This window comes from Elephas maximus, chromosome 1, assembly GCF_024166365.1.
Source record: "Elephas maximus indicus isolate mEleMax1 chromosome 1, mEleMax1 primary haplotype, whole genome shotgun sequence".
NCBI lineage: Eukaryota > Metazoa > Chordata > Mammalia > Proboscidea > Elephantidae > Elephas > Elephas maximus.
Window position 1 is genome coordinate 112,155,627 of NC_064819.1, and position 144,179 is coordinate 112,299,805.

Genomic DNA, 144,179 nt, shown 5'->3' on the forward strand with positions numbered 1-144,179 from the left:
TAAAAGCCTGTGAGCAGCCATCTAGGATACTCCACCGGTCTCACCTCTTCAAGAGTAAGGAAGAATGAAGAAAACTAAAGATACAAGGGAATGATTAGTCCAAAGGACTGATGGACCACATCTACCATGGCCTCCACCAGACTGAGTCCAGTACGACTAGATGGTGCCCAGCTACCACCACTGACTGCTCTGACAAGGATCACAGTGAAAGGTCCTGGACAGAGCTGGAGAAAAATGTAGAAGAAAATTTTAACTCACAAAAAAGAACAGACTTACTGGCCTGACAGAGACTGGAGAAACCTTGAGAGTATGGCTCCCTGACACCCTTTCAGCTCAGTAATTAAGTCACTCCTGTGGTTCACCCTTCAGCCAAAGATTGAACAGACCCATAAAACAAAACGAGAGTAAAGGGACACACCAGCCCGGGGGCAGGGACTAGGGAGCAGGAGGGAACAGAAAAGCTGGTAATAGGGAACCCAAGGTTGAGAAGGGAGAGTGCTGATGTGTCGTGGGGTTGTTAACTAATGTCACAGAAAAATGTGTGTACTGACTGTTTAATGAGAAACTAGTATGTTCTGTAAACCTTCATCTAAAGTACAATAAAAAAAATTTTTTTAAAGTGTACACAAAAACCTAATAAGGTCTGCAGTTTAGTTAATATTGTACCAATGCCAATTTCCTAGTTTTAATGACATCAGTAGTTACGTAAGATGTTATCATTGGGGGAAGCTGGGTGAAGGGTAGACAGGAACTCTATTTGGAATTTCTTATGTGTCTTAAACTATTTCAAAGTAAAGAAAATAGTTAAAGAAAGATAAAACCCATTAAACCCATCGCTGTCGACTTAACTCCTACTCAGAGCAACCCTACGAGATGGAGTAGAACTGCCCCACAGAGTTTCCAAGGAGCGCCTGGTGAATTTGAACTGCCAACCTTTTGGTTAGCAGCCGAGCTCTTAACCACTGTGCCACCAGAGCTGCTAAAAAAAAAAGACAGGCAGTAAAATAAAAAATTAAATTTCTTTGAGTCCAGATGAGAGTTTCCAGAAAGGCAGAGATCAAATCTACTACCTTATTTGTCATTTTGTCTCCAACTTGCCTTCCTGGCTCCACCTCTTACCAGCTGTGTGACTTTGGGGAAGTTACAGTGTGTTTCTCAATCTGCTCATCAGCAGAATGGAAATAATGTTAGTGCCCACGTCAAAAAGTTTTTGTTAAGATGAGTTAATAATAATGTCAAATGCTTTGAATACTGTATGTTGTCATTGTTGCTGGTGTGGTCCAGTAGGTTCCAGCTCATAGCAACCCTAGGTACAACAGAACAAAACACTACCCAGTCCTGTGCCATCCTCACAATCGTAGTTATGCTTGAGCCCATTGTTGCAGCCACTGTGTCAATCCATCTCATTAAGTGTCTTCCTCTCTTCTGTTGACCCTCTACTTTACCAAGCATGATGTTCTTCTCCAGGGACTGGTCCTTCCTGATAACATGTCCAAAGTATGTGAGGCGTAGACTCGCCATCCTTGCTTCTAAGGAGCGTTCTGGCTATACTTCTCCCAAGACAGAATACTTGCATAGGGGTAGTAATTCCGTGAGGGGATGTATGGTATGTGAAAACGTGTCACATAACTGGGCCACATGTCTCCTGATGATGGTTAACAAAAAGCCTGGGAAATAGTGGAACGTATAAATGATATGAACTCCTTGTTTACATAATTGTGTCTACAATATACCTACATTTTCCCCCAGGGTTTTCTTCCCCTTTTAAGCCCATCTTCACTCCTCAAGGTTTTGAAATATATGAAACTGCAACTAGCAACTCATTGTTTTTGTCAGAATTTTCTTTGAAATTAATAATAAAGTTTATTCTAGGGAACCTCGTAATATTTTTCCTTGATCCATGTTTGGTTTCTGAGTCTCTTAATACCTTCCTTACAGTTCTATCATTTCACTTAGATACTTTTGATTTTAAGGCTCTTAGGTCTGTTTCTTTTATTTGACTATGAAGTCCTTAATGGCAGGAGCCTGCATTAATTTATTCACTCGACCAATATTTATTGAGGATCTGATATATGATAGGCACTGTTCTAAATGCTGAGGATGCAGCAGTGAAAAAAGAGACAAAAAGCCCTGTTTTCATTGGTAGTTGCTATCACGTAGCTAATTCTTCTCTGTGTTTCTAGCACCTGGTACGGTGCCTGGTCAGTAAGTGCTCAAGTGTTTCATTGATGGATAAGTGGGGTGGGAAAATGCATGTTTCAGTTGTCCAATGCACTATATTTAAATAAATGGGGCCAAAACCTCATATGAAATTAGCTGTTCTAAGCTTCTGAAAAACAATTGGCGTAGAACTATTGGAAATCAGCTACCTTTTTGCCTCTTCTTCCTCCTTCGTAAGATTTCCTGTGTAGCCTTTTGCCATGCATAAAGCAGTAGTGGGTGATAACAGGACAACACCAGTGCAGAACAGAGCATCTCCTTTGGAGAGATGAAGAACCTTCAGAAATCTTTGACCTTTTCATTATGAAGACATCCTCAGTGCTTCCTGTGCTGAGAAATATGAGAAAGTGACTATTAATGCCAGAAAATAGCTGCTATGCTCTACCTTTCTATATTTCTAAGTTTGAATTCTCTTCATTTGAATTTTACATTAGTTTCATATTTGTTTGGGAACCCAGCCCAGGAAAAGGATCTAAAATCACAAAAAGGATTGGCAGTGGGGCTGCCACTCGCCCTGGAGAGCAGGGCAAAAGGTTGAATCTCTTGGCAGATTTTTCTAAAATGGGTCAGTCAATCCAATTCCAATTCTGTTCACCTCTGTTCTGATACTAATTGCTAATGGCTTATTTCTTCTCTGATCTTAACCACCGGAGCTAGGTCAGACCCCACAAGTTAAAGGGTACAGTCCTCCACATTGCCAAGTCTGCCCAAGACTTCAGGCACCAGATGCAAGCTTGGAGATCATCACAATACCTTCACCTCTGATCTGCTGGCTACAAATTTGGGGGTTCCTTCTATCCCTTTAGGATGCCAGTTGTAAGCTTGGAGGTCCCCCCAGGCTGCCTCTCACTTTTGACTTGCTGGCTCCCACTACTCCCTTGGATTTGATAATTCATTAGAATGACTCAAAGAACTCAGGAAAGTGTTATACGTACTATTACGGTTTTATTACAGCAGAAGGAACACAAATAGGGACCAGCATAAAGAAGGGATGCATAGGATGAGTTCTGGGAGGGTTCCAATGCAGAGCTTCCCTGTACCAAAAAAGTATATTATCCTCCCAAGTTCTGATGTCTTTTGTCAACCAAGAAGTCAATGGAGAATCAGTGTCCAGAGCTTTAATTGGGGATCCCACTATGAATGCAATGACTGAATCATCATCCACATGGTTGAACTCAACCTCCAGCTCCCCTCTCCTGGGTCTATCTGGCCATGCCAGCCTCACAGTCACTTCATTAACGTAAATACTCAGGTGTGGTCTGAATGCCTTATCAAAAACACTTCAACATTTCAAGATTTTAGAGGTTGTCTCTCAGGAGCCAAGGACAAAGACCAAATTCTTTTGGGTAAAATTCATTGTAAATCTTTCAATGTTATTGCTAGTATTTAAAGTCTGGAGCATAATTACTCTTACCTTGGGTTTCATGAGTGTTCATGCCCTAGGTGCCGTAGAAATATTCTAAAAATGATTTTTATTAATATTTTTTATTCAGTAATACATCCACATGGTACAAAACTCAAAATGTTCAAAAGAGTAGATCATGAAGAGAACATGTCCTTCCTCTTTCTGATGTCTCCAGTTCATCTCATTCCCATCCCTGGCATCCATGGCCGTGTTTCTTATCTATCCTTGCAACATAGCATATAAATATCCATATTTTTTAAATACTAGACTCCAGCATCCTTGTGTTTCATTGTCATGCACATTTCACATATACGGCTATGTTGTTGTTAGGTGCCGTCCAATTGGTTCCGACTCATAGCAACCCTATGAACTACAGAACAAAACACTGCCCAGTCCTGAGCCATCCTTACAATTGTTGTTATGCTTGAGCTCATTGTTGCAGCCACTGTGTCAATCCACCTCATTGAGGTTCTTCCTCTCTTCCGCTGACCCTGTACCCTGCCAAGCATGATGCCCTTCTCCAGAGACTGATCCCTCCTGACAGCATGTCCAGAGTATGTAAGACGCAGTCTCGCCATCCTTGCTTCTAAGGAGCATTCTGGTCGCACTTCTTCTAAGACAGATTGGTTCATTCTTTTGGCAGTCCATGATATGTTCAATATTCTTTCCCAACACCACAATTCAAAGGCATCAATATGGCTATACAAAGTCAAATAATAGGACAAATATCTTTTTTTTTTTTGCAACTCAAATAATCCCTGCTCAAATGAGTAGATTTCATTTTCTTCTTACTTTCAAGAAAAGAGGCAAAAGTTGCTTCAACTGGTGCAAGAGTCCTGGTGAGGACTGAAGCAACCAGGCTCTGCTACTAACTAGTGGACCTAGCTCCTCACTTGAAAACCAAAGATTTTGTCCACAGTTGGCATCTCAGATTCCTTCCAAAGGTAAGGGCCACAGTTCTGTTAAACAAGAGGTCACATTTCTTTTTCTTAAGTCAAAGTTCAGGATAGGTACCTGTTGCATCTTTGTACTGTTTAATGAAATTGATGCTCCAAATGGCCCAGATGCTACATGCTACAGAAGACTGACATGCTATGACACAGTCAGTGCAGTTTTATGACTCCTATATCTTACACATTTCTCTGAAAATCTGTAAGCTTTCTATCAAATATATATAGTAACACTCATCAGCATAACATCACTTCCCAAATATTCATGTCTAATAGTTTTTTTTTAATCAGAATTTGGGAAAACCTGGTGGCGTAGTGGTTAGGTGCTACAGCTGCTAAGCCAAGGGTCAGCAGTTCAAATCCTCCAGGCGCTCCTTGGAAACTCTACAGGGCAGTTCTACTCTGTCCTGTTGGGTCGCTATGAGTTGGAATTGACTCGACAGCACTGGGCTTGGTTTTTTTTTTTTTTTTTTTTGGGTTTAATCATAGTTTATGCATTGTGCTCATAGCCATGAAGAGCTGATCAGTTGCAGGTGGGTTCATCGATGCAATTAAGTTTCCAGGTGTTACCCATCAGTGCTTGGTAATGTATCAATTCTCAGTGGAGCTTCATCAAATCTTACAGTAGCCTATGGGTCCCAAAGAAAATCAGCAGAGTTGAGTGGGACTCTAGCAAAATCACTTGTTATATTATAGATTCCTAGGTTAACTCCCTAGAAGACTTACTCATCAGTTTTAGGGGATCCAACCTGACTGCACACTGGGATCTCTCTGTGACCTTTACAAAATTCTCATGCCAGGGACCCAGCCCCTAAGATTCTAATGTGCACTAATTGGTCTAGGGTTTCGCAAAGCTTCCCTGGAGAGTCCAACACACAGCTAGGATTGAGAATCACTGCTGTAGAATTTGACCAGGCTTTTTTTTTTTTTTTTTGCATGGCTCCGGTCCTCCCTTTGGATCTCCAGAATGGAGTTGGTATAATCCTCTTCCATTTTAGTGTCACCTTGGAGTGAAACAGTTCTCTGGGTGGCGCAAACAATTTGCATTCCACTACTAACTGCAAGGTTCGCTATTCAGACCCGCTTAGTGGCACCACAGAAGACAGACCTGGGGATCTGCTTCTGTAAAGATTCCAGCCGAGAAAACCCCATGGAGTTCTACCCTCTCACACATAAGGACGCCATGAGTAGGAATCAACTTAGTGGCAACAGGTTCGATTTTTTGATTTATCGAGTGAAACCCAGACCTCTGAAGTGTCACCTGCAGAGCCACCACATCGAAATCACCGGCAGCTTGTTAGGTATGCAGCCTCTCAGCCCCATCCCCCAGAACTACTGAAACAGAATTTGCATTTTAACTAGGTCCCCAGGTGTTTCATTTGCACGTTAAAGTTTAAGAAGCACAGCAGGAGGGGCCTCAAATTATGCATTTCTCACAAATGCCCAAGTGATGCTGCAGTGGTTCTGCTGGTCCTTGGTCCACAGTGACAAGAATCTCAACCATTTTTCCTCTGTGGCCCAAGCAGCGTTTTTCGAAAAACTGCATGGGAAGCTCGTTCTGGGCTTCACCACAAACCTGCTGAATACGACAGTCTGGGAATCCGCCTTTTGAACAGGCTGCTCGTTCCCAGGTGTTTCTTAGTGACTGGGAAGTTTAAGAACCCATGAAGCACATCCAATTTTTCCCAGGGTAGGAATCATTCTCTCCTTTGTATAGCAGCCCAATCTAATTGTTTAAAAGTTCCTCTGCTTTTAGTCTCAGTTGCTCTGGAGGAAACAATAAAAAAAAAAAAAAAAAAAAACCAGTGCAAACAATATTACCCTCTAAAAGAAAAATAAGTTGTCTCTTCCTTAGCCCTTCAAATAAGTCAAGATAGTCTTTCTCTTGTCTACTGGATTGTCATCTTCAGGCTTCTATTTTCCAATGATTGTTTCGGGTTCTTCCGCATCACCCCCACCCAATGCCTGTCCCCTCCTCACACTAAAAACTTTCCAGTTCAGCCATAACTTTCAAAGTCAGTCAGCCTAAACCAAAGAAAACCTCTGATACTACCGAACACAGTATATAAATGAGATTATCATCTTCTCTGATGAAAACATCCTGCTTTTTGATAATACACCTGCAGGTTTCCTTTGCATTTTTAGAAAGGCTATGGTCCCGGTGGTCCTGGGGTGGTGTAAAGGGCTTGCTTTGTCTATAAACACAAAGGTTGGCCATTCGAATCCAACCTGTGGAGCCACAGATGAAAGACCTGACAATCTGCTTCTGTAAAGGTTACGTGTTGCCATCAAGTTGATTTTGACTCATAGTGATCCTACAGGGCCAAGTAGAAATGTCCCCACAGGGTTTCCAAGGCTAAAAATCTCTACAGAAGCAGACTGCCACAACTTTCTCCCATGAGCAGCTGGTGGGTTCAAAGTGCCAACTTTCAGTCAGCAGCCAAGTGCTTTAATGACTTTATCACCAGCCGTTGAAAACCCTATGAAACAGTTCTGCTCTTACCCTCTGACTCAATGGCAACAGATTTGACTTTTTTTTTTAATTGTGCTCTAAGTGAAAGTTTAGAGCTCAAGTTAATTTCTCATTCAAAAATCTATACAATTATTGTTTTGTGGCATTGGTTGCACTCTGCACAATGTGACACCACACTCCCCCTTTCCACCCCGGGCTCTCTAATGTCCTTTTGTCCACTTCCTGTCCCTTCCTGCTTTCTCATCTTGCTTTTGGGCAGAGTTGCTCACTTAATCTCTGATGTTTGAATTAAGAAGCACGTTCCTTAGTTGTGTTTTTTGTTTTATGGGCCTGTCTAATCTTTGTATGAAAAGTGAGATTTCAGAAGTGGCTTTGGTTCCAAATTAGCAGAGTGTCTGGGAGCCATAGTCTTAGGGATTCCTTCAGTCTCTGTCAGACCAGTAATTCTGGTCTTTTTTCGTGAATTTGATTTATTTTCTACGTTTTTCTCCAGTTCTATCCAGAACTTTTCTATGCCTGTTAGAGCAGTTGGTAGTGGTAACTGGGCACCGCCTAGTTCTTCCGAGCTTGGGCTGGTGGAAGCTTTGGTTCATGTGGTCTTTTAGTCCTTTGGACTATTTTCCTTGCGTCTTTGGTTCTCTTCATTCTCCTTTGCTCCAAATGGGATGGAACCAGTAAGGCGCTCACGAACTTTTAAGACCCCAGACACTATCACCATAGTAGGACGTGGAACATTTTCTTTATGAACTATGTTATGCCAGTTGACCTAGATGTCCCCCAAGACTATGGTCCCCAGCCCCTAGCCCCAGAAACTCTATCCCCAAGGTGTTTGGATGTGTCTAGGAAACTTCTTTGCCTTTGCCTTGGTCAAGTTGTGCTGACTTCCCCTATATTGTGTGTTGTCTTTCCCTTCACCAAAGTTGACACTTATCTACTATCTAGTTAGTGATTTTCCTCCCCGCCCCTCCCCACTCTCATAACCTTCAAAGAATTTTTTTTTCTCTCTGTAAACCTTTTCTTGAGTTCTTATACTAGTGGTCTCATAAAATATTTGTCCTTCTGTGATACTTATTTCACTTAGCATAATGTCCTCCAAATTCATCCATGTTGTAGATGCTTCATGGAGTCATAGTTCTTTATTGTTGCATAGTATTCCATTGTGTGTATGTACCACAATTTTTTTACCCATTCACCTGTTGATGGGCATTCAGGTTGTTTCCACGTTTTTGCTATTGTGAACAATGCTGCAATGAACATGGATGTGCATATGTCTATCCATGTGATGGCTCTTATTTCTTTAAAGTATATCCTAAGGAGTGGGATTGCTGAATCGTATGATATTTCTATTTCTAGCTTTTTAAGGAAGCATCAAGTTGTTTTCCAAAGTGGTTGTACCATTTTACATTCCCACCAGCAGTGAATAACCGTTTCAGTCTTCCCGAGACCTCTTCAACATTTGTTGTTTTCTGTTTTTTGGATTAGTGCCAGTATTGTTGGGGGAGATGGTATCTCATTGTAGTTTGGTTTGGCATTTCTCTAATGGCTAATGATCAGAGCATTTCCTCATGTGTCTGTTAGCTGCCTGAATGTCTTCTTTAATAAAGTGTCTGTTCATATCCTTTGCCCATTTTTTTAATTGGGCTATTTGTCTTTTTGTTGTTTGGGTGTTGAAGTATTTTGAAGATTTTAGAGATTAGACCCTTGTTGGATTATGCTGTAGCCAAGAATTTTTTCCCAGTCTATACGTTCTCTTTTTACTGTTTTGGTTAAGGCTAGCTTTGTGGCCTAAAATGTGGTGTATTCTAGAGAATGTTCCATGCACCTTGGAAAAGAATGTATTACTTTAATGTTGTTAGGTGGAATGTTCTGTACATGTCTATGAGGTCAAGTTGGTTGACTGTGGCATTTAAAACTCCTGTATCTTTATTGAGTTTCTTTCTAGATGCTCTGTCCTTCACCAAAAATGATATGTTAAATTTCCTACTATTATTTTAGAACTGCCTATTTCTATTTTCAATGCTGTTAGAGTCTGTTTTATGTATTTTATATGTTTATATATATATTTATTATGGTTATGTCCTCCTGATGTATTGACACTTTAATCATTATACAGTGTCCTTCTGCAATGTGATAGATTGCTTTCGTGTGACCTTTCTAGACATGGTCTTGTAACTCCCACCCAAGAGGTTCTTGTTTGCCTATTTTTTTTCCATCCTTCGAGTTTTAGTTTGTTTGTGTCTTTGTGTCTAAGGCGTGCCTCCTAGACAGCATATAGATGGATCATTTTTTTAATCAATTCTGCCACTCTGTGTTTTTACTGGTGCATTTAGGCCACTTACATTCAGTGTCATTATTGATAGGCATGAGTTTACTGCTGTGATTTTGATGTATTTGTATATGTGTGAGAGGAAAGAGATGTTGATGGTTTGTTTCGCTTAACTTTTTGTGCTGAGTTTTTTTGTTTGTTTATGTGTTTTCATCTCTCTCACTATTGTTGATTTTGTGTTTGCTGAGCCTTTATTTATTTATTTTGATGGGTGGGTTTGTCAGCTTCTTTTGTGGGTACCTTGAAATTTACCTTCATTTTCCTAAGTTTAAACCAGTCTTTTATTTCTCGATATTGCCTTGACTTTTTCTCCATACGGATGTTCTATGACTACACCATTTATTTCATCTTTTTTGTTTAGAAATTGTCATTGTTTATGTATTGATGTCTCTGGCTCCCTATTTGCAGTCTTTTAGCTTTGTTTTGTTTTTGTGAATTCCTTATCTTGGTTTGTATCTGGTTGATCTGTCCTATGTCCTAGTCTTGGATTGTTGTTTGATGTTGTGGATTCTCTAACTGGAGGACTCCCTTTAATATTTCTTGTAATTTTGGTCTGGCTTTTACATATTCCCTTCATTTCTGTTTATCTGGAAATAACCTTGTTTCCCCATCATATCTGAGAGACAATTCTTCTGGATATATAATTTTTGGCTGGCAATTTTTTTCCTTCAAGGCTTTATATATGTCATCCCATTGCCTCCTTGCCTGCGTGGTTCCTGCTGAGTAATCAGAGCTTAGTCTTATCAGTTCTCCTTTGTAGGTGACTTTTTGTTTATCCCTAGCTGCTTTCAGGATTCTTTGTCTTTGGTTTTGGCAAGTTTGATTATGATATGTCTTGGTGGCTTTCTTTTGTAGTCTGTCCTACATGAGGTTTGTTGAGCTTCTTGGGTAGATATCTTCTCATCGTCCATGATATTAGGAAAGTTTTCTGCCAACAAATCTTCAACAGTTCTCTCTGTGTTTTCCATTATCCTCCCCTGTTCTGGTATTCTGATCACTCATAGGTTTTTCCTCTTGATAGTATCCCAAATAATTCTTAGACTTCCTTCATTCTTTTTTCTGATTTTTCCTCAGACAAAGTAGTGTTATGGTATTCATCTTTAATCTCACTGATTTCGACTTCCATTGTCTCAATTATGCCCCATGACCTTCTATTGAGTTGTCTAATTCTGAAATTTTTATTGTGAATCTTTTGGATTTCTAGTTACTGGGTTTGTATGGCTTCTAGTAGCCTGTCTATTTTGTCATTTTGTTCTTGTGCTGTTTTCCTGAATTATTCTATTGCTTTGTCTGTGTGTTCCTTGGTTTAGTCAGTGTTTTGCCTGATCTCCTTCTTGATCTCTTGGAGAGCTCTGTATATTTGTCTTTTGAATTCTTTATTAGGTAGTTCTGTTACCTTATCTTCCTCTGGAAGGTTTTCTGGTTCTTTATTTTGGTTGCTTGCTGGAGCCATCTTGTCCTGCTTCTTTATGTGATTTGACATTGACTATTGTCTCTGAGGCATCAATAAATTTTGTACTTATTTATTTATTGAATTTTTGTTTACTGCATGCTGAATTTTTGTTTTGTTTTGATATGTTTAAGTAGGCTGGGTGTGTGTGCTACTGTGGTCAATCCTCTGGCCTTGCTGGAGCTCCCACCTCCCGTCCCCAGGTGGTGGGAGCAGTTACTAGGTGTGTGAGCCTGTGAGTCTGCTTACTGTTCTTGTGAAGGTATAGGTGGTGTTTTTGGGGAGGTGATTAATCTGTCCCGCTGGTCGCTTGGCCATGGGTGGAGGGGGTGTTCTCCCTGGTTGTTGGGTTGGGTGTTATGGTCAGGGTCCAGATGCCCGGGTCATCAGTCACTGAGTGTGTGGTGTGGAAACTCTCACCTAGGCTCCTGGGTGGGCAGGGCTGCATGGGGGTTTTCAGAGCAGGCACAGGTCTCTGGTTGCAGTAGGGGATGTGGGTGGCAAGGTAGGGGGCTGTCAGCTGTCCCTGGGTGCCCAGATGGAGGACATGCCCTGGTCCACTACAGCACATAGTGGGCAGGGTGGCAGAGTAACACAGCTAGTCCTTGGGTGCCCAATGCCATTGGCTGGAGGGATTGGAAGGTGTCACTGGTTCTCAGGCCCCCAACATGGGTGGCTACATGTAGTAGGTGGTACCACCAGCCCTCAAGCCCCCAGTGCAGGTGGGTGAGACCCCTTCTTAGTAGGTGGGCATTGTGGATAGCCACAAATCTGCAACTCCCACTTGGCTGCTGCAGGTGAAAATGGGCTTCAGCTGAAAGCCCTGCCCATTTTGTCCTAATGAAGGCATATGGTGCCAGGTTGGCCAGCAAGGCAATGGTGCCTGTGATAGGTGAGGGTGAAGGGCACTGCAAGTCCACGGACCCCCTCTGCCAGTGGCTGGGCTTAGGCCAGGCCAAGAACCTCAGGTTGGCCTAGAGCTACAGGCTTAGGGTACGGGGCAGTGTTGAACGTCACAGGTCTGCAGCTCCCACTTGGTTGCTTCAGGTGAAAACGGGTTTCAACTGGAAGCCCTGCTGCTGTTGTCCTGCTGAGGGCACACCATGCTGGGTCAGCCAGCAAGGCACTGCTGAGGGGGATCGGCGGGGGTGAAGGATGCTGCAAGTAAGTCCATGGACGTCCTACACCAGTGGCTGGGCGACAGAGTGGGTGCCTCTGGACTGGGCCGTGAGTTTCCGGGCTTAGAGGGTGTGGTGGTATTGAATGCTGCTGGACTGGTGTTGGAGCAGGGAGGGGAATGGATGAGGAGAAGGGAGTGCTCCTCAGCCATGACTCTCTGGTGGGGAAAGGACTGTGGTGCCCTTGGTCAGCTGGGAGCTTGTACTTAACTTTTGCAGGCCTGGTGTCACTCCTGTTTGGTTCTGGAAGTGCATGCTGAGTCACTGCTAGTTAGCTGCACCAAATGGGGTGGGTTTGGGCTTGGGATGCTATTTGCCTCAGTATGTCCACCCTGAGTAGATTCAGCTAGCAGGATGCCAGCAATACGTAATTCCCTGTTTCCACAGTTTTCAAATTGTCTCTCCTTCTACCTGTTGCTCAGTCTGATTCTTCAGCTTTGTCTTTGATGTTTAGGGTTCCTAGATTATCATATATATCTGATTCACTTTTTTTTTAGGTCTTTGTTGTAAGAGGGACGCCACAAAGCATCTGACTATTTTGTCATCTTGGCTCTGCCCTCCTGATTTTGGTTTTTATATATCATGTTAGTTCAATATTGAACTTCTGTTTAACCACAACTCCTATGTCTCATTTCCTATCAGTCATCAAGAGACGCCACCCATTCTTAAACCAGCACAATTATTTATTAAACTTAAGTGGAGGGCTTTACTTGTAATGCCCATTACTTTTATCACTATGGTCTCTGTCCATTGTTCCAACCCGACTAGGGATTTCTGGTTACTAGTCCTGAACAGACTGAGCAGTGTTAGATTCAGACAGAAGACCCAGACTCAAGCTTGACTCTACAGATTTGCAGTAGGGCCTGAAGCAAGTTTCTTAACCTTTGAAAGCCCATTTTCTGATTTGTAAAATGGGGACAATAATAATGTCTTTCACTTTGTCATACTGTGATGGCTTGTGTGTTGCTATGATGCTACAAGGTATGCCACCAGTATTTCAAATATCAGTGAGGCCACCCATGGTGAACAGGTTTTAGCAGAACTTCCAGATTAAGATAAACTAGGAAGAAAGGCTTGGTGATCTACTTCTGAAAATTAGCCAATGAAACCCTCTTAGGTTACAACAGAACAATGTCTGGCTTGTTTGCTTTGGACATGTCATCATGAGGGATCAATTGCTAGAGGATAACACCATATTTGGGGAAGTAGAACGCCAGTGAAGGCGAGGTAGGCCCCTCAGTGAGATTGATTGGCACTATAGCTACAATGATGGACTCAAACATGCTGACAATTGTGAGGATGACGCAGGACCAAGCAAGATTTCATTCTGCTGTACATAAGGTCACCATGAGTTGGCGTCGACCCAATGGCAGCTAATAAGAAACAAGTTTTATAAGACAGTTGTGAAGATTCAGCAAGATAATGTAAAAAGAACTTCCCAAAGCACAGAGCTCTGTGTAAATGTGGGTTATTAATAAAAGCCATCCCCCAAGCAATGAATAATCTGTAAATTTACTAACCAAATTGCTGACTCATTCATATCCTTGTTTTCCCCTCTCACATAAACTAAGTGACAGTCCTGAAAGCCCCTGAGGGGGAAATAATCTGTATACTCCATTCCCATCTATGACCCATTCTAGCTTTTTTGTAAAGAGTTCCTACCTTCTGTCCACAAAAGAAGAGAGGAAACCTGGTGTGAGAATCTGTGAAACCAAATACAAGGGTGGTTCTCTAGAAACCAACCAAGTAGAACTGGATGAAACCAGAAAACTCCTCTAATGTCGCTGACGTGGCTGTCAGTGTTCAGACAGGGCATCCCAGTTGCAATTTCTCACTGAAAGAGGAACACAAAATTGCTGAGGTCTGCCTAGTGGAATTCAGTGGAAGCAGGGTTCCCAAGCAAAAGGGACACATGATGAATACTTAATTTATCCTGCCAACATGAGACCTCACCCTGCCTCACTGCCAAGAAAGCCCCCAAGTTATTTGGGGGCAATCAGGTTTCCTATAGCATCCTGTGGACTTGTATAGACCCTCTCATGGGTGGTAAATTTTCTACATGAAAATGAGTGAGACTACACTAACAAGGCCTGTTCATTACCTGCACCTCTTCAGCCCACCTTCACCACCTCACAATCTGTGTTTCTTAAAATAGGGACAAATCTCAAAAACAGGAACTTCAGCTTTAACCCAAAAGGCTAGAAGTGTTTGGAAATCTTCACCAGACTTCTCTGTGAACCCAAAGACACACACCTTTGCCAATTTGCATGATTTACATATTAAAGAGGCTGATTTTTTTTTTTTTTTTTTTTAGGACACATAATTTTCCAAGAGACTAAGCAAACAGTTATAACTTATACACACATATAGGGCAAGAAAATTAAGGATTAAACCACTCAAACGACTCAAGTAACAAACACCTAATATTTATTAATAAATTAGTACACTTGAAGGCATTTTTCTGATATCAGTCCCTCACCACTACCCTCCAAGCCCGGCCCACACAAAGGTAGTCCACACCACCCTTGCATGAGAATCTCAAAACGGAGCATTAGATGGTATGTTTATAAATGTGAGCATCGTTGCAAATATATCAGACGAGAGTTCTTACAGCGGCAGCCATTTTTAATTAAAGTGACGGAAGGATGAAGTAAACCCACCAAGACCCAGGCCTTGAGGACAGACTGGACCTATTTGACTATGTGTGTATAAAAAAAAACAAAAACATCTTTTAAAGCAAAGCTGGGCAAATTCTCTATGGAAAAGGTGCCACTGGGATTCACTTGTGACTTTTCAAAGTATAGCAATATATTCCCAAACAGCTCAGTCCCTAAAAGATGAAGGTCAAGTTCTTTCGTGGCCTCGCTGGTAAGCCACTTAAACAGCAAGTCCCGATGGCTTGAGGACTTCCTTTTTCCAGCCCAGAGCATATTGGCAGAAGAGAAACACAAGTAATCCAGCATGCTACATGGTGTCCAGGTGAAAACCATACAATCAGCAATAGTGTGGTCAAGTTTCAGTCATGACTATATAACAAGACATTAAAAAGATAACTTAAAATCTAAGTGCAGTACAGTAACTCAACGGGGTCTTAACCCTTCAGAAAATCTGTAAATGACAAATAATAATGATGATAGTAGTAATAATTAAAAAAAAAAAGTAGGTGTGGCTGTTGAGAGACATGAAGACTGCTTATAGAATTCACATGATGTCATTATACTTTTAAGAACCTCACAAGCCAGTGTGCAGGAAAAGTCACACTGCGTTAGAGTAAGTTAAGGGAATTTAAAGTGCACAGAACAATTTTGAAAATACGTAAGAAGGCAAAACAGAGAAATATGGAACTTGAAAAAAAAAAAAACCTTAGTGGTAGGTATTTTGCAACAGTTACACCTTAAAAAAACGGCTTATAAACTAACTTCCCAGAAAGGTTTAAAAAAAAAAAAAAAAGAACTCAAACACTGGCCATATATTGTTAAACACACACACGCACACCAAAAAACAAAAAGAAAAACCAAAATAATAAAACCACCCTGCCACTAAATTGAGCAAATATTCCAGAGTGCAGTATCCCTAGTGTTCTACAATAGGTCAGGAAGATGGCTATAAACAGAGTCCAGGAGGGTCTGGCTGGCTTCCTGGCTCTTGACGCCAATGATCTCAAATAGCCGGTCCAGTTTGTCCTCAGCCTGGGGGATCTCTTCGATTACCCGCAACTCCTCCGGATTCAGGATGTGGAGCATATCATCAAAGATAGGCTGCAAGTCGCAGGGGTCCAGGCGTACCTGCCGCAGCACTGTGTCCTTCTTTTCTGCAGGGGGAGAGAGAAGGGACCGGATAGCTGTTAGGGACTGTACTGGGGGGGAGGAGTGACATCTACCCTTGTGCCAGCCTACTCCCTCCTCACCTGCCTCCTCTCCAAAATGAGTGAGGTAAACTCTGGTTCATTTTAAACAACAGGAGAGTTTTTGTTTGCATACACACATAAGATAACAAGATTTGCCTAATGGAGAACAGGAAAGGATCTGCTTGGATGGGTTGTTGAGGTATCATTAACATGACATTTACCTAGATTTAAGTGCTTTCTTCTAAATTCTCCTAAAAACTCAGAGGGAAAATTCTGAAATACCTAAAGAAACTTTTACTTCTTTCCTCATCTGTAATGCATTTACTAAACAAAGATCTCCATCAGCCCACCGTTTTCCCAAATGATCAAAAATTCCAAGTTAAAGGTAGTCTGCTTTCTGATTACATTACAATATTTTAAAACCAAACTGCTGAGAGTGAATGAAAACACACAAATAAGGAACAAATTGCTTCATGGGTCATACCATAGGTTGGGGTGAGGAATTATAAAATGTAACATAATAAGTAACAGAATGTAAACTAGAATATAAATATATAAATACACAAAATAAACCAAACCCATTGCCATGAGTCAATTCCGACTCATAGCGGCCCCAGAGTGGAGCTGCCCCGTAAGATTTCCAAGGAGCGCCTGCTGGAGTCCAACTGGGGGCCTTTTGGTTAGCAGCTGAGCTCTGAACCACTGCACCACCAGTGTTCCAAATACAAAATAGATGAATATAAATATGCAAAGCAGATAAAATATAACCTATTTTATGAAATGTAAGAACATATAAAATAACCCTTTCACAGAATATAACTAGAGATATAGAATATATGGAATATAGCGAAAATCTTTCATCAGTGTGAGTGTGCTAATTTTCCACTCTGCTATTAAAAATTGAATGTGGTGAGTTATTTATTAAAGTACCAATCCATATATATTTTTAAACATCGTCATTTGTAACCTAGCTTAACAGAGCAAATTTTAGGACTAATTTAAGTTACGAAGACCTGTACTTCAATTGTTGACTGGGAGCCTAAACTGCTATGTAAACCTTCCCCTAAAATACAATAAAATATTATTTAAAAACAAAACAAAAAACCCAAAAACCTGTACTTCAGACTCAAGATAGATTATACTTTAAATCTTTGGATTCAGCAAGCCTGGTAAATTATTTTCAAAAAACGTGCCGGACTACATTTTACCAGCCCTTCCTTGAAACACCTGATAGCATCGTGCACATAAAGGGTGACCAATACCCCTTGATGGGGTCACTCTCTGCCATGTCCCCACTGGCTATCGAGGTGGTTTCTCCCCAGTCAGCCTCAGCTCAGACTTCTGGGCAGGTCATTCAAATGGCTCAAGTACAAAAGGACAGTGGAAAGGACAGGGAGAAATTGCCAGAAGCTCTTTCATGGGAGGTGGGAAGAGTGATAATTGTGCCCTTCCTGTTATGAGCCCTTCCTGCAGGTGTTCCTCTGTCCTGCAAGTCTGTCTGTACCTTTGGTAATAAAGGAGCCATTCCTGCTCAGCGCGGAGGAGCCGCTGGATGTGGAGTCACAGCGAAGAAGGGGTTCAGACTCATCCACGAAGAAGCCCTTGTTCTTATCCAGGGGGGAAGGCTCCACCGTCAGGAGGGTGGAATTCTCAAGTTTCCCGTTGGGGCTAGGGATGGGGCTCGGGCTAAGTGGGCCGGGGCTGGTCGGGAGGGCCAGTTTGTCAGTTTCCAGCTGTGGGAGGGAACAAAAAAATTTATTATTATATACTTCAAAAACTATAGAGGGAAAAAAAAAAAACACAATGAAATCAAAACCCCTCTTTGGATACTACTTTTTGTTCCACTTAATATTTTGTATATAAATGCTCACATTTCAGCCGTCTGTAGTTTATTTTATTGCTAGATACATATGCCCATATTGTTAAATCTTTCAAACATATACATGAGGGTATGTATGAGCACTAATCAACTCAACGGCACTGGTTTTTTTTTTTTTATGAGCACTAAAAAATAGTTAGGAAGCATATATACCAAGCTGTTAGCACTGGTTACCTCAGAGAAGTGTACCTGGACACAGGTGTGAGGAAGAAGATTCCCACCTTAAAATATACTTTTGTCAAGCTGGAAGAGGCCTTAGGTATTATCTAGTATATTCCCCTCTCTTTACAGATCAGGAAACCTAGCCTTGGAAGTGAAGAGACGTTCCTATTTAAAGGCTCTCAACCAGTAAGTGTCAGAACTAAGACTAGATTGCCGGGTTTCCTGGTATATATTTCTAACTAGCTCAGCAATTAAAATTGCTTAAAATAATTGAAAACAGGAGAACACTGGAGATAAAAGTCACTGGGAGGGGAGAGTGAGGACCACCCCACAGGAGCCAGTGTCTCTGCTCTGAGAATATAATAGAGCCCGGAAGCTTGCATCCTGGAGTGTGGAGCAGAGAGGGAAGGAACAAGTAATCAAACAGAGTAAGATAGTTTCAGGTAGAGAGAGCTTCATTACCACTCTGGCTGCTGTGTGGAGAATGAATGTCAGGGAGGCAAGATTCAAAGCAGGGAGACCAGTTAGGGTGCTCTCATAAGAGACAAAGGCCCCTGGGTGGCACAAATGGTTTGCACTCAGCTATAAACCTAATGATTGGTGGTGCAGACCCATCAAGCAGCACCTTTGAAGAAAGACCTGCTATCTGCATCCATAAAGAAAACCCTATAGAGTAGCTCTACTCTGTAACATGTAACCATGAGTCTGAATCGACTGGAATGCAACAGCTTTTTTTTTTTTTTTAATAGTAGCCAAGGAGTTCCTGAGGGTTAGCCAAAAGGTTGGAGGTTTGAGTCCACCCAGAGTGCCTTGGAAGAAAGGTCTAGGTATGCATTCATGAAAAAATCAGTCATTGAAAACACTACGGAGCACAGTTCTACTCCGACACACATGAGGTTTGTTATGAGCCAGAATCAACTGGATGGCAATTGGCTTTTACAGCAGCCAAGTGAGGTATGATTCTAGCTTATAACAGGGGTATACAGTAGAGATGGGTAGAAGTGGTAGGCGATATCACAACCATTTTACAGGTGAGACAACTGAGGGCCAGAGAAGGCACACAGCTACTGGGGGAAATCCAGTGCTCAACTGAGGTCTGCTTGACATCTCTATTTTGCCCTTTCTTTTGAGACTAGACTTTAGAGCTCTGGCAGGCACTTGTGGCATCTCCTAAAGTCCATTGACTTTACATTCTTATTTGCTTTGCCAGTATGGATGAAAACGTAAGGGCCAGGTGGCCAGATCATACAGGGCAGGGTTCAGGGAATGATGTACACCTCCCCAGAGCTGTTTAATCATCACTCTTTAGAACACTTATCACTTCACTAGCATACTTAAAGTGAAACATTTTCAAGCTCTTTAACCGGGAAGACAGACTAGCATTTCCAAGTATTACCCTGGATGGTTAGATAAGGCACAAACACAATTGCCTCTTTTACAAAGTTTAAAAGCAAAACAAAAAAACACAAACTGGTTGCTATCTAGTCGATTCCAACTCATAGCTGCCCCATAGGATTCCCAAGGAGTGCCTGGTAGATTTGACCTTTTGGTGAGCAGCCGTAGCTCTTAACCACTACGCCACCAGGGTTTCCTTACAAAGTTTTAGGTCTGAGAAATTCTTGCCACTGATTACAAATTCTGAAGACCACTGGTTACTGATGCTTCCACAGTGTTTTTCCTCAGTGCCATCACCCTTGCCCTGTTTCCGCTTTCAGTGTAAATTGAAGACTTGGATAACATGCATTCCCAGTAACCCCCTCCTGATCCAGGGACAAGTTTTATGTATATGCTTTTAAATTTTTAACTCAATAGGCCTTGGCATGTGCTGCTCCTCCCTGAAAATGTACATGGCCATTCATGCCAATACACATTTCTTATTCACTCAATTAGACAAAGAACTCTTGTCTACACTCTGGTTCTCAGGGACATTACACTGGAAGACATGGTCAGTCAATATAGTGCACTGTTCTCGCTTAAAAAAGAAATTCCCACCCACAAATCACATGCCAACAGAACACAAGAAGTCCACCCGCCTTATTTCCTGAGCTCTGTTTGTTCAAAATGTTAAGTATTTAAATTTTTTCCACTATTGCCACAGGGCTCGTATCAGTAGAAATTAAGCATATGAATTCCAACATAATTTGGAAACAGAGAATGTTGAACTGAAGTTCTCTTGTGATTACCGGTAATGAGCCAGGTGAATATGAACACGCCTGCTAGGAATGGTTTTAACGTCCCCACAACGAAACTACCAACCACAGCTAAAGCCAGAGACTATCCAACAGTCATCCTTTCTAGAAAATCTACTCAGCTTTAGTATAAGTATTTCTTACTTCGTGTAAGAGTAGCTGGCTGCATTCCAGATTTATCTAAAGTTATTTTTTCCCCCCATGGTGGGGGGGAATTGCTCTCAGAAACTTACTCTTTTCCTTTAATATTTATTCCTCCTTTGCCTTAATATTTATCCTATGTCCATGAAAGCAGATTTATAACACTGTAACTCTATTAGCATTGTGTTATCTGTAATATCCCTAATCAGGAAACTGAGTCATTGGGATATGTGGAAATTAATTCTCTATTTTATTAATTCTGAAAATTCATGTTTCAGTGTTCTGAGTTTATAGTGAGTGAAGAACATCTATACTAAGATTTAGATCCAGAAGACAAGTACTCCAAGAAAGCCAGATTCCCATAGAACAGGGTCTTCTATAAAAAGCTTTGAAAACAAAGTTATCAAAATATTCACGAAGTAGATCATGAGTAACTTATGTCTCTTTGAGCTTTCCAAATTATCTATAAGGACATAATAACTTTTATAACTAGAAAAACAACAAATGTTATCTTTAAGAGCCACCACGGATAAGAATATTTTCCTTCTGCTAACTTGAAATGTGGCTGCAACAGCTCTTGTTTATACTGGTAGCCATGAAACAGGATATATTGCTGACCCCTCTCTATACTTTTGTTAAGCGTTCATGATTCTAGAAGTGCTATATCCCCTCAGCTTATTGCAGTGAGGCACGTATTAGAACTTTAAAGAAAGGCCTCTGAGTCCACCAGACTTAAAAAGTACAGTTTTAAGTCCCCTGAAACTTAAAAAATACAGCTCTTTTTGCTTTATAGGCATGAGGTAATTGTGCTAACTTGGAAGACTTACTCAAAAAATGAGGTAGAGACAGTAAGACAGACCCAAAGAGGAGGGGGCAGCAGCAATGAGGTGAGCACTTCCCAAGCAGCTAAACACAGTACAGTATGGTTCTACTGAATGAGCTGGAGAGAAGAACAGACAAATGAATCCTAAATGTCCTTCTAATTAGTTTTCTTGGAAGTACACTTAGTCCTTCTAGATACTGTATTTATTAGTCCAAACAGATAAGGGAAGGGAGATAAATGGTTCACCTTACTCAACCTGTGGATTATACCTGTAGCTTGGCTGCTGACCTGACTCTTTTCCTTTCTGATTGCTACTACTGCTGACTACAAGGAACCATCCATATGGATTTGGTGAATACAGTATTGTTTGAAATTTGCAGGCCTGAATGTCTCTGAGGCAGTGTTTATGAGAACAGTGATTCACCTCGTACTTGGATTGTACTGGAATGAACCACGACTGTCATATTTTCTCCTTCCCCCATTTCCAGCTGTGTCCTTGCCAATCCTTCACCCTCACTCAACCAGGGTTCTAAAACTAAAGTGCCTGCTCTTGAGTGCTCAACCAAATCACAACCTGAAACTGAAGCTCAAAAAGTAATTCTCTATTTTTAGAATCAAATTGAAAAATCACTTCCCTGTTGACTGGCCTTCCCTACACATGACACGCGGTGGAAGTGTTTCCCCAGCCCCTAGGGATGGCGGAGCCATGAATGGGAATGGAAAATCTTTTCAAGCCTTATTCACGGCAAAAGTGGTATAGCAATTAAACAAGATTTTGAGACATCTACTTTTTTTCTCCCTATAATGTAGCATTTTTTTTTATAATGTAGCAGAGTCCCTGGGTGGTGCAAATGGCTAACATGCTTGGTTGCTAACTGAAACGTTGGAGGTTGGAGACTAACCAGAGGTGCCTCAGAAGGAGGGCCTGCTGATCTACTTCCAAAAAACCAGCCACTGGAAACCCTGTGGTGCACAGTTTTTGACACATATGGGGTAGTCATAAGTAGGAACAGAAATAGACTTGATATAACTGAGTTTGTTTGTTTACAATGTGGCATTGCATTATGGATGTATTATGTATCATGCACGCAGGCATGGGCCAAGGACCCCAGCGGCAGAAGCCATCTTTTCAGCATGATTTTCATGTTCACCACAGTCACTCCTAAAAGTCAAAGTCATGAAAATCCTGAAAAATCATTGCAAGGGAAGAAAGGAGACCTGCCACTACCCACCTGTGTGATCCAAAGAAGCCACTTCCCATCTCAGACCTACTTCCTCATTTCTAAACTCGAAAGGTTAGACTAGGTCACCACTGAGTTCCTTCAGTTCAAATGACGTTTGATTTAGTGTTTGTCTTATCTAGTGCTATTTCATTCTTCTGGCTGCCTCTGTCTCGAGCTTCCTTTGTCTTTCCAAGTTACCCCCACCTGGCCCACTCAACTAAAATTTACCACTGAGTTATTTTCAATTACTATCCAATTACAATCTCCCTGTGTTTACACAATCTGTTTTCACAAAACTAATGAACAACTTTGATGCATCAGTGACCCGCTGAAACAAAGCATTCATCACCCAGCCTGGACGCTCCTTGGCAGGCTGCTGTAACAGTTCAACTTAACCCATCGTCTCCCGGCACCACCCAACTGGTTTCCATCAGGCCCTTTTCAAGGAAGGAAGGAAGGAAGAGTTCCATGTTACATTTGCGAAAATCTGGATCACCTTAATAATGGTTTTTAAAAGCACATTTCCTAACTCCAATTTAAACCACTTGCTGTTCCATCTGAGTTGATCGTCTTTTTACTCAGATCAAGTAAACAAAATAAGTCGTTACCACTATTGTGGTAGATGAAACAGCATAAATCATCTATAACCTTTTTTTTTTTTTGGTGAGGCAGCTTTCATTAACTCCATTTTAGAGGTAGGAAAACCACAACTCAAAGAGGTTAAGTAATTTGTCCAATTTGACCAGGCCTGTCTCATGGCACCTCCCTCTGTGGGCCCATTGCTTAGGAAAATTGACAAACCCTGTAAACTGTATGGTCCCTGGGTGATACAAATGGTTAGCACTTGACTACTAACTTAAAGGGTGGAGGCCTGGTGATGTGCTTTCATAAGGATTACAGTCAAGAAAACCCTATAGAGCAGTTCTATTCTGTAACACATGGGGTGGCTAGGACTCAAGATCAATTCAATGGCAATAGGTTTGGTTTTGATTTTATATAGACAGGTAAGGTTGGGCTCTGAAAAAAAAAATGCTACCCTCTTTGCCATATAAGTATCTCTTGATAGCCAAATCTATTTTGTGTCTATATTGTCTATATTTACATAACAACAAGCAATGGTTTGTTATATTTGGTTCTAGCATTTAAGATATAAACTTAAGTTCAATAATGAGGGTTAGCAGCCCTGTCTCAAAAAATTTATCTGAGTTTATCCAATTCCTAGTTCAGATACTGAAGAATATCTGTACACATGATTTTGCCCTTGAAAAAAAATAAAACAAATACACTACCTTTAGAAGAAAAGGAAAAAAGTATGAGACTTGAAAGTCCCAGATGATACGCGACAGTAACTTTTAGATTACTAATCTTAAGTGTGAATTCTTGTTAAATCCAAACCAGCATGAGGGATCTTGGCAAGAATAATCCAAATTTACACAGCAAGTTTTATTTTTTTGGCAAGCAAAAAGAAAAACTTAAGAGGGAAAGAGGAAAATGCTGATTTCTAAATCTTTGAAAGAAGGGTTATCACCCATAGGAATTTGGGAGGCTGTCTTGGAAATGGTAATATGGAATGGAAAACACACACACATCTGTAGGTAAAGCAAATATGTTAAAATGCGAATAAGTGTTGAATCTAGGTGATGGGTTTATGGGTGTTTGTTATACTGTGCTTTCAACTTTTCTTTGTTTCCAAAGTCTTAAAAAAAAAATTTAGAAAAAAACAAATAAAAGGGTTAAGAGCCAAGTAACCTTAAGATTAAAATTCCCCTAACTTTCCTTGGGCTTCTGATTGCCAAAGCCCTTTGTTTTCTTTCCTGCTTTCCTCTTCTCCTACCCAGACCGCAGGAGAGGGAGGCAAGGAGGTGCTTCCATTGCCTAAGTCGGGAACAGCGCTCACGCTGAAATCTAAGTCGTCAATTGCCATGTAGACATCCCAGATCTAGATCTGCTGTCTAGTCTAGACCTCCCTGGGGTCACTGGTGGCCATGTGATGGAAGCAGATACAGGAACGTCATGCCAAAGGGCTCTGCTCAGCCACCATGGGGGCCCCTGTGCCAGACCAGGGAGGTGGCAGTGCCCAGTGAAGGCAGAGCCACAAGCTGCCCAGGTGAGCTGGGAGCCTGCAAAACTGACTCATCCACTCAGGAGGATCTCAGGATTAACTTGGTGGAAAAATTCCAAAACTCTTGGGAAATTATTTTTCAAGACACCTACTACCTTAGATCTGTTCAAGAACAGGATAATGAAAGGATTTTGTTTCAACTGCAACCTTAAGGCTACGTTTAAACTTTAGCCCAGGTTAATGGCCCCTGGTGTATTTCTCCCTTACATACCCCAACCAAAATTGAGGTAGGTGCTACATTCGTGTTTATGTCATCTGCTAATTCTGGTAGTTTCTAAGAGTTAATTTTAAAACTGAACTCCAAAGACTACAAATCCTCCCACAGACAGTTAAATCAAGGTGTCATTGGCCAATCCTTGCCCTAAGCAGGAGAATTACTCCTTTCCTGGGTGCACAAGGGAAAAAGCCACAAGCAGTGCTGCAAGAATCTGCCAAAGCTGGTAAGAACCGGCTGGCTCCAGAGGGAGGCAGGGAGGGCGGGTGCATATCACCCAGCTGCTGGCATGTATATCTGCAAGCTGTCCAGACTGCTGACATCAACCGTAGTGTTACTGCAGCCTTGAGCTGACTCACTGACTAAAAAGCTTTCTCAAAAAGGGAAGCAGGAATGCTAAGTGGGCTCTTTTGGTTCCGAGCTGACGTCTATTCACATTTTAATACATCACTGAGCCTTGTAGGAGCTCAGCTCCATCTATATGTTAGGAGATCATGCTCTGTTGGAAATTACTTGGGTTTTTCTAAACTTTACTCATGAGGTCTGTTGGGAAGCCTTGCCCACAAGAAAGCCTTTGGACAATTCTAGTCTAAGTCGGAATTGGCCTGATGGCACACAACAAAAACAACCAGAAAAAAAAAAAAAAATGGTGCACGAACTTTATAAGCTTGACTTAAGATGGTGTGGAGGATAGAAAGTAATTTTATAGGAAACGTAGTAAGGTAAAAAGGCTTATCTTTGTGATACAAGGTTTTTGAACTTACCAAATTTGATGAATTAGATTCCACAAAACAAGCCTGTTGCTGTCTAGTCGATTCTGACTCATAGCAACCATAACAGGACAGAGTAGAACTGCCTCATAGGGTTCCCAAGGAGCGGCTGGTGGATTTGAACTGCCAACGTTTCTGGTTAGCAGCCATAGCTCTTAACCACTGCACCACCAGGGCTCCTTGATTAGAATAGCATCGCTTAATAAATCCATTAGTTGGATTCATACAGTTAGAATTAGAATACACACAGTACACAATTACAAAGGTACAAAGGGGATACAGTGAAAAATACTTCTCCCTCCACCCTCTGACTTCCAGCTCTCTGTTTCCCTATTCCCCTCCAGGGTGGCAGTTACTGTTAACAATTCCTAATGTTCTCTTCAAGAGTTAGTCTATCTTATACCAAGAAATACATATGTGTATTCTCTACCCCAACCCCAATTTTTTTTTACACAAATATGTCAGCACATTGTATGCACTGTCCTGCACCTTGATTTTATTTTTAAACAGTTCTTGAGATGGGTACATAAAGAGCTGACCCACTCCTTTTGACAAGTGCACAGTTTCACTGTATGGATGGAATGGATGGATGTCCCATACCTTATGTAACCAGTTCTCCATTGAAGGGCATTTGTGTTGCTTCCACTCTTTTGCTATTACGAAAGATGCTACAATGAATACTCTTGTTCTTGCATCATTCTGCATTGTATATGGGGACTACCCACACAAAAAAACTCATTGCCATGGAGTCGATACCAACTCATAGCTACCCTATAGGACAGAGCAGAACTGCCCTGTAGGGTTTCCAAAGAGCGGCTGGTAGATTCGAACTGCCGACATTTTGGTTAGCAGCCGAGCTCTTAACCACTGTGCCACCAGAGCTCAGGTAGGATATATCCCTAGAAGTAGAGTCAAGGGCCAATCTGCATTACTTTGGTAGATACTGCCAGGTTGACCTCCACAAGGGCTGGATTAATTTACGTACCCATCAGCAATAGACAGTTCCTCTTTCCAATAACCTCACAACACAAGTGTGCTATTTCCCAATATCCTCACAACACAAGTGTGCTAACAGACCTTTTCCTCTTTGTCAGTCTAGGAGGTTAAAATGGTATCTCACTATAGGTTTTAATTTGAATGTTTCTTCTTATGAATGGGGTAAGAAATGTTTGAGAGTTTTCAGTATTTCCTTTTCTAGTAACTGTCTTATCCACACACTGCCCATTTTTCTACCAGGTTGTTTGGTCTCTTTCTTGATTAAATTGTAAAAGTTCTTCATATTTTAAGGAAGTTAATCCTATGCTGTAAACAATTCCTCCCAGTTATTATTTTGTCTTTTCATTTGTGTGTGGTGTTTTCTGGCTTGTATAGTTACTACTACGTTGTAGAATTTTTTCTTGCCTCTGTGTTTTATATTATTCTTAGAAAAGCATTCCCTACTTTTGTGATTATAAAAACAAAACATTTTCCCCATTTTTTTTCTAGTACTTTTTTGGTAATAAGTAATCTTATCTTTTGGTAATTCCATTCCGTGCCCTGATAAATCAAAGTTCCCTCTGGAATATACATATAGTTTTTTTTTTTTTAAACTGGAAAATCAGGAGTGATAATTCTCTCTCCCAAGGAAGTGGTAATGAATAAGCAATTAAAATATTGAAATTAACTACTGTATAAGAAAACCTATTGCTGATCATGGTGCAATTCTTCCTCAGTTAGTTCACCCACTGTTGGCACTTGGCCTACAACAGATCAGTTTAGCCACAGAGAGAGTCTCACAAATATATGGAAGAGAAGCTAGGCCAGAACTGGAAGCTATTAAGCTTTGACTAGATAAAGGTTTTGGCTTAAAAACAGGGGTTCGAACTGGTTTAGTCATGGCCAACAAAACGTAACAAGAAAAGACCCAAATTTTTACAATTTGGGTGGTGTGGAATGATAATCGAAACAGAAAAAATTATGAGTTGAAGTCCTGGAATGGGAGACTCAGAAGAGGCGTGGCGAGCCCTTTCAGGAACCTGAAGCGTGAGACTGGATTATTGGCAGGACTGTGGAAAGCAACACACATTCAAAGTGACATGATTGGCCATCATCTTCCAGTGGGGCACCATTGTTTCTGACATGAGCAAGAGATTTTGTTGCTATGCAACGTGTATGCTGCCCTTGTTTTCTAACAGGAAGATTAGGTTTCTAGCAGGGCTTTGACATGTAATTTTTCCCATTCTGGTTCAGCCAACCTTTAAAAATTTGGGTCTGTTCTGGTTTTGCTTCCCTGGTCATGACTGAATGGGAAGAACTGGTTTGAAACCCTGCTTGAAAAAAAAAATTAAAAATATGTTCTGTAGCACTGATAATGAAGGGATAAATAGGCTTCTTTTCATAATATTGATTTTCATTTCCACCCAATGCACTTTTTGAGAAAGCCACTTACGGGTGTGGATTAAAGGGGTAAACAATGCCATCCACTAAAAGACTCAGTCTTTTCTAAATTTTGAGATACTGTGTCTCAGGAAAAAAATAAAAGCCCACTTCAATCCCTCTAAATAGTAATTTAACAGAATATACCCTAAAGTTTGGCTCACATACCTACCTTTCCTATAAAATTGTCCGCTTCTGGAGGGCAGATTCCTGTGTGTGTGTTCATATAGAATTTACAGTGGCTGATATAGGGCTTAATACATTATGGTGGTCAATTAGTGTTTGCTAAATAAATTGCCTATATTATATCATCTTACCCTTAAAGGCTATAATTTTTTTTTTTTTTTAAATGTGTGTGTTAGAAAAAAAAAAAAATTAGGGAGGGGCATATATCAATGTCAAGACCCTGAAAATCTATTTCCCAGTCTTTTCTTCTCATAACCTGTTTGCCTCAAGCTCAACTATTCTATTTCATTAATTCTAAGACCTTTTTTCCCCACATTTTTTAAATTGTGCTTTAAGTGAAAGTTTAGAGTTCAAGTTAGTTTCTCATATAAAAATGTATACACACATTGTTATGTGACCCTAGGTGCTATCCCTATAATGCAACAGCACACTCCCCCTTTCCACCCTGTATTCCCCGTGTCCATTCAACCAGCTCCTGTCCCTTTCTGCCTTCTCATCTTGCCTCCGGACAGGAGCTGCCCACTGAGTCTCATGTATCTACTTGACCTAAGAAGCACACTCTTCACAAGTATCATTTTATGTTTTATAGTCCAGTCTAGTCTTTGTCTGAAGAGTTGGCTTTGGGAAACATTTTAGTTTTGGGCTAACAGAGAGTCTGGGGTCCCTGTCTTCTGGGGTCCCTCCAGTCTCAGTCAGACCATCAAGTCTAGTCTTTTTACTGGAATTTGAGTTCTGTACCCTACTTTTCTCCTCTTCTGTCAGGGACTCTCTGTTGTGTTCCCTGTCAGGGTGGTCATCGGTGGTAGCCAGGCACCATCCAGTTCTCCTGGTCTCAGGCTAATGGAGTTTCTGGTTTATGTGACCCTTTCTGTCTCTTGGGCTCATACTATCCTTGACTTTGATGGTCTTCATTCTACTTTGCTCCAGGTGGGTTGGGACCAATTGATGCATCTGAGATGGCCGCTAGCTAGCTTTTAAGACCCCAGACACCACTCACCAAAGTGGGATGCAGAACATTTTTTTAATAAACTTTGTTATGCCAGTTGACCTAGATGGCCCCTGAAACCATGGTCCCTAGACTCTGACCCCTGCTATTCTGTTTCTCGAAGTGTTTGGTTGTATTCAGGAAACTTCTTAGCTTTTGGTTTAGCCCAGTTGTGCTCACTTCCCCTGTATTGTCCTTCCCTTCACCTAAGATAATTCTTGTCTACCATCTAGTTAGTGAATATACCTTTCCCTCCCTCCCTACCATGGTAACCGTCAAAGAATGTTTTCTTCTGTGTTTAAACCTTTGCTTGAATTCTTATAATAATAGTGGCCTCATACAATATTTGTCCTTTTGTGACTGACTAATTTCACTCAGCATAATGCCTTCCAGATTCCTCCATGTTATGAGATGTTTTGTGGATTCATTGTTGTTCTTTATCATTGTGTAATATTTCATTGTGAACATACCATAATTTGTTTATTCATTTATCCGTTGATGGGCACATAGGCTGTTTCCATCTTTTTGCTCTGTGAACAGTGCTGCAATGAACAGGGATATGCATATATCTATTTGTGTGATGGCTCTTATTTGTCTAGGATATATTCCAAGGAGTGGGATTGCTGGATTGTATGGTTACTTCTATTTCTAGCTTTTTAAGGAAGCACCAAATTGATTTCCAAAGTGGTTGTACCATTTTATATTCCCACCAACAGTGTTTAAGTGTTCCAGTCTCTCTACAACCTCTCCAACACTGATTATTTTGTGTTTTTTGGATTAACGCTAGCCTTGTTGGAGTGAGATGGTATCTCACTGTATTCTTGATTTGCATTTCTCTAATGGCTAATGATCATGAGCATTTCCTCATGTATCTGTTAGCCATCTGAATGTCTTCTTTGGTGAAGTGCCTGTTCATATCTTTTGCCCATTTTTTAATTGGGTTATTTGTCTTTTTGTTGTTGAGATGTTGCAAACCAAAACCTAACCAAACCCACTGCCGTCGAGTCAATTCCAACTCATAGCAACTCTAAAGGACAGAGTAGAACTGCCCCTTAGTTTCCAAAAAGTACCTGGCAGATTCGAACTGCCGACCTTTTGGTTAGCAGCTGTAGCATTTAACCACTATGCCACCAGGGTTTCCTGAGGTGTTGCAGTATCTTGTAATTTTAGAGATCAGATGCTTATGGGATTTGCCGTAGCCAAATTTTTCTCCCCCAGTCTGCAGGTTGTCTTTTTACTCTTTTGGTCAAGTCTTCTGGTGAGCATAAGTGTTTGATTTTTAGGAGTTCCCAGTTACCCAGTTTTTCTTCCAGTGTTTGTGCATCGTTAGTAATATTTTGTATTCTGTTTATGCCATGTATTAGGGCTCCTAGCATTGTCCCTATTTTTATTTCCATGATCTTTACCGTTTTAGATTTTATATTTAGGTCTTTGATCTATTTTGAGTTAGTTTTTACACATGGTGTGAGGTATAGGTCTTGTTTCATTTTTTTCCAGATGGATATCCAGTTATGCCAGCACCGTTTGTTAAAGAGACTGTCTTTTCCCCAACTAACAGACTTTGGGCCTTTGTCAAATATCAGCTGCTCACAGGTGGATGAATTTATGTCTGGATTCTCAATTCTGTTCCATTGGTTTATATATCAGTACCAGGCTGTTTTGACTACTGTGGTGGTATGACAGGTTCTAAAATCAGGTAGTGTGAGGCCTCCCACTTTGGTCTTCTTTGGTAATGCTTTACTTATCTAGGGCCTCTTCCCTTTCCATATGATGTTGGTGATTTGTTTCTCCATCTCAGTAAAAATTCCTCACATTTTAATAACTCTGAAATAAGAACGAATCTTACAACTATAATTGTCAGTGTTTTTATTTCTTACTGGCACATACAATACTGGTGCCATTTTCAGCTGGCATGGTATTCAATGAAACACAGTAATAAGTCTTAATTATAAAACCTACTTGCACCTCTTAGACAGGTCGCTGTGAGTTGAAATCAACTTGACAGCAACTAACAACAATACCACCACCTCTCAGAAGCTTACTAAATGAGCACAGATATAAAGCACCCAGACAGTGTTTGGGACACATAGATACACGCTGGCTCTCTTTCTCTTTGATGCACATTTCTTGTAAGTAGGGTGGTATTATAGGAGCCCTGGTGGTGCAGTGGTTAAGCACTCAACTGTTAAGCCAAAGGTTGGCAGTTTGAACCTACCAGCTGCTCTGCAGAAGAAAGATGCGGCAGTCTGCTTCCATAAAGGTTACAGCTTTGGAAACCCTGTACGGCAGTTCTACTCAGCCTTATAGGGTCACTATGAGTTGGAATTGACTCAATGGCAATGGGTATAGGGTGGTATTATTTGCTCTAGAGTCAGAAAAGAATGTGGAATTCAAATTCCAACATAGAAAGAAAAATAGTAGCTAAGGTTTAGTCAGACCCCTGCATTACAAGCCCAGGACCTGGGAATTTTACACTCATCATCTCTGGCCTCCCAAGTCCTTACAAGGCTGCTATGGGCAAAGTCAAATTCTTGGATCTGCCAGTTCCTTCTATTAGGTCTTGGGGATTCAAAGTTCAAACTCCAATAGTTGACATGAGGTGCAGCATGGGAACCTTACTTCTGTACCCTGAATATTGCAGAGTAGTTAAAAGGTTTCTAAAAAGCTCATTACTGAGCAAAACAAAGCAAGATGCTAAGTAAAAGAGACATCCTTGCTGCAATAAGCAGGTGGGGCTCCCAAGGCAGAAAACAAATGGGAAAATCTTTGGGAAGAAGGCCACAAAATTGTCTGTTAGGTTGTTAATCTGCTCTCTTGAAGGAAACAACAGTCTGGTTTTTTTTTTTTAAATGACTTTCAAAGCGACAAACATACATCTGGTCTAGTTTTCTGTGTATTTTTTGGTGGGTCAAGTACCCCTTTTCTTCCGACGCTATCCCATAATTCCTTGTGCACAATTCTATTACAGCTTATTCTAATGAACTGTAATTGTTTGCACATGTGTCTTCATCTCAACGTGAGCTATGGAAAGGCAAGGATCACCTTCCTTCTTTACATAGTGCCAGGCACGTAGCTGGTGCTCCACAAAAGATTTTGAATAATTTAATGAAACCTCAGAATAAGTGATAAGTACAACACCTGATAAGTATAAGACCCTCAACGAGATGGACTGACACAGTGGCTGAAATAATGGGCTCAAGCATAATAACTGTGAGGATGGCACAGGACCAGGCAGCGTTTTGTTCCGTTGTACACAGGGTCACTATGAGTCAGAACTGACTTGATGGCACCTAACAACATGACACCTGACTCACTACAAGTTGGAATCCACTCAGTGGCAATGGGTAATGTGGCAACAGCTGAAATGCCATTAAAAATCCAAAGGCTTGCTCATTGACATTGCTCCTTTGTGCACAACCACCTGAAACACAGGCATCACTAGATGCACCTGGGTCTGTTGTGTGTCAGCAGTATCTTTGTAATGTCCTCTCACCACCTAAGAAGTTCCCCAGAGCCTGCACTCATATCCTGCAAATTAAGTAACTTGACCTTTAAAGACCCACTGTGCTGTGGTAACACAGCAAATGACACGCGCTAAATACATGCACGATGTTAGGTACCTAACATCTTAAGGCCTTAGAACAATAACCCCTATTTCCTAAGAGATGACCAATGGGCAAATTAAAGACAAAGACTAATTTGAATAGCCAAAATGCCAACAACAATTAAACATACAGCTGGCATTTGCCTTAACTCACTCTCACTATATGAAATTTCTGAAAATAGCTGGTCTCAGGCCCAAAGATAAGGACAGCTGCATCCTGCAGCTGGTAAGCAAAAAAAAAAAAAAAAAATTAGTAACTGTAATCCCTTCTGCAGCAGAAGCAGGAACACTCTCCTCACGAAAATAGAAGGCCCAGTGCTTCTCTCACTATTGAGATTCTCCCAGTTAATAATACAGAGCAAAGCCACCCCGTCTCCAACACAGAATCTCAGTATAAACTCGAGAGAGAGAGTGCGATCAAGAGAGTTAGAGAGAGGGAGGGAGGGACAAAGAGAAAGAAAAAGAAGAGAGAAAAATCTGTCCTATGGTTCTGGAAAAATTTAACATGCCATAACAATCAAGGAGCTTTGGTGGTGTAATGGTTAAGCACTTGTTTGCAAACTGAAAGGTCGCCAGTTCAAACCCACCAGTGGCTCCTCGGGAGAAAGACCTGGTGATCTGCTTCTGTAAAGATGAGAGCCTAGGAAATCCTATGTTGCAGTTCTACTCTGTCCTATAGAGTTGTTGCTATGAGTTGGAATCGACTTGAGGGCACACAACAACAACAAAAAAACAAATAACCATTAGGAGTCCCTGAAGGGTTGCTATGAGTCGGCATCGACTCAACGGCAATGGGTTTGGTTTTTTTGGTTTGGATGTAGCAAATGGTTAAGCACTTGGCTCCTAACCAGTTCTGACTGGTTGGAATCTACCCAGAGGCACCTCAGAAGACAGGCCTGGAGATCTGCTTCTGAAAGGTCATGGCTATGGATGCCCTACCAAGCATAGTTCTACTTTGCAACACATGGAGTCCCCATGAATAGGGATGACTTGACAGCAACTGGTTTGTTAACAATCATTTTACAACATAAAAGTAAACTACATTGGTTCCAGGTCTACCAGTTTGTTCCACTACAGTATAGTTTTAATCTGCTTAATCTTATAGGAGGAGGGAAGAAGGGATAAGGCGAATAACCATAGCTATTTCACTATCCAACTCCCCTGCTTGATCAGCATCAATTCTTTGAAAGGAAAACCTAGAAATTCAGGTGCTCAATCTTAGTTCTCTTTTCCTAATTGCCACTGAGGGAGCACACCATGGTCTTTACAAATCCAGAACTTTATTTCTTCACTAAAGGAAATATCCCAGCCAGCCTAGGAAACTTCGCATGGGCAGTAAGGAGTAAATATTTACAAACAGCTGGGATTTCCAGTTCTCGGGCAAGGAACCCAGTTAGCAACCCTCCTGCTTAAAGTAGTCTTGGAATTGGAAGAACCTTCCCACCCTAGATTCAGTGACCCTAAGTATTCGGTATTTAAAGGATCCATTGGTATATGCGTTGGAGCTCATTAGGAATAGCCTTGTATCATGGATTGAACTGTGTCCCCCAAAAATATGTGTCAACTTGGCTAAGCCATGATTCCCAGTATTGTATGACTGTTCACCATTTTGTGATTTGATGTGATTCTCCTTTGTGTTGTTAAGGCCTACCTCTATGATGTTAATAAGGCAGGATTAGAGGCAGTTATGTTAATCAGGCAGGACTCAATCTACAAGATGAGGTTGTGTTTTAAACCAATCTCTTGAGATATAAAAGAGAGAAGCGAGCAGAGAGAAAGGGGGACCTCATACCACCAAGAAACAAGAGCCAGGAGATTAGTGCAACCTTTGGACTTGGGGTCCCTGTGCTGAGAAGGTCCTTGACTAGGGAAGATTGATGACAAGAACCAGAGCTGACAGAGAGAGAGGCCTTTTCCTGGAGCTGGCACCCCTATGTTTGGATTTATAGCTTCCTAGACTGTGAGACTGTGACGGAATAAATTTCTCTTTGATAAAACCATACACTCGTGGTATTTCTGTTATAGCAGCACTAGACAACTAAGACACCTTCCATCTCTCTAGCCTCTAGAATCTGGAAATAATAGTAAATATTAATAGTAAACATTTGCCGAGTGCTTACTGTGGGTCACATGCACCTAATTCTCACAACAACCCCCAGGATAGGCACTAATGTTACTCCCATTATCTAATGAAGAAACTGAGGCAGAGAGGCTAAGCACTGTAATTTACCAAATGTCCCCAAAGTGATTACACTGGCAGGGAAGGAATTTAACCAGGCACACATCTCCACACTGATGTTCCAATTTAGAGCCTTAATGGCTGCTTAGTTCTCTATTTAGCACATTCTTCCTCCCCACCCTCTTGGCTTTATGCCCTTAGAGTATATAAATGTGTGTAAATTTCTTCCGTTCAGCTGTAGGCTTCCTTGAGGGCACTGACTTTGTCTTACTCATCTTTCCATTACCCGAAATGCTTGGTATAATATTTTGCATAAAACTTGTTAAGTAAAATAGATTTTTTAAAAAGTAGATTCACCTTCTTTGCTGTTTAGCTAGGGTAAACTTAAACCCAGGCTAAAAAAGAAGTGGACAAAAGCTCACTCTTTCCTCAAATTTTGCCTGAGATTCCTCAGAAAAGTCACCCTTGAGTTACAGGGAGAAGTTACATATTCCAGAGAGAAGAACATACACAGATGCAAAGCAGATTATGCATCTGGCCATGTAAACTCGTCTCCACCCTACTCGGCCCTCTGTTTTTGTTCAAGCTAAAGTGTAGTTAGCTTGGAATGCTTCCTGTGAAATTTTCCTTTCATTTTGGTCTCTTCACTTAGAAAATACAGAGTTCAAAATTCACAACACATAAGGATGGTGTTCCCGGGTGGTGTTCGGCTGCTAACTGAAAGGTTGAAGGTTCAAATCCAGCCAGAAACTCCTTAGAAGAGAGGGCCCAGCAACCTACTTCCAAAAAATCAGTCACTGACAACTCTATAGAGCACAGTTCAATGCTGACACAGATGGCGTTGTCATGAGTCAGGGTCGATTCAACAGCAACTGTTTTGTTTTTCTATAAAAGCATCGTGCTCTGTCACTCCATGAATGCTTAAATCTAAGACAGAATCCATACTTTGAGAGATTTGGCCTAAAAAACTACATATGTTAAGGGACAATTTGCTTCTCATTTAACTCAAAGGCATGCGTAATTACCAATAGAGCACATGTGTTCCACTTGGACTACTTTCACTTCTGGGTATGAAGGATTTATCTAGAGGCTACTACCCGACTCTCTATAGGGTCGCTATGAGTTGGAATCTACTTGACGGCAATGGGTTTGGGTTTTTTTGGTTTACTACCCAACTCTAGAAAGCTGGGTAGGTGTTTGTCTGCCTGCCTGTCTGTATTTGTTTGAAGACACTGGAGAGTTACCAAGGCAGCCAGGGCTTGAGGGGCTAAAACGCAAAGAGAAGGAAAATTGTTTGTAAAAGAAGTCAAAGGAAAGGAGACACATTACCCTTAAAGGAACAACAATAAGCTGACTTCAAAACAGAAATGAAGGCAGCTAGAAGGCAAGGACATGAGACCATAAAAGCACTGAAAAAAAAATAACTGTCCACCAAAAATTCCATTTCTAGCTATCCTTCAAGAGCAAAAGTGAAATGATCCCATTCATTCATTTAGTGTTTCAAGAAAAAGGAAAACAGAGATTATTGCTGGAAACCTACACTGAAAAGTATTCTGTAGGCAAAAGAAAAATGATCTCTGGTAGAAGCTGAGGCTCCAGGAAGGAAGCAAGAACAGAAGAGCAACAGGAAAGATCAATATGTAGGTAAATCTAAGCAATCCCGACTGTATAAAACTATAATTATGTGTTACTGAGGTCAGGAAATGTGTATAGCCAAAATTCATGACAATAAAAAACAAAATACAAGAGAAAAATAAATAGAATTAATGTCTTGGTTCTGGGTAAGGCCAATGTATTGTCTAGAAAATGGTAAAAAAAAAAAAAAATACACATTTATAAAATCTCTTATAATTCCAGTATGCATGTTGTAATCTCTAGGGTAACCATTAAAAGCAAAGTAAATGTGCAACTAACAAGCTGATAGAGGAGGGGCATGGAATTAAAAAAAAAAAGTACTTGATTAATCAAAGGCAAGAAAGGAGAGAAAAAAAAGAGGGTAGAACAAATATAAAACAAATAATAAGATGGTAGATTTAAACCCAAGTTTATCAGTATTGAGGAGCCCTGGCAGCAAAGTGGTTAAGAGCTCGGCTGCTAACCAAAAGGTTGGCAGCTGGAATTCACCAGCTGTTCCTTGGAAACCCTATGGGGCAGTTCTACTCTGTCCTATAGGGTTGCTCTGAGTCCAAATCAACTTGGTGACAATTTTTTTTTTTTTTGTATATCAGTGTCATGGATTGAACCGTGTCCCCCCAAAATATGTGGCTAGGCTCTGATTCCCAATATTGTGTGATTATCCACCATTTTGTCATTTGATGTGATTTTCCTATGTGTTGTAAATCCTATCTCTAAGACGTTGATGACATGGGATTAGCAGCAGTTGTGTTAATGAGGCAGGACTCAATCTACAAGATTGGGTTGTGTCTTGATACAATCTCTTTTGAGATATAAAAGAGAGAAGCGAGCAGAGAGACAGGGGGACCTCATACCACCAATAAACAAGAGCAAGGAGAATGGCACAACCTTTGGGCCCAGGGTCCCTGTGCTGAGAAGCTCCTTGACCAGGGGAAGATTGATGACATGTACCTTCCTCCAGAGCCCACAGACGGAGAAAGCCCTTCCCCTGGAGCTGGCACCCTGAATTTAGACTTTTAGCTTCCTAGACTGGTTTTGTTAAAACCATCCACTTGCAGTAGTTCTGTTATAGCAGCACTAAATAACTAAGATAATCAGTCATTACATTCAAAATGTAAACAGGTTGGAATTCTCTAATTAAATGACAAAAACTCTCAGACTGAATAAGGAAATAGAAGTAAATGCATGCTATTTACAAGAGGTATTCCTTTAATAAAGATAGAAAACCTGAAAATAAGAGAATGGAAAAAGATATACAACTTGGAATGCTCTATTGGGAAGCTTTTGTTTGGTTTTTTAAATGGTTTTGGAAAAGTCCTAACAAATTATTCCCATGCTTTGCTGCTTCTTCCAGTGCTCATACCCTGCAACAACAACAAAAAAAACGGATATGATCCTGAAAGGCTGGGTTGAGTTTAGATGTTGAACTTGAATGAAGAGAGTGCTGAAAAATACACTCATACCTGCGATAAAGAAAAAGTCTGACTCTGGATGTGTTTAATTAAAAGATGGCTGATAGTCCAGCGTGGTTAATAATGGTTTAGCTGTCCTTGACAGAGGTTACTAAAAGGCACACCGGGGCTAATCCCTTGAGTGGAACATAATACAGGTGCTCTCGGGCTCATGAACAGGAAAAAAAAAAATAATAATAACCATTAAAAAAAAAAAGGTCATTTTTACACATTAAGAATTCATTAACTCTCGGGGCAAAGTCCCAAATGCCCAGCAGTACCACAATACAAAAGGAGTACAAATCCATCATAAGATAGGAAGAATAGCCTCAATTATACCCCTGCCTTCTGACTCTCCTGTTTTGACTTGACAGATCTCAGAGATAAGTTATGGACCAATAGTTACATACTGCGCAACTAATAAGAACTGGCTGCCAGGAAACTGTGCTCCTTGGCTATTTAAATTAGAATCAGAACTAGGTCCAGAATGTCGGTAGACAGTGATGTTCATTATTAAATCATGGAACAAGAAGCTTAATATTGTCTTCTCAGCCTGGTCGTAAACAGTAGGCTTATACTAGAAACAAATAGAAAACTGTAAGATACTCCAAATGCCTCTGTTTCTTAAAAATAAATAACTCTGAAAAATACTATTGGAATCTTCAAGAGGGAGGAAAGAATTAAAGGGTCTAAGAGTTTGGAACCTGGGGAGTAGGTGCTTTGTTTTCTTATTCAATGACCTAGTAGTTTTTATGCCATGACACCCTCTCCATGACATGAGGTTGCTATGGGTCTACCTTTCCCAGAACCTATGACAGTGGCTGGAATAAAGTAGAGCTCGATAAACATTTCTGGAGCTCAATGGAACCATCAGAGAAACATAAAATTGTCATCTGTTGTAGTCATGCCCCTACCACCACCACAACTCCCCAAAAGAAACAGCACCCTCTAAAGACTAGGATCAAATTCTAGGCGACCATTGAGTGTACACGCAGAAAAGAGATGGGTTTGCAAAAAACAAAAGTGAAACGAGTTTTTGTCAAATACGACCCAAGACAGCAAACCTCACTCAGTCCTATCGAGGAAGAAAGGATTTCCATATAGGCCACTGTCTGCTCTTCTCTCTCAATGCAGCATGGTAAAACAAAGCCTTACTTACCCTTTCTCTTGGACCCTTCCAGCTTTGTCATTAAAAAAATTTTTTTAATCACAAAAGTAATAGGTTTTCATTATCAAAAATAATGTAACAAGAATAAATCACTTCTAATTCTACTATTAACATTTATGCCTTGTCATTTTCCTATGCTTTTATTTGCTTTGCCATTTTAAATGAGAAATACAAAGCATAGTCTACTAATCCTTCCTTTTCCAATACATCATTTTTCCACATAATAAATATTCCATGTGACCAACTTCATCAATCGCTCCTTTAAAAAAACCTTTTGTGCAGGCATCGCCGGGGGCTCTAGTGACTTACCCTCAAATACCTAAATCTTTCTTCAAGTCAGCTGCTCATCCTATCAGTTCTTCCTTAAAAGCCAGCACTCTAAGGAAGCAAAATAATGCTTTGCCTCTGGACTCCCTTTAGTCTAACTGCAGCTGTTTTATATAATAGGAGGGTAAGCATCCACCTTGCTATTCCCAAAATCCAGCTAAAGCCCACTTTTCATTGTGAACCATATTTATTGAGATTGTTTCTCAGAAAGTCACAAGATACTGGTGTGTGCCTTTGAATTTTTATCACTTGGTCTAATCGTAAATATTTTTTTCCTGAGAATCCAAATTTCAAAGAAGTTAAAAATATACCAGGCGCTCTAAAGACCACATTCAGAGTCAATTAGCCCCGATAAATTTTTGTCCAAACAATTGCTGACTTCACCACACTGTCAATACAAAGAAGAGAAAAGCTTTTGAACTTTTAAAGTATATGAAATTGAGTCCTTTGTTGTTGCTGTTAGGTGCCACGGAGTTGGTTCTGACTCATAATGACCCTATGAATCCTTGGTATACAAATTCTGGTATAGAACAATAGTGAGTTAGAGTTTATGAGGAAAAATTTCTACCCACCACTTTTAGGTAGTTTGTTTCAGTGGAACAATAACAATCTTAAGTGGGGTTTAATCAAGTCTTCTTGTTAGCTACTGCCCAGTTGCCCCCCGACTCCTGGTTACCCTATGCACACATGAATGACACTGCCCAGTCCTGTGTCATACCCATGATTGGTTGCAGATTGGACCGTTGTGATCCACAGAGTTTTCCTTGGCTGCTTTTTGAAAGTAGAGTGCCAGACCTTTCTTCCTAATCTATCTTAGTCTGGAAGCTCCACTGAAATCTGTTTGGCATCATAGCAACACACAAACCTCCGCTGACAGATGGATGGTGGCTGCCCATGAGGTGCATTGGCCAGGAAATCGAGCCCAGGTCTTCTGCATGGAAGGTGAGAATTCTACCACTAAACCACCACTGCCATTTATTAAGTTTTAGAGGCAGCGTTTTGTTTTCTTTGGGAATACATTCTGAAACCTTAATCAAAATTTGTGGGAAGTATGATTCAATACCTAAATTTGTGCTTAATTCCCAGGGTTTCAGGAAAGCACATTATGGTGAAGAAAAGGCTAAGGCAAATGAGTTACCCTGTGATCATAACTACCATTTGCAGAACATCTTCAAAGCATCAGGCCTTTGTATACTTTAGATCTAGTCTTAATTAACCTCATAAAGAAGGTTTACAAATGAGATAACAGAGGCAGAGAGAGTTTAAGTAACTTACCCTTGGCCCCCCAGCTATTACATGTCAGAGCCAGGACTCAAATCCAGTACCGTCTGCCTCCAAAGCCAGGGCTCATCGGCCACTGACTGTAAAGAAATCCAATCCCTCAGCTGCCATCTGATGTACAGGACTGAACAAGCCCAAGGAGGAGGGCCGATACTGTCACCAACTGCTGCCAGCACCCCACCTGCATCCCCAGGAGGTAACACCAAGCCTTCCTCTGGAGGGGGGAAGGGTATTAAAAAACCACAAAGAAGTTCTCCTTCTTGGTATTGTTTGAAGTGGGTTGTGCACAATGGGTAACAAGGAGCAGCTCTGGCTGCAGATGCGAATGCTAGAACCTACCTCAATGACAGTGATTCTCAACTTTGTACATTAGAATCACCAGGGGAGCTTTTTTTAAAAAAATGCTGATTCCTAGGTCCTTCCCCTAGAAATTCTGATTTACCTGGGCTGCAGTGGGGCCAAGGATCAGAATTTTTTTTTTTTTTTAAGTTTCCTAGATGGCTCTAATGGACAACCATTGAGAACTACTGTCAGAGAAGCCATGGTATGTGTGTGCATGTGCGTGTGTGACTTTAAACACCTAATATCAGTTATTTTCCTTGTTATGCATACCTGATAAAATATGAGGCACAGGGACAAGAAAAGGTTTGTAGGAATGACATATGACCGAGGCTACATTACCTGGACGGTATCTTCCATCAGTCCACGAATCTTCTCCACAACATCGTTGCGCCGATGTTGGCGCAGGGCACTGATTAACTGAGCAAGGCTGGCCTCTGGCCCCCGGATGGTCCAGTGCTGCAGAGCTGCGTAGGCCCGCTCGTGGTCTGCTGTGTACCCGTTGGAGAAGGCAGCCACCTCCCTCTCACTCGCATTGCACAGAAACTGATAGATATCCTTCCACTGGCTTCCCACCTGGGCTGCTACGAGCTTCAGGATGTCAATACCTACACCAGAGACAAAATAAAACAAAAAACAAATACGGGTATGTGAAAGAAAGTCTTCATATAAGGCTTTAATGAGCTAGAAGAAGTAAGCTTTCCCATTGCTGTATGCAAAGGAATATACTGCCTTCCTTATCCACTTGGTGCTATCCTGAGGATTAAAAGGTACTCGCATACAAATTGCACTTTGTGAACAGAGAACCAGAAGAAGGAGTCATCGTTATAGTAGAATTGCCCCTAAAAGATGTTTGGAAAGCCAAACCCGAACGAGGTAACCAGAGCGGTTCCTTTGTTAATACTAAATACAACTGCAGCTAAATAAATTAGAGGCTCCCAGATTAAAGGAACTCCTTGCAATACAGAAAGAGGTAAGACACAGGTTAAAATTTCAGGATTCTATCCAGCACTGTCTCAGAAAAGGGTGCTCGGATTCTGGGACCAGTGTCCTTTACGGCATCAGATTGACAATGCACCCAGAGGTTCTAGCCTGATGGAGACATTCTTTAAAAACATCTAACTGCTCTAATTCTACCCTCAATAAGCAACTTTCTGATCTCTTTCATCCAGTCTCCTAAACTGATGTGCACGGTTATAATATAGACAGCAGTCAAAATTATCTTTAGTAACGTGTACTACATACAGTGTTGCAGCAAGTAATTTGTTGATGTTATCATTCTCAGATGGTCACCTGCAGATGTTCAACTCTACGATTTACTGTTCAAAATACTGCCGTATAGACTCAGTTTTCTAAACTAAGTCAGGGGCTTCAGTTGCTTGATAACATGGATCCAAATGCTGATAGGTTTTGCAGTCAATAGGCAGGTTTGGGAAGCAGTGAGATATTACTGCAAAATATATGATGGGGGAAAAAAGGACCATATAGATGACTCTCACTAATTTTCTAACTAGAAATGTTAACCTCATTCCAAGGGATAACCCAAATGATCCAGAACCTTCCACAAGTGGACTCATTACCACAACTGACAAAATGCCAACATCATCCAACTCTTCATCGTCAGAGTAAATTTTCACAAGTTGTGTATTTTTTTATGTATTTATGTATGTATTATAATATATCTAAGTTTATATGTACTTTTCCAATCCCCAAAGACAAATAAAGATGGGATTTATAAAGACACTGATAATAAAAGGCAATAATTAATGAAAGCTAAAAAAAAAAAAAAAGGTATTCAACTTACATCAGAACCAACTTAAAATGGAATCATTGGAACAAAACCTTGTTGAAAATCGGGGACTACCTGTATAACAACCATAGCTACTACTGCCAGGTATTATATTAATATATTTATGAAGGGTTGGCAGTTGAACACAACTCACCAGATTGGTAATTCTAAATCCCTGATTTGTAACCACTTTCCAAGAGAGATGAAATACCACAACACTGGCTATTCTGCCAACTATTTACGCTAGTAATTTAATATCTTGTCATCCCGGCTTATCAGTTGCTTGTAAACTCAGTGTCGGTCTGTGTTCCCCAATTAGGGTGAAATACCGAAATTAAATTTTGGGATCCATAAACTCAGGATCAGTACCTGGGACCAACCCTCTGTGGGGCCTTCCCCCTTTACAGTACCCTCTCTCTGCAATTATGCCTTGGTTTTGCCAGAATTTACACCTAAGGTGCACATGTAAGCCTCTCAGTTAGGGCTCTGGCATTTTACCACAATAGGTGGGTGAGTCCTCTGAGTTACCAATGCCATCTCTTTAAATGAGGCCATACTCACATGCCTTGATCCTGGAGTTGCTGTATTTAACAATGTCTTGAAAACATTTATTATCAGTAAAAATGGGGACAAGTCCCCAAGTGAAGTTTAGGGAAGAAAGGAAGAGAGGAGAATAAAGAAAAGGTTACCATTACGGTTAACAGAATTTTTCTTTTAACTGGAGATTAACCAGGAAAAAAAAAAAAATTTTTTTTTTTCTCTCAATCAGCTGTTGTGGAAAGTATTTATTAAAATAAGCTACCAATTTTTGCCTCAGCAAAATAATAATTCCTTAAGTTTCTTTGATAACGGAAGGCTTTGTGGTTTTTCAATGTAAATCTTTACTCTGCCATGAATCCTACTGAGGCAGATGATTGAGAAGACTGTATACAGATTCTGAGTCAATTCTATGAAATTGTTTTTGAAAAGTAAGCTTGTTTTCTTGTCAACTGCAAAAGTACAATACCACAAATTGAGACACTGCTTCTTACACTATTTTTCCCTGGCAGTGTAAAGTATATTTGAACCAGCTGCTTTTCATTTTTCTTAGCAATGTTTAGCCAGATACAGGGCTTTTGATTTCAAGCAAATAAACTTCTCAAAAAACCCGTGTCTTATTTAAAACCCCACAGGTAACTTTTAGGAACAAGCCAGCTCTTTGTGGTTGGCATGGTAGATTCTTCCAAATACCAAAAGACTTGTTAGTTCCTGAATCTTAATTTAGGTCAATTTGACCAAGCCTGATAGTGCCTTAACATGAAAACATGACTGCATTTTCTTGTACATAGGACCACTGCTTAAATCTCCATAAGGCAATGACACTGTGGCTTTGAGCAAAACACTAACTGTCATGTTCATTTCCTCATTTGCACAATGGAGATATTCACTGCACTCCCTGGGGATGAGCTGATTAACATTTTCTATAGAGTTGATATATTTTCAGAAGTACCCCATCATTATAAATGTTCCATATACTGGGCATTAAAACTTAACACTCCATGTATTTCAGATGCAAATACGGAGACTTTACAGAGTAATTACAGAGCTGAAAAGGCTTAAGTTTAACAACAAATTCTTCTTCCAAAATCCAGTATTTACACTTTTTTTTTAAGCCACAGAATAAAAAAAAACACATAAGGAATGCATACAATGAAATTTCCCTCTAATTAAAATTGACTGAAAGCTAAATTTAAGGCCAACTCAGGTTTCATGCAGTGCATTAAGTCAACTAGATTTCCCTACCCTTGAAAACATGGCCTCAAGTCATGTAAACTGACCTGGGTCAGTAAAGTTCTTCGCCACCTGCCCCCTCCCATTCTGGACTTGATGAATATAAAGATGGTGCAGATGTTGGCTCCCTCTGGGGATACCAAGCTTTCAGCCTAGTTCCTCATCACAAAACGTGGAGAGAGAAAGGAAAGACCAGTCTGAACTAACTCAGTTCATTACCAAGTCCCTGGACTTTTAGAGTTTGCTGTACTCTGTCTCCACCTCACCATCTCCACCAAAAAAGAAAAGAAAAACCTGCAGAATATTTAAAGAGTATTTATTGAGCAGCTACCACATGCAAGGCAGCGTCTGCAGGGTAGAAAATCCTATGAAATCTGGAGACAGTATGAGTTTATTCCCAGGAAAATGAAGCAATATCAATGAAACACAAAATTTGATGGACTTTGAAAGCGTTCTTTGCTTAGAAAGGTTTTAGGCAAAACTCAGCAACGATGATGAAAATGCATGTAATACAATTATAAAGAAAACCTGGACAGTTAAACGAAATTCTGGTAGTTACCTGTAAAGGAGGGAGTAGAATGTGAATGGGTAGGTACACATAAGGTAGTTCAAAGGTATTTGCAAGGTTTTATGTCCTAAGCTGGATAGTGGAGAAACGGGTCTTCTTTTTATTATTTTATTCCTTTTTAAACTTTGTGTGTGCGTATACACACACACACACATATACAGTATACAGTACATATATAAAACCAAAAAACCAAACCCATAGCCATCAAGTTGATTCTGACGCATAGAAATCCTATAGGACAGAGTAGAACTGCCTGCCCCACAGGGTTTCCAAGGAGTGGCTAGGGGATTCAAACTGCTGACCTTTTTGGTTAGCTGCCATAGCTCTTAACCATTGTGCCACCAGGAATTCTCAGTATATATATATAGTCTAAATATATATAACATACTTTTATGCAGGATACATGTATGGATATATAACTGATTTTCATTAATCATAGTAGTTATATTCTGTAAAATCATCACAGAGAATTAGTAAATATGGAACCATTGCTTCTTGGGGAAATACAAATTAGGTTCCTAGGAACTTCTGTGTGTTTTTGTTTAAAGACACCTTATTTAACATATATTGTTGACTCGTTAACATTGAACTCATGGCCAGCAGCAGTATAACTCATTCCTAAATGAAGCTTATCTAACACATGTGTTTTTTCTCTAAGGCACATCACAGTCTAGTGCTTAGATAGCAATCCAGCACTATACTTGGAGGCCATTTTAAATAGCAGAATCACCAACAAAAAGCACAAAGATGCTAAAAGTATGGCACTAAGTAAACTGCTAAAACAGCACTTGTTTACAGTATGAGAACTGAAACAAGAAGGCAGAGCCTTGCTGCCTCAGCTGAAAGCATGCATGTTGAGGGACTCCAATTTTTTGTGGTTCTACAAATGTCTGCAAGTGACCACAAAAGTCTTGCAAGTATCGATTTGGGGGCTAAAAATGAATTCTAGCAAGTAGGTGAATTTGCAAATACAGAATCGACAAATGAAGATCCACTGCGTGCATATAAAAAAAAAAAAAAAAGCGTATAGATAAAAAAAAAATTTTTTTTTTATACAATTTGTAAAAAATGTTTACGTTTTAGAAGGAGATCTGGTAGCGCAGTGGTTAAGCCATTGACTGCTAATTGGAAGGCTGGTGGCTTGAACCAGCCTTGAACCAGCCATTTCCGAAGAGAAAGATGTGGAAGTCTGCTTCCGTAAAGACTACAGCCTTGGCAACCCTATAGGACAGTTCTAATCTGTCAAAATTGACTTGACAACAATGGGTTATGGGTTTAGGTTTTACTGGCGAGGAATCTGATGTAGAGAGGTTATTGGCCAGTTCAAGGTCACCTAGCCAGAAACTGGAACCTCTATTGTAGTTAATAGGGAATGTGGTATAGTAGCGGGCATTACTAATCACTGGAATTACGCTCCTTGGCATGGCCATCTAATCTAGATATGAATGCACTACAGGCTGGCCATGTTGTGTGTGCTTCTTCCTGGCTTGTCACTACTGACCAAGCAAATGCTGGGATGGTTCTTCTGGGGCCACCAGGTTTACTCCTTTTCTTCAAAACTATGGTACCCTAAAAATTTCACTAGAGTAGGGGTAACCAAACTTTTTGTATAAAGGGACAAACAGTAAATATTCTAGGCTTTGCAACTACTCAACTCTGTTGTAGCATGAAAACAGCCATAAGCTGTACAAATAAGTGTGGCTGTGTACTAATAAAACTTTATTTACAAAAAACAAGTGGAGGGCAGGATTTGGCCCACAGGCTGCTGTTTCCCACCCTGTGCAATCAGTGCAATTTAAAGAGACCACAGCTTACTATCAAAATTACTATAATTAGAAAACACACACACACACTCAAATGACAATTTAATGATGGGTGAATAACATAATGAACATAATGGCACTGAACTGTACCTGTAAAAAAGTTTTGTTATATATGTTTTTGCCACATTAAAAAAAATCTTAAGTTCCCACCTCAATTGTTAACCTCAGTATGAGATGACAATAAGCGAAATGGAGACCTACCCTCTCCTTGGCAGGGTGCCCTGGTCATCTGTCCCACCGGAGTTCTGAGAGTCTTCCTCAAGACTGGAGACAGTCACTATATATTGAACTGGTCTGAATGTTTTAGCTGAACATGGTGCCAAGTCTCTTTTTTCTTAGGCTGAAAAGCAACATAACCCTCAGCCTACTGAAGGGCTAATAGACAGGGATGTGGAGGTGAACGTTGCTTTTTCCTGTGGCATCTGGAGCTCTGGGGAGTGGCCAAAGTTTCTCAAGAAGTCACTGAAGGAGCCAAGACCGATAAACCAGAGGCCATACTTGCCAGAAGCTGTGTCTGATAAGGTGCCCCTGGCCCCAGGGAAACATGTGAATTGTAAGATGCAATTAGTGGAAAGATCGTGAAATTTGCAGTCACACTATATGGTTTCAAACTCCGGCTCTGTGACTTCTTAGCTGTAAGACAGACCTTGGACAAAGGACAACTCCTTAAGATTGTCAGTGTCCACATCAGGAAAGTGAAAATACTACCTTTTGTCTCATAAAATGGTTAAGAAGATTTATGGAAGAGAAATGAAGTCCTGATACACACTACGACAGCCATAAATCTTGAAAACATTATGCTGAGTGAAATAAGCCAGTCACAAAAGGAAAATATTGTATGATCCCATTTATATGAAATATCTAGGCTATGCAAGTATATAGAGATCAAGGTTGATTAGTGGTTGGCAGAGGTGGGTGAGGGAGAAGAAAAGGAAAACAATGCTTTGGGGAAGCTGAACTTCTGTTAACAGTGGTGGAAAAATTTGGGAAAGGTTAATAGTGATGTTTGAACAACATGATGTATGTCATTAATGTTACTAAGCTGTGTATGTAAAGACTGTTGAAATGCAAAATGTTTTGTTACCTATATATTTACTACAATTAAAAAAAAAAAAAGCAAGACTTACAGGATCAAGAATTAAAAAGGTCTAGCACAGCACCTTGGGAGCCCTGGTAGCACAGTGCTTAAGAGATCAGCTGCTAACCAAAACGTTGGAAGTTCAAATCTACCAGCCGCTCCTTGGAAACTCTATGGGCCAGACCTCCTCTGTCCTATAGGGTCACTATGAGTCAAAATTGACTTGGCAATGGGTTTGGTGTTTTTTGGTTTTAGCACAGTACCTTAGTATACACCAATTGTCCTTCCCCTGCCCCCTCCATTTCTCCATGGACAGAAGTCCCTAGGGCAATGCACCTAAAGGTGGGAGAGGTTCTGCTAAAGCAGAAGGTTTTGCACCAGGATGACAGGTTCTGACCAATGAAGCCAAGCACCAGACTCCTCACTTCCTGTGCTTCTCGGAACCTCACCAGTACATGTCAGGAGGGGCGCCACCACTGAACCCATCCACAGAAGGCAAATGTGGAAAGAAGCCAACTGTTGCTCCTGCCTTTGCCGTAACGCAGGATATCACAACAGTATGTGGTGTGGCCCTCCGCGTGAGCAGGCGCTGCCCTGATCCATGGCAAGAGAGCTCTGGAACAGAGGCATGAGGGTACACACTGAGCTATTATGGAAGAAGTGGCATTTCCAGTGCACTATAAAACAAAAAAAATTTTTTTTTTTTATAAAACCCTGAATTCGACATTATCCAGATGACAACTAGAATTTGAAGCTCATTTTTTAAAGCCCAGTGTCAACTTCCGTTTTCAGAAAAAAGTGTTCTGCTGCTCTTATAAAAACCTGAACTGACCTTTCTAATCAGGAAAGTATGAAAGCTCTTTTCCTTTAGGAGAGAAAAATCTGAAATGAGTACCATTATTAAGAACGCATATTAAAGCCTTCCCTGGAAGAGGTCTCCAGGTATGCAGGATGGTGACGATGGAATGAGAGGAAACAGAGGCCATTTGTAACTACACAGGTGTCGCTCTGGGTTTCACGCTATACAAACTGGGCTTGGCGCTGAGCGGATGCATCTAACGTTGTTCTTAGCTGCCACTGAGTCAGTCCTTGACTCAAGGCATCCCCATGTGCAACTGAATGCTGCTCGGTTGTGCACCACCCCCAAGAATCAGACTGTTGATTCACAGCGTTTTCATTGGTTGATTTTTGGAAGTGGTCACCAGGCACGTCTCCCTAGTCCATCTTAGTCTGAAAGCTCTGCTGAAACCTGTTCAGCATCATAGCAACACGCGAGCCTCCACTGACAGAAAACTGATGGCTGCATGTGAGGTTCATCGGGTGGGAATTGAACTCGGGTCTCCCACATGGAAGGCGAGTATTCTGCCATTGAACCACCATCCTCTACTATATTAAATAGATAAATATATTTATAAACCTAATTTTTTATAAACTCAGTACCAAATTCTCATCATTTAAAAAGTTCCAAACATTCCCATTGCACCTCACATACTTGTTAAATGCGATGTCAGTTCTCATTATTCTTCTACAATGAAAGGTAGAGGGTTAAATAAGTGAGAAAATTCCCAAGGAAGCAATTAGTCCACAACCTCCTCCCAGGACAGTTGACTCCACAGTCATCCCTGTGCTAGTTTTTCAACACACGCAGCAAACTCCTGAGAGGTACATGTGGAAAACAGGAGACGTGAGCTCAAGACAACTACCCTCCTCCTGCTACCCAACCCCCCTAAAAGACATGCTCTTCACAGACACGGGCTATGACCTCACACATGCACACTGCAGATACAGGGGCAAAGATGGACACAACACATACAATGTATGTACACAGCAGGGGAGTGGAGGGGCCTGGCTCAACGACCTGAATAAAAGCCTAGTTTTAGTATTCCTGGAATTGATGTTCTTCCCTGTATAATGGTCATGTCCTCAGGGATGCCTTTTTTGACTACTTTCTGTTCCAGCCCCACATCTGTTTTGATTACTGTTATCCCCAGCACCTACCAGAGCAACAAGAATACAATAAAAATCATTGAATGAACAAATGAATGCATGGCCAGTTGCCATCAAGTTGATTCCAACTCATGGTGACCCCACATGTGCCAGAATAGAACTGTGCTCCGCAGGGTTTTCAATGGCTGATTCTTCAGAAGTAGATTGCCAAGTCTTTCTTCTGAGGCACCTAAGGGTTAATAGCCAACTTCTGACTAATAGCCAAGGAGAGCCATTTTTGTCATCCCTTTCCTTTTGCCCACATCCCCCAACTATCTATCGTAGCAGTAGCCTCTGTAACTTAAGCCATATAGAACCTGAAGGTCACACAACAACCACATACTCGTGCCGTGTGACCGGCCAGATCTCCAGTCTCTACGAAAATGAGAAGGAAGGTCCACAGGTTTGTTCATCAATGGTTGGAAGCTGGGGTCCAGTTCTTCCGCAACAGCCTCTCTGTCTGCTGGTGCCCTCTTCCCAACTGAGGGCGACCCAGAGCTTCCACCTAGAGGCCAGAGCTCATGAGGAGAACGGCCTCCTGGACTCTCTCATTGCAGCAGAACCCTTCTGCTGAAATATACTCTCCAGGCTGTAGCCTAGTTGGCCTGATAACAGCATAAGTGCTCCTGAAAGTGACAGACGCATCTGTATACATGCTTTGTAGTAACCAGTCTAATGTGTAAAAAAAAAAAAAGTTGCCATCCAGTAGTTTCCAACTCATGGGACTCCATGTGTATAAGAGTAGAACTATTTGGGACTCCATGTGTATAAGAGTAGAACTATACTCCATACTGTTTTCAATGGTGGATTTTTCTGAAGTAGATGCAGGCCTTTCTTCTGAGGTGCCTCTTTGGAGACTTAAACCTCTGATATTTCGATTACGGTGGAGCAGTTTAACTATTTGCACCACCCAGGTCTCCCAATCTTTGTAGGATGGTTAAAAAATGACATATTGACAGGGGTAACTCCCAGTGCATTACACAGAAAACTGTTTTATCAGCACTGGGAACTTGATGTGCCCAGAGTTAAAAATATTTCTTCTTTACTTTAGGTGTAAAAGTTGGAGGAAATGTTCAGATTTGATTTGAGAACCAAGTAAGGATTTCTGAAGCAGAACTAATCACTATCTTGTTGAAGGCTGAATGGACAATAACTGTAGCTCAGATGAGTCTCAGAAGGTACTAAAAAGCGGCTGCAAAGATATCTTAAAGTTAATGGACAGAATGTTTTACACTGACAAACTCTATCAAAACAGTATATAATTTTCCAGATGGGTGAAATAGATACCATGATTCTGTGAGGAAAAACCAATGGCCTTTTATTTCATTCCACGGCGGGAAGCGGGGGGGAGCAAAAACAAAAAGTTCTTCCTCCTTGTCTCATCCTTTGTTTGATGCTGTCACAAACTTTTGAAACTGTTAATTCATTCATTTTTAAAAAATTATTGAGCACCTACTTTGTGCCAGACTCTATTCTAGGCACTGGGGATACAGCAATGAAAACAAAGCCAAACAAAAATCTCTACCTTCAAGAACCTTACGTTCTATAGGGGATGGGGTAGAGTCGGGGTGGGGAAGGAATAAACAAGATAAATTATAAAATATAGTGTTTCAGTGATGATGGTGCTGAGGAAAATGTAAAGCAGGAAAAGGCAGGGGGTATAGTGTTTGGGGGGTGGGGGCTATGATTTTATATATGGGCCCCTCTACCTGGTGAGAGGAGCCCTGGTGGCGCAGTCGTTAAGAGCTCGGCTGCTAACCAAAAAGTCAGCAGTTCAAATCCACCGCTCCTTGGAAACCCTATGGGCCAGTTCTACTCTGTCCTATCGGGTCACTATGAGTTGGAATTGACTTGATGGCAATGGGTTTGGTGTTTTTTTTTGGTTTTAGCACAGCACCTCAGTACACATTGATTCACCTTCCCCTGCCCCCTCCATTCCCCAGCAAGGACAAGAGTAACTAAGGCAATGTATCTAAAGGTGGGAACAGTTCTGCAAAAGCAGAAGGTTTTGTGGCAGAATATTAGGTTCTGACAAGTGAAACCAAGGACCAGACTCTTCGCTTCCTGTGCTTCTCGGAACCTCACTAGTACATGTCAGGAGGGGCGCCATCACTTAACCCACCCACAGTTTGAATCCACCAGCTGTTTCTTGGAAACCCTACAGGGTAGTTCTACTCTGTCCTATAGTGTCGTTATAAGTCAGAATTGACTTGATGGCTATGGGTTTTTTGGGTTTTAACCCCGTGACAAAGCCTCGCTGAGGTAACTTTTGAGTCACAACCTAAAGGAGCAAGTTGTGTAGACAGATATCTGGGGAAGGGAGTTACAGGCATGTGAAAGAGCAGGTGCAAGGGCAGGAACATGTCAGCATGTACGAGGAGGAACAGGGAGGTTTAAAGGAGCAGATGAGCAAGGGGAAGAGGAGTAAGAAGCAAACGGATAAGTGGGGGCAGGAAGTACAGATCACACAGGGCCTTGCAGGCCAGTCTCCATGCAGTGATAAGTCGCTGGAGACTTTGAACAGAGGAATGACATGATCTGACTTGTATTTGAACAGGAGCTCGCTGGCTGTAGTGTCAGGAAAGAGGAGCACAGGCAGAAACAAGGCAACCAGTTAGAGGGCCCAGCAGTAATCCAGGAGAGAGGTGAGGATGGTTTGGGCCAGAGCAGTGATAGTGGAGGTGATAGGAAGTGACTGGCTTCTGCATATATTTTGAAGACAAGAGTGGATGAGATTTGCTAATGTATTAAATATGGGACAAGAAAGAAGAAAAGGAGTAAAGAATGACTCCAAAATTTTTGACCTGGGCAACTGGAAGACTGGAAGAGCCACTTTCTGTGATGAGCAATTGATGTGAAGGTATGATTTGGGATTTAGTTTTGGATATCTTAAGTGTGAGATGTCTGCAAATTCATCAAGCAGGTGGGAGGATATCTGCTTCTTGAGTTCAGGGACAAAATCCAGACTGGACATGCACTTGGGAATTGCTAACAGATAAAAAACAGATAGATGGTATTTAAACCCATGAGACTGGATGAGGCCATCAAGGGAGGGACAAAATGGAGGTAGAGAAGAGGTACAAGGACCGAGCTGCCCTGGGGTTCTCCATTGGTTGGAGGTCAAGGAGATGAAGAGGAGCCAGCCATAGTGACAGAAGGACCAGTCCGAGAAGTGGGAGGAGAACTGAGAGAGTGTGGTGTCCTGGACATCAAGGGAAGAATATGTTTCAAAGAGAAAGGAATTAAGCATCCCAAATGCTGCCAACAGCTAAGAAGAGGAAAACCAAGAACTGAACAATGGAGTCAGAACCATGTTTTCGGACTAAATGGAAAAGAAGCTTGATTGTGGTTAAAATATTGCCAGATTTCCCCAATTCTAAGATCGTTGAATTCTTGTTTAATCAATGCCATTTCAGAGATTGATTACAGTGGACATCTAGGTCAAGTGGCATAATAAAATATATTAAGAAAACATTTTGCGTCCCACTTTGGTGAGTGGCATCTGGGGTCTTAAACACTAGCAAGCGGCCATCTAAGATGCATTAATTGGTCTCAACCCACCTGGAACAAGGAGAATGAAGAACACCAAAGACTCAAGGTAATTATGAGTCCAAAAGACAGAAAGGGCCACATAAACCAGAGACTACAACAGCCTGAAACCAGAAGAACTAGACAGTACCTGGCTAGAACTGATTACTGCCCTGAGTGGGAACACAACAGAGAATCCCTGACGGAGGAGGAGAACAGTGGGATGCAGACCTCCAATTCTTGTAAAAAGACCAGACATAATGGTCTGACTGAGACTAGAAGGACCCTGGAGGTCATGGTCCTCAGACCTTCTGTTAGCCCAAGACTGGAACCATTCCCAAAGCCAGCTTTTCAGAAGGGATTGTACTGGACTATAAAAAGAAAATGATACTGGTGAGAAGTGAGTTTTTTGGCTCAAGTAGACACATGAGGCTATGTGGGCAGCTCCTGTCTGGAGGCAAGATGAAAAGGGAGAAGGGGAAAGAAGCTGGCTGAATGGACACAGGGAATACAGGGCAGAGAGGAGTGTGCAGTCTCATTAGGGCGAGAGCAACTAGGAGTACATAGCAAGGTATATAAATGTTTTTGTATGAGAGACTGACTTGATTTGTAAACTTTCACTTAAACAACAATAAAAAAAAAGATCAATGATGTCTTCTTACTGTTGTGTGTCACTGCCTCGAATTTGACTCATAGCAACCCTACAGCATAGAAGAGAATTGCCCCATATGGTTTCCTAGGCTGAAATCTTTACAGGAGCAGATTGCCAGGTCTTTTCTCCCATGGAGCCACTATGTGGGTCCAAACCACTGACCTTTTGGTTAGCAGCCACCGGAATATGGTAAAAGGTATTGTGTTTTAAATTTATAAACTTCTACTCATCTTTTTTTCAAAGTTTGACATATCACCAAAAGCCTACTTTGCCCAATTCCAAACATATCCTGCAATGCTAGCTACCAATTTCTCGTGCAGAACAATCAACAATATTCTAGAAACTCCTCAATTTCTGTAAAATCTGCTTACATAATGCCTGGCCATGTTGATTCAAGGACACTTATTTTAAAAAAATTCTTTTTTCCATTCCTATTTTAGCCCTAAGGAGGGTGGGGGGAGATGCTGATTTGAACGTCTTTCAATATCCCAAATGGCTTAAATTCAAAAGCTGTTAACAGGATGAATTAAAGAATAAAATATACTGTATGTTAAAAAAAAAAAAAATCCTAAATCCTAGAGGAAGAATCACCAGTGAGTGAGTCTCAGGAGGACAGCAGCCTCCAAGTGGATACCCTCTGCCTCACTTTTACCCTTTGGAGGCAAAGGCCACATCTCCCTCACCACTGTGCGTGAGATAATGCTTTTAAGGCTATGGCGATAAGACGCTTTTCTTAACAGCTCAGTGCGCTTCATGGCCCTCAAACATTCTATGCGGTTAAACAGAATGGTACTGTCTGCTAGAAACAGTGTTACTGGAAGCAAAGGTGGAAAAGGCAGTGGGGCGGGCTGGAGAGGGGAGGGACAGCCGGTTCTTGCCCCCGTAAAATGACAGTGGGGCAGAGGGCAGCCCTGGGTGTGGAATGCTGGGACACAGCCTCTTACACGGAATAGTCTGCTCCTTTCAGTCTGGCTCTCTCGTGTTTACACTTCAAGTCTACTTCCCAGAGGAAATTTGGGCTGACAGAGAGGATGGCTGTTGTCTGGAATTTTCAGTTAAGGAGTCTACCTGGCAAAAGAGGGTTTTCTTTTGGCTGCTGTTGATGTTGCCTTGTGCTGAACAAACCACCAGGTTAAACTGACGTGAGATCAGAGCGGCAGGACTCCATCTCCTTGTGAAATAGCTTTTATTTTTTAAAACAGACCCTCAGAGCCTTCAGGTATTAAGTGTCTGGCTTTAGAATTGTTCCATTTCAAGCAATCCACGAAAAAGTAAATAACTTAAAGGGAAATCGGGAGTGGCTCCTATAGAGGCAAACTCCATTGTTAATGACAACTTCGTGGTTGCTTTATGTCAGAACAAGGTGGGCTTTGCTAAAGGAAATAAATTCTTCTCCATTCAGTGTGGTCTAAAAAAAAAAAAATCAACTACAGAAACCTAGAAATGTCTATAACCAGTTAATTGATGGGAAATCCAGATTCTAAAAATCAAGAAGCAGTTTCAAGAGTCAAACTACTGCTTAAGTTCAAAACCTGGTTGTGATACCTTCTAGCTCTGTAACCTTGAGCAAGCTACTTAACTGCTCTATGCCTCAGTTTCCCCACCTGTAAAATGGAGATGATAGTGGCCTACCTCATAAAAAATAGGGTTATGAAAATTAAATAGGTTAATATTTGTAAAATACTTAGACCAGGATCTGGCATTCAGCACACACAATGTTAACACTTTGTAACAGAAAAACAGACAAAGAAAACTATTATTGGTAGGAGAAACCTTTTTATAACCAAAACCACTGCCGTCGAGTCAATTCTGACTCAGAGCGACCCTACGGGACAGAGTAGAACTGCCCCACAGAGTTTCCAAGGAGCGCCTGGCGGATTCAAACTGCTGACCTTTCAGTTAGCAGCCGTAGCTCTTAACTACTACACCACCAGGGTCTCCACCTTTTTATAAGGCTTTTTTTTTTTAAAAAAAAAAAGTAGTCACACGTGTATGTCATTGTTGCATCCCAAATCACCTCCTGATCTTGCCTATGTCGGTAGCAAACACCCATAACCTCGCTTTAGACAAAACAGAACTGGATAAGTATTAATTTATTACCAAATTCCTAACACACTTCATTTATTCACCATTTGTGAACACTCCATACAGTGGTGTTAATAACTCAAATGTTTTCTTGTCATTTCTGAAACCTGATTGAAAAGTATGCTGATACTATTCAAATATATTCACAGCATTGCTTCCAATTGCTAAACACCTGTCAACTAACCACTGCAACCTCTGGGAAATATTTACGCAAGAAATGTGTTCAGCTGCAAATCCACTTCCGTGATTGGCTCACATCTCTAGAAAGAGAAAGAAGGCTGCAGAGTGGCGAATCTGGGAGATAAATTTCCTTTACAAACCCAATAAAGACCAATTCTTCCACAGCTGACCAATTTAAAGGAGGAACCGTAATTCACAAAGGCAACATTTTTTAGCTTGTTGAGGTTCACAAGGATCTAGAAATGAGAACCTGGCTGCTATTGGGTAAAATCTACAGTCAACACATAGATGAGAAAGGATGCGTTTTTGCTTGCTAACTAGGTACGGTGGAATGGCATTGTATTTTGCTTTGTTTCAGCAGTGCGTTGGAATAGAGGATAGAGTGGAAGACGTTAAATACATATACATACGTCACCAGAAATTCAAGGCCTAAAATATAACTCAGTTCAAGGCCAGCGTCTGAACTTTTTCAAATAAGTGAACTAGGCAAATTATGTCCTAATTCTTAAGTGGAATTGTTTCCCCTGAGAACAGTCTTTACATACAGATTGAAACATCAAAGTTATGTAAATAAAAGGTTCAACCACCAAGCCAGCTGTCTGTACTTGAATTTAGTCTTTCAGTTTTAAGCCTAAGATATGAAAGAAACCTTTTTATAAGGTTAAAGAAAGATATGATAGAGGTTTGGCTGTAGGCTGTTTTTAACTTCTTGTTTCAGTTTTTGCATCACTTAAGAATGGAAGATGATGATAGAGATCCTTGAATCCAAAACCTTCATGGTACAGATGAACAAAACCAGGCCCCACGATCTACTTCCCTTTGCATCGCTTCCCTCCCTAGCAATGCTGCCTGACTACCGGGTCTCCTAATAAGCAGGTTTCCATTTTCACCTGTTCCGGGCCTGGTTTGCTTCTCCCATTTCCCCAGGCTGCGTTTATTACCTCACTGGGTGCTCGTCATACCACTTGGGCAAAGTTCCTTCCGTTTACCCTCTGGAATGATTAATACCACACTGTCATTTTCTTTTCCAGCACTCTTTGTACAGGTCAATCAAACTTTAACACGTTTTACGGTCAAAGTTGCTAGTGCAGATGTTCTCAATGGAATCATTTGTCCCAGCCCATGTGACTCATTAAAATGGACCCTTAATGGATTTCTACTTGGGTTGAAAATGAGATACAACTATCCCTCTGCCCTGACCTTAGCACTCCATGAATGCTTCAGTATGGCTCATCCTCTGCTAGTCTTCTGCTGGGAGAGAAAGAAAGGAGAGCCAAGCGAGACGTTTTATCTCATTCAGACTTCATTAACAACTTCATGAGATAGGCGTGTATGTCCACGTTACATATAAAAGAATTGAGGAGAGGTTTAGCAGCTTGGTACAGGTACAGTTAGGGCTGATATTTAAAACCTGGGTCATTCGGAATCAACTCAACAGCAGTGGGTTTGGTTTGGTTTGGTTTTGGGTCATTCTGACTCCTTAGCCCTCTTCTTTTACCCTACCACACTACCACCAGGACTAGTTACCAACTCCATTTATCTGAGTCTTGGCTGCTTCTTTTTATATAAATCTTCTAAATAAATCTCCCCACCAACTCCTATTCCCCATTGTGGGGACACAGAAAGGGAGAGAAGGAGAAATATGTTGCAGTGGTGTATTTGTTATGGTGTGGGTTTCAACTGTCTGGCAACAAGCCCACCGTTCCTTCTCTAAAGGATGAGAGGGCAGGAGTGGGAAGCGGTGTGGCATACTGGTTACCAGCTCAGGATCTAAGGCTGAATGGATGCCTGAGTTCCAGTCCTGGGGCACCACTCACTGGCAGTGTGGCCTTAGTCAAGTTATTTAATCTTTCTGTGCCTCAGTGCCTAATGTGCAAAACGAGCATGATACTGCTGTCATAAGCTTGTTTCAAGAATTCAATGAGAAAACACATATAACACCCACCTTCTATGTTTGTTTGCCAACTGTGCCCTCCTCCCTCCATGAGGTATTTTCATAAGCACTGCTATGCCAATTTTTTTTTCATGTTGCTGTAAAAAAAAATTAGCATAGCACTCAGGAAAATACCTCAAGGGAGGAGAGCGAGGTTGGCAAACGAATGTAGAAGGCATGCATTATTTGCGTAAAAATACGATAATCAAATGAAAATAACACAAGCAAAGCAGTTTAATAACTAGAGTCGCTTTCCTGAACTTTCTTAGCCTTTGCTTTGCTTTGGGATTCCTTAAAGGTGACTTGTTTACAGACTTATCCCAAGCTTCTCTCTACTGTTTCAGGGTAGGACAGCACAATGAAGAAATGTTTACTTCATATCTTATTTCTCCTTCTTCAGCCAAAGTACAACAAATACAGAATCCGACTGATTGACCATGTAGGTTTCTCTTTATGAAAATAACTCAATATATGGACAACTCTGAAACAAGAGACAATATATCATAAAAGCAGAACAAAGGGGAAGAAATACATAACTGTGGCAGTTCCTTAATCTATTCTCTTTCATAGCATTTTTCCCTGAAAAAAAATTGCGGTTCTTATGACCAAAGATAAACCCTGTGAACCAGAGCTTTGCCTGGACTTCTGAAAAGTCACCTCCTGGCCAGCAAGGTGCTTAGCCTCTTACATGCAGACAAAACCAGACTTGAACATTGCCTTTCTGGAAGTGCAATAAAATATTTCTATAACCCCAGCCTTCTCCTGTAAAAAGAGACAGTTTTCCCACCCCCAAGGAGCGCTTGTAGATTATCTTGTAAAATTTTAAGCACACAGTTCCAAGGAATTACAAAGATGCACTGATCTGTGGTAAACATGTAATTTAAAAGTCCCTTTACTAGAGAGAGTAATGGTCACACTAATGAGCCATGATTAGAATATATTAAAGTTAAAGAGGGTTTCAGTGTAGCCAAAGGCTAATCCCATTTATTAGTACTTAGCCACACCAGGAGGGGCTTACTGGAGCACACAGTAGCGCAAAGTTAGCTGCTCTTTAGGTGGATGTGAGCTGCTCCCGTCAGCTCGGGTGGGATTTCAGCAACTTTTCCAAAGCAAGGGAAGCATTTACCAGATCTGACCACTCTAGAATCATCCCTTGAGATGAATAACACAAAGCTTTCTCAGAAGTTCTGTTTGTGGCTGGGGCTCCATGGCTCATATGAGAAGAGCAAGGCCTCCCTCAGTGTAAAATGTCTGAGGTAGATGAGATAATTGGGCAGGGTTTTTCAGCTCCTTTGCAATCAAGGTACGTGTGGGACTACTGCAATTTTTATAACTCAAAATGTTAGTTCTGTGATAGCCGCTCAATGTCTACCACACTACAAAATGTCTCACACTGCCCCTAAAAGCACTCAGTGATTGCACACTGTCTTGGTCCTCCCCAGCATGTATCCTGATTGAAGTAGAAATATTTGCTGCCCTTACTCTGTTTTATCTTGAGGGAAAGCTCTTTCATGTTGCAGTGAACATACAACTCTTCTCTGGTATAAGGTTGGTTGGTGTTAAGCCAGGCCTCTTGCCTCTGACAACGTATTGTACTCCACTCTACAGCACGCTGCAGTAGCCAATCAGGGCAGTGCTTCCTCTGATAGGCATTGGTGTGACATAAGTATACTCAGTTATGGCAAAAACAAATTGTATATTGTGACCAAAACCTGGTGGCCTTCCTGTGATGGGTTCAGGTCTTCTCGTTTTACAAAAAAAAAAAAAAAAAAAACCTGAGATTCAAAGATAGGAAGTGACTTCCTGGGATCATTCAGCCTTTTAGTAGCAGAACTAGAACTGGAAGTCAGCTCTCCCAGCCTAGTGTGATTTCTGCTGCCCACAACTCTTCCCTAGCATCCCAACCAGCCTTTGAGGGATGAGCCCATGCCTCGACTCAACCATCTCGTGTATTTTTTTAAAAAGGACTACATTTCCATTGCCCTTTTCTTCTGTTGAAGTCCCCGGGTGCTGCAAACATTTAATGCACTGAGCTACTAACCCAAAGGCTGGCTGTTCGAGTTCACCCAGAGGTGCCCTGAGAGAAAGGCTTGGCGATTTACTTCTGAAAAACTCAGCCATTGAAAACTCTATAGAGCAAAAAAATTAAAAAAGAAATATATATATATATATATAAATTAAAAAAAGAAAACCCTATGGAGCACAGTTCTACTCTGACAAACATACGGCTGCCATGAATCAGAATCAACTCAACGGCAACTGGTTTTTTGCCAGTTGTGCTGCACATTTTACATGCTTCCATCCTTCTAAGTCTCCTCCTGTAGCACTGTGGGTATTGAGCTAAGAAGATGGCCGACCTGACCCAATTAATCCCCTCTGGTTCTCTCTGAGGAAAGCAGGGGCAGAGATAGAGTCTACAGCAGGAAGCGTCTGCCTTCTCGTCTTGATCCCTCTCTCCACTCAAAGCATATCAGTTCCCTGAGTAGATGAAAGGTAAAAGGAGAGGGATGGGAACTTCGACAATCATCTCCTCCCTCACAGCTGGCTCCAGTTTGGCAAAGAGATGAGTTGCGGCAGGTAGACCTGTGAGGTGGACCCACAAGGAAAAATCAAGCTCTCCTGGTAAAAGCAGGTATTTATTAGGAGGAGAGGGAGGAAGTGTGGAACAGTTTTTAAGTGAAAAACACAAGGATAACTGACACATTTTCCTAGCTCCCCCACGTATCTGATTGTTCTGCTTTGTTACTTATCCATTCAGCAGACTGGGCAACAGTTACTGCTAAGTGTAAGGAATTCAAGAAAGGCTTCAAGAAGAAGCACACTGTTTATCCGAGCTGTGCTAGCCACCAGGAGGCAAGAAAGAAGCAGCCGCTGAAAGTCGACAAATCTGTGGCACAGATCAAGAGTTGGGGAACTCTGGAGGATGGACTGAGCCACCCGTTTTGGTCAATAAAGTTTTATTGCAACACAGCCATACCAATCGTTTGCATATTGTTTATGGCTGTTTTCGGGCTACACAGGCAGAGTAGAATAGTTGCAATAGAGACCACATAATCCTCAAAGCCTAAACTATTTACTATCTGTATGTTTATAGAAGAAGTTTGTTTCAGTAATGAAGTCACTCCCGAAGCTCACCCTTCAGCCAAAGATTAGACAGGCCCATAAAATAAAACAAGACTAAAGTGGCACACCAGCCCAGGGGCAAGGACTAGAATAGCTAGTAATGGGGAACTCAAGGTCTAGAAAGGAGAGTATTGACATGTTGTGGGGCTGGTAACCAATGTCACAAAACAATATGTGTACTAATTGTTTAATGAGAAACTAGTTTGTTCTATAAGCCTTCATCTAAAGTACAATTTAAAAAAAAAAAAAGTGAAAGAAAAGCTTTGTTGACCCCTGATAGGCAGTTTAAAGAAAATATTTCTGCAGCGGAGATGGATCCATGTTCAGATATAAAGCCATTAAGGAGTTTTGTTTGATTATCTAAGGGGCTGTCTGCCTGCTGGAGAGGGCATTGCACCAATAAATAATCATCCTGCATTCTCACCCTCATACCTGGCATAAAGGAAGATCACTGCGTAAGTACAGTCACATTTATATTACAAGAGAATGCTTCTGTCTTGTCCATTGTCACTATTTCTGAGTGAATCAGAAATGCAGAGAAGATGGAGGTGATGATGCCCGTGGGCATGACGATGATCTGCACCACCTCTATCGTCATCATCCTCACCCTTATCACTGCCAACATTTACAGACCACTTACCTGGGAGCAACACAACATTCTTTAAGCACTGGGCACATATTTATTCCTTGCAGTAACCTATGTACTATTATCCCCACTTTATACGTGAGGAAATGGAGGCACAAAACGGTCAAGTAACTTGCGCTGGATCACACATCTAGAAGGTGGAACCAAACTCCTGAGTCTCTGTTCTTAACTGCATAGTATAATGACTTCTTTTGAACCTTATAAACAGAGGCCCAGAGAAGTAAATGTCTTAACAGAAAGTACATGACTAGAAAGGGCAAATCTACTTTAGAACTTGTTTTACTCATGCAGTTTCTACCCTGTGATGATGCTCCCCTCCCAAGGATCCTTACCTGCATCATCTCCCACACTCCTATCTCTGATACAACCACGTGGCTCCCACAAGCTTTTCTTGCTTCTCTGCTTAAGACCCCCAGCCCCCAGTAAAGCTAATCCATTTCCATTTTAGTTAAACCCGAACAGCTAAGCATTTACGAAGGTGTCTTGGTCTTTGAATTGGCAGATTGCTCTCCCATCACCACACTGCTTTCCAGTGTCCTTGGGCCAAAAGGGTCCCACTTCGAAAGAAGTAGATCAGATGGAGGAATACCAGAAAACTTTCTTGGCCAGTTTTTTGCACTGGCTATCATGGAAGGCTCCTTTTGCTCTGAAAAATAATTCTTGGCATCTATGGCCATTCAGCATAAAGAATCCACCTTAAGATCTTTATGTGTAAATCTCCAACAAGGGGCAAAAAATCTATACCATAGTTTGATGGCTTGAAAACCATCTGCCCTTGAAAAGGGTAAGTAGATAGTTCATGCTCTATACCAGTGCGAGCCAATAGAACTTTCTGTGATGGTGGGAATGCTCTCCATCTGTCCTGTCCAATGTGGTAAGTGTTAGTCACAGGTAGCTATTGAGCTCTTGAAATACGGCTGGTGAAACTGAGAATCTAAATTTTTATCTAATTTTAATTTTAAATTACATAGCTCACATAGCTAGTGGCTATCATATGGGCCAGACAACCCTTCCTCGAGCACTCTGTTCCCAGGTCCTTGTGCTATAGGCCTTGGGGCAGGGACATACAATAAGACTCAATGTCCCCTAAGAACTCTTAAGCTACATGGCCAGGCAAACCACAAAGCTATGAACAGTTAAACGGTAATACACAGTAAGAGCTAAAGGAATAAGGAAATAGCATCTTAAGAGTCTAGTTCTCCAAAATGAGCACACCATTTGCTTTGACAATCCCTACTGCAGTCAGTTTAAAGGAGATGCTGCCTTTACATGTCACGTGCTTTAAGTAACTACACAGGGAAGGATTACAGTTCCAGCTATGTCCTTACTATCTCCCCAAGGCAGAGGACTGAACCAGCTATCAAGAATCTAAACTCAGTTTACATGAGATAAAACCAGTTCCTCTGTGTCTCATCCTTTTTTTTTTTTTTCACAGCCTGAGGTCTGAAAGAAAAAGACCTGAGAGATATGTGCCTATTTTTGGCTCCCTTTATCACTTTGCGGAGTCTCCCCCACAGGTACTTACAGGGCAATTTCCATTCCTCACCTGTTTTTCAAACCTTCCTCTCAAAATTCCTAGGGTAACAAGATGCTGGAAATCCAACTTCATACTTTTTGCAAATAGTTTAAGAGGAAGGTAGGGAGATGAGGGAGAGAAAGAGAGAAGATAAAAGGTAACGGCATACATTAGGATTTGAGAGAACATCAGTTGGTTCCTGTTCTTAGGGAACCCTCATTCTCAACTGAAGCTGGACTACCCTTTTTTTATCTTCTGTAGTATTAAGGACCACCACCTGCCTGTCAGCTTGTCATAGTGTGGTGGTTTGTGTGTTGTTATGATGCTAGAAGCTATGGCACCAGTATTTCAACTACCAGCAGGGTCACTCATGGTGGACAGGTTTCAGTGGAGCTTCCAGACTTCTACAGACTAGGGAAAGGCCTGGCGATATACTTCTGAAAAGTAGCCAGTGAAAACTATGGATCACAACAGAACACTGTTCTATTGTTCTAACAGAACTGGAAGACAAGCCTCCTAGGTTAGAAGACACTCAAGATCACGGTGGCCACACAATGGGCTTGAACATACCAGTGATTGTGAAGATGGTGGAGGACCAGGCAATGTTTTGTTTTGTTGTACCTGGGGTCACCATAAGTTGGACTCGATGCCATGACAACTAACAACAACACAGCTATAAAGAAGTGAATGAAGTGACTGCTTTTAGATCATCTGAGACTTTCTCAATGCCTGTATGGTCACTTGTGTACAAACTAAGGTTCACTACCTTTACTTTTATGCTTTTTGTGACGAAACAGACAAAACAGAAAATACTGTGTTCTGTGTAACTCTCAATTAATGTGACCCCACATTAACCTTAATTTTAAATTAAATTGAACATTTTGGACCCCCGTTTACCCCATTATGTTGGTTATACTAAAAAAAGAAATCAATTTTTTCAAATGACAAATTGGACATTGATAATAGACTTACATCTTGATGACACTTACGCTCAATAATAAACTCAAATTGATTTTCGTACATAATTAAAGAGACTTCCAATTCCTATTGCTGAAATAGACACGTCGCTAGAAACCACAGTCCAGTCACAATTCACCAAAAATAAAACTGCTTTGACTTCAGAAAGGAAAGAAGCACACAAATAGCACAACGCTCTCATTCTTCCATCCTCCTAGCCACATGAGGTCTCACCTTGTGTTTCTAACCCTAGGATTCCATGAAAGGTAGGATTGCCGTTTTGTGGAGTGGAAGTCCATGCTAGGCAGACAGGAGTGAGTGGAGCAGAATAATAAAAGAGGTTCTTGCTGGTGAGAAAGACAAGAACCAATGTCCTAGCTTTTCAGTACTGAGAGTCTGTGATACAGCCAGGGTGGATTAAGCAGTAGGCAAGGTACACACAGGCTTATAGTAGGCAAGGTACACGTGGGCTCAACTGTGGTTACTTACTAATCTGGGGTGCACAATTTCACATGGGTTTCACCACATGATGTGCACTTCAGATGAGTAAGTAAACACAGTTAAGCCCGTGCATACCTTGTTATTGGGAAATCTGTCCCTGGATATGGCATTCGGGTGCATGGCATGGTCTGCTTAAAGTGGGCAAGGTTAGGTAAGGTCTTACATGACCTCTTGAGAGAGAACAGTCCAGGGCTAACTGATTCTATCTCCACCCTCACCCTCATGACAATTCAGTGTGAAATGGACAAGGACCAGGAAAAGATCTTATTAAACAGGATTATCCGCTGCCCAGAACTCACCGCAATCAGGTCAACAAGGCATTGTTTCCAGAGCCTCTGAGCACCTGGAATGGCTTTGATTAAACAGAACCTCTTTGTAAAGGATTTTACTTGGATGTACCTTTGAGACTAGCAATTGGGAAAGAAAAGACCTTCCTTAGAAAAACACCTTGAATATAAACATACCAATGTAAAACCTTGTGTGTGTGTGGAGGGGGGTTAACCCATTGCCATTGAGTCGATTCCAATTCATAGTCATAGCGATCCTACAGGACAGGGTAGAACTGCCCCATAGGGTTTCCAAGGAGCGCCTGGTGGATTTGAACTGCTGATCTTTTTGGTTAGCAGCAGTAGTTATGAACCACTATGCCACCAGGGTTTCTGAGGAAGCAGCAGTAGTTCTGAACCACTATGCCACCAGGTTTCTGAGGACGGGGATAGGAGGGTTAAACTTTCGGAAGAGTTAGACCTGAATAAGACTACTGTGACTTAGTTTGAAGAGCCTATCACTGAAGTACTGCTTTTCACAGAATGTGTGATCAGGCTTTCTGTGACTTGGAACTTCCGTTCTTTTTATGAAATTGGATATTGTTTTCAGGACACAGGCATAGTAATTTACAAGGTTACCATGGTCATTAAGAATGTCTAAGGTCACTGTATTAAATTGCTTTCTGCCCCTGGACCAGTTTTTACATCTACGACTTGGTGTTCTCAAGAATTATGAAAGCTACCCCTCAAAAGAGAGTTTACAGATGTGGCTCACCATAACCCAGTCCAGAAATGCAAATGCTAAAGGAATAGTCTCTTTTTTAATAAAGTGAGTTACAAAATAGTTACATAATCCCAGTGGGATATTCACGTTGTTTTCTCCTAATTAGATAAATCTGGAGTAGAACAAGTGTTCTGACTGGCCCCTTAAAGTGCAATTTAAAGCAATATCTGATCCTAGGCTGAATCCTATACTAGAGGGAAAAAGCATGCTATCAAGAGCCTTACTAGGTCAACTGACAACATTGTAATATGGGCAGTGAGAATGAAAACTGGAATGCTCCTTAGATGCAAAGATGGTGAAACTTCATCTTTTTTACTTTGGACACGTCATCAGAAACATCAATCACTAGAAAACGACACTATGTTTGATAAAGTTTTTGTCAGCGAAAACAAGGAAAACCCCCAATGAGATGGACTGAGGCAACAGCCAAAACAAGGGGCTCAAACATATCAAGGATCATGGTTCAGGACCGAGCAGTTTCCTTCCATTATACATAAGGTGGCTGGCCACAAGTCAGAGCTGACTCAGTGGCAATTAACAAGAACAATATCAGTGTTAAAGTTATTGAGGCTGAAATACGTAGAACGGTTTTTTAAGAGGATGTTCTTATTATCAGGAATGACACACTGAAGTATCTAAGGATAAAGGACTATGAAATGGTTCAGAGAAATATTTTATGTATGTATGTATATATATGGAAACCCTAGTGGTGTAGTGGTTAAGTGCTATGGCTGCTAACCGTAAGGGTCGGCAGTTCGAAACCACCAGGCGCTCCTTAGAAACTCTATGGGGTAGTTCTATTCTGTCCTATAGGGTCGCTATGAGTCGGAATCGACTCAACCGCACTGGGTTTGGTTTTGGTTTTTATATATATATATATATATATATATATATACACACATAACATGATATAATGCATATTATATAACATTTTATTATATATAATTAACTGTTACATATTATATGTATTTCGTAATATAAAATCACGTATGTGTTTTATGCAGAGAGCAAATGATAAAGCAAAAGGACAAAATGTCAACAATAGGTCAATCTGGGCACTGGTATACAGGTGTTCGTTGTACTATTCTTGCAACTTTTTGAAGCTGGAATTAATTATGTCCAACATAAAGGTTTTTTTTTTTTTTTTTTAATAAAATGAAGGAAGGAACTGAAGCTCCCCTTGCTAGGTTACCAGTATAGAACAGTCTTGTTCTAGGCTCTCTCCCAAGTAGGATGTTCACCTCAGTGTGGCTTTTGCTTGGCTTTTGACAGTTCACATGAGTCACCAAAGGAAGCAAAATTAAATTTTTTAAAAAACTTTCTCTAAATCTCTATTATAAACATGTTACCGTTGTTAGCTGCCATTGAGTCCAGTGACCCCACGTGACAGAATAGAACTCCCCCACAAGGTTTTCTTGGCTATAATTTTATGGAAGCAGATTGCCAGGTCTTTCTCCCATGGAGTCACTGGGTGAGTTCAAACTGCCAACCTTTCAGTTAGCGGCTGAGCACTTAACCATTGTGCCATAAGGGCTCCTTGATTATAAAAGTAGCATGGGCTTATTACAGAAAACTGAGGAATGTACAGAAAAGTAATAAAGACAAAAAAAAAAAAAAAAAAACCCACACACAAATCACCCCAAATCCCACCAACTGGAAAGCACTATTGTCACTTTGGAGCCCGGTGGCATAGAGGTTAAGATCTAGGCTGCTAACCAAAAAGGTCAGCAGGGTGAATCCACCAGCTGCTCCTTGGAAATTATGGGGCAGTTCCACTCTGTCCTATAGGATCGCTATGTGTTGGAATCAACTCAACGGCAATGGGTTTGGTTTTTTGGTTTTATTGTCATTTTGGTGTATTTCATTTCAATCCTTATCCTAAAGTTTTAAGAGAGCTGGGATATTGATACAAAGTATAAAAACTCATTGCTGTTGAGTTGATTCCAGCTCATTGTGACCCTGTAGGACAGAGTAGAACTGACCCATAGTTTCAAAGGAGCAGCTGGTGGATTCAAACAGCCAACTTTTTGGTTAGCAGCCAAGATCTTAACTACTACGCCATCAAGGCTTTTATAAGAACTCAAAAAAAAACTGTATAAAATCTTCAATCTGACACAATATTTCATTATGTGGACATGCCATAACTTACTTAGTCATTTCCTTAAAACTGGCCCTTTGGTTGTTTTCAGTGTTTAAGCATCATACGTAATGCTGAGTTAAAGTTAAAGTTCTTTGTGCTTCGATTTTTTTTTTTTTTTTTAGTATTTCTGATTTATATTTTTATGATAGGTTCACAGAAATAGAATCGCTGCACCAAAAGTATAAACATTTTTTAGACAATACAAAATGCCAAATTGCTTTTTAGAAAGGGGAAAGAAGGTACCTGAATGGGATTATCAGACTTCGGAGCTGCAATCTGATTTAGGATTTAAAGAAAGGGAAGTTGCTGCCAGCCTGAAAACTGCAGTCTTCAGGTCAAACTCAGCTGCCGGGCAAGTTCTGTAAGCTATTTTGTGCCCTCAAAAGAGGAAAGACCAAAATATTCCAGCCAGTATCGACATATGCTGACTGTTAGGTAGAAGGTGTAGGGCCCAGCCTCAGATAATCATCAACATATTAAGCATTGGATGTCTATAATCCAAAAGACCCTCCTAGGCTCCTGATTGAAATGGAATCCTAAAAATTTAAGTGGAAAAATTTTAAGTAAAAGAATTTCTTCATTTACATTTAAAGTTACAGAAACCTAAAGCAGGGTTCAGATTCAAAGGGCAAACTCAACTTTTTCCACCTGTTTTCTTAGTGGTCTGTTGTTGTGTGCTATCAAGTAGATTCCAACTTGTAGCAACCGTACAGGACAGAGTAGAACTGCCTCCATACGATGGTTTTCTAGGCTGAAATCTTTACAGGAGCAGATTGCCAAGTCTTTTGTAACACGAAACAGTTGGTAAGTTCAAACCACCAAACTTTCGCTTAGCCGCCGAGTATTTAACCATTGCACCACCAGGGCGCCTGCTTACAGTCTAAGACTGTAGGAAAAACAAGGGCTCCAACAGTTAGGATGCCTAGAGTCTAGTTCCATCGGTCTTGAACAAACAACTAGCCTGGGGTCAAAGCAGTCAAACCTCTCTGAATTCAATTCCTTGTTTGTTAAATGACAAGGTCAAACAAAGTCCCTAGGGTCACTCTTGGGTCTCTGATTCTGCAACATCCTCCTGTTTCAAAGGTGCCAAGGGAAAATGAGGGAGGTGGGGTTATTCTCTCTGAACATAACAGGTCTAATGCTGACCACCTCATTTCCCATAATACAACTAGATCAAACAGCACTTGGTCTACAAAAGAATATTCCAGAAACTGTGCATGTTCCATCCCTCCAAACAACAGAAATTAGGGAAGGAAAGGCAAGGGGATCTGTAAGAAAGGAGAAAATACATAAGGCTCACCATGACCATTGCAGTAATAGATCCACTTCTCCCGGTTCTGGGTTGGGGTCACAGATTTCTTCAGCCCTGCCTTTTCCACAATGGCGCTGGGATCCTGCCGGGGGCCCTTTTTAAGAGTCCTCGAGCTTTTCCGGATACTGCACACCACTATCACCACAAGCACCAGCAGCAGGAAAAGCACGATCATCCAGGGCAAATGCTCATTGATGTCAAAATGCTTGTGTAGGGTCTGTCTGGGATGGCCCCTCTTGGGAACCTTGATGGGTGTGCTGGACTTCTCACCCTCAGTGGCCTCCATGGATGACGGCAGCAGCTTCAGGATGTGTCTGTGGTGGGGGCCTTGCTGGTGGTTGATGACCTGGAAGTTTGAGAGAGTCTTGTTCTCACCTTCCTCCCCCCTCGCTGAGCTTGTGTTGTCAGGGACTGTCCCTTCCTGGATACCACTTGGTACCTTTGGTCTAACAGAGGCAGAAGAGTTGGATTCTGTGGAGTTCATGCCTAGAAAAAAAGAGTAAGGAGGGGGAAAAGCTTTTCTATATTTGGGGATCCATATATTCCCTCCTCTCCCTGGTCATCTCCAAACCAGGTCAGATAATGAAAGAAGAGATGACCTTTGGAGCTTAAGAATAAATTTATTTTGTACATTTTTCATAAAAGTCTTAATAGCACCTTTATGGGGAGGGTAAAAACTAAACTGAACAGCTAAACTCACTTCCTCACGCCAAAACCATGGGCACTTTCAGGGACCCAACATCTGAACCTCATGGCACCTTCTCCTGTACTTCACATACTGAGCAGACACATGTATGGTCATAGCTCTAGTTGACTCTTATGTTATTGCGATTACTCAGAGAACAAGTTCAAATTTAATCCCTTTGTTCATATTCCTTCTGCCCCACCTTTTGACTATTTCATGATGCACTGGTAAAACAGGGAATGTGACCAAAATAAAGAAAAGAGCTCATATTCAAGGTTTGGTGGGACAGGACAGTGGCTAAACTCAGGTAGAGCTTTCTTAGCATCTGCAACTTAGTGGCATTTTTTCAGAGTAGCCTCCACAAGCGATCTTTGTTAAGGAAGGAACATGAGTGCCGGGAATTCTGAGTCCCAGAGACAGGACCTGAGCTGTATCAGCCCCTGAAAGCACCTGGACAAGTCATTTGAGCCCTCTGAGTCTATTTCTTTATTTCAACAATGAAGGTTGTGAGAAGACCCTCCTTTACAGGGTTATCATGAAGATCAAATGTAACCACGCATGAGAGTTTACTAGTAAGCACAACTCAAGTTGGTTATCATCTCATGGAGATTGGGTTCAATCAAAAAGAATTTGGAAATAAGGGTTAAATTCTTCAGACTGAGGTTCAAAATGAATTCTGAGGACAACTGGGATGCTTGAAGGAAAGGACAAGGTTAAAATTCTTGGAAAAAAACAATTTCCTAGATGTGACTGCTAGTTACCTTCAATTTGACAGAAATTTGCTTGTTTCCTGAAGTTTCTAACTTTTCTTCCCATTCCTGTCCCACTTTGATCCAATACTCATCCCTCCCTTCCTGAGTTAATGATATTTTCTCCCTTTCCTCTCCTTCTGGCTATGTCTTCTCAGGACGGACTCATGTTGTATATTTTTGTGCCCTTAAACATCCAATTCACTTGTTTATTTGACAAGTTTGAAAGTGAGGCATGAAGAGGTTAGGTGACTTACACATGGTCACACACTCTCTTGTTTCTTTCAGTTATTACTTTCTAGCCTCATGTGGCCTAGTTTTTAGAAATTTGATCTCCTTTAACAGAAAACTTCTGAAATGAAATCTAACAGGTCCAAAGAAGCCAGATTTAATTAGCCTCAAAATGGAGGCCTCTTCTTACAAAAGTGACTTTGGAATATGTGAAATGGAGAAAACATCCTTGGTACAACCGCCTCCTTGATACTTTCACTGGGTTTAAAGCCTTCCTCAGACAAATAACCCATGAGGTTAAGTTACCTTTGGGAACATAAGTGGAGGAAAGGACTTCATGGGATTCCATGTGCTCAGGGCGTGAAACGATGGCTGTGCCAGGGGAAGGTGGGGTCGTGCTCGAGAAGGACGGGAGTGCGCCACAGACGTTGTCTGCCTCCTTGGTCCCCGGCTTGATCACCACCAGGTTCTGACTCAGACAGTCTGTATACGCTTTACATTTCATCACACTAGAAGGCACATCAGAGAAGGTACCCCGAGCGCACTGCTTACACCGTACATCCTCCATCTCTGTCCCTTTCTTCCGCACACCCCAACCCACAGGACACACCGTGTGGGGGGCACAGGTAGCGTTAGACTGGAACATGCCAGGTGGGCAAGTGCATTCTCGGTCAGTCAAGGCAGCACAGGGTAATTTCTCAATCATTGGCCATGGGCATGGCTGACTACAGTCATGGCATTTCTCAATGCCATTCTCATGCCTGGTAAAGGTGCCCATGGGGCAACTGCTGCAGACACGCAGGCTTGTGCTAGTACAGTGCTCAGACACATAGGTTCCTGCTGGACATTTGTCACAGGTTAGCACCTGGCCAGTGGCACGGTCAACATGGCGGTATGTGCCAATGAGATTTGGGGCCTTCTGTTCTGGCTGAGCGGTGGTGGTGCTAAGAAATCCAAGCTGAAAAATAAAAAGGGAGGGGGAAGGAACAAAAACCAAGAAGGTGTTATATAGGAACACATGAGAAGTAAGGAAGGATCAATCCCAACACCACCATCATCATTCATATTAAAGATCTGACTAGTACCATGACCAACTCATGGTGACCCATTTGTGCGGAGTAGAACTGTGCTCCATAGGGTTTTTTTTTTAATCTATCTATTTATTGTGCTTTAGGCGAAAGTTTATAAATCAAGTCAGTCTCTCATACAAAAAGTTATACACACCTTGCTATGTACTCCTGGCCACTCTCCCCCTAATGAGACAGCACATTCCTCCTCTGCATCCTGTATTCCCCACGTCCATTCAACCAGCTACTGTCCCCCTCTGCCTTCTCATCCTGCCACACATAGTCTCAAGTGTCTACTTGAGCCAAGAATCTCACTCCTCACCAGTATCATTGACTATCTTATAGTCCAGCCCAATCCCTGTCTATAGAGCTGGGTTTGGGAATGGTTCCATTCTTGGGCTAACAAAGGGTCCGGGGACCATGACTGTCAGGGTCCACTCCATGGGGTTTTGAAGGCTTTAATATTTCAGAAGCAGATTGCCAAGGGTTTCTCCCGAGGCACCTCTGGGTAGGTTCGAACCACCAACCTTTTGATTAGTAGTCAAGGGCTTAGCCATTTGCACCACACAGGGACTCCTAGCACCTGATCTACTAGCTGTGAGGTTGCTTTAATTACTTGACCTTTCCGTCAGCTTTTTTTTTTATTCTATCTATAAAATGAAGCTGACGATACCTCTCAAATTTATTATGGAAATCAACTGAGAATGTGTATGTGCAAGCGCTCTGCAGCTAGTACCATAAGCACTATATAGAAGTTAAAATCCTAATAGAAGAAGAAAATAATTTGAATATTTGTATTTCTTTCCATGACCCAAAAGTTAAGAGGCCACTTTTCGATGTCAGGACAAAGCAACTGAGAACTAAGATGGCATATATTCAAGTTACTATTTCCACAGCACCGCAGACGTGGCACAATTTTTTGAGAAGTTTCGTCTATGTGAAGCTAAACAATTTTTTTTTGTTGTTGTTTTTTAAACAGAGATAGGTCCTTGGCATTCTTGGTAATGTACTTTAAACAACAGAGTTGATGCTTTTAGATTCGCGCCCTGTTTGTTCAGCCCCTGAAGGCCACAGTCACTGGGGTGTGGACCTGCAGTCACTGAGCAGCCAAAGTACAAAGTTGGGTCCCACAAAAGGCACTCCATAGACATTTTAATTTAATTCACAGAACAGAAACTTCACTGAGCTAGACAAGATTTTACACTAGCTTTCAGAATGAAAACTTGAGGGAAAGGGAATTATATTTGTGTGCTAAATCCTGAGGTCCTTTTGAGAGGGGGAAAAAAAAGTTTTAAAATGAATATTAAAAAAGAGCTCTTCTCAAGGGAGAAGGAAGGAGACCAAAGACACAAGGGAAGGATTGATCCAAAGGACTAATGGACCACAACTGCCACAGCCTCCACCAGACTGAGCCCTGCACAACTAGATGGTACCCGGCTACCACCACTGACTGCTCTGACAGGGATCACCATAGAGGGTCCTGGACAGAGCTGGAGAAAAATGTATAACAAAATTCTACCTAAAAAAAAAAGACCAGACTTATTGGCCAGAGACTGGAGAAACACTGAGAATATGGCCCTCAGACATCCTTTTAGCTTAGTAATGAACTCACTCCTGAGGTTCACCCTTCAGCCAAAGATTAGACCGGTCCATAAAACAAAAAGAGACCAAATGAGCACACCAACCCAAGGGCAAGGACAAGAAGGCAGGAGGGGGCAGAAAAGCTGATAATGGGGAGCCCAAGGTCGAGAAGGGGAGAGCGTTGACTTGTCATGAGGTTGGCAACCATGTCACAAAACAACGTGTTAATTTTTTAATGAGAAACTATTTTGCTCTGTAAACCTTTATTTAAAACACAATTTGAAAAAAAGACCTCTTCTTCATCAACAAAGATTGAGAAAAATCATCATTTTTTCCCAACAATAAAGCTTTCACTATCCTTTATGAAATAGAGAAAGGTTATGTGTCAAGAATATAATGGCACCTCAAACTATCAGTTCCCCAACATGGCAAATGCCTTCTAAATTTGCCACTGTGTCAGGAACTAATAAAGCAAGATTTTTTTTTCCCCAAAGTGACCAGAGTACCTGTCTTTTTAAGCTCCCTGAAACTTAACCCAAGATTTGGTTTCCCCAAAGTTTAACTACTTGAACCAAAGTATCTTCCTTTAAGCTCCTCACCCTACCCCAGAGCTGCCTCTGGTTAAGTGATCAAATTTATAACAAATTTTCAGCTTATAAGGATATATTCATCTTTTCCTTAAACTGAGACAAAAACAGGATGGTGATTTTCATGTTAAGAAGCTTAACTTCATTTTGGATGCTGCAGAAAAAGAACCTCCTGTCAAAGCTCTGTAATGTCTTCCCTTTCCAGTTCCGGCTTTACCTTTTCTTGTTCCTTCCATCTGCAACATTCGCCCCCACCACTGTGAGCGTAGCAGGAGCATTAGGCAGATGAACAAAAAAAGCCCACCACCATCCTGTGGAGCCCAAGTTCCATTTGTCAAGTCCAACAAGGACAAGATTAGACCCAATCTCCCTGACACTAAAGACCCAGCCCATGAGGTTGCAAAAGTGCCCTTCCTCCGTGCTCCTGTGAGTTCTTTGTTATCTGGTTTCTAAGTGCAAAAGCAATTTTAGATAGCTGCAATGTTCTAGAAGTTTGAAAAGATGTATAAATAACACAAACGACAGGTTACTACACTGATGCAAATTAAACGAAAGCAGAGATTGGTTAAGTGATAAAATTTATAACAAATTTTTAGTTTATAAGGATATACTCATCTTTTCCTTAAACTGAGACGAAAACAGGATGGTGCAGGAGTTGGGGACCAGCACCATCATGTGTTCTCAGTCCGTCTCCTTATCTGGGTGGGAGACACACACCCAGGAGGGTAACTCAGCGGAAGGAGAATAGGGGGGTCGCAAAGAACACTGTGTGTGTCTCGGAGTGGGGGGCCTGGCTAGGCCTCCTATAGCTTCATATAGTTCCCCAGGACATGCAGTTCTAAAGACTCATCACTGCGGCCACCGCCAAAGACAGCTGGGATGGCAGGTTCTGCATCAGTTCCCTGATTACTGTACTATCAGAGGTCCCCTTGTTGTTATTGGGTGCCATCGAGTTGATTTCTGACTCATAGTAACCCCATGTGACAGGGTAAAACTGCCTCATAGAGTTTATTTATTTATTTTCTGGGTTGGCTTTTTTTTGTGTGGGTCTTCTTTTTTTTAATTTCAAATACTGAAAAAATCCCCTGGGCTCTATGGGGCTCCCCGCACGCATAGCCCCTTTTCCCCACACTCACTGCTCTCCTCCCCTTCCCCCTCCCCCGGCAAATCTAGTTCAAGAGGACAGCACGTTTTTATGAACAATTAACACTGATTCTCAGCTTGCTCTGCAGAACCAGAGGAGCTGTTTGCATTCGTCCCATATACATGGACAGTTTCTTTTTTATGACACCAAGTCCCCAGCCACATCCAAGCAAACAAGGCATTTTTCTACAGAGCTGAACTGAACCCCTCATCTTTAGTCCACTCTACATTTTCCCAACACTCACCCCACACCAGCCACAAGGTTAAGAAGGAAGATAGTCAGGAATTTTTTTTTTTTTTAATTCTCCAAGCCCTAATTCATATTCCCTCAAGTCACTCACCCCATCCACCTTTTCAACTCCACCCCCAGTATTTCATTGAAATTTCTCCCAGCAGCTATTTGGAAAAAAGGTAAAACAAAATAGGTTTAAGGTCTTAGTGCTCAGCCCAAAAAGCTCCACTGGGACATGGACGAGCAGGGGCTTCTGCCTCTCTAGCTTGAGCCCAAGCCACCTCCTGTTCCCTGACTGCAAAAGCGGGGACGAGCAGGAGCCAGCACGGAGCCCAGGGGGGCAGCATCTCGGGATCTGGCAGGAGTCCCAGGCGGCATCATTCAACTTGGCCACCCACAAGCTTGCTGGTGATCAGTGAAGTCTTTCTCTGGGGCAAATTCTGTGGAGTGGGAAGTCACCAGGTTCTTGTCTGGTCCTGCACTTGGCAGCTGCTTATTCATCTTGGTTTTGGCCATGTTGTAGTCTTCCGAGTCAAAGTACTTTTGTCATTTCTGGAGTCTCTTCAGAAGGAAGTTGAGCCCTCCAGGCTTTTGTCCTAGGCATGGACATTTGGCCTTTAGCTTTGCCTCCTTAGCTCTCTCAGGGAGAATACCTTCCTTTTCCTGTGTGTTCTGTTTCTCCTAGCCAGTCTCCTCCGAGGGGTTCCCCTCTTCCTGTTTCTGAGATGTGGTGGGCCCAGGAGTCCACCAGAGAAGGGAAGGGGGAGGGGAAACAGGGACAAGCTCCCCCGCTGCTTCCCCCATAGGGTTTCCTAGGCTGTTACCGCTGCAGGAGCGTTTCTCTGTGGAGCAGCTGGGTAGGTGCAAACCACCTTTTGGTTAGCAACTCAGTGCTTAACCATTGTGCCACCACAGCTTCTTAGAGGTCCCACAGCAGTACATAAAGCCTACCTCCAAGCCCCACTCCACCCACATTCTTCTACATCCTTCAAGTGGATTTTTCAGTTCTTTGTTCATTTAGAATAACCGATCAAGTTTCTAATTAAAGCAAGTCTCAGGACTATTTACACTGCATGGGGCTGAGTAACCCGCTTTAGACAATGCAGTGCTAAAACTGGACCTTTAAATTATCTTAGCCTCCAGGAGGCAGTTTGAGCTCCTACAAACAGAGCTCATTAACAATGATGTCTCCTCAGTCTTCAGGGATAGCCAAGGGGAGGGTAAACACTAGAAATGAGATTTGTGCAAAACCTATACACTATGAATTCATCGGGCAAGGATTTATTGATGACTTACTATGTGTGTGCAAGGCTCTGTGCCACGGGCTGAGAACAGAACCTTGAAAACTCTATTCTAGCCCTCATAGAGTTTGCATTCTAAGGGGGAACTGATGAAAACAACTAATTACACCAGAAATAACTTCATCAGAATGGGGATTCCTGAGGAGGAGGAATACAGAGTCCCCAAGAGGGGGTTAGCAGACTTTTCATTCAGGGATGTCAGAGAAACATTTTGGAATAGCTTTGAAGGATGAAGAAGCAGAAATTAAATCAGGGCAGGGGAAGTCAGAAGGGATTAGGCAGAGAAACCCCAGCATAAAAACCGGAAGCAGAAGGAAGCTCAGCTTGGAAACTAAGAAGCTTTGGTGGTTCTCCCTTAAGATGTGGCAGAGTGTCCATACTTAAATTTGGGGGAGGCTCCAGAATCTTTATCTTAATCCTAAATGCAATGAGATGCCATTATATATTTATATAGGGGGAAGGAAGGGGAGAAGAGGTATATAATCAGATTTGTGAGTTTAAAAAGTTTTCTGGCTGCAGAGTGGAAGGCAAAGGGGGTAGAGGGAAGTAGGTGAGAAAGCCCACTCTGAAGGTTAAAGCCAAGGTAGAAGCTAACAGCAACTTGGGCTAGGCTCTTGGTCATGAAAATGGAGAGAAGGCGATAGATTTGGTGGGTTGGATCACCTGGATTTGGTGATTGATTATCTATGGAAGGGGGAAGAAGAGGAAATCAATGACTTTCAAATTGGACTCAAGAGAGTGCTGGGCAGAACACAGCTCCCAGGGCTGCCCACTGGGCTGGAGGATACAACTGAGGGCAGGGCAGGGGCGGGACACAGGGCTCCAACCCTCCCAAGGCCGCCTGAAACACAGTGGCTTGCTATACTAATTTGCTAATGGAGCATCCAATTTAGGACTTCATCTGAAGAAGGTTTTACCGCTAAAACAAGTCTGAAAATCACTGAGCTAGGGGACCTCTAAAATGTCTTCCAACTCTAAAGGTAAGGACTAAACAGATAAACCTGTCTGAGCTCCAGAGCTGGAGGAACGGCTGCTCTGAGGGTTCATTTTCCTTACAGAAACCCTGCTGAGGTGAGGAGGAGGTGGCAACTTCTCTTTCTCTTTACAAAGACACAGACAGAACCTAAGAAAAGTTCCTTTTAATCAACTGAAGAATCATAATGTAGAACTAGGGCTTTTCCCACTAACCACCACCATTCTCAAAGCTGACTGTGGGGGGGAATCAATGGGCAGTGGGGAGGAGGTTAACTAAGTTTAGACCGTTCCCTGTGTAACACAAAAACAAGTTTAGATGATGGCTGCAGCTAATACCCAAACAGGAAATAGACAATGAACATTGCAAGAGGCGTCAGCCCATACACCTGAGGCTCAGACCCTGAGCTCTCTCAATTGTTCAGAGGTTGGTAAACTAGATTAGAGGGTCACCAAAGCTTCAGGCTTCAAAGGCAGCGTCACGATTACCAGGGAATCTTTTTAAAAAATTCACACGTCCAAACCATTCACCTGAGATCACTGTTGAGTCTGCAGTGGGGCCAGGATTTGCTGTTTTAGCTTTAGTTGGTTTTGTTTTTAATCGCTCCAAGTGATTCTGATGCCCAACCAAGTTTTAGGCCCCCTAACCTAAGCCCGGAAACCCTGGTGGCGTAGTGGTTAAGTGTTACGGCTGCTAACCAAGAAGTCAGCAGTTCGAATCCACCAGGCACGCCTTGGAAACTCTATCAGGCTGTTCTACTCTGTCCTATAGCGCTGCTATAAGTCGGAATTGACTTGATGGCAGTGGGTTTGGTTTTGGTTTAAACTAAGCCCTGGTGGTGTAGTGGTTAAGTGCTACAGCTGCCAACCAAAAGGTCGGCAGTTCAAATCCACCAGGCAGCTCCTTGGAAACTCTATGGGGCAGTTCTACTCTGACCTATAAGGTCGCTATGAGTAGGAATTGACTCGATGGCAACGGGTTGGTTAGTTGGTTAACCTAAGCCAAAGGAGCCCTGGTGGCGCAGTGGTTAGCACTGGGCTGCTAACCAAAAGGTTGGTGGTTCGAATCCACCAGCTGCTTGGAGGGAGAAAGGCATGGCAGTTTGCTTCCACAAAGATTTACAGCCTTGGTAACTCTATGGGGCAGTTCTACTCTATCCTATAGGGTCACTATGAGTCAGAATCAATTAGACAGCAACAGGTAGCCTAAGCAAAGACACCTCTGGCTCTCATATGCTCTGATTCTACGAGAAACACTTCTTACCCAATTGGGTACTTTTTAGTGTTTTAATGTTCTTTTTAAATCTATTTATTCAATTTATTAGATTTATTTATTTTTGTAACAAAAAACAAACACTGTTGTAATAATCCTAACAATCAGGAAATACCGAGTAAAACGTTTAAGTCCCTGCTCAAATTTGGTACACATCTTTCCAGACCCATTTCTGAGCATTTGAAAACACACACATGCACACACACACACACACACACACACACCCATATATATTTTAAGTTGGCTGTTTCAGTTGCTTTTAGTTTTGATTTGTTTTACACATCTAATACTGACAGGCCATCCATTCTGTTCTAGGATTTACTTTTGTTCAGTGTCTAAGACTGTGGCACTGAAATTTTTCCATGTCAGAACATATAGGCTACCTCATTCTTTATAACAGTCAAGTTCTCTTCTACAGTATGGATTATGCCTTAATTTAGATTCTCCCTAATGAAAACATGTAGGTGGTTTCCTTGACCATATATCATTGTGTGCACACATTTTTCTATATTCTATATTCCCCTTCTCCCCCTTTCACCTTCCAGTTTCTTTTTTCTTTCCTTCCCATTCCAAATGACAGATACAGCCATGCTGCTCTCAGTCTTTTGAGATGTGCTTTTCTTCAAGGACAAAAGAAGTCTCAATACAGTCCATGATTTGGAAGCTCTCAACCTGTTGTCCCCTCCTCCCTATTAATATGCATCTACCACTATGTATTTTCAGCACACACAGGAGGACCAGATCTGGAGTAGAAAGAATATTTGGGCATAGATTTAAAGAACAGAAGACTCATATTCTTGTCTAAAAACCAGTTGCCATTGAGTTGATTATGAGTCAGGGCGATCCTACATCTGTCGGAGTAGAAATGTGCTCCACCGGGTTTTCAATGACTGAATTTTCATAAATAGATCACCAGACCTTTTTTCCAAGTTGCCTCTGGGTGGACTTAAACCTCCAACCTTTCAGTCAGCAGCTGAACACTTCAACCGTTTGTACCACCCGGCCTTTGCCTTATGGTCAGGCGGTTGATCTTTTTGCACCTCATTCTACTCACCTGTTAAATTAGTAGGCTAGACTAAGTTGTAGTCAACTCTAACCTGGGATTCTGTGACTGTTGACCTCAGGTTCCACCTTCCCAGTGAAGCCTTTTTAATAAACTATTCCTAGACACCCAGATTCCAAGCAGATGAGCTGACCTCTTCACCACATTTCCTGTTTCTGTTAATCATTTTGGTACTTAATTACATATTGTTTTGTAATGTTTGCTAATGGCCTCATAAGTGTATGTATTTATCTTCCCCTAATGATTATAAGCAGCTCAAGGCCAGGGACAGACAGCCACACAGATTACATTTCCTCCCTTGCTCAACCACCTCAATAATGGAGATTGTGGAAATAACAAGCAAAGTATCTTCTGAGCCAGGGGCAGAAAACTAGATCCACATGCTATAAATAAATGTCACTGGAACACAGCCATTCATTTAGGTTTGGTTAGGTTGCTTCCGGAGCCACAGTGGCACAGTGGGTAAGTGCTCGGCTGCTAAGTGAAAAGTCAGAGCTTCAAACCCACTAGCAGCTCCACAGAAGAAAAGACCTGGCGATCTGCCTTATAAAGATTACAGCCTGGGAAATCTTATGGGGCAGTTCTACTCCGTCTTATAGGATCGCTGTGAGTCAGAATGGACTTGTCGGTACACAACAACAATAGGTTGCTTTCAGGCTACAAAGGCAGAGATGGATAGTTGGCTTGCAAACAAAGTATTTACTATCAGGCCCTTTATAGAAAAAGTCCTCCAACCTCTGCTCTCAGCAGTCAAAAGAAATGTCAAAAGATGCCGGCACCAGGAGCTCACACACAGGAACCCTCAGACCCTCTGACAGACTAGCAAGAACTGAGTTCTTGGCTTTTCTCAGCACCCACCTCAATTCACACACCAAATTTGATCCTTTCATCCTCTCAATGGCTTCCCACATGACTTAGGATGAAACCCAAAATCTTTAACAGTGAAAGGAGCTTCATCTGGAAAGCCATCCCTGCCCTTCCCACTTAAAACAGGTTTCACAATCTCTCCTGATATGACCACCATAATTTTACACTTACCTGTTTTCTGAAAACCCTGGTGGTATAGTGGTTAAGTGCTACGGCTGCTAACCAAAAGGTCGGGAGCTTGAATTCACCAGGCGCTCCTTGGAAACCCTATGAGGCAGTTCTATTCTGTCCTATAGGGTCGCCATGAGTCAGGATGGACTTGACGGCAATGGGTTTTGTTTTGTTTTTTGGTTTTACATTTGGAGCCCTGGTAGCACAGTGGTTAAGAGCTTGGGTGCTAACCAAAAGGTCGATAGTTGGAATCTATCAGCTGCTCCTTGGAAACCCTATGGGGCAGTTCTACTCTGTCCTACAGGATCACTGTGAGTTGGAATTGACTCGATGGCAATGAGTTTGGTTTCTGAGTTTGGTTTTACATTTATTTGATCAAAATCTTACATTTATCTGTTTAATGTGTCTTCCCCTCTGTCCTACAAACTCCAAGAGGACAAGGATGAGGTCTATTTCACATACTGGTACTATGCAAGCCCTCAAGGACAGCACCTGATTCATGATATACCTGGCAAGCGTTTCTTGATTAAATGAATGAAAAGATTTGTAGACCATAAGTAATTAGAAGCAGCAAATTAAAGTGTGATGGTGGGGAGATTGCTGAAGACAAGCAAGGGTAATGAAAGTGAGTGTGAAAAAAGAGAGCCTCCACAACATAGCCACAATAAGTGAAGAAGTAAAGCACTCTGGGACCTGTCAATGCAGGGACAAATAGTTCATTTCACCTTCAAAGACCCTGAAGGCATCACTCTGCTTTCAGTACCACAACTGGCTCATGAGAATTATGCTCAGCATGGTACTCTAAATGACAAGCTCATGTACTAAAGAGTTAAAAAAAAAAAAAAAACTCTTTTTCCTTTTTTCAAAGATTACACTAACTTGGTGCTTAGAACTCTACACAGTATGAAGAGATTATTCTCCAGAAGTTATCTACGGTCCTTCTAGTTTAACTTCAGTTATTTGGTAAATTTCATTTATCCAGGATGGTATCACCATATCAGCGCACAGTACTGTCCCAGCTTGTACAGAATGTAGAAGTACCATAAGTACTTACTGAGTGATTAAGAGGTAAAACTCAGGACAAAGCAAATTTCAAAGGAGGGAAGATACCAGCTATAAAGTCATCCAGGGTCTCAGCACTCACCCTAGTGATCCATGTTATACCTGTCCTGTCACTTCTAGTTTTGGGTCCAGAGATTAACCCAACTGAAGAAGCACCCAGAGGTGCTAATACACACCAGAACGTTGATGTCTATTCTTAATAATTCCTATTCCACAACCCCAACAATAAAAGTAATTCTCGTAATTTACAATTACAACATATTTGTGTCATTCTTGTTCCTCATCATAGTCTAGAAATTTTTTTAATACAAAATGACCCAACTTAAGGCAGTGATAAACTCTTGTCTATTCAAAATGGACAAGCAGGGAGACTGCCTGTGAGTTTGCTGTGGCAATTTTTTTTTTTCTAAATGCTGCATAAAGCTAATCTTTTGAGAGGAAACTCAGTTATTGTGGCGATGGCAACAAAGAAAAGGCAATCAAGTTATTCCTGAGATGGTGATTATGAAACATTCTAAGACATGATCAAAAGACAAAAGCCTGGCAGAGCTGGACACCCCCAGAATTTCCGACCATTTTATTTTGAGCATCATGTCACATTTGTAGTAACAAGACATTGGCTGCTTGGAATTCTCTAGATCTGAAGCGGCGGTGGGGGGGGAATTTATCAAGAGAAAAGCTTCAGGATAAGCCTTCCACAGATCACAGACAAAACTGCAATTATGTTATCAAAATTCAGTCAACTCTTGCATTTCCTACTATTCTCTCTGATTTAAAGAAAAAAACAAACGAACAAAAAAAACACACCTCTGTAACCAGGGCAAAAGCAGGGGCTGTTTTTCAAGCTGGCAAATATAGAGATTGCCAAGGCTAGATGTGCTGACTACAGGACTGGAGGAAGGCAACCTCAGGGAACACTGGGAAAAGGAAAAAAACAGGCAAGACTTAACCCAGATGCTGTCTTCCCTGGTACCTGCAATGCACAAGACGGTATGCACTCCACATTAAGTCCTTGGACCACAGAACCTCATCGCAGCGGCTATTTCTTTAGGCTAAGACCTCCATCTACATAGAGGAGCCACGGGCAAGCTGCCCATTTATTTAGCCACCAAGTAGTAAATGAATTGGCATTATATACAACACGATTGGGATTTTTAAAAAATTGCCATCAAGTTGATTCTGACTCATAGCAACCCTATAGGACAGAGTAGAACTGCCCCACAGGGTTACAATTGGGATAAAACGAAAAAAAACAAACCTACTACTGTAGATTCGATTCCAACTCATAGCGACCCTATACCCTATAGGACAGAGTAGAACTGCCCCACAGAGTTTCCAAGGAGCGCCTGGCAGATTCAAACTACCGACCCCTTGGTTAGCAGCCATAGCACTTAACCACTATGCCACCAGGATTTCCACAACTGGGATAGGTATAAGGAAATACTCCTCTGTGTCCATCACTAAAGATTTGCAGAAGAGCATATAAACCAAGGCAAAACCAAGGACACCAGCCAATGCAGCAATGCCAGCATGAAATATAAGCACAACCTATTTTGGCCTGAAATGTGCCAGGCCAGCCCAGCTCTATCAGGAAAGTGGCACAACTCCTGTGCCTCAGTTTCCCCATTGGTATAATGGAGATTATCATAATACCTACTGTCATAAGATTGTTTTGAGAATTAATTGGTAACACAGGTGAAGCAGATAGAACATGGCTGACACATAGTAAACCCATAACCAAACTTGTTGCCGTCGAGTCGATTCCAACACACAGCGACCCTACAGGACAAAGTAGAACCGCCCCATAGAGTTTCCAAGGAACAGCTAGCTGGTAGACTCAAACTGCCCACCTTTTGGTTAGCAGCCAAGCTTTTAACCACTGCATCACCAGGACTCCTGACACATAGTAAGTGTTCTGTAAATATTATTTTAATTATCACTCCCTCCACTTATCATTCCAGTATTTTAGCTTCATTCCTTTGGGATTAGATAATCTTATAAAGTTTCCTAATTGCAATGCAAAAAATCCAATCCCTGAGAAATATTCAATTCCTTAGGAGTATGTCAAAGACACCAGATTTTAATCCTAAAACATATCCAACTGGACTTACAGCATACTATAAAAAAATGTATATATATATACACACAGCTACATGGCATTGACTTGGAAGAAAAAAAAAGGCCAGTTGGCATTTTCAAAAAAAGGTTTAAAATATAAACTTAGTATAGAGCAAATGGAAACCCTGGTGGTGTAGTGGTTAAGTGCTACGGCTGCTAACCAAAGGGTCGGCAGTTTGAATCCGCCAGGCGCTCATTGGAAACTCTATGGGGGGCAGTTCTACTCTGTCCTATAGGGTCGCTATGAGTCAGAATTGAATCGATGGCACTGGATTTGGTTTGGTTTTTGGTTTACACAACAAATGAAAAAACAAGAGAAGAGAAAGAATTTACTATTAATAAGTACACTTTAGACAACTGGCACAGAATTTAAATGAGCATTTTCCAGAGCATGTTTCCTTGATCCAGTCCTACAAGATCTTTATAATTCTATGGTCTAAAACAAGGATGGGCAAACTCCAGCCTCTGCCTGTTTTTGCATGGCCTATGAGCTAGGAATGTTTGGGGGGAAAAAATAATAGTATTTTGTGACACATGAGGGGTATATGAAATTCAAATTTCATCATCCACAAATAAAGTTTTATTGGAACATAGCCACACCCGTTCCTCTAGGTATTACCTAGGGCTGCTTTCACACCATATAGGCAGCATTGAGTAGTTGCAACAGGGACTATATGACCCACAAAGCTGAAAATATTTACTATCTGGCTCTTTACAGATAAATTATGGACCCCTTGGTCTAAAAAGTTTAGAAAATGCTCCTGATTATGGCCCTCTCTTGAAGAGGCACAATTAAAATGAGGAGTATGATGGTACAGGTTAAGCGTTCTGTTGCTAACAAAAAGGTTGGTGGTCTAAACCCACCCAGCAGCTCTGCAGGAAAAAGACCTATCGATCTGCTTCTGTAAAGACTGTTGCTGTTGTTTTGTGCCATCAAGTTGATTCCAACTCATAGTGACCCTAACAGGGCAGAGCAGAACTGCCCCATAGGGTTTCCTAGGCTTTAATCTTTATGGGAACAGATTGCCAGGTCTCTTCTCCCACTACCTCGGAAACCCTATGGGGCAGTTCTACTGTCACATGGGGTCACTATGAGTTGAAATCAACTTGACGGCATCTGTGATGGTTAAGATTGTATGTCAACTTGGCCAGGCCATGATTTTCAGTGGCTTGGCAGTTGTATGACATTGTGATCACTTCCATGTTGAGATTTGATATAACGTAATCACCCCCGTGATGGGATCTGCTGTGAGTAGCCAATCAGTTGAAAGGGAGTTTCCTTGGGCATGTGGCCTGCATCAAATATAACTGGACATTCTGACAAGCTTCATGGGCTTTTGCTCACTCTGGATCCTGCAGCTGGCTCCTGTGTGTCTGACCTCCAGTTCTTGGAGCCTAAGCTAGCAGCTTACCTCCGGTCCTGTCTGCCAATCTTGGCATTCATCAATCTTCGCAGCCTGTGAGCAAGAGCCCTGCTCTCTGACCTGCAGATCCTGGGTTTGCCAGCCCGTATGGCTACGTGAATCAAGGGAAGCCTCTATCCTGACCCATGGACTTGGAACATTCCAGCCGCTACAACCGTGTGAGCCATTTCCTTGATACAAATCTCTCCCTACGTATATACTTATATGCTTTACTGATTTAGCTTCTCTAGAGAACCCAGCCTAAGACAGATGCTATCGAGTCGATTCTGACTCATAGCAACCCTATAGGACAAGGTAGAACGGCCCCATAGGGTTTCGTAGGCTGTAACCTTTACAGAAGCAGATTGCCAGGTCTTCTCTCCCTCATACCGGCTAGCAGGTTCAAACCACTAACCTTTCAGTTAGCAGCTGACCCACAGAGTGGGACGCTCCACTCTCTACAACCGGATGAGCCGTATCCTTGATGTAAATGTCTCTCTCTATATATTTATACACTTTACTGGTTTTGTTTCTCTAGAGAACCCAACCTAGACAGCATCTAACAACAGTGATAGCTCCAGAAAGCCCTGCAGAAGCGCTGCAGAAAATGGCAACTTTGTGGAACCCTGCACTTATTTGACCATATAATCCTTTACTCAAGTAATGTATATGAACCCAATACACATTGATGTAGTCTTTACCACAAACATGATACTCAAGTTCAGAAAAATCAACAATCTCAACACTTAAACGGTCAAAAATTCAAAGAAATCAGAATATTTATTCCATCTGTAAAGATAGAGATCCAGTTCTGACTATTAAAACAAAATGAACAACAACAAGTCTCAGACACAAGAAAGCAAGTTTAAATATGTAAAACTAAATTTTTGTACTATTAAATATAACATAAAATGTGAAAATGCATGCCATATACAGCTAATAAAATCCTGTAACCAAAAATCTATAAAGAATTAATGCAAATGAGATTAACACAAATTCCACCCAACAGTTAAGACTACTGAGTGGACTACATGAGGAATTACAAAGTTAATCATTGTGTGGCTAAACTTAGAACATCCCTAGCTGAATGTCAACTACTGAAATGCAAATTTCCATAACCAAGGACACTTACATATCTATATTAAGGCAGCATAAATAACCCCAATGCTGGTAGGCTTGTGGGGTAGAAAGCACATTTCTAAGTTGCTGGTAGCACTATAATTCTTTCGGAACACAACCTGGCAATAGGCAACAAGCGTTATAAAACTATTCATTCATTTCCTTTGACCCGGCAATTCCACTCTGGGGAATACACCTCATGGAAACGACCCAAAAGGAAACAGTAATTGGTTTGAACAGAGACATCTTTATTAATGCTGCTTGCAGTGGTAGAACAATAACAACACAAGCACCCGACAACAGAAAGATCGCTCAACACACTGCCAATCAGAGCACCATTAAAAATGGTATGCCAATATGATCACTAAAAAGGGTACGCATGAAAGCACCTCAAACGTACTAAATATTTTGAAAATCTATACTTCACGCTCCCCAGTCTCACCCACTCCTCCCTCAGCCTTCCCCTATCGAAGTAATCAGACCACCGTAGATGGCTCAAGCTAGAAAGGTCGTAGTCAGCCTTGATGACTCCTTTCCTTCAATCTCGTCTCCCCCTCCCCCCCGCCCCGATATCCTCACCATCAGCAAGCTGTCAGTCCTCACTCCAAAATCTCTCCAATCTGTTGAGTAACCCCCATCTTCACTGCCACCACACCAGAACCATCATCCCTTTCTTAAACTACTTCAAAAGATTCCAACTGGCCTCTTGCTTCTAGGAGCTTTGACAGCACAACAGTTAAGCGCTAGGCTGCTAACTCACCCAGTGGCTCTGGGGGAGAAAGACCTGATGATCCAAAACTGTAAAGATTACAGTCTAGAAAACCCTACGAGGCAATTCTACTCTGCCACATGGGATCGCTAGGACTGAAAAACCAACTCGATGGCACCTAACAACTCTTGCTTCTATGTTTCCCCCTCTTTAATTCATTCTCCATACAGCAGCCAAAGTGATCTATTTTTTTAAAAAAAAAAAACCTAATTCAAGTTAGAGTGAGTTTAATTCAAGTCATATTATAACCCTGCTTTTCACTGCACTGAGTGATATCCTGACACTTTCACATCTTAAAATGTCTTATATGATCTAGCCCCTGCCTGTCTCTTCAACCTCAATCTATTAGCCACCCATTCCCTTCCTCTGTCACTGAGTACCAACCACAATGTACTTCTTTCTATTCCTTGAATATGTACAGTAGATTCTTTCCTACCTCTAGACCATGTCATATGCTATTCCCTTCTACTGGTAGACTCTTCTGCTCTTTGAATGGTTGGCTCTTTCTTAAGTCACTCCTTTTGTCTTCCCTGATAAACCATGAAATCCAAGAGGCAGAGACCATGAATAGTCTTTCACTATCGTATTCCTAGAATCTAGCAACATCTGACATTTAGTAGATGCTCCACAAATATTTATCCAATGAATGAAAAACAACAGAAAATAGGTACACAAAGAAAAACAGAACACATGCAGGTACAGGCACATTAGTTTTAACTATGCATAAATGTGTGTACACTGTCAAAGAATAGAATTGAATTGGGAAGACCCAAAAAAAGAATTCCACATCCACTAGTTTCTTCTAGTCTACCAACTTGCTTAACTCTAAAATATTCCTTCTCAGTAACTCAAATCCTCTTGAGTTATAGTTCAAAGTATTGAGATGTAGCTCAAGTTCCAACTACTTTCTAAACTTGTCTAGAATGAATAACAGTTTAGAGCAATACCCTTGTGAAATTCATTTAACAATCATTTATTGCTTAACTACTATGTGTCAGGGCGCTGAGCCAGAAAAACAAAGATGAATAGCACACTCTCTGTTGTCTTTGAAAAGCTGAAATGGAGTAATAACATTGGCCCTGAGCATTCTAAGTGACGAGAGAAGCACGCACAAACCTCGTTCATTTTGTTATTTTTCCTGGACCAGGTACACATGGTTTAAAACCAAGAGGAGAGATCATGGACTTCTAGAAGTAAAGGAAGACCAAAGACTGAATAATAACGCAGCAAATTATTCTGGGAACCTGTGGCCATTTGCCATTGACTCTCACTCTGCCTTTTCAACCCTCCCGGCCTCTTCAAATCCTAGTTAGCTTGACCTAGCCATAACTAGAATGAAATCAGATGATGGTTTTGTCCTGAAGGTATTCTGGGAGACCAGAATTCTAATATCTTTTCCAGAGCCAATGATTAAACAATTTCCTCTCATCCTTCACCTCTTTATACTCTACTCAGTCTCCACAATCTATAAACCAGTTGCCATCAAGTTGGTTGCTACTCATGATGACCCCATGTGAGTAAGGAGATGTTTAAAAACTTGTTTAAGAGAATACTACAAGTGAGTGTGATAAACCAAACAAACACATCCCTGCAGAACCACTCATACCATGTGGTTAAACCAGTTTCTAAGAGACTTGAAATTAAAAGTTAACAAAAGGAATCATAATAACAGATGGTGTGAGCCCACGCGCATATCCTATACAAATAACGACACTGGCAGCAAAGAAAACCCTACAAGGTCCTCAAGTTCTCAGGAAAAGCGAGTTGAAACTACATTGCTAAGCAGAACTCATTTCACACCATGACTCACTAAGCAAATATTTTTCAAAATGATCCAAGTAGCAGGAAAGCAACACATCCATTCCCTATTTATAACATTTCAATATGCAGGAGTATCTTTCCATCTTAACCATGGCACTACTGCCCATTGGAATCACACCACAGGAAAATGCACGCCAATGCCTCCACACCCTCCCCTTTCAATCCACACGCACAGGTTGCTCTTACTTTATAACCAGTAGTTTTGGCTAAACTTCCTAGCACCATCATGGAACAGAGCTGCTCACCTGATGGAAAGACAACATTCAACTCTCCAGCAAAAGCATCCCCTTAACAGGAAGCAAAATTCTGGTAAATTAAGGTTACCTGTCCCCCTACCTACAACTTAGCAGAAGGAGCAGTGTGTACAAAGCCACACCGACCTATATTTGAATCTTCTCTACAGCATTTGCCAGCTGTGTGACCATAACCTCTCCTAAGCCGCATCTGCTTATCTGTAAAATGGGGCTGATGCTACATCCACACAGACTTCTCAGACTCCAACCTTTCAGTAAGCACCCGGGAGAGTTAACTGTTTGCACTGCACCAGGGACTTCCTTGGTACTATCTCCAGTTGCCAACGAGTTGGCTCCAACTCATGGGGACCTCACGTGTGTCAGAATAGAACTGTGCTCCAGACGGTCTTCATGGCCGATTTTGGGGAAGTGGATCACCAGGTCTTTTTTCCAGCGTGCCTCTGGGTGAACTCAAATCTTCAACCTTTCAGTTAGCAGTGAGCTCATGAACGATTTACCCCACTCAGAGAGTTCCTTTGGCACTATGTTGTTGTTGTTATGTACCATAGAGACAATTTTCAATTCACAGCAACCCCATGTGACAGAGTAGAACTGCCTCTAGGGTTTTCTAGACTAATCTTTACGGAAGTAGATCACCAGGTCTTTCTCCTATAAAGTCACTGGGTGGGTTCGAACCACCAACTTTTGGTGACCAGCCAAGTGCTTAACCATTGCATTACCAGGCTCTTTCCGGGACACTATTAAAGAAAAAAACCCCAAACCAAATCCATTGTCATTGAGTTGATTCCAACTCATAGTGACCCTATAGGACAGAGTAGAATTGCCCGACAGAGTTTCCAAGGCTGTAATCTTTACGGAAGCAGACTGCCACATCTTTCTCCCATGGAGCACCTGGTGGGTTTGAACCACTGACCTTTCTATTAGCAGCTGAGCACTTAACCACTGTATCACTAGGGCTCCTCGCTTGGTACTATTATATACCCATTGAATCCATGGCTGCTCCCATGTGGCTCCAATATATTGTTAGTCATAGACACTCTTCCTCTCTCTTATATCCATTAAGCTGATATTTCCTCTCCAAGACAGACAGATTTGCAAATGCCTCCAAGGGACAAAGATGCCACCAAGCAGTTCTGGTGGCAGAGGGTTAAATGAAACAAATGGAAAATTATAGAAAGGTCTGCCCTGTTATGACTTAGCTTACAAAGCCACCTCCTTTTTTTTTACTTTAGGATAAAGCCTTAAGATAGAATTTTTTCTTAAGATATAATTTTTTAAATATTCTAAAGAAAACGGGGCTACAGCTCAGTGCCTTGACCACTCACCCACACCCTGCCCAGCCCCACCCACTCCTGCCTGGGGTCCCTCTGGGCATGACTTTCCCAGCACTGCAAACATCTGTTGTCTCTGAACCTAGGGTGCTGGTGTGTGGGGAAAAAAAAAATCCAGATAGCCACAAAACCAGGGAGAAGGACCTATTCCTGGTGGCCCTTAGCACCCCTCAAGAGAAGTGAGATCACTTCCTGCTTTGAAACAACAGCGTAAGTATCAGTGAGTCCGACCCCTCTACAGCCCCAAGTATGCACATTCCCACCCACATCTGCCAGGTTCCTCCAGGCTTTCAACTTCCAGCCAAGCTCCTCTCCTCTCGGATTCAGGCCGGAAATGGCAGGTAGTAGGAAAGCCAGGTGGCAGCATTCAAGCCAATTTAAGATTCCTGTTGATTTTTTTTTTTTTTTTTTAATTTGACAAATACAAACACTGGGGCAAGGCCAGTGTTTACTCATGGTCTCTCCCCTAAAGAATCCAAGCTCAGCAGCTGCTCAGCAGCAGCAACAAAGCCCAGCCTCCTGCTAATGCCAATTGGGGTTCTGACTTTGGGGACCAAGCTGACTTCTACCATGGCTTTGGTTTTTTATCCTCTCAAACAGACGTATCTGTATCTAATAGTCCAGACTGGTTCGGTTCCAGATGGTTATTGGACACATGCCCAAAAGACTCGGAGATAACCTGGGCTTCTCATCACAGAAGAGAAGGACCTCATGTTCCAGGAAGTTGCTGTGATCTGACATCACCGAAATCTGCCAGGCCTGCTTGGGGAAAGAGGGCCAGCAGGGTCCTCATGCTTACTGGCAAATCGGAATTGCAGTTTACGCAAAGAAAAGTCACTCAATTCATACTGGCCCCTGAACAGTCTGATGATGCATCGGACCATTTCCTGTCACCAAAAAGGAAAAAAAAAAAATTTTTTTTTTAAACAAAGTTTGCTTAAGCCAATTATTGGAAACCCTGGTGGCATAGTGGTTAAGTGCTATAGCTGCTAACCGAAGGGTCGGCAGTTCGAATCCGCCAGGTGCTCCTTGGAAACTCTAAGGGGTAGTTCTACTCTGTCCTACAGGGTCGCTATGAGTCGGAATCGACTCGATGGCACTGAGTTTGGTTTTTTGGTTTTGTAAGCCAAATATGGCTTACATGCTCTATAGAGGGCCAGCTGAATACAAAACCAATTTGCAATTTGCCTATGGAGTCTCCAAAGAGGTTCTACCTCCCATCTTCGCAGATGGTGTAAAGTGTGAAGTTAAGTTAAGGTGTGATGTCTGCTCACTTTGATCTAAGATACAGGAAGTACACAGACTGCCTGCTGGAGCCAGCTCAGTAGCTCACGCCTGTCCCAGTCCAATAACGACACACCTGGAGACAGGAACCCTCTCAAAACTGTTCTGGAAAATACGGTACTAACTGTGCTTACCATAACCAGCTTGATAAGACTTTGTCCAAATTCAGCTAACTGGTTGTTGTTAGGTGCCATGGAGTCAATTTCAATTCAAAAGTGACAGAAGAGAACTGACCTTAAAGGGTTTTCTAGTCTGTAATTTTTAGGGGAGCAGATTGCCAGGTATTTCTCCACAGAGCTGCTGAGTCGGCTTGAATTGCCAGCCTTTTGGTTAGCATCTGAGTGCTTAACTGCTGCACCACCACTGCTCCTACACCTATTTAGTCTCCGTTTTTTTCTCTCAACTTAAAGGCAGGACAAATCCTGTTATAAAGAACTTTCTTCTTGCTTTTTGGTTTGCTTGTATAGTTTATTTACACTGCAGGCTTCTTTACTTTGGAATGGAACTGAGGCAGATTCAACATGTATTATGTGCCTTTGGAAGTAGTTCAATGAGAAAGCTTCATCCCATTCTCTACATTTTGACTGGAGTGATGGGAGACTCCTGGAGTAACTCAGGAGTCCTACATTTCAGTAGAGCTCTCCCCATTTTCTTGATTACATCACTTTTCCTACCCAGGTCTGATGTAGATTATCCTGAGATTTGAAACTGTTTGCTTTCTCTGACTTTCAAAATAATAGCCAAAGTTTCTTCAAGTGTTTTAAATATTTTAACATAAATCACTCTTTGTGTATGGCTCTGTATATAGTCCATTCTTCCACTGATTACATATGAGCATGTGAAACCCCAACCAGCAGTACTAATGGCTATGTCTATTTTAAACACCATGTAAATTGTACCTTGGGGACAAGATCCAAATTCAAATTCATCTCTGGGTTCCTAAGACAGTTCCTGGCTCAGAAAGGTTGCTCCACGTAGCTTTGTTAACATCAAAAATAAATCACTTCCCCAACCTAGCATTTTTTCCCCTCAACAAAAAGGATGTAGGATGTTAGTTAGATCAGCTGAGTTTCACGTTCCCTTCCAGCTTTCCCACTCTAGGATTGCGGAGTTAAGGTAAGTAGAAAGAGAACAAGCTCCTGGACATAAAATTCAAAGTTGTAACTGTAAGTTCTTCCTGAACTTGCCAAGTACTGACATGATCCAGGACTTCAGCCCTCACCACACCACCCCATGCCTGCCTAGTCAACCAAAGTGGGGTGCCAACATACTAGGTAATTGAATTCTATAATCAAAGGTCAGAAGGTGGCACTAAGCTAAGATGTCCAGTCCCAACGGCAGTGACAAACAAATAGTACTTTCTAGGCAAGCATGCAATCAGGCAGGTTCTGACAGCAAATGGCCCTCTGTCTGGGCTTCATAATACACACAGAACAGCAGTTTCCAAAACTTCAGAACTCATTGCCTTATCAATTATGGCTCCCTTCTCTGCTGACTGCCTGACTGCCAACATTACATCTGTCCAGAGCAAACTCCCTGAGAGCAAGAGGCCATCTCTGACTGTGTTGTGTCACATTGGGCAAGCCCTTTTAGGGCATTCCTTAACACTGGCACAAACCTAAAGGTTTCATTTATCCTGTCTCCAGACGTTTGGCCTGAGAACACATAGTATTTTGTTTTTCAGTCTGTGTTTTACTTTCTAATGTCATGGCAGATGCTTCAACTCATCAGACACAGAACTGCAAGGGCAAGAATTCTTCCTTCCAAAGACACTCACGTAATCCTCAGTTACGTTCTGCAACAAACCAAGCCACCAGTCTCAACTTTCCCCCAGTGAGCCTTCTCTGTTGCTACATTTCATCACCTAGCAATTTGAGGTTGCGAAACAGGCAGTGAGACACAGGAGTGAGGAAGGACATGAGCTGGGAAGTTAGACAGTCCTGGGTCCCAGCCCTAGTGCCATCATTTGCTAGCTGTATGGCCCTGGGCAAATCACTTAAGTTCTTTGAGCCTCCATTTTCTCATCTGTAAAATGGAGATAACACCACCTACTTCACAGAGTTGTTGGGAATAAATGAAATACTGTATACGAAGTACCTGGCACATTATAATTGCTCTGTCTCTTCATACATATAATATTTTATATATACATATATATAGGTGGGAAACCCTGGTGGCGTAGTGGTTAAGTGCTACAGCTGCTAACCAAAGGGTTGGCAGTTCGAATCCGCCAGGCGCTCCCTGGAAACTCTATGGGGCAGTTCTACTCTGTCCTATAGGGTTGCTATGAGTCGGAATCCACTCAATAGCACTGGGTTTGGTTTGGTTTGGTATATATATAGGTGCTTTTTTAAAGCGTATAGTAAGTTCTCCTTTACGCAGCTAGCCTGTCACAACAAAACAAAGTGTCAGGAAAACAATAATAATATAAATATTGCATACACAAAAGAATGGTATAGTTGAAGGAAAACGGATAGCTGAAAGCCATAAGAAGCAAGACATTTATTAAGGTTATTATTTTTTAATCTAACTGTTAATATGCGAATGGGTCACTAATTCCTCTACTCCTCACCCTAGTAGGGTCTTAAGCACCCTGCTATGTTTACCTGGGTTCCAGTACCTCGTATCTTTCTGTCACTTTCACATGACCAAGAATCCCAATGGGATAAAGAATCCTTAGAATGACTTTATGAAATCATCTTTTTACACATCAACAAAGCCTGTCCTGAAGACTGGAGCATGTAGAGACAGAAAAAACAAAGTACATTTCCTTCCCACCCTGGATGGGGGTTATAACATAGTTCCCGATCATCCCTGGGGCACACACCCTCTCTCAGTCACCCGCATAATGAAGGGGTCAAACCCATGCTATCCCATGAATTTAAGTGGAGGCTTTTTATTATAGTTAGCCAGAGAATAAGGAACCCGATACTGGTTAACACCTTGAATTTGATTCTACATCCCAGTATAAACTTAATTTTTTATACAGCCAACTTTAAACTCTCAGGTCTTCAGCTGCAAATCCAGGGCATAACTTTTAAGTAAGCTCAATTGGATGGTTTCCGAAAGGAGCTGAACTATTTCTTGGTTTTTCTGGTTAAAGCAACCTACTCTTTGATTTTATGGAGACCTTATTTTAAGCAACTATCTCATGCTAAAAGGTAAAATAAGGGGGATATTGCATACTGACTCAAGTTTAATCTGAAAGTGGCCTCTATGGGGAGCAAAATAATGAGAGGGGTTAAAAACAAAAACAAACCCATTGCTGTGGACTCGATTCTGACTCAGATTCTGACTCATAGTGACCCTATAGGACAGAGTAGAACTGCCCCATAGGGTTTCCAAGGAGCACCTGGTGCATCCGAACTGCTGACCTTTTGGTTAGCAGCCAAACTCTTAACCACTGTGCCACCAGGGCTCCATCAGAGGGACCTGATAAACATGTGGTGGCATAGGGTGACAGATCTAAGTTCTTGGGGAAACTCAGGGATAGATCTAACTCCACTGATCAGTGATCAGGATCAGCATTCCACGGACTTGGGTGGAGCTCTCTCCCCCCCAAGACTGCTAATACAGGTTCACTGCCCCAGAGAGACTCCCCTACTGCTTACCAGCCATTAACCTTGTTTCAGTGATACAGACCTCGACTTTACCAGTGACCTTACCCACTTTACAAATGAGAAGAGTCTCTGAAGGGAGACTGGGGCTTGTCTCATTATAAATGCTAACACCAACAAACTTTTAATCTCTCCCTTCCTTTTAAAACACAGACCCACATAGGGGACCAGAGTGTCTGTACCGTGAACATTCTGGCCATAGCAACTGCATTGCTCTGGGATCTAAGCAGATCTTGACTAGCCAGTGTCTGAGCCTTTTGGGGGAAGGAGACAGCAAGCCTGCCTTTCCTTCACACAGCCCTGCCATGAAGGTAGGCTCTTGTGTTGTTGTTGCTTGTTTTGTTTTGTTTTTGTTGTTTCTAGCTAGAATCTCCACTCTCAGCTGCAGAGACAAAAGATAGGCATGCACGCTTATGGTGGCTCTTGGTTTTGATCTCAAACAAACGTTATTTTACCTAACTCGCCCCTCCTCCTTCCCCCAACCTCCAGGGAACATTTGGAAAGAAGAGTAAGGGATTTGGGGGAGTTGAGGATAAGTTTTGGGTGAAGGGTGATTTCAGGCTTTGACCAGGTAGGTGATGGAGGACTAGGTACCGGGCACGCCCCAGAGGGGTGAGGTTTGGGTGCTGAAGGAACCTACACCATCCAGCAGGATCACCTGTCCAGCTGCAGGTAAACAAGGAATAGGGCAGCCTGGAGAAGGACTTGCTTGGTCTTCCTTTATGCAGCTCTTTCCCCCTCACCCCATTCGAGTGCCAGCGCTGGCTGGGAGCCGGCGCTTTGGAGGCGCCTGGGAGTGGGTCTAAGGGTTTTTTGGCCTGTAGAAACTGGGACCCACCCGAGCCAAGAGGGAGGAGAGATGAAGGAAGGACACAGGAGGGGGCGGCTGGCGCCCTGCTGGGGAATGCGAGGCGCGGATGCACGGGGCGGTTTCCAGTGCCCGGCGCGCACCGGTACCACGCTCCCCACTGCAGTAGCATCCGGACATGACACTGCAGCTGCAACAAAGCGGCGGTCGCGGTGAGCCCTCCGCGCCCCTCGTCGCAGCCCGGGCCCCACACCGCGCGGAGGGGCCGTCGCCAGCGGGTGTGGGCTGGCGGACCGCTAGGTGGGCCAAATACAGGAAAAAGCCCTGAAATGCGCAAGGAACCGGGCGGCCACCTCTAGCGCCTCCCCCAGCGCTGCCAGACTGCAAAGAAAACAATTCGCCTTCATTCCCGAACCCCACGGGGCTCTGCGGCTCCCCCAAATGACCCCATAGGAGTCCTCGGGTGTGCTGCCTGCTCTAGGAAGCCCCCGCAGCCTTGCTTGTCCGCCCGGCGCCTCCCTCCCGCGGACCCGGCCCAGAGACCCGCCCCGCGCTGGGAGAGCGAGCGGCTCTCTGGGCTCCCGCGCGGCCGCCGCCCCCGGTCTCCCCGAGCGCTTACCAGGAGAAGGGAGCCCGCGATCATCGTGGCTCCGGCTCCGCCGACGATGCGGCTGCAGGAGGCGAGGCTGGCGGTGCTGCTGCTCGCAGAGGACCCCATGACTGAGCCGGCGGCTCGCAGGGGCGCCCGGGGCGCGCGGCCACCCGGCAGCTGGAATCGGCGGGTGCTTCTGCCCAGCGCCGCATCCACCGCCGCCTCCCGGGCCGGGAGCCCATCTACCTCCAACACCCCATGGGCACTGCGGCAGCCGGGAAGAGGAGGGAGGTGGTGCAGGAGGCTCCGGAGACGCTCAGCACCTGCCCAGCTGCGCGGCCGCCCGGACCGGCAGAGGTAGCCGCGGTTGCAGCCCGCGCCTCCGCGTGCTCTCCTCCGACAGCGGCTGCGGAGAACCAGGGAGGAGGGATGGGCGCGAAAGAGCAAAGGAGCAACTTCCCATAGCTAAGCCTCCAGTCTCTGCCAACCTCCCTCCTCCGCTGCCCAGACTGGCCGGCGAGGGACTAAGCCGGGCGGCCGCCGGGCGCGGGGACACACGTGGTGGCGCCGAAGGGGCGGGGGCTCGGCCCTTTGTGATGTCACCCGGGAGGAGGCCGGGCTCTTTGTGAGGTGGGAGAGAGGAAGGCGTTCCTGGTGGAGCGGGGAGGGTGAGGGTGCCCCTTGGCGTTCGCTGAAGAAATTGCAGCTGCTTGTAACCCCAGGAAAAGTGCGGCGAAGTCATTAACATCACTGACCCAAATTTACTTTTTTCCAAAAATGATACTAATTATTTCACTAAGCCATGTCTGCGGCAGATGCCTTCCAATTGTTTCCGATGCAATGATGGAGAACAACCAACAGCCATAAAAAACCGAAGCCCATTTGCCGTTGAGTAGATTCCGACTCCTAGCGACCCTATAGGACAAAGTAGACTTCCCCCATAGGATTTCCAAGGAGTGGCCGGTGGATTTGAATTGCCAAACTCTTGGTTAGCAGCCGAACTCTTAACCACTGCGCCACCAGGGCTCCGAAAACAACAACCAACGGCCATACAAAAAAAAAAAAAAGCAACCAAACTCGTTGCCATCCAGTCGATTCCGACTCATAGCGGCCCAGAGGCCACAGAGCACTTATCAACTGACTGCGAAAAAAGAGATCAGTGCATTGGTTGTCAGACTTGGCCATGCTTTAGAATTTACCTGGAGTTACAAACACCACAAACACGTACACACGTATATGGAGAGAGAGAGAGAAAGCTGTCTTCAAGCGGACTCATTCCTGGTAACCATATGTAAAACAGAAGGCAAGGTTGCCACTGCTCATCCTCACAATAGCCTTGAAGTTATTGTGCCAATTCATTTCACTTCCGGCCCTCCACTTCACAAAACATGATGTTCTCCTCCAGCAATGGATTTCTAATAATGTGTCCAAAGCAAGTGAATTGGACAACGTTTCTGTTGTGATCCATAAGGTTTTCATTGGCTGATTTTCTTGGTCTTAGTCTGGGAGCTCCACTGAAACCTGCCCACTGTGGTTGACCCTGCTGGTATTTGAAATACCAGTGGCATAGCTTCCAGCATCGCGGCAACATGCAAGCCACCATAGTACAAAAAAACAGGTGGTAAATAAATAGAAAGAGAGATGCCTGGATCCCACCTCCAGAGATTCTGATTTAATGGGATGTGGCCTGGGAACTGGGATTTTTTTAAGCTCCCCAGGTGATTTTAATATGAGGGCAAGTTTGAGAACCTCTGGACTAATGAATGCTGTTAAGGAAATCCAGGCTAAGGATTCCAAATCTGGAGTCCGTAGAGTTGAGTTCACAGATGGTCTTCAGGAGTCCTGTGAACTCCCTAAAATGTGTGCACAGGCATATCTTCCAACTAAAGGAGCTAGAGTTTTTAATAGAGAAAATGTTCTACATTCTACTTTGGTGAGTAGCATCTGGGGTCTTAAAATCCTGTTAGCAGCCATCTAGGATACTCCACTGGTCTCGCTCCTTTGGGAGCAAGGTAGAATGAAGAAAACCAAAGACACAAGAGAAAGATTAGTCCAAAGGACTAATGGACCACAACTGCCACAGCCTCCACTAGACTGAGTCCTGCACAACTAGATGGTGCTGGCTACCACCACAGACTGCTCTGACAGGGATCACCATAGAGGGTCCTGGACAGAGCTGGACAAAAATGTAGAATAAAATTCTAACTCGAAAAGAAAGACCAGACTTGCTGGCCAGACAGAGACTAGAGAAACCCTGAGAGTATAACCTCTGGACACCATTTCAGCTTAGTAATGAAATCGCTCCTGAGGTTTACCCTCCAGCCAAAGGTTGGACAAACCCATAAAGCAAAATGAGACGAAAGGGGTGCTCCAGCCCTGGGGCAAGGACTAGAAAGCAGGAGGGGACCGGAAAGCTGGTAATAGCAAACTAAAGGTTGAGAAGTGAGAGTGTTGATATGTCATGGCGTTGTTAACCAATGTCATAAAACAATGTGTGTACTAACTGTTTAATGAGAAACTAGTTTCTTCTGTAAACCCTCATCTAAAGTACAATAAAAAAAAAAGGGGGGGGATCTGGAGTTTTGAATCAGATTATCACAAAGAAACAGGTTCCCCCTCCCCCAAAGAAGAGTTAAAATTTGGTGGGTGGGGGAATGGGGATTGGTAGAACGGAGGGAGCCCACTGCTTCCGAAGGAGGAGCAACCAGAGTATTCTCTTGGTTGGTTGGCATCTCCCAGACTCCTGAATGTGAGAAAGGAGCCGGCACCCCTTTCTTTGTCCCACCTGGGGGAAGGCAGTCTCCTAACTATGACCACCATTGCTGGTACAGTATTGTCCATCAAAGGAGCCCTGGTGGTGCAACAGTTAAATGCTCAGCTGCTGACAGAAAGGCTGGAGGTTTGAACCCACCAGCAGCTGTGAAGAAGAAAGACCTGGAAATATGCCTCCATAAAGGTTACAGCCAAGAAAACCCTATGGGTCAGTTCTACTCTGTCATGTGGAGTTGCTCTGAGTCAAAATCAACTTAAAGGCACCTAACAACAAACAACATTGTCCATCATCAACTTACTGACGGCACGTGCCACACTGTATTGAAATTACCTCTTCAGCTGTCTAGTCCACCGCACTCAGTTGTGAGCCCTATGGTGCTGGGCTTATTCTCACTTTTGTTGGCTCCTCCTGTTTCATGATAAACCCCTTAGTTGATTATCTACTTCAATACTCAACACCCAGTGCTCTCAAAGTTAGCCTACTAAGGAAGAGGTGCCAACTACTCATTTTCTTATTAATTTACATGTTGTCCTTCAGCTTTTGTTCTGAGCACACTTTGGAAGACGCAGAAAACTAATTTAAGAATTAATTCCAATCTACTCTTTGAAACAATTACCAGTAAAGAAAAGGATTGCCTATAAATGTTGGAGGAAAAAAGCCAGAAAAGATAACCTCTGCTGAATTTCAAAGGAATTCTGAAAAATATTACAAAATATGGCATTTGGAGGAGAGGGCGATGTTCAGACTTGATTATACCTGTTCCCAAAAGTGCAAAAGAATGAGGAATATGGGTGGTGTCTCCACGCCTAACAGTTTATTTTTTTCTAAAATTAAAATGACCAGTCAATACTAATACTAGTTTTTTTGTTTTTTTTGTTAAAAGTTAAAACACAAAACAAACCAGTTGTCATCAATTTTACTCCAACTTATGGAGACCCCACGTGTGTCAGAGTAGAACCGTGCTCCATAGGGTTTTCAATGGCTGATCTTTCGGAAGAAGATTGCCCCGTGTTTCTTCTGAGGAGCCATTGGATGGACTTGAACTATCAACCTTTCAGTTAGCAGTCGAGTGCTTAACCATCCACACCACCCAGGGGAAAAAAAGGTTAAATCAGTTGTTAGATTGAATGACTTGTTTCGTTAGTTAAACCAAAATGCTAGTGCATTAATTCCTTGCATTTATACTTGCATTAAACACTCCCTTTCTCAAGGTAGGATCTAATTTGATTCACGAGGTTGGGTAAGTTCAGAGTTTGGGTTACTATGCAGGCATGAGAAGTCCTTTCTCAACTGTCTTCCTAAAACCTTCTCATAAAAAAAAAAAAAAAGGTGTAGTTTGTAGTTGAAGAGATTTATCAGAAAAAGGAATTTGACTTGTGCTTCCACTAGTTTCCAATTTCATCAGTTCCTGGTGTGGTGTTGATCATATCAGGTGAAAATTGAATATCCATTTTGTGAGATTAAAAAAAAAAAAACTCAATCTTATTTCTTACCAACATTTTAATAAATATTCCCCTATGTTAGTGTTATGGGTTGACTTGTGTCCCCTGAAGAGATATGTTCAAGTCCTAACCCTTGATACCTGTGAATGTGACCTTATTTAGAAATTTTATTAGGTAATATGAGGTTATACTGGAGTAAGGTAGTCCTTAGTCTAATGTGACTGGTGCTCTTACAAAAAGAGGAGAAGCAGAAGAGACACAGAGACACAGACACACAGAGAGAATGCCATGTGAAGATGGAGGCAGAGTTTACAAGCCAAGGAACGCCAAGGATTGCCAACTGTCACCAGAAGCTAGGAGAGAAGCATGGAACAGGTTTTCCCTCAGGATCAGAAGGAATCAACACTGCCAATGCCACGATTTCAGACTTCTAGCCTCCAGAACTTTGAAAGAATAAATTTCTGTTGTTTTAAGTCACCCAATTTATGGTACTTGTTAAAGAAGCCCAAGGATAATAATTATGATAAATATAAATTATGGATGATTTGAATCTAGGTAGGATTTGAAACTCCGTTACTTCGAATTAAAATATGTATGGCTTTCCTTTCATTTCTGAAAAATTATTTTAGCATTGATTAACTCATTGCCATATTTTTCAATACGATCATTTAGACTTGGATATTTTCTGGGAAAGGATAGAAATTCAGTAATGCATAAGGCACTTTATTCTCAAGATCCAAGGAAAGGAAAGATAAATGCTGATAAATTATAGTACAATCCGAAGGCTTAAAAGAATGCCTAAATGTGTAGGACAAAATTTACCTTTGCCATAAAATCACTCTGCCCCTCAGCCCCACCTCCGCATACATACCCAGTTGTTATTAGCTGCAGACCAGACCATTGTGGTCCCTAGGGTTTTTGTCAGCTGATTTTCAGAAGTACAGTGCCAGGCCTTTCTTCCTAGTATGTTTTAGTCTGGGAGCTCTGCTGATGCCTGTTCGGCATCACGGCAACACACAAGCCTCCACTGATAGACGGGTGGTAGCTGTGCATGAGGCACATTGGCTAGGAATCAAACCCTGGTCTCCTGCCTGGAAGAGGAGAACCCTATCACTGACCCACCTCTGCTTCCCCATATATACCCAGGCTTTGGGCTTTTTGTGTTTCTGCCGGTGCTGCACAATTCTCCCAGATTCCCAGCCTCGAAACATTGCTAATTCTGTCCTCTTCCTCAGTACATTTTGAATCTGTCAGCTGTTTTTATCCTTCCATTTTTTCTGTCCTTCTAGTTAAAAGCCCGATACTTTATATTTCAGCATTTTGCCTTCAGTTTTCCTTTTTTTTTTTTAATTCTCCCACACAGGTTTGACATTCTGAGAAGTGACAGCTTTATGCCGACATCCTTAACTGATCCATGAAGGACTAGCAGGAATTTGGCAGGAATAGGTGTGAATACACCAGAAACAACATCTTCTGTCTTGGAAGATGTATAGCCAGAATGCTCATTAGAAGCAAGGATGGCGAGACTTTGTCTCACATACTTTGGACATGTTATCAGGAGGGATTAGTCCCTAGAGAAGGACATTATGCTTGGTAAGCAGAGGGTCAACAAAAAAGAGGAAGACCCTCAATGAGATGGTGTCATGGATTGAATTGTGTCCTCCCAAAAACATGTATCAACTTGGTTAAGCTATGTATGGTTGTCCTCCATTTTGTGATTGTAATTTTATATTAAGAGGATAAGGGTGGGATTGTAACACCACGCTTACTCAGGTCACCTCCCTGATCTAAGGTAAAGGGAGTTCCCCTGGGGCGTATGGCCTGCACCACCTTTTATCTCTCAAGAGATAAAAGGAAAGGGAAGCAAGCAGAGAATTGGGGATCTCATACCACCAAAAAAACAGCACAGGAGCAGAGCGCATCCTTTGGACACAGGTTCCCTGTGCCTGAGAATCTCCTCAATCAGGGGAAGATTGAGGACAAGGACCTTCCTCCAGAGCTGACAGAGAGAGAAAGCCTTCCCCTGGAAATGATGCCCTGAATTTGGACTTATAACCTATTAGACTGTGAGAAAATAAACTTCTCTGTGTTAAAGCCACCCCCTTGTGGTATTTCTGTTATGGCAGCACTAGATGACTAAGACAGATGGATTGACACAGTGGTTGCAACAGTGGGCTCAAACAGCAGCGATTGTGAGGATGGCACAGGACTGGGCGGTGTTTTGTTCTGTTGTACACAGGGTCGCTATTAGTCTGAATTGACTTGACAGCACCTAACAACAACACAAAAGGTGCAGAAATCAGCTGAAGCCAAAGTTAAAGAGGGGGAGAACATGAAACGTATATAAGAATGGGTCCTGCCTTTGACGAGCTCACAGCCTGAGGGAGGAAAAGGAAAAAGATGACTAAACTAGTACAACTATATACGGGCATGGGTGGTAGAAGTTGTTGGCTGTACCCCTTAGGTTACCAGTTGGGGGGAGTTGACTCCAACTCATACTGTCGAAGTAGAACCGTGCTCCAAAGGGTTTTCAATGGCTGATTTTTTGGAAATTTACTGCCAGGTCTTTCTTCCAAGCCACCTCTGGGTGGACTTGAACCTCCTGACTTTCAGTTAGCAGCCAAATGCATTAACCAAGTGCACCACCCAGGGACTCCCCTCCATTAGGTATTCACATACTTTCAGCTAACCATATGGCTGCCCAGAATAAAAGGCTACATTTCCAGGCCTCCAGTGCTGCTAGGTATAGCCATGTGACTGAAGTTCTGGCCAACGGGATGCAAGCAGAATTGTCATGTGTGCCTTCTAAGTCCAAGCCTTCCTAATGGCCAAGACTTGGTTTTCCATCACTTCTTCCACTCAGTCTATCATCAAGACCTATTAATTTATCTCAGGATTCCCTCAGCTTTGTCCCCTCACCCCTTCTCTATATCCCTTCTACCTCTGTGTTAACTCCGGCCAGGCCACCTGCCTAGATGATTACACAGACTTCATGATTGGTTTCCCTGCCTCTAGTTTTGCCTGGTTCTTTCAGCCACACAAAGACCTCTTCTTACACGCTAAGGAAACTGAGCTTGTAGAACTCAAATTGGATAATGTCATTCCCTCTTGGAGAAGTCCAGCAAGGAGTCCTTGTTATCCTCTTGAAGCCCAAAGACCTAAGATAAAACCCCCCGATATTCTGATTCCTGCTTTCGATTCATTTGTTCCTCGCTGCTACAGAGTTGAGCAAACATACACACACAGATCAAACCTGTTGCCATCCAGTCAATTCTGACTCACAGTGACCCCATGTGTTACAGAGTAAAACTGCCCCATAGTGTTTTCTTGGCTGTAGTCTTTACAGAAGTCCCTAGGTGGTGTAAATGGTTTGCTCTCAACTAGTAAGCTAAAGCAGCCCTGGTGGCGCAGTGGTTAAGAGCTTGGCTGCTAACCAAAAGGTCAGCAGTTCAAATCTACCAGCCGCTACTTGGGAACCTTATGGGGCAGCTCTACTCAGTTCAGTAGGGTTGCTATGGTTGGAATCAACACAACAGCAATGGGGAAGCTAAAGTTTGGCGGTTCAAAGCTACCCAGCTGCACCATGAAAAAAAGTCCTGGTTATCTGCTTTCGTTAAGGCTATAGCCAAAAAACACTCTGAATACAGTTCTCCTCTGTAACAGGTGGGGTCATCACGAGTTGGAATTGACTCAGGCAACGGGGGATCTCTATGGAAGCAGGTCACTGGGCCTTTCTTCTGTGGCACCACTAGCCAACCTTTAGGTTAGTAGTCAAGCACAAACCACTTGCACCACCTTAAACATGCGTAAATTTGCCATATAAAGCCTTTTAACTTCTTAGTTTTTTATCCAAGTTGCCTGCCAATCCCTACAAATCCCTACCCCAGATTTTATACTGTAATCCCTTTAGATAAAGTGTTTCTTAACTACCTTGTCTCTGTCATGCCCCCAGGCCTCTGGTGGGTGTTATTTTCTTTCTATTTGTCCTCCTCCGCTCATTGAATTCTTAGGAATCTACCCTTTAAGACCAAACTCAAATGGCATTTCCTCTGAGAAGCTTTTCTTAATTTTCTCTCCTCACCCTCCCTACTCCCACTTAGAATTAACTGCTCCTTTTCCCCTAGTTTTTTTTTCCCGTACATACCTCAGTTATAAACCAAACCTGTTGCCATTGAGTCTATTCTGACACATAGTGACTCTACAGGACAGAGTAGAACTGCCCCATGGGGTTTCCAAGGAGCACCTGGTGGACTCGAACTGTGGACGTTTTGGTTAGCAGCCAAGCTCTTAACCACTACACCACCAGGGTTTCCTGACTCAGTTATAACACATATGATATTACACCACAGTTAGGTTACCTCTTTGTGTATATGGCCAGATCTTGAGCTCTTTGAGAGCACAGTCCATGCTTTCATCATCTTCGTGTCTAAATAGTTGAGATTTGAGATATTTACCGGACTCAGTAAATATTTGTTGAGTGAAGCAAAGTTGAAAGTGTTAATAAGCAGTGGCATAGTTAACACACCTGATGTATCCTTTCTTTTTTCCAAGGCTTAATTCAAAGATTCTGAGTTGTGCTATACAAACAATAATACTTTTAATCTCGAGCATTACTAAATTGCCTTGTCCCAGACATGGGTTAAACAATTTGTCCACAGCTTTACCTCCTTAAAAGACTTCATTTAAGAACTTGTTGTTCTTCCGCCCAAGGAATAGCAACAATTCAGCAACAGATTAACTGCATGAGCATGAGATGGATCAAGTTTCCATGGTGACATGTCACAAAGATGCCACTCTTGTATAAGATCAAAAGGGGATAGAATTGCAAAGCAGGCATGATTCCAGAAGCTTCCTTCTCTCTTGTATATATAATAAAGAGGAATGACTTAACAAATTAGATGGCCAATCCCTTGAAAGTATGACACCTTTTTCTCCTTCTCGAGAGCAGTCAGGTAATTTAATTATTTCCTTTCCCTGAAGGAAGAAACCAAACCAAACCCATTGCCCAAGCCCATTTTCATTGAGTCCATTATGACTCGTAACAACCCTATAGGACAGAGTAGAACTGCCCCATAGAGTTTCCAAGGAGCACCTGGTGGATTCGAACTGCTGACCTTTTGGTTAGCAGCCATAGCACTTAACCACTATGCCACCAGGGAACCTGCAAAAGGTACAATATCGTGTAAAGTGAAGCTTACCTTGAATTGCCCATCACTGAGGTGCTTCAGAATTCAGCACCTGTAACACTTCTGTTTTGCCATAAACTTTTTCCACTCAGGGTCCTGAATCATTTCTCACTTGATGGGAGAGTTGAAGTGTAAATAGATCTAATTCTTCACCCTTCCCTGCACTTGCTGAAGGGTACCAAAAAAAAAAAAAAAAAAACCCGTTGCCGTCAAGCAGATCTGGACTCATAGCAACCTTACAGGACAGAGTAGAACTTCCCCATAGGGTTTCCAAGGAGCTGCTGGTGAATTCAAACTGCCAACCTTTCGGTTAGCAGCCAAACTCTTAACCATTATGCCACCAGGGCTCCTTGCTGAAGGATAGAAGATTTAATAATTTAATTGAAAGATAACAGATTTGGGGATGAATCAGATATAGGATCAAATCTCCAGGCAGCTTATTAATTGGGTAGGTTTGAGCAATTACTTTAATATTTTTTAGTTTCTTCGTTTGTAAAACAGTATAAGAACTATCTCGGAGTGATGATATGAGGAGTAAATGAGATAAAATATGTGAAATTCCCAGCACAGGGCTTATCCTTTGGTATGTATTCAATCCCATGGGGAAGCTGGTAGATTTGAACCACCAACTTTTTGGTTAGTGGAGCTTAACTACTGTGCCACCAGGACTCCTATAGCATTACCTAATTTTTATTACCTTGTTTTGTTTCTGTCTCCTTCTTTGTTTCAGTTTTCTTTCTGCATAGACATTCCCTAAGGTTCTTTTTTTGGTCGCTTCTTTTTCTCTCAAAAAAAAAAAAAAAAGAATGTCTTCTCCTTTGTAAGTGCCTTTATTATCACTATTTCAGCACTGTTTCTATTCCTAAAATTTTCAGCGCTTCGACTCTAGCCCTATCTTCCACTCAAGACCTATTTTGCATTTCCAGTGGTTGTTCAGTGTCTCCTCCTCAATGTAGAAATTGCGCTCAAACTCCCCATTCCCCAAACCATTCTCCACTTCTTTTCCTAACAACTCTTGCCGCTATCACTGTGTATTTTAGTGGCACCACATTTCTCCCCAACCACAGGCTTTGATCCCCCAAGCCGTCCTTGACTCCTCTCCTTTACCTTCTCACACAGCCTACCTCCCAATCCCAGCATCTACTTGGCTGCTAAGGCCTGTACTTTCACAAATTCTCTTGCACCTTTGTGCATCTTTTCATTTCTTTCTGCAATCAATCTAGTTGGAGTTTTTAACACCTATGCTTAGCTGAGTTCATTCGCTTCGTAGCTGGGCTATTCTCTCTAATTCCTCTCCTTTTACACTCTTACATGCCATGGCCAAATAAATCATCCTAAGTCACAGCTTTAATCATTTCACATACCTGCTCTAGGACCCTCAGTGGCTCCCCATTCACTGAAAAATTAAGTATAAAATTTTCAGCTTGGCATTCAAGGCTCTCCACAACATGGCTTCAACTTCCCTTTGCTGCCTCATCATCTACCACTCTCTTAGGTATAGAGAACATGAACTTCTCAGTGTTCCTAAAGCATATCTTGCACTTCCCTGCTACATGGTTTTATTACATTTTTGTTTTTCTGTCTGGAATCCCTACCAGTTGTAATCGTTATTCAAGGCCCATCTCAATGTTTCCTCTTCCTAATTCAGTTCCACTCAATTCAGCAAACACTTATTGAGGACCAGTTATGTTCAAAGCACTATGCTAGACGATGGTGAGTAAAAGTGACCTCTGCCTTCAAGGACTGGCAATATTGCTGGGAATAAAACAACATATATAAATATGTTCAGATTTTGATACTGTGTCGTGAATGCCTAAAAAGCTTGGCACACAGTATGTGCCTTAATATAGACATGTTCAATGACTGACTGGTTACACGTTGTATAAGATGCAAGCACAGTGCACTAATACAGTACGTTGTTGTTAGTTTTTAATGAGTCCTTGACTTACAGCAACCCCATGCACAATGGAAGGAGATGCTGCCCAGTCCTGTACCATCTCCATGATAGGTTGACTACCAGACCACTGTAATCCATAGGGTTTTCATTGGCTGATTTTTCAGAAGTATATCACCAGACCTTTCTTCCTAGTCTTAGTCCAGCTCTGCTGAAACTTGTCCAGCATCGTAGCAACACATGAGCCTCTGATGACAGATGGGTTGTGGCTGTGCCTGAGGTGCATCAGCTAGGAATTGAACCCAAGTCTTCCACACGGAAGGTAAGAATTCTACCACTGAACCATGTAAAGGAAGTAAAGATTCATTTCAACTGAAATCCCACCTGAAAAGGCATAAAGGAGGAATTACATTTCCAGTACAGGGAGGTCTTCTAGCATAATCATTAAAATCGTAGCTTAGATACCTTGTTCTGAAAGTCCATCTGCCTGCCTGTTGAAGGAAGCCTGGGACAAAAAACCTTCTCTCTCCTGAGGGATCCCACCTGGTTTCTCCAGCCAGCTTTTTCTCTAGAGTCCTTTTCCACTTTTCCTCTTCCTAGCATCCCAGGGCTTCCCCCAAAGCTCCCATCTGTTGTAGGGGAAAACACATCACAAAGTTTAGTAAAGCAAAAAGAAAGTTTTATTCGGCATATATTCAAAAAGATAGAAGTGGGAAGCAGACAATCATGCTGCCAGAGCTAATGTCTGCCCGAATCCATAGAAATATTACTGAGTAAGCAAGACTGGGAAAATGGACAAGCACACGCTACCACAGCCGCGTCTGTCTGAGTCCAAGAAAATTACAGAACGGACAGAAGTGGAAAAACGGACAAGCATGCTGCCACAGCCATGTCTGCCCCAGTCCAAGGAAGGTTACAGAGTCATCAGTATACATTAACATTACAAATGGGCAAAACCACTGAAAGCTTCACCTTTTCACAGATTGGCTAAAAACTGTCGTCCTACGTTTTGAATTGTCTTTCTTAAAGATCATTGGTACAGGTTTCAGTAAGGACAGTCAGGAGGGTCTTCATTGGTCCAACAAATTTCTATTCAGTAAATGTTAGTAGAAAAAGATAAGAGTGGAGTCTTTTGTGTTCTGGCTTCTGTGAAAGTTTCCCTAAAAGATATTTTCCAAGATTATTCTATCTATTGTCTTTACACCTCAGGGCACCGTTCATGTGTCCTTGTGAGTCCTTGTGAGTCCAGCTCCAACTGGGTCACATTCTGTATGCTTGAGGACAGGGAATAATAGCTCCAATATTATTTCCTAAATCACATCTCAGGGAGTTTAAAAAAAAAAAAAAAAAAACCCGTTGCCATTGAGTCAATTCCGACTTACAGCGATCCTATAGGACAGAGTAGAACTGCCCCATGGGGTTTCCAAGGCTGAAGTCTTTACAGAAGCAGACTGCCACATCTTTTTCCTGCAGAGCAGCTGGTGGGCTGTAACTGTGGAACTTTCTGGTTAGCAGATAGCCCACTGTGCCGCCGGGGCTCCTTCCTGAGGGGTCAGTCCTGAGAAAATCCTAAATCATTTTGCATAGAAAACCCTGCATACCCCAGGGAGGAAAGGTTTTACTTTATTATGCAGAGCTCTTTAGCTCCCTTTGTCTTGACCCCTCCCTCCCCACCCCGATTTTGCCTTTCAATTACATATTTTCAAACAAAGGAGCAGTTTTCTCCATTTAACAACTGCAAATGAAAAACTCCATTTACAAGTGCTACTTTGGGGTATTGTAAACAGAACTAACACTAATAGTCAGCAACAGGTATTGAACGTTTTCTGTTTTCTACGTGCCAGGCATCCTGCAAGTCCTTCTCCTGCATTCTCTCATTGAGTCATTTTACTGATGGATAAACTGAGGCTTAAAGAGGTTTTTAAGGTCACACACCTAGCCAATGGTGGAGCCGGGTTTGGACCCAAAACTTTGGGCTTCATAGCTCTCCTGCCTAACCAATCCACACGGGACTGCTAAACAGTAACAGGTTGTTGGTTGTTTTAGAAAATCATTTGGGTAAATAGATACACCAGCACCTCCCTTGGGGGCTATTCTTTCAGCTTTTGCGTGTGGTAAGGGTTTTTTTTTTTTTTTTTTTTTTTTAAGGGTGGTATTTAAACCCTACGCAAATGGACAGAATTGTACACTTAAAATGTACAGAGTACTAGACCTCAAGAAAGCTGTGAAAAAATAAGAGTTCCCCAGGTCTTCCTATGTTCCTTGGGGGTAAGAACTACTCTTTCTTAACATCCTGTCATAGTCCTTTATTCATAGTACTAACTCAGCAGACATTAACCAAGTGTAAATTGAAATGTAACTGGACTGATTCAAATGCGTGGAACAAACGACCTCTATCTCATACAGTTACTTTAAGTTCCTTTGAAGGCTACAGGCCCTCCATGGAAATTTGTACTAAATTAAAGGGGCAAAGTCCTTTGGCCCAAAAGCCTTGGCCATTTGGATGCCTTGGGGCCGGCTGAGTGATTGGCATCCTGGGGACCATTATGACATGGAAGTTCCCCAAGCAGGGAACTAGGCTTCATGTATCCGGAAAAATAGGAAGCATCTCTTTTTCCGGTGAATCTTAGAAAAATAGGCTGCTTGTACATCTGTGGAATTATCCACGGACTTGAGGATTTGATACGAAATTTAGCTATCAATACCGTCGTTACCAGTTAAATTGTATTTTTTTTTTTTCTCATTGGGGACTGTAAGGCAAAACTAACCTATTTTTGTGGTCTGGTGTATCATTACAGGCTTGCATGGAATTATGAGTTTGAATGAGCCAGGAAAACAGAGTTCCTTCTGATGGCAAGTGCTGCCTTGCTATCTGGAGAAAAGAAAGGCTGCCTTCTTTAGATTTATCATGGGGAATCATAAATTGTCCACCTCCCTTTGTGGCAGCAGAATAAGGAGAACTGGGTTGTGGGTGGACTTCTGGAGGACGAAGCAAAGGAGCAGCCTTCCCCTTGCAGGGGACCCCCATCGAAGATGCGTAGACAAATGAGTATAATGTGGATGAAGTTATTTCATTAGATTTTGTGTACCTAAAGCACTTTTTTCTGATGACGATTTTCAGACTTTTTTTTTTTTTTTTGCTGTCACTGACAACCAGTGGAGCATTTTAAGTAACACACAAATCTCCCTTGGCCTCCATCCATCCCTGTCCCTTTGGTATGTTACATACAGGCTGCTGTTCTACGTGAGGGTTCTCTGGGAATGCATACAGGCTGATTCATAGCATGCTCCTCCTCTTGTCCCTCTTCCTGCAGAGAGGGTGGGTATTTCTTAATCAGGGGATTAGTGAAGGAAAGGAGTGCCCAGGAGCGATCTCTAAATTGCACACCCCTTCAATTCCAGCACCCAGGGGCAACCTCTGAATTTCTCTCACCCCCCAATTTCATAATGAATAGACATTGATAGCAGCCACACATCAGCGGAAGTGCCTTCCCCTCTCTTGCTTGGCTGCCTCAGTCAGGCACTTTTCATATTTGTGGTGCCTCAGATTGTCATTCCACACCTTGTCTGGTGCCCCCCTGGACTTGTGCCCCAGGGGCAAGTGCCCCCTTCTGCCCCTTCCCCCTACTCTGCCTCCGTTCCTAATACTTCTTTTTGGCATATGACTTCTCTTCTCAGGTTGATAATAACCAGATCATCTGCTCATGAAGCTTCCTGAGACATGCCTTTTTAGAAATACACATCTACCCCACCATGAACTCTGACAGTGTGAGGCCAGAGGAGGCCTGTAGAGGTGTCTTGCTGGCTGAGTCCTAATCCCATCAAATTCTCTTTAGGGGGTTGACCAGAGAATAAGGCTCTCAGGTCACCCACTCATGCACTGGGGAATCTGAAGGACTTCTATGGGAAGCATTGCCATACAGTCAGACTTACAAGGCAGAACGGGATTTTCTTTTCTTTGAATTCTATTTAATTATGGGATGGTGGCAGTGAGGTTTGAAATTAGGCTATAGATATAGACATTGAACAAGTTAATCAAACTCTCCAGGTCTGTTTCCTCTTTTGCAAAACAGAAGTGATATTAGCATCTACCTCATGGGCTTTAATATAAGTGATAATAAATAGGAGGTATTTTTGTTATAAGGCAATATAGGAAGAGAGGCTTTGTTGGCATAGTGAGGCAATGAAGTTATTCTCTGAGCAGAACTCTGTATTGACAAGAGAAATGTTTGTTTATGGCTCTGAAGTGCTCCCTTCTGAAGAAACTGAAGGACATAAAGCCTCCTTGTGAGGATAAATCCCTCTGACAAGCCAGGCTGCCATGGTTTTCTCCATTCCTCTCCCTTGCTGGCATCTTTAGCTCTCAGAACAAACCACTACTCTCACTGAGGCCTTATGTTTGTTAGCAAGATTGTTGTTGTCATCAGGTGGTGTTGAGTAAGTTGCGACTCATGGTGACCCTAAGTACAACAGAATGAAACATTTGCACACACTCACAATCTTTGCTATGTTTGAGCCCATTGTTGCAGCCGCTGTGTCAATCCATCTCTTTGAGGGTCTTCCTCTTTTTTGCTGACCCTCTACCTTTCAAAACCTGATGTACTTCTCTAGGGAATGGTCCCGCCAGATTACATGCCCAAAGTACATGAGACGAAGTCTCACTATCCTTGCCTCCAAGGAGCACTCTGGCTGTCGTTCTTCCAAGACAGATTTGTTTATTCTTCTGGCAGTCCATGGTATATTCAATATTCTTTGCCAACATCATAATTCAAAGGTTTCAATTCTTCTTTGGTCTTCCTGATTCATTGTCCAGCTTTTGCACGCATATGAAACAATTGAAGATACCATGGCTTGGGTCAGGCGCACCTTTGTCGTCAAAGTGACATCTTTGCTTTTCAACATTTTAAAGAAGTCTTTTGCAGCAGTTTGCTGAGTGCAATACAGTATTTAATTTTTTGCATGCTACTTCCGTGGGCATTGATTATGGATCCAAGTAAAATTAAATTCTTGATAACGTCAATATTTTCTCCGTTTATAATGATGTTGCCTATTGGACCAGTTGTGAGAATTTTTGTTTTCTTTATGTTGAGGTGTAATCCATACTGAAGTCTGTAGTCTTTGATCTTCATCACTAAGCACTTCAAGTCCTCTTCGCTTTCAGCAAGCAAAGTTGTGTCATCTGCATATCGCAGGTTGTTAATAAGTCTTCCTTCAATTCTGATGTTGCATTCTTCTTCATATAGTCCAGCTTCTCATACTATTTGCTCAGCATACAGATTGAATAAGTATGGTGAAAGGATACAAGAATGACGCACTTTTCCTGACTTTAAACCACACAGCATCCCCTTGTTCTGTTCGAATGATTGCCTCTTGGTCTAAGCACAGGTTCCTTACGAGCACAATTAAGTATTCTGGAATTCCCATTCTTTGCAAGATTATCCATAATTCCTCATGATCCACACAGTCAAATGCCTTTGCACAGTCAATAAAACACAAGTAAACATTTTTCTGGTATTCTCTGTTTTTAACCAAGATCCCTGTGGCTTCAGCAATAATACTCCTTGCCCCATGTCATCTTTTGAATCCAGCTTGAATTTCTGGCAGTTCCTTGTTGATGTACTGCTGCAACCGTTTTTGAATTATCGTCAGCAAAATTTTACTTTCAAGTGATATTAATGATATTGTTCAATCATTTCCATATTCTGTTAGATCACCTTTTTTTGGAACGGGCACAAATGTGGGTTTCTTCCAGTTGGTCAGCCACATAGCTGTCTTCCAAATTTCTTGGCATAGACAAGTGAGCAACTCCAGCGCTGCATCCGTTTGTTCAAACATCTCAATTGGTATTCTGTCAATTTCTCGAGCCTTGTTTTTTGTCAATGCCTTCATTGCAGCTTGGACTTCTTCCTGCAGTATCATTGGCTCTTGATCATACGCTCCTCCTGAAGTGGTTGAACGTCAGACAATTCTTTCTGGTACAGTGGCTCTGTGTATTCCTTCCATCTTCTTTTGATGTTTCCTGAGTCATTCAAAGTTTTGCCCATCCCCTCCGTTGTCGTTGAGTTGATTCCAACCCATAGCGACCCATAGAATCCTTCAAAATTTTAACTTGAAGCTTGAAATTTTTCTTCAGTTCTTTCAGCTTGAGAAATACCAAACGTGTTCTTCCCTTTTGATTTCCTAACTCCAGGTCTTTGCACATTTCATTACATTTTACTTGGTCTTCTTGAGCTGCTGTTTGAAATCTGCTGTTTAGCTCTTTTACTTCATCATTTCTTCCATTCACTTCAGCTACTCAACATTTAAGAGCAAGTTTCAGAGTTTCTGCTAACATCTGTTTTGGTCTTTTCTTTTTTCTTGTCTTTTTAATGATCTTTGCTCTCTTCATGTATGATGTGCATGATGACATCCCACAACTCATCTGGTCTTTGGTCATTAGTGTTCAATGCATCAAATCTATTTTTGAGATGGTCTGTAAATTCAGGTGGGATATGTTCAAGGTCTTATTTTGGTTCTTGCGGACTTGTTTCAGTTTTCTTTGGCTTCAACTTGAACTTGCATATTAGCAATTGATGGTCTGTTCCACAGTTAGCCCCTTGCCTTGTTCTAATTGTTGTTATTGAGTTTTCCATTGTGTTTTTCCACAAATGTAGTCAAATTAATTCTTGTGTTTTCCATTTGGTGAGGTGTAAAAAGTGTAGTCACTGTTTATGTTGTTGAAAAAAACTAAATGCAATGATGAAGCTGTTGGTCTTGCAAAATCCTATCATGTGGTCTCTGTGGTCCTTTCTATCACCAAGGCCATATTTTCCAACTACAGATCCTTCTTCTTTGCTTCCAACTTTTGCATTCCAATCACCAGTAATTCTGATTGCATATTTGACTAATTTTTTTGGACTGCAGAAGTTGGTAAAAATCTTCAATTTCCTCATCTTTGGCATTAGTGGTTGGTTTATAGGTTCAAATAATAGTCATATTAACTGGCCTTCTTTGCAGATGTATGGATATTATCCTATCACTGACAGCATTGCACTTCAGGATAGATCTTGAAATGTTCTTTTTGACAATGGATGTGACACTCTTTCTCTTCAATTTGTCATTCCAAGCATAGTAGACCACACGATTGTCTGATTCAAAATGGCCAATACCAGTCCATTTCAGCTCACTAATGCTTAAGATATCAATCTTTATGGGTTCCATTTCATTTTTGACTGTCAATTTTCCTAGATTCATACTTTGTACATTTCACATTCTGATTATTAATGGATGTTTGCAGTTGTTTGAGTCATGCCACATCAGCAAATGAAAGTCTTGAAAGCTTGACTCCATTCACATCATTAAGTTCGACTCTACTTTGAGGTGGCAGCTCTTCCCCAGTTGTATTTTGAGTGCCTTCCAATCTGAGGGACTCATCTTCCAGCACTATATCAGACAATGTTCCACTGCTATTCATAAGGTTTTCACTGGCCAATTTTTTCTAATGGCCTACTGGCTATCCAGAAATCAGGTGCAACCTGTGAGCAGCACGCAGATTTGGAGTTTTGTTTTACAGTTATGGTGTAGTCAAGTAGGACATGTTGTTCTACACTCCTTTGGCCACTCTCGGCAAGGATCTAGGGTCACTTTGGTTGGAGCCACAAACAATTCCTGGAGCATAGATTGGGAGGGATCATTGGGGGAATAAAAGAGGGGCCATATTGGAAAAGACCTTCAGTTGCCTATCACTTGGTGCTGTGAGGACTAAGAGGTAACTCTATGGGAACACACAGAAATACTTGGCACCATTCTCTGCATTCAGATTGTGTTTGTTCTACACTACACATTTTGCTTCTCTTTTTGGTAATGAACTCTTCCTGCATACCCATCCAGACATTGGGGCCTGATTGAGGAGTTTTCTCTTGGGAAGGTGAGAACACTCTGGTTAGGAAGTCTACAAGGGTGTATTAAGCATAACATCTAGGCCATGGAGAAAGGAAATGGGGAGCAGAGAAGGGTGTCTTAGTTAACTAGTGCTGTTATAACAGAAATACCACAAGTGGGTGGTTTTAACAAATGAATTTATTTTCTCACAGTTTAGGGGCTAAATATCTGAATTCAGGGTGCTGGCTGTAGGGGAAGGTTTCTTTTTCTGTAGGCTCTGGAGGAAGGTCCTTGTCTCTTTGAGCTTCTGCTCCTGGGCAATCTTCATGTGGTTTGGCATTTCTCTTTTCCCACCTCTGTCTCTCTCACTTGTTTAATCTCTTATATCTTAAAAGATATTGATTTAAGATGCACACTACACTAATCCTGTCTCATTAACAAAACAAAGAAGATCCATTCCCAAAGGGGATTATAACCACAGGTGTAAGGGTTAGGATTTACAACATATATATATATTTTGCTTTGCTTTTTTTTAAATAATTTTTATTGTGCTTTAAGTGAAAGTTTACAAATCAAGTCAGTCTCTCACACAAAAACCCATATACACCTTGCTACACACTCCCAATTACTCTCCCCCTAATGAGACAGCCTGCTCTCTCCCTCCTCTCTCTCTTTTCGTGTCTATTTCGCCAGCTTCTAAACCCCTCCACCCTCTCATCTCCCCTCCAGGCAGGAGTTGCCAACATAGTCTCAAGTGTCCACCTGATCCAAGAAACTCACTCCTCACCAGCATCCCTCTCCAACCCATTGTCCATTTCGATCCATATCTGAAGAGTTGGCTTCGGGAATGGTTCCTGTCCTGGGGCAACAGAAAGTCTGGGGGCCATGACCACCGGGGTCCTTCCAGTCTCAGTCAGACCATTAAATCTGGTATTATGAGAATTTGGGGTCTGCATCTCACTGCTCTCCCGCTCCCTCAGGGGTTCTCTGTTGTGTTCCCTGTCAGGGCAGTCATTGGTTGTAGCCAGGCACCATCTAGTTCTTCTGGTTTCAGGATGATGTAGTCACTGGTTCATGTGGCCCTTTCTGTCTCTTGGGCTCGCAATCACCTTGTGTCCTTGGTGTTCTTCATTCTCCTTTGATCCAGGTGGGTTGAGACCAACTGATGCATCTTAGATGGCTGCTTGCTAGCGTTTAAGACCCCAGACGCCACTCATCAAAGTGGGATGCAGAATGTTTTCTCAATAGATTTTATTATGCCAATTGACTTAGATGTCCCCTGAAACCATGGTCCCCAGACCCCTGCCCCTGCTACGCTGGCCTTTGAAGCATTCAGTTTATTCAGGAAACTTCTTTGCTTTTGGTTTAGTCCAATTGTGCTGACCTCCCCTGTATTGTGTGCTGCCTTTCCCTTCACCTAAAGTAGTTCTTATCTACTATCTAACTAGTGAACACCCCCTCCCACCCTCCCTCCCTCCCCCACCTCATAACCAGAAAAGAATGTTTTCTTCTCAGTTTAAACTATTTCTCAAGTTCTTATAATAGTGGTCTTATACAATATTTGTCCTTTTGCAACTGACTAATTTCACTCAGCATAATGCCTTCCAGGTTCCTCCATGTTATGAAATGTTCCACAGATTCCTCACTGTTCTTTATCAATGTGTAGTATTCCATTGTATGAATATACCATAATTTATTTATCTATTCATCCATTGATGGGCACCTTGGTTACTTCCAACTTTTTGCTATTGTAAACAGTACTGCAATAAACATGGGTGTGCATATATCTGCTCTTATTTCTCTAGGATATATTCCAAGGAGTGGGATTGCTGGATCATATGGTAGCTCTATTTCTAGCTTTTTAAGGAAGCACCAAATCGATTTCCAAAGTGGTTGTACCATTTGACATTCCCACCAGCAGTGTATACATGTTCCAGTCTCTCCACAGCCTCTCCAACATTTATTATTTTGTATTTTTTGGATTAATGCCAGCCTTGTTGGAGTGAGATGAAATCTCATTGTAGTTTTGATCCGCATTTCTTTAATGGCTAATGATCATGAACATTTCCTTATATATCTGTTAGCTACCTGAATGTCTTCTTTAGTGAAGTGTCTATTCATATCTTTTGCCCATTTTTAGTCGGGTTATTTGTCTTTTTGCAGTATCATGTAGATTTTAGAGATCAGGCCCTGATCAGAAATGTCATAGCTAAAAGACTTTTTCCCAGTCTGTAGGTAGTTTTTATACTCTTTTGGTGAAGTCTTTGGATGAGCGTAGGTGTTTGATTTTTAGGAGCTCCCAGTTATCTAGTTTTTCTTCTACATTCTTTATAATGTTTTGTTTACTATTTATGCCATGTATTAGGGCTCCTAACGTTGTCCCTATTTTTTCTTCCATGATCTTTATTGTTTTAAATTTTATATTTAGTCCTTTGATCCATTTTGAGTTAGTTTCTGTGCATGGAGTGAGGTATGGGTCTTGTTTCATTTTTTTGCAGATGGATATCCAGTTATGCCAGCACCATTTGTTAAAAAGACTATCTTTTCCCCAGTTAACTGTTTTGGGGCCTTTGTCAAATATCAACTGCTCATATGTGGATGGATTTATGTCTGGATTCTCAATTCTGTTCCATTTGTCCATGTATCTGTTGTTGTACCAGTACCAGGCTGTTTTGACTACTGTGGCGGTATAATAGGTTCTAAAATCAGGTAAAGTAAGGCCTCCCACTTTGTTCTTCTTTTTCAGTAATGCCTTATTTATCCAGGGCCTCTTTCCCTTCCATATGAAGTTGATGATTTGTTTCTCCATCTCCTTAAAGAATGTTGTTGGGATTTGGATCGGAATTGCATTAAATGTATAGATCGCTTTTGGTAGAATTTACATTTTTATAATGTTATGTCTTCCTATCCACAAACAAGGTATGTTCTTCCACTTATGTAAGTCTCTTTTGGTTTCTTGCAGAAGTGTACTGTAGTTTTCTTTGTATAAATCTTTTACATCTCTGGTAAGATTTATTCCTAAGTATTTTATCTTTTTGAGGGTTACTGTAAATGGCATTGATTTGGTGATTTCCTCTTCGATGTTCTTTTTGTTGGTGTAGAGGAATCCAACTGACTTTTGTACGCTTATCTTGTATCCCGATACTCTGCTGAAGTCTTCTATTAGTTTCAGTAGTTTTCTGGAGGATTCCTTAGGGTTTTCTGTGTATAAGATCATGTCGTCTGCAAATAGAGATAATTTTACTTCTTCCTTGACAGTCTGGATGCCCTTTATTTCTTTATCTAGCCTAATTGCTCTGGCTAGGACTTCCAGCACAATGGTGAATAACAGTGGCGATAAAGGGGCAACAATCCATATTTTTAAGGGACTCGATTCAACCCATAACAAAGGGAAAGATCAGAAGAAGGAAAAGAAAGTGCCTGTCAAGTTCTTCCTGGTGAGATAAGGTTTACACCTGTGAGATGAGATTACAATGAAGACAGTAAGTTACTGAGGTGCACTTATGTCTATTGGGGGAGTTCCAAGAAGGCATCAAAAGAAGAGAGAATAATAATATGTAATATTGAGTTGAGTACCAGCTCTAATTTTTTAATTCTCACAACAACCAAAAACTTAAGTATTATTTTCCCAATTGTACTCTTCAGGAAACTGCAGCATAGAGAGTTTAAAACCATGCCCAAGCTAGTAAGGAATCAAATCAATATATGTACCCAGGTTCATCCGGATCCAGTACACTTGCTCATCCCACTGTCTCTTGCAGATAATTGGGCTCGAGCTGAGATTTAAGCAATGGTTTCAAATTGAATGGGTGGTGATAATAAAAGAGGGACATTCCAGATTTTAGTGCAGTAGGAGGAAGTATAATTTGGACTGGTAGATTATGAGAGTCAATCCATTTTTTTTTTTTTTTTTAAATTTGGGGACTGGCTTGCAAGAAATAAGGCAACAGAATGAAAGTATACCCATGGCCTTCTTCCCTTGGAAACTGGAAACTCTCCCGATGATCTGGTACCACAGAATTTTGCCTAGGCAGCTATGTGGAGACAGTCCAACTCAGTGCTGGAAAGTTCCAACAGCCTCTGCATGATTTTAAGAGCAGATGGCTCCACTTGGACCATATTTTATGACTTACAGACTTTGTCCAGGATTTTTTGTTTTCATTTTCTGTGCATAATTCATATGTGCCTTGACAGCTTGCCTTGCTGAAATATTTTTCTTTTCAACTCTGCTCTCCCAGTTGATCTCTACCTGACTGAGCAGCTGGCCAGTTTAAACAAATAAATATTAATTTTCGTAACAGTAATTCAAACCTAATTTTTATTAAAGTAATTCTAATTACTTTTCCTGTGGGGATTTTCAAAGTCCATCTTGAATATTGCTCTCCTTAGTTCCAGTGCATTCCCTATAAAGTAAATCAGATAGGACAGGAAAACTAGCAACAAGTGGGTTCACTACTAGACTCTTACACTGAACACTATCTAATTTCATCATCATTATTTATAGTATGAGGCTTGCAAGCACTCAGAATTGGGTTGGTAGGACCGAACAAACTCCTTAGTTTGTGGGACATTATTAACATCACTCTTGCATGGTCCCCTCCCGTTTCTTTTTATTTTATGTATTTTTTCTGTCATCTTCACCTTCTGTACCTGATGTGATTCACCATCTCCTCTGCTGCCATATACACCTATGCTCATGAGTTTAATGTATGTCATTCCACTGTCTATGCCGTTATTTACAAAGTTGTACAAGAATGAACAATATAAAGTGTTGTTTAACGCTTTTTGTACTTTGCATTGTGCTAAACATTTGGTTTTGCTTCTTTTCGTACTCAGCATCGCATTTGTGACCTATTCTTATTTATGTATGTGGACCTAGTACCTTATTTTTGATTGATACACTGTATTCGATTATATGCACGTACCACATTGTGCTCATCCATTCCCTGTTGATGAACATTTTGGTTGTTTCCAGATCTTTGCTCTGACGAACATTAAGAACAATGCTGCAGTGAATCATCTTCACCTTGTTTCTTTGAGAAAGATTTTCTGAGGTGTTTACCCGAGCGTGGAATTTCCTGGGTCATAGGCTAAGTACATACTTAATTTTACTATCACAGAGTTGCTCACCAAAAGTTTATACTCTCACGATCAGTGCGTAAGGCTTTCTGTTTCCCTGTTTTTTCACCATCATTTGGTAGTACATAACTATATGACTATTGTTTAAAGTGGAATCTTATTTTAATTTGCATTTTTTTTCTGACTACTAATGAATCTAAACTTACTTTCATGAACTTATTAGCCATAAGGATTACTTCCTTCTGTGAACTGCCTATTCACATTATTGACCACTTTTATTAAGCTGCCTATCATTTCCTGATAGATTTGCAGGAATTCCTTATATATATTCTAGATTTATATTCATTAATATCGTGCAATGCTTTGATAGCAATATACTTCGTAAATATTTTATCTCAGTCTGCTACCTGCTAGTCACCAGTTAACTTTGCATATGCCACTCATTATTGAAAAAAACCTTTCATTTTGATATAGCAAAAAACAATAAGTTTCCCCACTATAGCTTCAGAGTTTTGTTTTAAAAATCATTGATTCCAAAATGGTAGCATGAGGAACTCCATAGCCCAGCTCCTCATGAAACATAACTGGTAAAATTTACATAAAAACAATCATTTAAAGTTTCTGGAAATTTTCCTAATGGCAAACAGAAAATGAAGAAACATTTATTCAAGAAAATCTACTAAATCTTAGTAAGAACACTGAGAGTTTACGGCACCTGAGCCATTCGCTGCTTCCTTCCTCCCTCACCCCTACCTCAGCACAATGACTGAAGCTCCAGTATGGGTGAGTGTGACCAAAAAACCAAGGCTCCCTCTCCTCTTGGCTCCTCAATTAAGGCATACATTCTCTCACCAAAAGTGGTGAGCACTAGCATTTCTCATTCCCACCACCAGCTCCAAGTTGCAGAGGCTAAATTCCTGGTGAGTGGAGTTGAGAGATAAGGGACTCTCTTCCTCCTCCAAACCCACACTCATAGGGCAGAGGTTCTACTCAAGGTGCAGCAGGCTGAGAATACTGGGGCCCTGACTGTTCTTGACCCATTTCACTCAGAAGGGAAAGCTTCCATACTGGGAGAAGTAAGCCAAGAAGGCTAGAAGCTATTGCCCCCACCAAGTGCACTGCTCAAAAGGCAAGGGTGTCATTCCAAGAGAAGCATGCTACTGTTTCTACCTCTAGCTCCAGAGCAGGGGCTTCAGATTTTCTAACTACAAGAGAGGTGGAGCAGCTATCCTAGTATCAGACAAAATAGACTTTAAAGCAAAAAAAAAAAGTTTCTGGAGACAAAAAGGGACATTTTATAATGATAAAAAGCTCAACTCATCAGGAAGATATAATAACTGTAAACATATACGTACATAATACTAGAGCGCAAAAATTGTCAGAAATGAAGGGAAAAACAGACTATTCAGCAATACCAGCTGCAGACTCCAATATGACACTTCCAGTGATGGATAGAAAAACTAAACAGAAGATCAACAAGAAAACAGAAGATTTAACAACACTATAAACCAACTTCACCTAACAAATATCTGTAGAACAGACCACCCACCACCAACAGAATACATATTTTTAAGTGCATATGTTACTTTTTCTGAGTAAACCCTATTATAGGCCATAAAATAAGATTCAATGAATTTGAAAGCATTGAAATCATACAAAGTGTGTGTTTTCACCACAATGGAATAAAAGTATAAATCAATAACATAAAGAAATTTACAAAATTCACAAGTAAATAAAGATTAAGCCATATGCTCCTAAATAGCCAATGGGTCAAAGAGTTCACAGGGAAAATTAGAAAATATTTTTAGATGAGTGAAAATGAAGACAAAAGACACCAAAACTTGTGGGGTGCAGCTAAAGTAGCACTCAAAGGGAAATTAATAGTTGTTTAAATTCCTCTATTAAAAAGAGAGGAAAGATCTCAAATAACTTTCTACCTTAAAAACCTTAAGACTACTAGAAAAAGAACAGCAAGTTAAACCCAAAGTGAGTATGGGGTTGGAGACTCAAGCTTGATTTGAGAGCAAAAAGAGTCATTGCTAATGGGTAGTCATTTTTGGTGGTGGTGGGGTGGTGGTAATGAATAGGTTTTAAAATTGAATGTGGTGATGGTTACACAACTCTGTGAATATACTAGAAAACATTGGATTGTATACTTTAATTGGGTGAATTTTATGGTTCTATGAATTATTTTATGAATTATATCTTAATAAAGCCATTATTTTTAAAAACCATTACCTACTCCAAAGTCAAGAATATTTCTCCTACATTCTCTAATAATTTTAGAGTGTAGGCTTTTAATCTATTGGAGGTTATAATTATTTTTTTGTAAATAATGTGAGGTAGAAATTTAAATTTTGTTTTCTTCATATGAAGAGTCCATTTTTCTAACAGTCATCATTTTTCCACTCTGTTTCACAAGCAGTCTGGGAGGCTCCAGGTGTAGCTTTCTGTATAAATGGGACCCATGTCAGGCTTGTCCGTAATTATGGGACTGGATCTTTCGTGTTCCATCAATAGCCTGATGGAATGACTCCAGAACACCCTGGGGCACCTATGCCTGATGGCTTCATTTTGGACATATTTTGCCCAAAAAGTAGTGAGAGCACCTTCAACAAATTCTGGGAAAACTTAAAGTAAAACGTGTACCTTGCTGATAACATATGTTTTTGACATACCAGTTAGAACAGAAACGCTATTTATTTCCTGGAACACCCTTCCTGTTCCTCAATATTTTGAAAGTGCCTCCACAATTCATCACCAACATCACTTTCTCCAGGAAGTCTTCCTTGATTGCCCATGATTGAGTTGGGTTCCCCCTCTATGCTCCTAAAGCAGCACTGTCAAATAGAAGTATAACTCGAGCCACAGGTGTAATTTAAAATTCTCTGCTGTTGTTAGGTACCATCACGTCTGCTCTGACTCATAGTGACCCTATGTACTACAGAAGGAAACACTGCCCAGTCCTGTGCCATGCTCACAATCATTGTTATGCTTGAACCCATTGTTGCTGCCACAGTGTCAATCCATCTCATTGAGGGTCTTCCTCTTTTCCACTGATCCTTTACTTTACCAAGCATGATGTCCCTCTCCAGGGACTGATCTCTCCTGATAACATGTCCAATGTATGTAAGTTGTAGTCTCGCCATCCTTGCTTCTAAGGAGCATTCTGGTTGTACTTCTTCCAAGACATATTTGTTCATTTTTTTGGCAGTCCGTGGTATATTCAATATTCTTCACCAACACCACAATTCAGAGGCGTTAATTCTTCTTCAGTCTTTCTTATTCATTGTCCAGCTTTTGCGTGCATATGGTGCGATTGAAAATACCATGGCTTGGGTCAGATGCACCATAGTCTTCAAGGTGACATCTTTGCTTTTCAACACCTTAAAGAGGTCCTTTGCAGCAAATTTGCCCAACGCAATGCGTCTCTTGATTTTTTGACTGCTGCTTGCATGGATGTTGATTGTGGATCCAAGTAAAATGAAATCCTTGACAATTTCAATCTTTTCTCTGTTTGTTATGTTGTTGCTTATTGGTCCAGTTGTGAGGATTTTTGTTTTCTTTATGTTGAGGTGTAATGCATACCAAAGGCTGTGGTCTTTGATCTTCATCAGTAAATGCTTCAAGTCCTTTTCATTTTCAGCAAGCAAGGTTATGTCATCTGCATAACATAGGTTGTTAATGAGACTTCCTCCAATCCTGATGCCTTGTTCTTCTTTATATAGTCCAACTTCTTGAATTATTTGCTCAGCATATAGATAGAATAGGTATGGTGAAAGGATACAACCCTGATGCACACCCATCCTGACTTTAAACCACACAGTGTCTCCTTGTTCTGTTTGATCTGTGTACGGGTTCCTCATGAGCACAATTAAGTGTTCTGGAATTCCCATTTTTGCAATGTTACCCATAATTTGTTACAATCCACACCGTCAAATACCTTTGCATAGTCAATAAAACACAGGTCAACATCTTTCTGGTATTCTCTGCTTTCAACCAGGATCCATCTGACATCAGCAATGATATCCCTGGTTCCATGTTCTCTTCTGAAACCGGCCTGAATTTCTGACAGTTCCCGGCAATTCCTGGAGCCTTGTTTTTTGCCAATGCCTTCAGTGCAGGTTGGACTTCTTCCTTCAGTACCACTGGTTCCTGATCATACACTACCTCTTGAAATGGTTGAACATCAACCAGTTCTTTTTGGTATAATGGCTCTGTGTATTCTTTCCATCTTCTTTTGTGCTTCCTGCATCATTTAATATTTTCCCCATAGGATCCTTCACTATTGCAACTTAAGGCTTGAATTTTTTCTTCAGTTCTTTCAGCTTGAGAAATGAGAAGCATGTTCTTCCCTTTTGGTTTCCTACCGCCAGCTCTCTGCACATGTCTTTATAATACTTTACTTTGTCTTCTCGAGCCACCCTTTGAAATCTTCTGTTGAGTTCTTTTACTTCATCACTTCTTCCTTTTGCTTTAGCTACTAGACATTCAAGAGCAAGTTTCAGAGTCTCTTCTGACATTCATTTTGTTTTTTTCTCTTTTTCTTGTCTTTTTAATGACCTCTTGCTTTCTTCATGTCATTCCACAACCCATCTGGTCTTCAGTCATCAGTGTTCAATGCATCCAATCCATTCTTGAAATGGTCTCTAAATTCAAGTGAATATACTCAAAGTCATACTTTGTCTCTCGAGGACTTATCCTAATTTTCTTCAGTTTCAACTTGAACTTGCATATGAGCAATTGATGATCTGTTCCACAGTTGAAAGCTGGCCTTGTTCTAACTGAAGCTATTGAGCTTTTCCATCATCTCTTTCCACAGATACAGTCGATTTGATTCCTGTGTATTCTATCTAGTGAGGTCCGCATAGATGGTTGCCATTTATTTTGGTGAAAAAGGTATTTGCCATGAAGAAGTTGTTGGTCTTACAAAACTCTACCATGCAATCCAAGGCATAATTTTCTATCACTAGGGCCATATTTTCCAACTATTGATCCTTATTCTTTGTTTCCAACTTTCGCATTCCAACCTCCAGTAATTATCAATGCATCCTGATTGCATGTTTGATCAATTTCAGACTGAAGAAAATGATAAAAATCTTCAGTTTCTTCATCTGTGGCCTTAGTGGTTGGTGTATAACTTTGAATAATTGTCTTATTAACTGGTCTTCTTTGTAAATGTATGGATATCATCCTGTCATTGACAACGTTGTACTTCAGGATAGATCTTGAAATGTTTTTTTGACGATGAATGCAATGTCATTGCTCCTCAAGTTGTCATCCCCGGCATAGCAGACCATGTGATTGTCTGATTCAAAATAGGCAATACCAGTCCATTTCAGCTCACTAATGCCTAGGATATCAATGCTTATGTGTTCCATTTCATTTTTTATAATTTCCAGTTTTCCTAGATTCATATTTCATATACTGCACATTCTTAATGGATGTTTGCAGGTGTTTCTTCTCATTTTGAGTCACGCCACAACAGCAAATGAAGGTCCTGAAATCTTGACTCCATCCAAGTCATCAAAGTTGACCCTACTTTGAGGCAGCAGCTCTTCCCCAGTCATCTTTTGAGTGCCTTCCAACCTGGGGGGCTCATCTTCCAGCACTATATCAGACAAAGTTCTTCTGCTATTCATAAGGTTTTCACTGGCTAATTCTTTTCAGAAGTAGACTGACAGTTCCTTCTTCCAGGTCTGTCTTTGTCTGAAAGCTCAGCTGAAACCTGTCCACCATGGGTGACCCTATTGGTATCTGAATACTGGTGGCATAGCTTCCAACACCACAGCAACATGAAAGCCCCCACAGTATGACAAACTGACAGACACATCTCTAGTAGCCACATTTTAAAAAGGAAAAAGGAACAGGTAAAATTAATTTTAATAATATATTTTATTTAACCCATTACATCCAAAATATTAACATTTAAACATGGAATTAATATAATGAAATTATTAATGGCATAGCTTACATTAACTTTTTTATACTCAGTCTTCAAAATATGATATGTGTTTTACATTTACAACACATCTTAATTTTGTGCTAGCCATATTTCAAGTACTCAATAGTGGCATGTGTCTAGTAGTTACTGTATTGGACAGCACAGCTCTACGGCAACCTGTTCTCAACCTTGTCACAGTACTTATCACTCAGGATTGTTATTCTGATTTGCCAACATTTCTGAATGTAGAGACTCTATTTTTGCTACTGTTATACCCTTGATATCTAGTACATGACTTCGTATATATGTGATTTCTGAGTGTTTCATTAGAAGTTGAGTAGGCCAAACTTATTCTACTTGAGAAGTTCACCTTTGTGGTCTTCAACCTCCCTAAGTTACCCAGAAAAACCAAAACTTGAGAACCCTTCCCTGGAAGAAATATCATTAATGCATTTTCTAGTGAACGTTAACACTAATGGTTGCGTTCATGTTCAACTCTCAGTACTTCTTGGTTTTTCATTGGTATTTGATACAGAATTACCTTAGCAAAACCCACTGGTACCCAAAGGACTAAAGGACCACATGAACCACAGCCTCCACCATCCTGAACCCAGAAGAACTAGACGGTACCTGGCTACCACCACCAACTGACTGCTCTGACACAGACCACAGTAGACAGTCCCAGACAGAGTGCAAGAAAAATGTAGAACAAAATTCAAATTCACAAAAAAAAGACCACACTTACTGGTCTGACAGAGACTGGAGGAACCCAGACTATGGCACCCGGACACCCTCCTAACTCAGAACTGAAGCCACTCCCAAAGTCCACCTTTCAGCCAAAGATTAGACATGCCTATAAAACAAACAATAACACCCATGAGAAATGTGCTTCTTAGTCCAGTCACATATTCAAGACCAAATGGGCAACTCCTGCCCAAAAGCGAAAGGAGAAGGCAGGAAAGGACAGGAAAACTGGATGAAAGGACACAGGGAACTTTGTGTGGAAAGGGAAAGAGGGAGAGTGCTGACACAATGTGGGGATTACAACCAATGTCACAAAACAATCTGTGTATAAATTTTTGAATGAGAAACTAACTTGTGCTGTAAACTTTCACCTAAAGAACAATAAATTATAAAAAAGAAAATGGGAATATATTTTTATCAAAATGTAAGTTAAATGAAAACAATCAAAACATTCAAATTATTTCCATGTATGTTTTCAAACGTGTTCTTTTTTTCTAACGTTTTTCTTAAAAATAAAAGAGAATACATATTGTCTAAAGTTTTAAATCAATATTATCTAAATGGTTGACAGACATGATGAACGTAATTTAACAGAACTATGCATGTGAACATGGTTGAAATGTCAAATAATTTGCTACATTTATGTTTATCACAACAAAAAATACTATCTAAATAAAAAAATGCAATGGTGTGCTGCTAAATCTTGAACAACTTTTCTGGGATCAAGGGGGATGAGGAAATTCGGACTTACAGCGTTTGCCAATTTCCATGGTGTAAATACTGCAGCTGCCAATTGTGAGTCAGTATGAGTCCACTCCAGTGCACCACCAGATGTGAAAGAGGATTTTTGGAAAGGAAGTGTCAACTGATATTATTGAGCACCTGTTAAGTACTGGGTAATCTATAAAATGCTTCATCAACATCTTATTTAATCATAATACTAAACTTTTGAGGTAAGTTTTCATTATCCCCATTTTACAGATGTGGAAAATAAGACTTGGGTTAAGTACCTTGCCTCAGGTTACCTGCTAATATATGGGGCAATATCTTGGCGAAACAAACGGAAAACCCCTTCTTTCCTCCTCCTTTACTTTTCGGCTCTTTCTCTGGGCATATGGGCTCTTCATACCTGGCCTTGTAAAAGTCCTGCTTTTACCTAAATTGTGGTTCCATGATAGCTCCCTCAAGGCTCTGCCATAAGGCCAGAAACGCCAGCCTGTTTCACCCAGGTTTCCTGCGGCATCACTTCCTGCTCCAAGGAATTTTATATGTTCTTACAGTCCCTGCAGCACAGAAGTCTCCTGGAGACCAGGGTGAGGGACTCTAAAGTGGGAAGGAGACAAACCCCTCAGCTGGCTTGGGCTCATTGTCAGAGTTGGTGTGAACATGAAACATATGGAATAGCCCAATATCTGCAGTGCGTCTGAGATGGGAGGAGGGGAGACCCATCAGGATGACACAAACTTATATTCTACCTTCTGAGATGACAGGAAAGATGCTTCAGGATAAGACAAAACTAAACGAAATAAACCTGATGGGTGTGGAAGGCAAAGGACTATTTTTTGAAGGAAAATTTCATTTTCAAAATCTGTCTACTAGTCTGCCAACAATAGTTTAACATGGAAGGGAGCAATTGGTTACTTTCTTCCACCTGAACATACAACAAGAGTTATCAAGTTTTGTCCTTTCTCTCTCTAGAGTGCCAGAAACAACAATACCTACCAGTTATTGAATGGTAAAATGTGGCATATAGTTTCCATACATGTCTCTAATTCTTACAACAGCCCTACAAGGTTCACATTATCATTCCTGTTTTAACCCTGAAAATAGGGCTCAGACATTTAAGCAACTTGCAAAAAGATCCTCAGTGGGTAAGTGGCAAAGCTAGGATTGACTCTGGGTTTGTCTGACTTCCAAGTGCTTACCGTCTCTACTACACCACTAAAAACATGGTGCCCACACAAAAACTTGGCTCAGTCAGCAAGCTTTCTTGGACTCCTTTTCTCCCTTTCGTTTCCATTGTTCCATGTTTCCTTGCTTGGTTCGTCTATTTGATGCCAATCTAAGTCTGAAAGCTAGGCGAGAGGCACCTGGCATGTGGGCAGACAGATAATTAAAAGACACTTTCCAGCTCACCTGTGTTCTCTTTGGTTAGACAAACAGCAGCTAATGAAGCTTTACTGACATCAAAGCAATAGCCCTTGTGGGAAGATGTGGTGGTTACACGCCCATTTCATTTATCAGCTGGGCAAACAGAGGACTGAGGAAAGAACTGGACCTACTCAAAACAAATAGGTATGAAGAAAAGCCTAACATTTTGCCCATTGCTTTGTAATTAGTACCTGTTCACATAGATTACCTTTGAAATAATGGTAATGTTCTAAGACTTAAGATCTAGAGGTACATTTCAGTAATTTTCTAGAGGGAAAAATTATCTGGGTCAGGTGAGTGTTTTCACCCAGTCCAGACTGTACAAGACCTAGCTAACTAGATTCAATGCCCTCCTCATAGCAGGCAATGCATTATTGACCCTGAAATAACTTTGGATATGTGTTTTTTAGAAAGGAACCCGAAATGTAGCAGCAGACTCTGGCATTGGAGGATGAATAAAGGTAGATGAAGGAATCCTTCCCAGTGGTGGGAACACTCATAAAACACTAAGGGATTCACAAGAATGCCCAGTACAGTTTCAAAGACGTAGTGGTGATACAGCCTGTGGCATGAAGAATGGTGCGAAGTCAGAGTATGGACTGTTCTCTGATTTTTAGGTCAAGGGCAGAGCTGTACTTCTGTGTGGAAGAGGTTAAAGACATATGTTCTCATGACTCTGAGCCATTTTGATCTCAGCCACCTTGAGTATATGAAATGATATATGTTTCATTTATTCATTGATTCAGCAAGTGTTTAGGGAGTCCCTGATGTGTGCAATATACCCTACTCCCTTCTGAGGATTTGGCAGAGAGCAGGTCAGACAGTCCTTACCTTCATTGAACTTATAGTCCAGGTAGGAAGACAGATATTATTCAAGGAATACTGAGTTTGCTAAAGAGAGCCACACATGATCTATCTGAGAGTGCGGTGGGGGCATAATCATTTTTTTTGATGAAAACTGAGACTAGATAATCTAATTGACCTGGACTTGATCTTCAGACTCCCATGTCCAGTGTGGTGCCCAAATGTAGGGAAACTAGATTCAATTTATATCATCTTAATTGACAGTCTTTGCCAGGAATGCAGCCTACAAGATAAGTGCAAGGCTGCATGATTAATTTGTTATGTTGGGTCAGGATCCTGTGGGCCTGCTCAAAGTAGCAGAGCACAGCTGAGTTCAGTAGGTGGAGGGAACAGTACATCCCATTTAGCCTAATGGCAGGTCAAAACTGTGTTTGTCCCTCTCACTTCCTATCCAGCAATGTAATTATGTGGCACCCATCTGCCAGGAACTCAGAAAAAGGAGAATAAACAGTGAAAATGAGGACTGGAAACTCCACCCAGACCTACTTCTTCATCACTGATGCCCCAAATGAGTTGTAGTCTATAGCCTGACTGAGTGAGGCATCTTATGGAGATCTGCCACGTAAACCTGGCAAGGAAAGTGGCTCAGATCATAAACCGTCTGAGGCCTTGAATGCCCTTCCTCAATGCCCTCTCTCCTTAATCTAACCCTGATCCATCTTTCAGGGTACAGATCAAATATTTCCTTGTAGACTCTTCTTGACTATTCTGTCAAGCTGACATTGATCTCTATAAATTAATTTTCCTTACAATGAGTTCAGAAAAGTTCTCTATTCTAAGTATTCATTTATGAGTTGGGCAGGGAAGCAAAAGTGGTGATAATTTGACAATATTCACTATCATGGGTTGAATTGTGTCACCCCAAAATATGTGTCAACTTGGTTAGGCCGTGATTCCCAGTATTGTGTGCTTGTCTTCCATTTTGTGATTGCAATTTTCCTGTGTTGTAAATCCTAATCTCTGCCTGCGTTTAATGAGGCAAGATTAGATTATGTTAAAGAGGATTAGGGTGGAATTGTAACACCCTTACTAAGGTCACATCCCTGATCCAATGTAAAGGGAATTTCCCTGGGGTGTGCCCTACACCACCTTTTATCTTACAAAAGATAAAGAGAAAGGGAAACAAGCAGAGATTTGGAGACCTCATACCACCAAGAAAATAGTGCAGAGAGTAGAGCATGACCTTTGGACCCTGAATTCTTGCATGGAGGAGCTCCTAGCCCAGAAGATTGATGAGAAGGACCTTCCTCCAGAGCTGACAGAGAAAAAAATCTTCTCCTGGAGCTGACACTCTGAATTTGGACTTCCAGCCTAAGACCGTAAGAAAATAAATTTATCTTTGTTAAAGCCATTCACTTGTGGTATTTCTGTTATAGCAGCACCAGATGACTAAGACATTCACTAAAGAGTGGATCATTATATAAAATTAAAACCTGAAACCTGTTGCCACTGAGTCAATTCTGACTCATAGAACCCTATAAAAAACAAAACCTGTTGCTGTCCAATGGATTCCAACTCACAGCAACCCTATAGGACAGAGTAGAATTGTCCCCCCATAGGGTTTCCAAGGAGCAGCTGATAGATTCGAAATGCCCACTTTTTGGTTGACAGCCCAGCTCTTAACCATTATGCCACCAGGGCTCCAGTGACCCTGTACTCATTGTTATGGAGTCAATTTCCAACTCATAGTGACCCTATAGGACAGAACAGAACTGCCTCATAGGGTTTCCAAGGAGCAGCTGGTGGATTCATACTGCCAACCTTTTGGTTATCAGCTGAGGTCTTAATCACTGTGCCACCAGGGCTCTGTGGCCCTATAACCAAAAAATAAAAAAATCCAAACACTTTGCCATAGGGTAGATTCCAGCTTGTAAGGACCATATAGAACAGAGTAGAACTGACCCATAGAGTTTCCAAGGAACATCTGGTGGATTCAAACTCCCAACCTTTTGGTTAGCAGCCGTAACACTTAACCACTAGGCCACCAGGGTTTCCATCACGAGGATATGGCAGGGCTATAAGAGCTTACAGGTAAGAAAAGAAGATCAACAACAATGACAGGATCAGAATTTCAAAAGTAATTGATTTGCTTAGCAGGTGAGAATTAACCATTGGACTACCAGGGCTCGGTATTTAGAGTCTAAAAACCAAAAACCAAACCTGTTGCTGCTGAGTTGATTCTGACTCAGTGACACATAGGTCAGAGAAGAACTGTCCCATAGAATTTTCAAGGAGTGTCTAGTGGATTCCAACTGTCAACCTTTTTCATTAGCAGCCATAGCACTTAACCAGTATACCACCAGGGTTTCCTTACTTAGAGTCTAGTAACCATTAAGTACCTTAGTGTGATGGTTATGGTTGCATGTCAACCTGGCTGGGCCATGGTTCTCAGTGGTTTGAAAGTTGTATGATGGTGTGATTACTTCCATGATGAGATTTGATATTATGGGATCTGCTGTGAGTAGCCAATCAGTTGGAAGGGAGTTTCCTTGGGTATGTGGCTTGCGTTGAATAGAAGGGGATATTCTAGCAAGGCTTTTGAGCTTTTGCTTATTCTGGATCCTGCAGCTCCCTCCTGTTCATCTGACCTCTGGTTCTTGGGATTTGAGCTCACAGCTTAACTGCGATCTTGCCTGTTGATCTTTGGAGTTCATAAATTTTCACAGCCTGTGAACAACAGCCCTGCTCTCCAACCTGCCAATCTTGGGTTCACCAGCTCTTGTGGCTATGCGCATCAGGAGTAGCCTTTATCTTAACCCATGGACTTGGGACATTCCAGCCTCTACAAATGCGTGAGCCATTTCCTTCATGTAAATCTCTCTCTCTCTCTGTATATATATCTGTACGTTTTGCTGGGTTTACTTCTCTAGAGAACCCAGCCTAAGATACTACGGTAACCGGTAAACACTGTTTTTTCCCAATACAGCCTACATGGTAAACAATTCAGGGAGTCCATGTTCCCACTATCTTCTATAAATTCCCTTACAATACCCTGTTACTCTTGCTCATGTTTGGTGTTCTTTGGTTCCAAGGTTGACATCAAGAATGAGCTGAGCTATGTCTGGAGGCCTTCAGGAGCCAGTGCACCTCAAGTCTTTAATATGTTCCTTTTCCTCGCTGCTCTTTAGTTGCTGTAGTCAAGATTCTAACTAGTCCTTTAAGCCACGAGTAACAAATTATTTGGAAGAAAATAATATCTTTATGGTTAAGAGCTCAGCTGTTAACAAAAAGGTTGGCAGTTTGAATCCACCAACCACTCCTTGGAAACCCTATGGGGCAGTTCTCCGCAGTCCTATAGGGTTGCTTTGAGTCAGAGTTGACTCAATGGCAAAGGGTTTAATATCTTTATTAGAAGATATGTATTAGTTATCTAAAGGAAATTCAGAAAGTAAAACAAAAGTGAAAAGCAAGGTTATTGCCTCTAGAGAAGCACATCATTTAAACCACAAAGAAAATATGCAGAAGGGACACATGAACAAGTCCCAGTCTGGAACTCTAGATCTGGTGAAAAATATACCATTAACAAGGAGTGAAATTCATTCAGTGAACAAATATTCACCAAGAGCTGATTTTATGCCAGTTTCTATTCTAGGCACAGTAATGAACTAGACAGTGTACTTACCCTCGTGAAGCATATGTTCTAGTGGGAGACAGAGGCAGTAAAGAAATTATCAAATAATCTATAATGCCAGACGCTATGATGAAAAATAAAGCAGGGTAGGTACAGCAATATGATTGGTTGGGGTGCTATTTTATATAAGGAAGTCAGCAAAGGCCTTAGTGAGGAGGGGATATTTAATCAGAAACCTGAATGAAGTACAAGGCATGAGATTATCTGGAGAAAAAGAATGTCAAGGAAAAATATGGGAATAGCATGATTGGCATTTCAAGGACCAGAAGGAAGGTAATGAGGACAGAGTGGAGTAGGGAGGACATGACAAGAGGTCATATTTTTAAAAATTCCATCTAGAGGTCACTATGCACGAGTTGCCTTCGAATTGCTTGAAACTCATGCCTCTCTATGTGTGTCAGAGTAGAGCTGTGCTCCACAGGGTTCAATGGCTGATTTTTCAGAAGTAGATCACCAACTCTTTCTTCTGAGGTGCTGCTGAGCAGACTCAAACCTTCAACTTTTCAGTTAGCAGTCAAGTATGTTAAATGTTTACACTACCCAGGGACATCCATATATACCAAACCAACCAAACAAAAAAACTTGTCATCAATTCCAACTCATAGTGACCCTGTAACACAGAGTAGACCTTTCCCAGAGGGTTTCCAAGGAGCAGTTGGTGAATTTGAACTGCCAACCATTTTGGTTAGCTACCAAATCCTTGATCACTGTACCACTATATTCCAGGAGCTGTATATTTTAGAAGTTCATTCCCTTGCATTCTCCTTCCAATTCTTTCAAAACGTATTGCTTTGACATTCAGTCAGAGAACAGGAAAACAAATGCTAAAAACAAAGGTCATAGCCTACAATCAGTTGAATTAATTATAGGAGCACCACCAGAGAAGTTGGTTTGAAGTGTGGACTACAATACTCCCTCACTTTCTTATCTCCAAATGCCTTTGCTAGTAGGCAATGGAAGAAAGAAAGACATCAACCCTGGAGAGCTTACTTCTGTTCACAGGGTTCCTACCTTTCAGTATCCAATTAGTATTTAGGTATTAACGTTTAATTGTGCTCATGTGAAACCTATACGTAGACCAAGAAGCAGTCATTTGAACAGAACAAGGGTGCACTGCATGGTTTAAAATCAGGAGAGCTGTGTATCAGGGTTGTATCCTTTCACCGTATTTATTCAATCTGTATGCTGAGCAAATATCAGAGAAAATGGAGTATAGGAAGAACAGGGCATCAGGCCTGGAGGAAGACTCATTAACAACCTGCGATATGCAGATGACAGAACCATGCTTGCTGAAAGAGAAGAGGACCTGAAGCACTTACGGATGAAGACCAAAGACTACAGCCTTCAGTATGATTACCCCTCAACATAAAGAAAACAAAAACCCTCACAACTGGACCAATAAGCAACATTACGATAAATGGAGAAAATATTGAAGTTATCAAGGATTTCATTTTACTTGGATCCATAATTGACACCCATGGAAGCAGCAGTCAAGAAAACAAATACTGTATTGCATTGGGTAAATCTGCTGCAAAAGACTTCTTTAAAGTGTTGGAAAACAAAGATCTCACTTTGAGAACTAAGGAATACCTCACCCAAGCCATGGTATTTTCAATCATCTCATAGGCATGTGAAACTGGACAGTGAGTAAGGAAGGCTGAAGGAGAATTGATACCTTTGAATTATGGTATCGGCAAAGAATATTTAATATACCAAGGGCTGCCAAAAGAACAAACAAACCTCTCCTGGAAGAAGTACAGCCATAAGGCTCCTTAGAAGGGAGAATAGTGAGACTTTGTCTTACAGTTTTTGGACACGTTGTAAGGAGGGACCAATCCCTGGAGAAGGGCATAATGCTTGGTAAAGTAGAGGGTCAGTGAAAAAGAAGAAAACCCTCAATGAGATAGATTGACACAGTGGTTGCAATAATGGACTCAAACATAGAAACAGTTGTGAGGATGGCACAGGACCAGGCAGTGTTTTGTTTTGTTGTACATACAGTCACTATGAATAGAAACCGACTCAACGGCACCTAACACCAATACTTTCACAATTTGTTTACTTGGGAATTAAGTTTTCTTACAACAACCCCTTGATGTATAACATTCCTACTTGAAAGATAAAAAAATTAAGGTTCAGAGGGGTTGGGTTTCACATCCATTGCCACCAAACAGAACCGTGGAAAAGAGATCTTACCACACAGTATTCTGATTCTCACCCCAGGAGCTCTAGACAACTCTCCAAGACACTGCCATGAACTATAATGGTTCTAAATATGCATCATTTATGGGAAAACTGAAAATCAGAATCACTTTAGGAAATGCTGATAAAATCTTATTAACTAGAATGTTTACTTAAAAGAAGATTTGAGAAAAAACTTTTTAGGAAATTTTTTTCTGTATGAGTTGGGTTCATCAGACCCAACACATATAATAGATATTTTGTAATGTCACTTTCACTGTCTGGAAATGAAATTCATAGATGATAAAACCTCTTGTTTGCTTGTAAACTGAGACCCAGTAATTCCAAACAGTTTATTCACCTACATGAATGTCCTGGGAGACATATGCAAGTTGTGCAGGGCTTTACAAAGTAGTATAGAGCATGAGTCAGTTCTTAATGCAAGTTTCCCACATACTGCAAGTCAACAGCATCCCAGGCCCTTGCCCATTCTGCCAGTAATGCCCCTAATCATTGTAAACACCCCACCCCCCAAGTTCCCAAAACTCCCCCCAGGCAGAATTACATTTCACAAAGTTCTTTCCTTTTAAACATTAGTATATCTGATCTATGTAAGAAAGCTGGAATGTTTGTCTTTAACCATGTATAGTGGGTTGAATGGTTGCCCCCCAAAACAGATGTCCATGTTCCTAACCCTCAGAGGCTGTAAACATGAGCTCATTTGGCAAAAAGTGTCTTCGCTGACATAATTAACTTAAAAACCTTGAGATGAGATCATCCTGGATTATCTAGGTAGGCCCTAACTCCAATGACAGGTGTCCTTATAAAAGACAGAAGAGAAGACACAGAAGATGGAAGAAGAAACTAGAGTTATGCAGCCACCAGTCAAGAAATGTCTGCAATCTCCAGAAGCTGGAAGAGGCAAAGAAAGATTCTCCCCTGGAGTCTTTAGAGGAGTGTGGCGCTGCTCACACCTTGCTTTCAGACTTCCGGCCCCCAGAATTGTGAGAGGATAAATTTCTGTTGATTTAAGCCACCTAGTTTGTGGTATTTTGTTACAGCAGCCCTAGGAAGTTAACACACCTGTAGATGACAATGTTCCAATCTGCAACCGATTATGGGGATGGTGTAGGGCTGGGCAGCATTTTGTTCCATTGTATATGGGGTCATCATGATTTGGGGGTCAACTCAATGACGGCTAACAACAGCAACAATGTATTTCCAGCACTAAGAATAGAGCCTGGAACATAAACAAACAAACAAACAAACAAATCTGTTGCCATTGAGTCGATTCTGACTCATAGTGACCTTATAGGACAGAGTAGAACTGCACCATAGGGTTTCCAAGGAGCAGCTAGTGGATTCAAATCGCCAGTCTTTTGGCTAGCAGCTGAAGGCTTAACAACAGTGCCACAAGCACACCATAGAGGGAACTAAAAAATTTTTTGTTAAGTCAAATAAGTGAATAATTATCTTCCCCGCAGCACATAAGACCAAGTTTTTGTGGTTACAGAGTATGCACAGTCTTACATTCCAGTGTCGTTGGTATCTATTGGTATCCATTTATAATTGCACCTATATTATGTATATTATACAATAAGAACTGCTCAAGGTTTTTTTAAAAGTCTTAAACCAACTAGGGCTATATTTTGTAAGGATTATTCTGGAGGCAGGGTGGGGAATAAATTAGAAGAGATGGGAGGGATGCAATAAACTTTGGTATGTTCTACAAACACCTCTAGATTAACCTTCTTCAAGCACAGATCTGTAAAAATTGTTTTAGTTTAAAATGTGAAGGTCATCAGGAAGAGAACAGAGGAGGGGCAGAGCAAATGGCTAAGGTAAGAACCCTGAAAAATGCCCACCTGTAAGGGGTTGGAGGAATAGGAGTAACCAAGAAGAACTGAGAAAAAGCAAAGATGAGGGGTGAAAAACAGAGAAATTCAGGTTCATAGATTCCAAGGATGGAGTTTTCAAGAAGGAGGATGTGGTCATCCTATCAAAATATAGAAATGTCAAAGAAGAAAATCTCTTGCTTCTGTTAGAAGTGAAAGAAGAGTTTTATTGAGGACTAATACGGCTCAAGCTGGGCAGCTGTATTAGTAAAAATGCAAAGCACTCTGCAGTTCAAGAGGAGAGAAGGGTCCATATACACAGAGAACAAAGGAAAGGTATGGGGTTAATGATTAATTATAGATCAACTTCAGTTTGAAGTCCCTTGAAATGTAAAGGCTGGCCACTTGGCTAGGATAAAGTGAGTTACCAGTAGGTGAGTGGCACCAGCTGGTTATATATGATTGTAGTCATCAACACATTTTTCCCAGGAACAAATTATTTACATCTTGACACATTCTTCCCATGAACAATGGTTTACATCCTGACCTTTTGCCTCCTGCGAATGCGTGTTGGCCCTGTGATTCTTATGTCTGACATGAGTGCCTCCAGTTTGAAACTTTTCTATTCACAAAATTAAAACTCTTCAGGAATGTGGAGGAGTTATTCAGAACTTGGTAGATGACAGTGACAAAGGTAGAAAGAAGGCAATAATCTGACATCCTGGATTTCAAAGGAGGAAAGATTTTAGAGCACTAATGTAGAAGTTAGTACAACAATAACCTGGAAGCAGCACTGAAAAATAACAAAACTTAGGAACCGTTTTCCTGACTCAGAGCGGTTCAAGGGAAAAGAAGCAAGAAGCAACCATGTGACAAAGTAGCAGGGAGGAGAGAAATAGAAACTGATCAAAGTGTAAGGAATTTACTGACAATAGTATGAAGGTTGCAGAGTGCAAATAGGTGGTAGCCACTTAATAAATTATCTTGAGTCGCAGTTAATATACATAAATTACCTTGTATGCCACAGTTAATATACACCAACAGAGAACATTTGGCACCTACATGAATATTTCCTCTGTTTGTCTTTCTCTTACCAAGGTTACTTAAATCTCTCAAGGTCATTTTTATTATTGCAGTATTTCCTAATTTTCATGCATTTGCATAACACCATCAGAATTTTTGCCATATTCACTATCTTGGGTTGGCTTCCCTTGAAACAGAGCCTAAGGAGGGTTTAGGTGCAAGTAGTTTATCTGGAAGGTGATCACAGGAAGCACAGAAAGGGAATGGAGAAATACGACAGGAAAAGGAAGGAAACAAACACAGGATGGTCAAATATACAAGTTATTGATGTGAGCCACTGGAGCCCATCTCTCCTGGAGACTTCTGGGTGATGGTATAGAGCATGCCTCAGAGCTAGCCCAGCTGAGGAGAAAGACAGTTGTTATGTTTATGTACAACAGCTATCAGTTATTAGTTGTGGGCTGCTCCTGGGGGCTTTAACTCCCTGGCACTTTTAGCCCGCTCCATCCATGAGCCAAGCACACTCCTCTAACCAGAGCAAGTCCCCAGGTAGAGAGTTGCAGGTGTTTGCAAAATACACCATTAATTTTGCAGAAACTGTGAACGTTGGGTAAATGGGTGGGATGCCAACAGCATCTGTTATTTCCGTGTACCATCTATGTTATTATTTATTCTATATTTCTTCTTTAAATCATTTTCCACTTAGCCTCATTTTTTAAGTTATAATAAATCTACATTACGGTCTTATGCTAGTCTGGTAAACATATTTTAATTTAGTATTCAATTAAATGGAAAAATGAAATTTAATGTTTATTAAATGACACACACAAGTATTAACATACAAAAAGTTTTTAAACGTGGAAGGAGCATATAAATAGTAGCTAGAACATTTGCTCTGACTCTTAATGGCCCCAGTTTAAATATTACCTGCAGTGCTTATTAGCTTTGTGACCATTAATCTTTCTGTGACTCAATTCTCTTATATGCAAAATAAGGGAAATTCTCATAGGGTTGTTGTGAATATTCAATTAAACCCCCCAAAAAACCAAACCCACTGTCATCCAGTCGATTCCGACTCAAAGATACCCTATAGGACAGAGTAGAACTGCCCCATTGAATTTCAACCAGCGCCTGGCGGATTTAAACTGCTGACCTTTTGGTTCACAGCTGTAGCACTTAACCACTACGTCGCCAGGGTTTCCGAATATTCAATTAATTAATACTAATTATAGTAGAGCGGCAAACCCTGTCGGTGTAGTGCTTAAGTGCTACAGCTGTTAACCAAGAGGTTGGCAGTTCAAATTGGCCTGGCGCTCCTTGGAAACTCTATGGGGCAGTTCTCTCTGTCCTATAGGGCCGCTACAGGGTCGCTATGAGTCGGAATCGACTCGACGGCAGTGGGGTTTGGTTTTATTTTTGGTATAGTACAGCATAGAATCCACTGCTATTTTTTTTAATATGTCATTCCTCTGATCGATAAAAAGACATATTTGAACAAATACTGGCTGAAATTCTCCCAAATTTGATGGAGACGATAAATGCACAGATCCAAGAATCTCAATAAACCCCAAGCAGAGGAAACATAAGGAAAAGCACACCTAGACACATCATAATCAAATTTGTGAAAATCTAATAAAGAAAAAAAAAAAAACTAAAAACACAGAGAAAATAGACACATTTCCTACACAGGAACAAATATAAGAATAAAAGCAGACTTCCATTAGATATGAGACTGGCAATTTGTGGTACGTCCCTACCATGGTACATTGTGGTACATCCATAAAATGGAGTATTATTCAGCGATAAGGAGAAACGAGCTATCAAGCCAAGAAAAGAAATGGAAGAAACTTAAATGTATATTGCTAAGTGAAAGAAGCCAGTCTGAAAAGGCTGCGTACTGCGTGATTCTAACTACAAGGCCTTCTGGAAAAGGCAAAACTATAAAGACAGCGAAAAGATCAGTGGTTGCTGAGGGTTCGGGGAAGAGGAGAGGAATGGAGAGGAGGAACACAGGGTATTTTCAGGGCAATGAAACTCTTCTGTGTGATACTGTAATGGTGGACACATAACATTACATTTGTCAAAACCCACAGGACTGTACTACACAAGTCATGAACCCTAAGGTAAATTATGAACTTTAATAACAATGTCTCAATATTGGTTCATCAATTGTAACAAACGTATCACAGGAATGCAAGGTGTTAACAACAGGAGTAACAGTGTGCAAGGGGAGGGGGTATATGAGAACTCTGTACTTTCTGCACAATTTTTTGTAAACGTAAAACTACTCTAAAAAAATTATATTAAAAAAATCGTTTCCTCTTCCCCAATGGGAGTTGGAGCTATCCAGGGGTTCCTTAAAAACATCCTTTCCAATGGCCTGAGTGTCCCCAGCCAGAAGCCATGGGTATATGTAGTTTCTGTTCAAGAAGCCAGTGATGCAGTGTCTAAGCTAGGACATATGTTGAATCTAAAACCAAGTGCAGTGAGTTGTAGTGTGGTTTTGTATGTTTATGTTGCTATGTGCACTCTTCAAGCCTGTGTTAGCCAGAGACAACCCCTAGGCAGGCTCTTTAGAAAACCGCTGTACTTGGACTTGAGCCCTCTATTTTGCTCATTCTTGCGTCTATGGTTTAATCATGTTTTCCTCACATCCCAACTTCAAGGATGCTCCCTCTTCTTCGAGCAACAGTTTGAATTTTGATCCAAGGGATTTGTAAGAAAAGCTTTATTCACTCCACTGGTGGAATCTAGATAAATGGTAAAGAAGGCTTGCAGCATTTTTCATTGATTCTATTCTAATTCTATAGCCTTACATCCATTCTGTGAGTTACTCCACATCCATGCAATAATTTCTTTTTTGCTTAAGTTAGTCAGAGTTCATTTCTGATGCTTGTAGTCAAAAAATCCTAAATGACATTTTGATCAGCTGTTTTAATAACTATATAATGTAGATGAGAATAATATCTACACTAACTCAACAAATCACTCATGCATTTACCCAACAATTGTTTACTGACACCCTACATATGTCAGAAACTGTGTTAGGTGAAAGAAATATATTGATGAATAAATATATGATGAAAATAAATATGTCTCTACCTTTGTGAATGAAGCATCAAAAGAAGATGGAAGGAATGCACAGTTATTGTACAGAAAGAATTGGTCGATGTTCAACCATTTCAGGACATAGCATATGATCAAGAACCAATGGTATTGAAAGAAGTCCAAGTTGCGCTGAAGACCTTGGCCAAAAAAACAAGGCTCCAGGAATTGACAGAATACCAACTGAGATGTTTCAACAAACGGATGCAGTGCTGGTGGTGCTTACTCCTCTATGTAAAGAAATTTGGAAGAGTGCTTCCTGGCCAACTAACCAGAAGAGATTCATGTTTATACCCATTCTAAAGAAAGGTGATCCAACAGAATGTGGAAATTATCAGACAACATCATTAATATCACCTGCAAGTAAAATTTTGCTGAAGATCATTCAAAAGTGGTTGCAGCAGTACATCGACAAGGAACTGCCAGAAGTTCAAGCTGGATTCAGAAGAGGACATGGAATGAGGGACATCACTGCTGACGGACCTTGGCCGAAAGTAGAGAATACAAGAAAGATGTTTACTTGTGTTTTATTGACTATGCAAAGGCATTCGACTGTGTGGATCATGACAAATTATGGATAACATTGCAAAGAATGGGAATTCCAGAACACTTAATTGTGCTCATGAAGAATCTGAACACAGATCAAGAGGCAGTAGTTTGAACACTATGTGTTAGTAAATTCTCGATGAGTGTTAAAAAGTTGTCAAACAACAGCAACTCGAAAGACTAGATAGGAACCTTAAGGGGCAGTGAGTTCATGTTAGGGAGTAATAACTCACAAAAGGAGG

At 41.6% G+C, this 144,179-nt stretch overlaps 1 protein-coding gene and 1 pseudogene across 1 annotated transcript; both read right to left on the reverse strand.

The window, feature by feature from the left end:
- Positions 1-14,425: 14,425 nt before the first annotated feature.
- Positions 14,426-98,239, reverse strand: TNFRSF21 (TNF receptor superfamily member 21). The gene is made up of 6 exons (XM_049893797.1): positions 97,707-98,239; positions 71,551-72,202; positions 69,568-70,065; positions 41,285-41,550; positions 17,354-17,582; positions 14,426-15,813 (listed from the first exon to the last, which is right to left on the reverse strand). The coding sequence occupies exons 1-6, from the start codon at positions 97,803-97,805 to the stop codon at positions 15,584-15,586; spliced, it is 1,974 nt and encodes a 657-aa protein (XP_049749754.1). The 5' UTR covers positions 97,806-98,239; the 3' UTR covers positions 14,426-15,583.
- On the reverse strand, positions 75,616-79,460 carry LOC126081768 (alpha-endosulfine-like; annotated as a pseudogene).
- Positions 98,240-144,179: the final 45,940 nt, after the last annotated feature.

Excerpts from the sequence above, each read along its gene's own strand:
- TNFRSF21 (XM_049893797.1), bottom strand. The coding sequence starts at position 97,805 with ATGGGGTCCTCTGCGAGCAGCAGCACCGCCAGCCTCGCCTCCTGCAGC. Across the intron at positions 17,583-41,284 it reads TGATGGAAGATACCGTCCAG|CTGGAAACTGACAAACTGGC; the intron begins GTAATGTAGCCT and ends TCCCTCCCACAG. Across the intron at positions 15,814-17,353 it reads TGGCTCCTTTATTACCAAAG|AAAAGAAGGACACAGTGCTG; the intron begins GTACAGACAGAC and ends CTCCCCCTGCAG.